Source organism: Vipera ursinii (genome assembly GCF_947247035.1).
Source record: "Vipera ursinii genome assembly, chromosome: 2".
Classification (NCBI taxonomy): Eukaryota; Metazoa; Chordata; class Lepidosauria; order Squamata; family Viperidae; genus Vipera; species Vipera ursinii.
The window spans coordinates 78,799,655-78,943,833 of record NC_139513.1 but is presented as its reverse complement, the minus strand read 5'-3'; positions in this window follow the sequence as shown (position 1 = coordinate 78,943,833).

The window sequence follows — 144,179 nt, the reverse complement described above, 5'->3', positions numbered from 1 at the left end:
TCTGCTGATGATGTTTCAAATCTTCATATATGCAGCCTTCAACTGAAGACAATAGCCCTCAGATCTGTGTGGTCAAGATACCTGATTGAGCCATGGTTTCTAAGAATGATCAGCTCAATGTATGTAGAAACCTACCTTCATTCAGAACTTCAAAAATCTTAAATTCTCTCTGCTGGGGTAGGGAAGGCATGAATTGACAAACAGGTATAACAATTCACCCTCCTTTCATTTGCTCTTTTTGTAACGGTGACCATGGCATCATCGCACACCATCTTCATTTCAAATACAGTTGAAATTATTTCTTTCTGTATGTCCAATATTTCATTAAAAGACTCCTAATTTCTTTCAATCATTTGAGGTAGCTTGCAAACTTCATATTTTACAGTATGATACCCTCAACTATATGAACAAAGGAAAATAAAACCAATCAACACTAATACTTCTAATCTGAATTTCAAGCCAAAGGACAGCTCTATATCCATGGCAAAACAATAGGACATCTTCTATAAGACCGTTTTTCTCTATTTTATTGAAAACAATTCAAATGGGTATATGTTTTTGATTTGTTGGAAAGAAGCAATGCACCAAATCTGGGTTGCCATACCATACTATGCTACATTGCATTTAACTAAGTTACAATTGGTTGTGTTTAGACTTAAGTATGAAATCATAGAGTCATAGAATCATAGAGCTGAAAGGAACCTGAGAAGTCATGAAGTCCAAGCCTTTGTACACTGCAGATTCACTACACCAACCCCAATAGTTAACCGTTCAGCCTCCATTTAACGACCTCCAGTGAAAGAGGTCCTCTTTCCATTTCATGCAATAACTTATTTCACTGATTGGCAACTCTTAATATCAAGAAGTTCTTCCTACAAAACTATAATAGCTGGACTCATTCAATACACTAAGCCCAACTCAAATAATACGCATTGTGGTTTAGAGTGATATGTGACTGATATCTCACTATTTGAATGATTCTTTTTGTGAGAAGAGCAATAGTTAAAGAATGACAGAGTTGGAAGGGACCTCGGAGGCTTTCTAACCCAACCCCTCACTCAGGCAGAATTCCCTACGCCATTTCAGAGAAATGGTTGTCCAATCTTTTCTTAAAAAGCTTGAGGAAACTAATTTTTGTATTGCTCACTTATGTAAGTTATCCATATTTATTCTATGTAATAAACGAGGGAAAACTTTTTAGTATTTTGCTTAAAGAGACAACAACCTTGTATTTTTTTTTAATTATACGAAATCAAAGAAATCAGCATTAAAAAGTAAAATCAATTCCCTTTGTTTAACTTCAGCACATTTAAATTCCTGAAAGAGAAGCTGTGTATTTTGAACTTCATAAAGTTCTGTTGTAAAAGCAATATAAACACAATATTAGCAGATACTTTATTTAAATATCAGATCCCTAGACCTCTGGTCCTTTGGTGTTCCTGAATCATTTCATTGGTTCAGTTGGGAAAGTTGCTGTCTGAAATAAGAAGAGCAGCAAGAAATAACTAATGTTTTGTGAACTTGCCTTTTCTTCTCAAAAAGAGCCATAGAGTATTTTTCTTCCTAGGACTGTTTCCCCATTTAGTGAAATGGCACTGTCAGTTGTTCTATCAATCACTGTTCTCATTTCAGGCCTATTTATATGTCCAGCAACCAGCATTCCTCTTTGTATGGAGATTAATCCAGATTCGGATTTTTGTGACCCTATTTCATGAATATTGCTTTTTTTCCCCCCTGTTGAATCTCTCTCTGGACTTTGTCCTGCAACAGTGAGTATTAGAAGCATTCTAAGGTAGGTCCCAATCCTCTTGGATTTGCCACCCATTTTGTTTCTCATCAACTAGCCTTCCAGATTACAGCAGTATCTCCATATAGATATGATCTGTCTCCTGTCTAGGTATTCTCTTCCTGCCTTCACTTGTGGAGTGAAATTTGCCCAAAGGTTCCCCATTGGGGAATGGCTCAGGAATGGCTCCTAATCGTTTCTTTTTGCTTAAGAGTGAAGTGATGATAAGAAAAGATACTGAAGACCAATTTAAAACAAAAACAAAACCACTCCCAATCCTTCTACCGCCTCTTTGTGAAAAGTGGGGCAAAAGACAGTTTGGGTTCATATTAGGAATACTTTGACTTAAGCCCAGCTCAGCCTACTCTTCTATTTGATGTTAAATTCTATCATTTATACTTCCAATCAGGCTTGCCTATTTTATAATTGATTATAAAAGTGGGTAGTAACTGTCATTCAAAATACCGTGCAGAACTGAACAAAGGAATGAAAAATGCCTCATTTCCCTGGGACATCTTTGTTCTGCCTGGGGTTGTTTCTGGTCTGTGTAAGGTTACCAGATGACTGGCAAAAGGAGTACGTATCCTCTATTTTGTCCTCTTATCCTCCGTCCATCACAAATAGCCTTAAAGTCAAATATTGTCCAGCTTTCTGGGTATTTTTTTTTAAAAAAAATTGGTTTGTTTTCCCAACAGTAGTCATTCAAATTTTTGTGTATTGTGCCCTTGTAAATTGTCTGCTTCTTTGTTTTACTCATCCATCAACAGACTTGACAGCCAAGCTTTACATTATTTAATTTATTTCCTGATTACAGCAATCAACTTCTATCTGGATTCAGATCTATGATCACTATAGCCTTTGCTCACATAACTCACCATGGTGAAATTTGGAAAACAGATTCGATATTATTGCTAGTTCAAGAAAAGAAAGATTTGTTGGAAAAAAAGTTCAAATTGCAAAACTAGCCTTTCTCATGCTGGAAAAAGTAATTTCATATACATATGCATATAGTTCTATATGCATTTCTTTTTTTGCAGTTTTTGCAGTAATCTTTGTTGCAGATGCCAAAAGGTTAAATAGCTAGGGTATCTTCCCTCACATTTGTCCTCCCTTCCAATTGTCTGTGTCCTCCTTTGTGTGTTCATTTATCTGATAAGTGGTCTGTGAGGCTTTGTGGGACTTTTGTAGATCTTTAAAAATACTCAGAAGGTTCTGCTGAAAGTATATGTGTTTATGTGCAACTGCTATTTATCTCTTGTTCCAGACTGCGTCTGTGCCCTTGTCTCATAAACCAAAATCCCCTATGGTCATTTTTTATCCTGCTCTCTCCTCCATACTTTCCCATTTTGTCTCTATAGAAGACAGTGTTTTCTGTTCTTGGGTTCCCAAAATTTGGTTTGCAATAACTGCACCATCCTGGATCATCAGGCATAGTGTATGGATATGATGGAAACTCATCCAGGGACATCAGAGAACCAGATCAGAGCTCAGATGGAGATTGGCTCAAGACTCTTAGTAAGCACGTCAGCTGACTTGGAATTAATATCTGGGGGTCCTTAGTATAGTCAGGCTCTAACTGCTACACCGTACGGTTTCTTTCTTATTGGCCATCATCCTTTTCTTTCTCATGTGGAAACTCAGAAAGGCTACTGACTGACTAGACCAAGGACAAAACCTCATAAAAATAGGCTTTGTGATTCCAGAGAAATTCACTCTAAGGACAGCAATGCTGAGACTTGCTATGGATACAATTCCTATTTGCAAGCTTTTAAAACACAGTCTGGCATTTTCTAGACTCAGAAGTAAGGAGCAATAAACATAATGTCACAAGAAAATAAGTTATGTTGGTTCCAAAAGTCTGGAAATCTGAGCTGAGTACCTTGTCTCCTCCTGGCACTAATGTAATGGATTGTGTTAGTAAAGGGAGCTTATTATAGTCCACAGTTGTAACATGCCTTTCTGGTGACTGGAAAGAAAAGAAATATCTGCAGGGCAATTAAGGCAATCCAGGTACAGTGTTCTTATTCTTACCAGAGCTAAGTCACATAATCCCATAAGAGGTCATATCCAGTTGAATCAAAGGCGCATAAAGCTCTGTGGACAAATCTTACACACACTCTTCTCACTGCAACTTTTTATACCAGTGTTTTCAAACTTGGCAACTTTTAAATGTGTGGACTTTGACTCCCAGAATCCCTGAGGCAGTGTGCTGGATGGGGGATTTTGGAAGTTGAAATTCAAACACCTTAAAGTTACCAAGTTTGAAAAACATTATGCAGTTTGGTCTGCTTCTCCTCCATTGTGTCTGTAAGCAGTGTTATTGTTCAAAAGTGCAGCTGTAACAGTGACAAAACAGTGAGAAAACACCGCCATCTATTAAACATCACTCTATACATGCCATATTTTCATAAATATATCTTTTCTTGGATTATGGTTACTAAATTCCAACTAGCATCGATGATAACTAATGCACTGATGATGCTACCTAGTTTGGCTAATGAAACATCTGCAAATTCAGTTCAGAGAGCACCAAGGACCCCTCCTTTCAACCCTGAGCTCTAAATATTCAAACTTCCTGCCAAAGGAAAGTAAATCCATCAGAGAAGTTACTCAGGGGTCTTTCACCACCAAAAGGCTAATTCTTGAAATGCAAAGAGTAGTTGATTGAAGCCGCGAAACCTTTAAACATTGCCTCACTGCAATTTCCCCCCAGTATACATCTGAGCTACATATATATATATAGCTCAACAGGTACAGGGAAATCCAGCACTAAAGTTGCATCAGCAACTACTGTATGTGGGGCAGCCCTAGGATGGCAGTTCAGTATTCTGTTAGTGGATGGCACTGTTTCAACTGGAAATCATCTCTCACTTTAAGATGTCCTAAATAGACTTATTAAAGGTAATGGGCCTACCTGATGCTTTCAAAGAAGATGCTTTGTTTTCCACCAGTTGGTAGGGATTGAAATATCCCAGATGAAATATAAATGTCAATGTACACGTTGTACATTTAGTGGTAGTGAGTGCCATGTCCCTATTAAATCCTAATGTGCGATTATGTCAGCTAATGCCATGGGTCCAGGACTGGAGACTGTCACAGCTCATGAAAGGAATCATTTACTCCTATGAGTCAGAGCATTTCAGGACAACCTCCTGGGTTCAATCACATCAAACAATTTCTTGATGGTCTTGAAAGCTGATCCATCCATAGCAATGAAGGATAGCCTTCCCCAATGCAATTCCTTCCAGTTTCTCCAAGGGGAAAACGTTTTAAAATGTTGTTTTATTTATCCAAAACTTTAAAGCAATGCCTTGCAGGATATGAAAGCAGAGGGGCTAGGATTTCTACAATGCACGGTAATTGTCAGGGGAGCAATCAGGTTTTTTTTCTGACACCTTCCAGTGTATCTGTCTTGGTCAAAGGCTACCTGAAATCTGGTTTGGAAATTCAGGCCTGTGGTAATGTCCTTTGAATGGTTAGAATCAGGGCTAGACTTCAAGACAGATGTATCACAATCAGAAAAAAATTACAAGAGAGTGAAAGAAAGAAACGACTGACTTTTCTATTTTTCCTTTTTAAAATTTAACCCATTTCTTTTTCTCATTCATCCTGAACTGGATTTGCATTTTTCATGTTGTTTCTCGAGCAATGGTCTAATTTCACCACTACTCTTGACAAACTCTGGTTTGGGTATGGCACTAGAGTACCCTCTAAAGCATCTGATAAATTGATCCCATATGAAGGTCTGAATAGATGGAATGCAGCTTCCCCCCCCCAAAGAGTCTGCCCCATGCAATCCCATTTGTACAAAGGCAGAACTGGTGAAAAATCACGCAACATTTTTCTAATTCCACCAAGAGTCATAAGGAAAGTAGGCTTAGCTCTTTGACTAATTCTGTTTTGCTGCCTATATTCAGTATTTAATAGCTGGAGTATTATACTTGATTGGGCTAAGCAACAGTTCATTTTTTTCAAATTGGGTACCTACCTCCCACTTTCTACTTAGTCCCACCCCCTTCCAAACCTTTTAACATTCAGAACATGTGCTGAAAAAGGGATAACAGAGCTTGCCTATGAACATTTAAGCAGAACTCCCTCGTGTTCTCTCTTCTTTAAAGAAAATGAAAAGCTAATTCAGCTAAACGGACTGTGCTGAATCTATTTGGAATTCTCTATGTGATTTTTGTCTTCCCTTGTCTTCTATATATTTGCCTTTCCCCCTTTACATCTAGTGATTTTGCTTCATTTGTTAAAAACATACCTGTGCACAAATCAGTGTGGTTCTATAACTATTAAGTGTATTTCCAAAGCGCCTTTCTTTTATTTTCCTAGATCTGTACTGGAGGGAAATAATTTTGAGTATAATTTCTGGGTGGAAGAGCTAAGAGCTGTCCAGCCGAACAAATTGATGTTGCTTGGAGTTTTATTTTGACTGGTGACTGCCTTATTTTTTTTTAATTGAGAATCCTTGGAAAAAATGGGCTTTGCCAGTAAGAGTTTAAATTATATCTCCTTCCATTTTGTAATATCTGTCCACACAGCTTCTGAGAATCAGGTCCTGCAATGAAAAACCTAATACAGTATGAGACTTTATAGTAGGTCCTCTTTGGTACGTAGATCAATTGAAGCAGGGGAAAAGTTGACAGATGATCCATATTTCTCCTTCTCTTTAGCAGGAAACAAGCCAGTGTGAAAAGTTAAGGGTTACCAGTTATTTTCTTTTTATTTTCTTCAACATGGGATGGCATTTTTCTTGCTGTGGGAACTGCAGTAGCCCAAATAGCAATTATTTTCTGTTTTCTGAGTGTTTTAAGTCAGAATAAATAAAAACAATCACAGACTGCTTCTGGATGTAAACTATGGAGCTATGGAAATGCTTCTAACTGCAGGATTCCCAGTTACCAAACTGCCTAGGCTAACTATGGTGGCTCAGGAGCCTAAGAAGAGATAGTCTCCCATTGGTATCAATCTACTTTCCCAGAAGGGTTCAATACCTGCCTCTCCCCACCTTCCAACCAGGTAATTCTCAGAGCTGATTTTGACACAGTACAACTCATGTAGAAAGGAAGGCATCGTAATTCAGTGGAAAAAGAAGGGAATCTGGCACCCCTGTTTCCAGAGTCTGTTCAAGACCTTCCAAGTCTTCTTTCTCATCTGACTCCCCCAGATCCTTGATACATTTTTTATTGCTTCTTGGCCTTTTGGCTAAGATCAAGTGTAGTATCAAGTGTAGATATGTTTGTTTAATAGATAGCCTTTCAGAATGCAAATGACCAGCTGTCTGCAAGGAGTATAAATCCTTCCATTTCCCAGCATCCAGTCAGAGCTGAAGCAGCTTCTTGGACGAGAAATGAAATGTCTTCAAAGGAAAAACAAGAAAGTCCAGTTGCCTCTTGAAAAAAATATCTTTGGGACAACTATGACCTGGATGACTGAGAATCTCCATAGCTTTTCATTTAGGAGGTCAAGACATCATACATAACACTCTCTCCTATTTTTCCTTAGAACGCCACTGTAGGGTAGATTGGGCTAAAAGATCAAAGGCAGCCATTGAACTTCTGTGTCTGAGAGTTTCCCCACTCCTAATTTAACATCTTAATCCCTACACCACAATGATACTCATGTGAAAGAGTAAGGAAGAGGAAAAAGAATGATAAAAAGCATGGAAGAAAGAAATGTAGATAGGAAGGCAGTTACTTCATTGGTGTCAGAGACAAAAGGAAGGCTTATGGAAGCTTACTTCAGACGGTCCATGATAATACAGGTAGTCCTTAGCTTATGACTACAATTGAGCCCCTCAATTCTGTTCAGTGAATTTTGCCCCATTTTACGACCTTTCTTGCCACAGTTGTTTTTTTTTAATTGAAAAGTTTTAACATACATTTTATCTTTAACAGTCCCCCCTCCCCTCTCCCTCCCTCCCTACCCCTCTCCCCCTCCCCCCCCGACTTCCCAGAGCTAAGTACAAGGTATAGAAAAAGAAAACAATCATAAACATCCATATACTAACAAGCATAAACTCTAAAATCTATCACTCTCTGGCTTATATAGGATAATCTTGCCACAGTTGTTAAGTGAATCTGGCTTCCCCATTCACTTTGGTTGTAAGAAGGTCGCAAAAGGTGATCACAAGTTCCGGTGACACTGCATCCATCATAAATATGAACCAGTTGCCAAATGCCCAAATTTTGATCACGGGGCCACGGGGAAGCTGCAACGGTTGTAAATTTGAAAAACAGTCATAAGTCACTTTTTTCACTGCCATTGTAACTCTGAACAGTCACTAAATGAACTGTTGTAAGTCGAGGATTACCTGTAAGTGGGGAAGCAAAATCCCTGGGTCCAATGAATCAACAAAGGAGAGAAGCGTGAGAAACATTGGAGACTCATCTTTGTAGGATTGGACGGAGAGGAGGACTAGCGTTCCAATGAGAATTTTGATCAATAGAGGCTGTTTAAAGCTGATGCAAAGCTTAGGAAACTAGCTAAAATTTAATCTCCCCCAGTGTTTCAGATACTAATAACAAGGAAATACAGGGTGAGGCTGAGGTATTTCCCACTACTTTACTGCAGCCTGAGTGAGAATGATATTTCCAGAGATTTTTTCTGAGATAATCAAGAAGAGTTGGTGGAATTGCTCTGGCCAACAACATATACTTCTCTTTCCAAGACATACTAAAATGATTAGCCCTGCCAAATCCTTGATTTGCTGGTTGTAGTCTTCATTTTCAAGAAAGTCATCACAGAACCTGCAGAAGTGCCCAGGTCCTATGGAATATAAAACAATGACAAATTTATGAAGCAATAGATTTGGTGTGTATTCTTATATTTATTTATTTATTTTATTTAGTTAGTTACATTTATATACCGCCTTATTCCCTGAGGACTCAGGGCGGTTTACAGGGAATTAAAAAATCCACCATACAAAAGTTAAAAAACCAAATTAAAAAATATTAAATTGACCCTGTACACTTAAAACCCCAATTAAAAATTTCTCCTCAGCCTGGGCCCGAGAGCTCAAAGAGCCAGGTCTTCAGGCCCCGGCGGAATGATCGGAGGTCGGGTGCAGTTCTCAGCTCCACCGGCAGCTGGTTCCAGAGGGCAGGCGCTCCCACTGAGAAGGCCCTATCCCTGGGTGTCACCCGCCGGCTATCTCTCACCGGCGGCACCCTGAGCAGACCCTCCCTGTGGGAGCGCACTGGGCGAAGGGCGTTTGATGCCGGCAGCAGGTGTTCCCTCAAATAGCCCGGACCCAGGCCATGTAGGGCTTTATAGGTAATAACCAGCACCTTGAATTTCACCCGGAGGGCAACCGGAAGCCAATGCAGCTCACGGAGTAGAGGTGTTACATGGGAGTATCGGGAGACCCCCATTACAACTCGCGCGGCCGCATTCTGCACCAGTTGAAGCCTCCGAGTGGTCTTCAAGGGCAGCCCCATGTAGAGAGCGTTACAGTAGTCCAAACGGGAGGTCACAAGCGCATGAGTAACTGTGCGTAGGGCGTCTCGGTCCAGATAGGGACGCAACTGGCGCACCAGGCAAACCTGTGCAAAAGCCCCCCTGGTCACGGCTCCTATGTGGTCTTCAAAATTGAGCCGTGAGTCCAGGAGGACGCCCAAGTTGCGAGCCCTATCAACGGGGGGTAACACCTCACCCCCCATCGTTAGAGGTGGAATAACTTGGTTAACCCGAGATGCCGATATGCACAGCCACTCAGTCTTGGCGGGATTGAGACGAAGCCTGTTTCTCCCCATCCAGACCTGAACCGCCTCCAGGCACCGGGACATCACGGAGAGGGCATCACTGGGTTGGTTCGGGGTGGAAAGAAAAAGTTGGGTATCATCAGCGTACTGGTGATACCCCACCCCAAAACCACGAATGATCTCGCCCAGCGGCTTCATATAGATGTTGAACAGGAGAGGCGAGAGGACCGACCCCTGAGGAACTCCACAAATGAGAGACCTCGGGGCGGATCTCTGCCCTCCTGTTAACACCGACTGCGAGCGGCCCTGGAGGTAGGAGGAGAACCACCGTAGAACGGTGCCTCCCACTCCCAAACCCCTGAGACGCCGCAGCAGGATACCATGGTCGATGGTATCGAAAGCCGCTGAGAGATCTAATAGGACCAGGACAGAGGAGCAACCCCTGTCCCTAGCCCTCCAGAGATCATTCACCAGCGTGACCAATGCCGTCTCCGTGCTGTGTCCAGGCCTGAAGCCCGATTGGTACGGGTCCAGATAATCAGTTTCCTCCAGGAACAGAGGGAGCTGATGCGCCACCACACTCTCAACAACCTTCGCCAGAAAGCGAAGGTTGGAGACTGGACGATAGTTGTTTAAAGCAGCCGGGTCCAAAGCAGGCTTCTTGAGAAGGGGTCTCACCACCGCCTCCTTCAAGGTGGTAGGGAAGACACCCTCCTTCAAAGAAGCAGTTATTACTGCATGGAACCAGCCTCGTGTTCCCTCCCGAGCCGTATAAGCTAGCCAGGAGGGGCACGGATCCAACAAACAGGTGGTGGTGCTCAGTCTCCCCATGATCCTGTCCACATCATCAGGGGAAACAGGGTCGAACTCAGTCCAGATAACGTGCTCAAGACCGCCTGATTCCTCCACGTCAGACTCTGCCCAGTCAGAGTCCAGACCGGTCCAGATCCGAGCGATTTTGTCCGCCAGATGATGACTAAACTCCTCAGCTCGTCCCTGCAAGGGATCCTCTCTCACCTCCTGGTTAAGGAGGGAGCGAGTCACCCTAAACAGGGCGGCCGGGCGATTATCTGCGGACGCGATAAGGGCGGCAAAGTAGTTAGACTTCGCCGTCCTTATCGCCGCAAGATAAGACCTTATAAAGGTTCTTAACTGCAATCGGTCGGATTCGGATAGGCTGGATCTCCAACCGCTCTCTAGACCTCGTCTCCGATGCTTCATCTCCCGGAGCTCCACAGAGAACCATGGGGCCCAGCAGGATCTGCGCCGGGTCAGAGGTCGCATGGGTACAACGCAGTCAAGTGCCCTGGTGGCAGCCGTTTCCCAGGCCTCCACCAGAGCATCGACTGGGCTGTGGGTAAGGGTGATAGGTATAGGCCCAAGCGCCCTCTGGAACCGATCCGGGTCCATTAGGCGCCTGGGGCGGAACCACCTGGTCGGTTCCGCCGCCCAGCGGCGGGGGGTGGCATGACGGAAAACCAGCCTCAGGAGGTGATGATCTGACCATGACAGAGGGGTGATGGACGGGGAACCCCCTCCCAGATCGTCCAACCACTGTCCAGACAGGAACACCAGGTCGAGAGTATGATCCCCCTCATGAGTCGGGCCCTCAATAACCTGAGTCAGGCCCATGGCTGTCATGGAAGCCATGAACTCCCGAGCTAACTCCGACGACCCTCCCAGTGATGGCAGGTTGAAGTCACCCAGGACTATAAGCCTGGGGAACTCCACCGCCAACCCTGAGAGGGCATTGAGCAGCTCAGGCAGGGCTGTTGCCACACAGCTGGGCGCCAGGTATGTAAGCAACAAGCCCAACTGAACCCGAGGACCACATCTCAAGAGGAGGGATTCACTCCCGGCCATCTGGACAATGGTGGCCTCCCGGGGACACAAAGTCTCCCGAATAACCACTGCCACCCCACCACCCCTGCCCTGAGCCCGTGGCTGGTGCAGCACCCGGAAACCTGGCGGGCATAACTCGGTGAGAGGCACCCCTCCCTCCGAGCCCAGCCAAGTTTCCGTGATGCACGCTAGATCCGCACATTCCTCCTCGATCAGGTCACGGATGAGGGGAGCTTTGTTAACTACAGAACTAGCGTTAAAATAGACCAACCTGAGCTCAGGGGCCTGATCACCCTCATCCCCGGGTAAGAGGGTGCTAACCAGAGGGTCGGAGCGCACCACCGCTCGGAGATAGCAGGGGCGCGATCCCAGATGTTGATATGGCCCTCCGCGCAAACACCTGCTGCCATACCCTATCGCCGTGGGGATTCGATGCCCCACCCCCACATTCCCAGCACCAGCAGCCACCTCCCCCGACCCCGTCCCGTCAGGACCTCTAACAGGTCCAGACTGAGTGCCGGTTACAGGTTCCCTCCCTACCCCCCCCTCCCTCCCCCTCCCTAACCTCTTAAAATAACCTATTTTGGACTGGTCAGCTTATCATGCATATATCTGCTGTCTGTCTGATTTTATGGTCATCTGATTTTATGTTTTTAGCTGTTTATGATTTTCTAGTTTTGTATGCCACCCAGAGACTCAGACTTTAATGGCTAATCCATAATAATAATAATAATAATAATAATAATAATAATAATAATAATAATAATAATAATAATAATAATAATACCAGTGTGTGTGTGTGTGTGTGTTATACACACAGACACACAGAGGGGAGGGGGAACAAGCGAGAGACAGAGAGACAGAGATAGTGAAAAATGTAGGCCTTTACAGCTGTTTTAATAAAGTATGACAAATTACATCTAAAAATAACTAGTTCAAAAGTTGCCAGTAATATCCAGTATATGTAAACATTACATATATACAATAATGACATAACCAGGCATATTTCAAAGGAATGTTGAAAAAGCCTTTTATAATAGCCAGAGACTGTTTCTATACTTGCAGGATAACAGTACTTATGAATGCATATATCCTTATTTAATTCTTTGTGTTAACAACAGAAGTTTTAAAAATGTGGCATGGAATACCAGAGAACCAGCAGTCTTCCTGTGGCATACAAATCACCTGTCAGGCTGGTGTATGGACTCTTCAAAAGTTCCTATCTCAGAGTCATGATGCAGTACTGATGTCATATAAATTATTTGCATTCGATTAAAGGATATGAAATATCATGTACAGGTGCCACTGAAGATAGCAATGACTGCAAATCATGAAAATATTACTTTGATTCTGTTAAATAGGATGCTTCAATTCCAAAATCCCCCCAAACATGTAGATCATCAGAAGCAAATTAGCACTGTCTCCAGTTGACAATAGGGGAATGCAAACACACACACCCCAATTCTCTCAGGTCCCCTTCTGCTGAAATAATTTTTTGTCCTGAAGATAATAAAAAACTTTTCTCACTTTATGGCAGAGGTCTTCAAACTTGGCCCTTTTATGACTTGTGGACTTCAACTCCCAGAATTCCTCAGCCAGCATGCCTGGCTGAGGAATTCTGGGAGTTGAAGTCCACAAGTCATAACAGGGCCAAGTTTGAAGACCCCTGCTTTATGGCATACTCTGACACTTAACAGAATTTTTTTTTCAGAAAAGAGAGAGCATGTGTCAAGCCCTTTTGTTATCATGACACTCTTCCTTTACTGCAGAGGTGTCAAACTGCCAGCCTGCGGGCCGGTTGCATCATATGGAGACCACGCCCACCCCAGCTGCAGCAATGCAAAAAAAAAAGTTGCGATACGTCGCAACATGTCACGTGACCCAGCGAGTTTGACACCCATGCTTTACTGTGTTTATAAAAGAGAGCCACTTTGTCTCATGGTTAAGGCACCAGTCTAGAAAGCAAGAGACTGTGAGTTCAAGTCTCACTTTTGCCATGAAAGCCAGCTGGGTGACATTTAATCAGTCCTTTTCTCTCAGAGCAACCTACTTGACAGGGTTGTTGTTATGGGGGAATAATAGGAGGAGGAAAGAGAAAAGAAATAAGGTGGAACAAGGCAAAAGTCCCACTGATGAAAATTCCACAAGCTCGGTCAAATACAATTCTGCAATATGTGTTCCTCCACAACAGCTACCCAAAAAACTTCATATTCTGACACACAGCACCCAAACCACAACACACCACACAGCCGACCACCATGCAAAAACTAACCCTGCCATATACAAAAGCTGTGTCGGAAATGGCAGCCAGAATTCTCCAACCCCTAGGAACAACAATAGCCCACAAACCCACAACCACACTCCACCAGAAATTATCCAGAATCAAAGACAAGACACAGAAGGATGAAAGAAACAATGTAATCTACAAAATCAACTGTAACGATTGCAACCAATGCTATGTGGGACAAAGATCACATCAGTTAAAAACCAGGATCCACAAACACCAACTGGCAGTCAAATGCCACAATCCCAATTCCTTAATCTCTAACCCAGTGGTGGGATTCAACTGGTTTTCTTTGTGGATGCCACTTCCAGAAGTCCATTTTGGGCCTGGGCAACAAAAAATTAGCTACTGGTTCTGCCAAAGTGGTGGGAACCAGCTGAATCACACCACTGCTCTACCCACACCGACAACAAACAGCACCAGTTTGATTGGAGCAACACTAAAATCATCGGCCACACTACCACCCGCCACACTCGTGAGTTCATCGAAGGCTGGCACTCCACAAGCAATTCCATCAACAGACACATTGACCTACAACCAGCCTATGAACCCCTCAGAATCCGAATCAACCTCACAGCCAACCAGAGACAACACCGACCTTCAACCAACCCACACAAGCCCCCCCTCTCCTCCCACCAGCAGTTCCCAAGCCCCTCACTGAGGACTCACACCTGACCCATCACAAACCCCATCACAAGACCCTCACTTGACACACCCACACTCGAAGCCCTTATAAACAGAAGAACACTGACAATGACATCTCCTAAACTCTGCTGAAGATGTTACCTAGCCTGGTAATAAATCGTTTGGAAATCAATCCACAAGCTGGGAGAATGAACTTTCACCCTCAAGTACAACTCTAATTACGGTCTTGAAGGATGTGCAGCCCATCTTTCATGCTGTTCAAGGACTTTACAAATCAAAACTGTGGTGATGTAGCTGGTAAAAGATACATAAACATATCACTCTGATGAGAAGGATATAAGAACAGAAAATGGATCAGATCAAAGGTCCATCACTTCTCATTTCCTGTCTCTGAGAGCTGCTCATCTGAGTGGTACCTGGCACCATACTTTTATAAGTGGTTGAGTATACTTAATGTAAAATCTGCATTTTAGGTGTAAATTGGGTACTTTCTCAACAACAGTACTTCTTTGTGACCTCTTTTTCAGTTTAAGATCATTAAAAAAGCCCTGACTTTTCTTGTTCTGGAGGAACATATTTGCTTGTTTTATTCATATATAATTCCAGAGGGTTTCTTTTCTGGGGGTGCTATCCAATGACCTGTGCATGGAATCAGTGGAAGAGACAGCCTGCATTACTTTGTTTATAAGAGCATATTTCCGGTGATTGATGTTGGAGCTACGGAAGTATGTTTGCAAGTGAGACTTTAAAACATGAATCAAACCATGTTTGGAATATGTACACTTCTCCGTCAAACATTTCTTTTAAGCTGGAATCTGCCATTAGCCTGTTCTCCAGAGGAATAAAGGGCTGCATGCTGGAATTGGGTGGATTCGGGCAAAATCATTTTATCCAGTGATAATTTCTTCTAGCTGATGATCTTCATGGAATCCTGGGATAGCTTATACAGAAGTATGCCCCTGTGTAAAATTTATGCAGATGTATACTTACTTCCTTCTATGCTGAAGACTGCTATTTCTTTGACACTGACTTCGACAAAAGTGACACATGGTTCCAAGATGCATCCTTAAATTTTTGGAAGTAACACTAATATTCTATGTGACTTTAGCAGAAGGTCAGTGTCCATTTTTAAACATTGCTTTTTAAGGATGAGTTTCTATGCAAAACTAACTTAACAGTAAATGCCATTCATTTCTGTAGGCTAACCAAATACTGGTAAGTATAGTATATGTAAGATTGGCTTGCAAAGCATATAACTTTGGGGGGGAAACCCCACTTCTTACTGTTTTACAATATAATAAGTATAAATGAAATGTTTAGATGAAGTAAAATAATCGGACTCAGATACCTCTTTGTATGAATATCCATTACCATGAGAGGCTATATGAAATCAGAACTAACAAGATTTTGTTCACAAAAAGTAGAACAAAATACTATGAAGCTAATGATAGCAATTAAAAATTCCATCATTATTGCCATGTGTAACTCATAGGGGGAATCTCCATCAGATCAGGTCAGATCAAGATGTTGTTGTTGTTAGCTGTGAAGTCGTGTCCGACCCATCGCGACCCTATGGACAACATTCCTCCAGGCCTTCCTGTCCTCTACCATCTTCTGGAGTCCATTTAAGCTCACGCCTACTGCTTCAGTGACTCCATCCAGCCACCTCATTCTCTGTCGTCCCCTTCTTCTATTGCCCTCGATCTTCCCCAGCATTAGGCTCTTCTCCAGGGAGTCCTTCCTTCTCATTAGGTGGCCAAAGTACTTGAGTTTTAGCTTCAGGATCTGGCCTTCTAAAGAGCAGTCAGGATTGATCTCCTCTAGGACTGACCGGTTTGATCGCCTTGCAGTCCAAGGGACTCGCAGGAGTCTTCTCCAGCACCACAGTTCAAAGGCCTCAATTCTTTGGCGCTCAGCCTTTCTTATGGTCCAACTTTCACTACCATACATTGCAACTGGAAAGACCATAGCCTTGACTATACGCACTTTTGTTGACAGGGTGATGTCTCTGCTTTTTAGTGTGCTGTCTAGATTTGCCATGGCTTTCCTCCCCAGGAGCAAGCGTCTTTTAATTTCTTGGCTACAGTCCCCATCTGCAGTGATCTTGGAGCCCAGGAAAATAAAATCTGTCACTACCTCCATTTCTTCCCCATCTATTTGCCAGGAATTGAGAGGGCCAGATGCCATGATCTTGGTTTTCTTAATGTTAAGTTTCAACCCAAGTTTTGCACTCTCCTTCTTCACCTGCAACAAGAGGCTCTTTAGTTCTTCTTCACTTTCTGCCATTAGAGTGGTATGATCTGCGTATCTTAGGTTGTTGATATTTCTTCCGGCAATCTTAATTCCAACTTTTGATTCATCTAGCCCTGCCTTTCTCATGATGTGCTCTGCATATAAGTTAAATAGGCAGGGCGACAGTATACAGCCTTGCCGGACTCCTTTCCCAATTTTGAACCAATCAGTGGTTCCGTGTCCAGTTCTCACTGTTGCTTCTTGGCCCGCATATAGGTTTCTCAAGAGACCAATAAGATGGTCTGGTACTCCCATCTCTTTAAGAACTTGCCACAGTTTGTTATGATCCACACAATCAAAGGCTTTAGCATAGTCAATGAAGCAGAAGTAGATGTTTTTCTGGAACTCCCTAGCTTTCTCCATGATCCAGCGTATGTTGGCAATTTGATCTCTAGTTCCTCTGCCTCTTCGAAATCCTGCCTGCACTTCTGGTAGTTCTCGATCCACATACTGCTGAAGTCTAGCTTGTAGGATTTTAAGCATGACTTTACTAGCATGAGAAATGAGTGCAATGGTGCGATAGTTTGAACATTCTTTGGCACTGCCTTTCTTAGGAATTGGAATGTAAACTGATCTTTTCCAATCCTGTGGCCACTGTTGAGTTTTCCAAATTTGCTGGCAAATTGAGTGTAGCACTTTTACTGCATTGTCTTTTAAGATTTTGAATAGCTCAGCTGGAATACTGTCACCTCCAATAGCTTTGTTGTTGCTCAGCTTTTCTAAGGCCCACTTCACTTCACATTCTAGGATGTCTGGCTCGAGGTCAGTGACCACCTCATTGTGATTATCAGGGACGTTAAGCTCATTCTTGTATAGTTCTTCTGTGTAATTTTGCCACCTCTTCTTAATCTCTTCTGCCTCTGTTAGGTCCCTGCCATTTTGGTCCTTTATCATGCCCATTTTTGCATTAAACGTTCCCTTCATTTCTCCAATTTTCTTGAAAAGATCTCTGGTCCTCCCTATTCTATTGTTTTCTTCTATTTCTTTGCACTGTTCATTTAAGAAGGCATTCTTATCTCTTCTAGCTATTCTCTGGAATTCTGCATTCAATTGGGTGTATCTTTCTTTTTCTCCCTTGCCTTTTGCTTCCCTCCTTTCCTCAGCTATTTGCAAAGCTTCCTCAGACAGCCATTTTGCTTTCTTGCATTTCTTTTTCTTTGGGATGGTTTTGGTTGCTACCTGTTGTACAATGTCACGAACCTCTGTCCATAGTTCTTCAGGCACTCTGTCTATCAGATCTAATTCCTTAAATCTATTTGTCACCTCTACTGTATATTCAACAGGGATATGATTTAATTCATACCTGACTGGCCTAGTGCTTTTCCCTACTTTCTTCAGTTTAAGCCTAAACTTTGCAAGGAGAAGCTCATGGTCTGAGCCACAGTCAGCTCCTGGTCTTGTTTTTACTGACTGTATAGAGCTTCTCCATCTTTGGCTGCAGAGCATATAGTCAATCTGATTTCTGTGTTGACCATCTGGTGATGTCCATGTGTAGAGCCGTCTCTTGGGTTGTTGGAAAAGAGTGTTTGCTATGACCATCGTATTCTCTTGACAGAATTCTATCAGCCTGTGCCCTGCTTCATTTTGCACTCCAAGGCCAAACTTGCCTGTTATTCCAGTTATCTTTTGGCTTCCTACTTTAGCATTCCAATCCCCCATGATGATGAGAACATCATTTTTTGGTGTTAGTTCTATAAGGTGCTGTAGTGCTTCATAGAACTGGTCAATTTCATCCTCTTCAGCACTGGTGGTTGGGGCATAGACTTGGACTACTGTGATATTGAATGGTTTGCCTTGGATTCGAACTGAGATCATTCTGTCATTTTGAGGATTGTATCCCAGTATTGCTTTTCCTACTCTTTTATTGACTATGAAGGCTACTCCATTTCTTCTGAAGGATTCTTGCCCACATTCTTGCCCACATTTCTTCTGAAGGATTCTTGCCATACCTGATGGTCATCTGAATTAAATTCACCCATTCCTGTCCATTTTAGTTCGCTGATACCTAAGATGTCAATGTTCAGTCTTGTCATCTCTTGTTTGACCACGTCCAGTTTTCCTTGATTCATGGATCTTACATTCCAGGTTCCTATGGAGAAAAAATCTTTACAGCATCGGACTTTCCTTTCACCACCAGACACATCAACAGCTGAGCGTCCTTTCGGCTTTGGCCCAGTCGCTTCATTCTTTCTGGCGCTACTAGTACTAGCCCTCTGCTCTTCCCCAGTAGCATATTGGACGCCTTCCGACCTGAGGGGCTCATCTTCCAGCGTCATATCGTTTTGCCTTTTGGTACTGTCCATAGGGTTTTCATGGCAAAGATACTGGAGTGGGTTGCCATTTCCTTCTCCAGTGGATCACGTTTTGTCAGAACTCTCTGCTATGACCTGTCCGTCTTGGGTGGCCCTGCACGGCATAGCTCATAGCTTCATTGAATTACGCAAGCCCCTTCGCCACGACAAGGCAGTAATCCATGAAGGGGCAGATCAAGATAGTTGTAGTCAATGTTGCTCTAAGAATTTTGGCTTATCAAACCATGACAAACAGTGCATGCATTTCTAGAAAATTGTTCCTTTTGCATTAACAAATAAAAATCAGATGAAATTTAATATTTTGTCAAGGCTTTGGTTAATAGAAATCCAATCTAGCTTCAGAATCCAATTTAAGATTGTACTTTGATCCCTTAGTTGGGATAAGAACAAATTTGCCATTGGCATTGAGAAAATCACCAACTGTCAATTGAAAAAAGGCAGTTTTACTTGGAACAACTAATATCATTCAATCCTATCTTTAACACCATAAAAAAACTTACTGTATGTCTATCTCAAGTCCTTAGAAAGACTCAATAGATGGATAAAAATGCCAAAGCCAGTCTAAACATTTGGCTGATTCTGTGACCAACCGTAACAATAATAACTCTTCTTTTGAGAAACACCTCTCCTATTTTATCTTACAGGAACTGTAAGAGAGTCTTGTACTTGGATTACAAATGGTAGATCAAGCTTAACATCATAGCCTTGTATGATTCTAGATGTTCTCCAGAGGAGGAAATATAAACAGAAATGAAGGCTTGTTAATCCCATTAAATCTGTTAGTCAGCTCGCCAGTGCAAGAATGTCTGTGCACTACCCAACATCTGTTTTGGTAATTGGTCACTGTCAAGAAGATAGCTATCACTGTCTGTGTCATCTGCATTTCATTTCTTTCTGACTTTACTATTTACCATTTGTTCAACCTGCCCGGACAATTATAGAAGTATTTTTATCCCTAATTTAGGATAATGGTTCAGGCCTCTGAGAAAATCATCTGTATTCCGTAAGACTTCTGTCAGTGTCCAGTAACAACATCCAGTGCAGCATATATAATCACAGTATTGAAAAATGTACATAACATAAACACAGGCATGCTTACAATCTGTATACCAAAGACAGTTCTATCTTTGTGATAATATGTATAGCCATATATGGTGATTCATAATACAATAAGATATACATGTACTGCTCACACACACATTTGCTATATATGTTATCTAAAATTATTTAAATCCAATACATTATATTTTTAAACATATCTGGAACTGAGTCACTCACTCAGAAGAGCAGCAGAATTATGCTAGAAAGCTGAAATTAGCTATGCACAAAATCCACAGCACTCAATCCCAACAAGATTATTTTAAAAAAATGATGTATTTTTTCCTTCTCCCTCTCTCAAAACAGGAATTAATTGTATCCTCAAAACATGTCTAAATCAAGACTGGGTTGGAGAACTTGGTTCTTTAGACTGAATCAATTGCTGGCTACAGGACCTCCAGGATCACTTCCAACTCTGTTATTCTGCGGTTTTGAGGAAGAAAAAATTTCCAGCAACAGCCAGGAATTATTTTTGTTATTGCAGAAAAGATATACTGATATTTATTGGAATGCAGGGCAAATATGAAGAATGTGTTTTGCTCAAATTATATAAGACATCTTAGAACATGGTTGAACTGAGTAGAATGATATTTGATATTAGTTTATCACACAGTGGACAACCTACTGGCTTTCTGATGCTTTGAACCATAACTTCTATACACTCAATCAAAATTTTGGGAACAGTGATCTGAAACATGGAGATTATCAGTTTGCCTACTATGAACCATCCGATTAGCAGTGTGAAGACCAAGGATTTATTACAACTATATTAAGTAAGAGGTTAAAATTCCGCATAAGTCATACATTTGCCAGACAATCTCTGAAAACTAGTATCACTGAATTCATTTGTTCATTCATTCATTCATTCATTCATTCATTCATTCATTCATTCACACATTGGTTATAGCTGCCCAACTCAATAGACTCTGTATTATGAGACTCTTTACCCAGTTGAAGAAATATCTATTAAAAGGTATGCTTATGTGAGGAGCACAAGAAATGTTAAGAGTCAGCTGCCTAATAATTCTTTCCTTATCTACGACTCAGTTTCCTGTTAAGGAGAAAGAGGAAAATAGGATTGCTATCTACCTTTCACCGAAGGACATCCTTATAAAAATACATTGGGTGTGGCCAGTGATTTGGAGATAACTGGGTCTAGTGGAATTAAGTACCACAGCCCGAGGCCTTTCTTCATATCTCTTTATGGTAAGAATGAGTGTGGAGAGGTGATGTACCTTCCTCATAAGGCTGCAGTTTTAAATCAATATGACATGGAAAGCTCTTTATATTAAGCAAAACTATTTGTCTAGTTAACCCAGGATTGTCTGATTCTGATTTCCTTAAATTAATATCCTCCAGTTGGGTTGGACTGCAGCCCTACCCTGCACAAGAGGAGATCTCCAAAGTCTGAAGCATCAATCATTCTCATTGTTCATTATTTGAGTTTTTAACTCTAGAGATCAGGCTATGCTGTATATCTGAAACATATGCTCTGTCCTTGCCCAAAAACTATCGGAAGCATTTTTGTGTAAAACTGGATTGTGTAAATTTAGCATACAACCAATAATTCTTACTCATACCCCATATCAAGACACTTTGCAGTTTGGGTATATTGTGGGCCACATCAATGTGATGCTGCCAGATTTTACCATCACTTGGTGCATCGTCCATTTTTTTTGGTGGATCATTCCTGAATGTATCACGAGCCATGAATTTGTTCCTGCCGACTTTGCTCTTTTTATCATTCTTTACAGATTTATATACTATATGAGCAAAGCATCCAGAGACTGTACATTTATGAGTGTTCCAAAATAGCTTGCCTGTTGTAGCACTTTCAAAGGTAGTATTAATGTCCCTTTCATAATGCACATATATTTGGAATGGTTCTATCTGAACCTTTCGTTAATTAATTCATTTCTGCATTTGTATCAAAGAGGTCAAGATAGCTTTCGTGGTGATCTGTCCTTTTTTTTATTCCTGTGATAACAATACTGCATATGATGTGGTTCAGGCTGAAAGAGGGGCATTCCCCATTGCTGAGTTGCAATTCTGCCATCCTTGACTTGGCAGAAAACAGTACCAGTATGAAATGTGCTGTCCCAGTGAAATGAAAACAGAGTCAGGAGACATGACAACATAGATTCCTTCCTAGCATTTTCCCTGCAAGTGAAGGTTTTACTTTTTTTCGGATCGGTCAAGTGTTGATCTATTGGTTGTGACAGGTATGAACCAGCTGACCGGCTTGTCAGTAGGCTAAGAGAGTGAATGGCCCAAAGTCACTCAACCACCTTTCATGCTAAGATAGAACTAGAATTCACGGCCTCCTGGTTTCTAGCCTGGTAGCCTGAATGTCTGTCCCATTTACTGTAGATGCAGGAATAGAAAGATGCAGAACTCAGCTGGCCCAGAGTATTGAGAAAGCTTCATGTTTGAGTGAGGCTTTGAACTTGATTATCCCCAATTCAAATTCAACACCTGAACTATTGCATTAAATCTGCCGTATGCATAAACAAACAGGCCCGGAGCTATCTACAAAATTTATGGATGTTGATTTTGTTGCAGTACAAATTTCACCTCTTTCATATATATGTGTGTGTGTGAGAGACATATTGACAAAAGAGAGTTGTGATCTGACAAAAGAAATGGGTTTGCATGATGGTACCACAATGCTTGATTCATCATTCACCAATCACAGTAATAGCCAGGGCTTTTTTTGTAAAAGAAAAAGGTGTCAGAACTCACACATGTCATACAACCCGCCTTGCCTACCCTACAAGGTTCCATCCAAAAAAGGTGCCAGAACTCCGTTCTGAGCGTTCTATGAGAAAAAAAAGCCCTTGTAATAGCTGTCGTAGTATTAGAAATTTAGCAGAAAGTGGGCTGGAGGGAGTTACAATTGACTTTCCCCGATATACCCTTTGGAAGACATATGGCTATATGAATCCAGATATACATTGAAAAACTTAATTAACAAAGATAATCTGCCTGAAATGATAGCATTTAAGTTATTATATGGTGAGCTCTTTGTGAATTCTTACCATTCTTAGGGTAATGAGGCATCATTGATTTCCTCATATAGAAAAAAGATTATGAATCTGAGGGGTAAAGAAAAAAATAATAATTTCCTCTTATTAAACATGTGACAAGTAGATATACTTGTGAGTTAGGATTGGCAATCACCATCAGCCACTAATATGGGAAGCACATTGATTTGTGCTTTAGATTGTAAGCTGCCCTGAGTCTTCAGAGAAGGGCGGGATATAAATGGGATTAAAAAAAAAAGAAGCAGCTTTTAGCTCAGAGTTTCCCAGCCTTGGCAACTTTAAAATGTGGGGACTTTAATTCCAAAAATTTGCAAGCCAGCATGGCTGAGGAATTCTGGGAATTGAAGTCCATGCACTTTAAAGTTGCCAAGGTTGGGAAACCATGCTTAGTTTTAACAAGGAGAGTTCTTTTAAACACAGTAGAAGCATTTTAAGCAAGGCCAAGAGGATTTGTGATTCTGTCAATGTACAGGAAAGTTATGTGGACTACCATTGACCATATAATTCTACTTCCCAACAAGAATCTTACATTTCATACCAAAAAAAAGCACTCATTTCTGGTTTGTAATTATTGCAAACATACAGTTGAACCTATCTGGGCAATGCTTGATAACTCTTCAAAATTGTTAAACAAGATTTCTAGAGGCAGAGGTTTGGACTGTATGTTGTTCAGAGGTTTCCTTGACTCTTCCTAAAAGACTGACATAATTCTAAGCAACCTGTCTGGATGTAACATCTATCATCAGAAAACCTGTTCCCAGTGGAAGAATTTAGGGAGGGCACAGTGATTGGGGGAAAACTTTCTCAGAAGTGAAAGCATCTGTTTGGGATCTCTTTCCCAAGAACCTGAGCAGAAGCCAAATCTGTTTTTTTTTCTGGCACCAAAAATATGGTTTTATTTATTTATTCACTAAGACCTTCCAGAATGGCATTTTAGCCATGCAGGCAATCTTTATACATTTATTTTTCTTTATAAATTTATTTTTATTTGAGGGGGGCTACTTTTAATTATCTCTTGGTCATTAGAGAGCTGCACAAATATTTTAACTAAACAAATAAGCATAGAAGCAGACTATATTTAGGCAAGAAAGAAATCATATACATTTGCTTCCTGTATAATTTCTGGAGATTACAAAACACGTTTTTTTTATCCTGAGTAAATGACTACACACAACTAATTTGGTTCATGATAGCACAGTATGTTTCTACTACTGATATATACACTTGTATAAAATCTACAGTGTTTCTAGGGAGGTTATCTGCCATTCATATTTATTTCTTTTGCTCTCTTAATTATTTCCCAGGAATTGGGTTTAAACAATTTCAGACCTTTTGCTTTCAGTTCACGCTGTATGACATAATAAAAAAGATACCCATGTTTCTTTAACTCTGCTCATTCAGGAATTTTGTTTCATGGTGAAGTCCACAGGTGACAAATACATCTGTCCCCTCTGTTCAACCTTATGCCCTGAACAGGTGCCTTTTCATGACTTTTCAGTATGCCCAAGATTTAGTCACTTCGCAGGTATTTTAAAAGGAATTTGCCTTATAGTCAGTAATTCCCAATGATTTAGGAGATATTACACAGGTAGTCCTCTACTTACCACAGTTTGTTTAGTGACCATTCAAAGTTACAAAGGCACTGAAAAAAAGTGACTTATGATTGTTTTTCACACATATGACCATTGCGGCAACCCCATGATCAAGTGATCAAAATTCAGGCACTTGGCAACTGATGGTTGCAGTGTCCTGGGGTCATGTGTTCACCTTTTGCGATCTTTTGGTAAGCAAAATCAATGGGGAAGCCAGATTCACTTTAACAACCGTGTTACTAAATTAAAAACTGCAGCGATTCACTTACTGTAACAACTGTGGCAAGAAAAGTCATAAAATGGGGCAAAACTCACTTAACAAATGTTCCCCTTAGCAACAGAAATTTTGACTTCACTTGTGGTCATAAGTTGAGAATTGCCTATATTCTATTTCATGGCCCCTCTAGTAGGCCTAATAAATGATGATTTAAGCAGACACTTTAATCCGGTGTATTCACAAGATCTTGTTAAAGATACTGAAGCTATTGTAATAACCAGCTACGTAGGTTCAAGTTACATATTGGAAATAGAATGTTGCTCAGGGTAATATGTTAAGTGCCTAAAACTGCTGAATGGGAGTTTCCTGTTAGCTTCAGTGAGACCTGAGAGTCATACCATGTGATGAATAAGGATTATATCTGAGCCAAGAAATGGGATCCTTCCTTTCTCTTTCCTACTTTGCAAGGTGTGTGAATCCTGCTAACAAGCAATGAGGCTGGAATAAGAAAAGCATTTTCATACCATCCAGCCCTGTTTTCCATTTGGAAGGCATTCATATATGAATCAATGCTATGACTGGTGCCCCGATTAATGTATTAACGTATTGGTGCAAGGTAACGTTAAAATAGTGTAGTGCCAGACTTAAGGTTTAAGGTTTTAAGGTTTTATTTAATTTATATACCGCCCTTCTCCCTGGGGACTCAGGGCGGTTCACAGGGCATATATAAATAACAATACAAAAGTTAAAAAAGATTAAACCAATGCCCAATTAAAACAATAATACCATTCTAAAACAACAATTTAAAACCCATAATCCCCCATCAGGCCAGACCAGCTAATTCAAATAAGTGGGTCTTCAGACCGCGACGGAAGGTTCAGAGGTCTGATGCCATCCGGAGCTCCACCGGCAGTTGGTTCCATAATGCCGGGGCGCCCACAGAGAAGGCTCTCCCCCTGGGGGCCACCAGTCGGCATTCCCTGACTGGAGGCACCCTGAGGAAGCCCTCTCTGTGGGAACGCACAGGGCGGAGGGGAGTTGACGCCGGCAGCAGGTGGTCCCCGAGGTAACCCGGACCCATGCCATGTAAGGACTTAAAGATCATAACCAAGACCTTGAACCTCACCCGGAAGACAACTGGTAACCAATGCAGCTCGCGGAGCAAAGGTGTAACATGGGAGTACTGGGAAACTCCCAAGACAACTCTCGTGGCCGCATTCTGTACCAGTTGGAGCCTCCGAGTGGTCTTCAAGGGAAGCCCCATGTAGAGAGCATTACAGTAGTCAAGGCGAGAGGTCACGAGTGCATGAGTGACCGTACACAAGGCATCCCGGTCCAGATAGGGCCGCAACTGGTGCACCAGGCGAACCTGGGCGAAAGCCCCCCTAGTCACGGCCACTATATGATCTTCCAGGGTAAGCCGTGAATCTAGGAGGACTCCCAAGTTGCGAGCCCTATCCACGGGGGGTAAGAGCTCACCCCCCATAGAAAGAGATGGAACATTTTGAATGTCCCGGGATGCCGAAATGCACAGCCACTCAGTCTTGTCAGGGTTGAGTTGAAGTCTGTTCCTCCCCATCCAGACCCGAACCGCCTCCAGGCAACGGGACATCACAGCGAGGGCATCACTGGGGTGGTTTGGGGTCGAAAAGAAAAGTTGGGTATCATCGGCATATTGATGATACCCAACTCCAAAACCACGAATGATCTCACCCAGCGGTTTCATGTAGATGTTGAACAGGAGAGGCGAGAGAACCGACCCCTGAGGAACTCCACAAATGAGAGACCTAGGGGCCGATCTCTGCCCCCCTGCCAACACCGACTGCGAGCGTCCCAGGAGATAGGAGGAGAACCACTGAAGAACTGTGCCTCCCACTCCCAATCCCCTGAGACGCCGCAGCAAGATACCATGGTCGATGGTATCGAAAGCCGCCGAGAGGTCTAATAGGACTAGGACAGAGGAATGTCCCCTGTCTCGAGCCCTCCAGAGATCATTCACCAGAGCGACCAATGCCGTCTCCGTGCTGTACCCGGGCCTGAAACCCGATTGGTAGGGGTCCAGATAATCCGCTTCATCCAGGACCATAGGAAGCTGATGCGCCACCACACTCTCGACAACCTTCGCAAGAAAGCGAAGGTTGGAGACTGGACGAAAGTTGTTCAATACAGCTGGGTCCAAGGCAGGCTTCTTGAGGAGAGGTCTCACCACCGCCTCCTTCAAGACGGCGGGGAAATAGCCCTCACTCAAGGAAGCAGATATAACCGCCTGGAGCCAGCCTCGTGTCCTCTCCCTAGCTGCATAAACCAGCCAGGAAGGGCACGGGTCCAACAAACATGTGGAGGAGCTCAGCCTTCCCATAATCCTGTCCACTTCATCAGGGGTCACAGAATCAAACTCTTCCCAGGTAACGTTGACAAGACCGCCCGTGTCCTGATCGCCTGACTCTGCCCAGTTGGAGTCCAAACCGGTCCGAATCCGAGCGATTTTATCCGACAGATGTTGACTAAATTCCTCGGCACGACCCTGCAAGGGATCCTCCCTCACCTCCTGATTAAGAAGTGAGCGAGTCACCCTAAACAGGGCGGCCGGGCGATTATCTGCGGACACGATGAGGATGGAGAAGTAATTACACCTCGCCACCCTCATCGCTGCGAGATAAGACTTGATTTAAACTTGTCCACAACTGCATGTAGGTGTTGATGCATATCTATGCTATGGAGGGGTTGATGGGTAAGCAGATGGTTGCAGATGGGCTGATGTGTACATCTCCCAAATCTCAACTATGCATTGTGTGGAAATGCACATCCTGCATGCTGATTTATTGATCATACCCCCTGTTGGGTGGTTTACTGCGCTTTGCTTTTTTAGGGCTCCCTAGCCAGAATGTTAATATTTGCAGAAGTATAAATGCAACAGTTATGCACCCATCTCCAAATGACAGATGCATAATTTCCCTGACTTGCAGTGATGCAGAAGTCTAAATCCTACCATAGGCAGGTACAGAAAAATAATGTGTGGCATTCTGATTTATTGGATTTTTTTTAGGCTATACCAGGGGTAGGCAACCTCAGCTTTTTTATGACTCATGGACTTCAACTCCCAGAATTCCTGAGTCAACATAGCTGACTCAGGAATTCTGGGAGTTGAAATCCATGAGTCATAAAAGAGCCGAGGTTGCCTACCCCTGGGCTATACCAATACTGAATACTTTAAATGTATATTGGTAGCTGATTTGTCTCTGTTGCAGGAGGTAAAGTGGGAACAATAAATGAGATAGCACTATTTGGGTGTAATTCGAACTATGAGAAGATAGAAGACAGTTCTAAGTATGAGATCCTTTGGCATTTAGTGCTCTCCTTTCTCTGTCCTTTAAGAGAAGACACCAAAACATCTCTCACATCTCTCACATGTGCAAGGTAACGTTAAAATAGTGTAGTGTAGTGAGTTGGGCGAATAAATTCATTCTTAAATTCTTTTAATGAGTAACTACTTTTTCCCCCCTTTCATTGTGAACTGCCTTCAGTGTATTATTTAAGCCAATAAATAGCTATTTTAGTAACAACTTAGAGTATAAAGCAGCCAACTACTCTGTCTCTAGCCAAAAATTGTCTCTGCAGCAAAGACAGCAGCCAAATGCATAAGAGAAAATACATGCAAGTATAGTGTTTCATGTGGGTTGCAGAGGTAAATCCGGCTTTACCACTAAGGATACTTTTATCACAGTTACTTAATCAGTTCACCAGACAACAGTATATGTGGAGCAATCCTTAACAATGAAATTAATGGGAACAGTGGCTGCAGGCATAGAAAATCACAGAGATAGGAGCTTGTGAAGCTTTGAATAATGTCTGATTATTCCAAAGTCTACAAAGGAGATCTCTACACACACAGGTGGGAGCCCTCTGATTGGACTGGAACCAATAGACCGAGGATCTGTAAAAAGTTGCTCTCAGTGGTGAGCCTAGTTAGGTAGTAACATATTTTCAGGATATGAACCAATTCTGTCCAGCCAGGTTGGCCAGTGAATTCAGTGTGTGTGTGTGTGTGTGTGTGTGTGTGCGTGCGCGTGTGCACGCTTGCCTTTGAGTCATGACTCGGCTATTCTCCAGTTTCCTTGGCACGATTTTTTTTGGCAGTACTTTGCCATTGCCTCCTAACTTGGGATGAGAAAGAATGACTGGCCCAAGGTAACCCAACTGACTTGATGTCTAAGGCAGGACTAGAACTCATAGTCTCTGGTTTCTAGCCCAGTGCTGTAAGCATCAATCATCAAACTGGTTGTCTGTAAATTCACTACATAATGAAATAGAAGAAGGTTTTCTGTCACAGTAAATACTGGAAAAATGCCACAGTGTTTGTCAGATTAGGTAAATTTTTCAGTTCTTTGGCTGTCCTTTAGTGTTGACTTGATTTGTATTTGGTTCTGTCTCTAGTTTGCCCAATTTTTGTTGGCTCTTTGATCCTGATTTCTGACTTACTCTTTGAACTTGCTCCTGTTTTGTTTCTAATCTTGAACTCCTGGCACCAAAATCATCCGCCATCTTCAGAGTTATCTCAGACTACCACCTATAGTTCAGATACTACATATTCAAATGTGGATGTATTACAATGCTTATTTGTAACTACTTTGACTAATAATAGTTATTGGAAATGTGCATTACCATTGGCCCACTCATTATTGGCAATACAGGATTAGTTCTTATCATAAACAATACATTCAGCCTGTTCCATAAATCATGGACAAGCCGGCCTGGCCTGATGGGGGATGGGTTGGGATTTTATTGTTGTTGTAAATATTTTTACCTATTGTTTTAGCCTGGGCAGTTGTTTAATTCTCTTTTAACTTTTGTATCTTTGTATTTTTATATGTTTGCCCTGTTCACCGCCCTGAGTCCTTCGGGAGAAGGGTGGTATATAAATAAAATTATTATTACTATTACTATTATTATTATTATTATTATTATTATTATTATTATTATTATTATTATTATTATTATTATTATTATTATTTCCACTGCATCAGAAGCTCAAAGTTAAGCAAATGCAATGAAGAAAAATGTGTATGGATGCTAACTTTTCAATTCCCACACAGATAGGATCATATTTATTTATAGAGTTCATTTGCTATTGAGAAACAGCTGAAAGTAGTTTTCCTTTCTATGCTGTCTTCATCCTCACTGAACATACACACTTACACAGAATAGTTGTTTGTCTAAGAAATCTTCAGGGAAAGCCATTCCCTCTGAGAGGAATGTGTTTGTAAGATTTTAGACCCGTCTGATCTGGACAATAACAGGCTCTGTCGGAGAGCTGTGGAATAATTCCCCAAAGGTACCACCCAAGTCTGCAGTATTATAGTTCAGTACTGTAATTAGGGATCTGCTGCTGATAAGGATGCTGACCTAAGCCACTTTCTGCTGTGGCCAGACATCAGGAAGAGGGCAGTGGCAATGAGCATTAACCTTCTACTGCTGCTAACAGAATCCCCCAGTTGGACTGAAATGGAAAGAGATGTAAACAACTGAAAACGTGTCATTGACTGCAAAACTTTTAGATCTTTAATCTGGTGGGAACTTGTGATGATGGAAATGGCAGATGGTCCACATAGTGATTCAGGATCATGGCTGTTGACATTCTTTCAGTCAGGACTATAAAATGGCAAGAGGCAGTTTTAACACAGCTCCTACCCTGGATAAAGATAGGGTTTGCATCCACCAACCGTAGGGTGAAAAAGGACTCTGCCATGGATTTTCTAAGGGAGCAAATGAACCAGGAAATGCCAGTGTGGAGTAGATGAAGTCTGCTAGTCTTTCTTTAGACCAAGAACTAGCCAAAGATGTTTGTGAGAGATGCATCTGAAGTTGAGATGCATTTTGTAAAGGTTGTAAATCAGAAAAAAAACCCTTCATTGGGGATATCTGTGAAATCAAGAACAAGAATGTTTTCTTATTGTTTTCTTGCAGCTTATGAGAACAGCTATGCATGTGAGCGAAAATTGTACTTCATGTGCTAGGAACAATTGCAAATGAAAGCAGATGCAGAATGTTACGTGACTTTTTTAAATTAAAAAAATGTAAAATTTTCCATGGATCAAAACATGGACATGCTAATGTGGACAATAAAATAAACTGAACATCTACTAATTTGCACATTCTTACGAATTAGCAAGTTCTACCCTGCCTCTTTCCCATTATCATGATGATTTTCCAGCCTAATCCTCTGCACATTTACTTGGAAGTATGCTTCACTGAATTTGATGGGAGTTATAAAAAATGTAAATACGACTGCAGACTTAGTTATGTTTGAGGCTCATATCACTATGGTGATTTTAAAATGAAATTTTAAAACCTAGTACAAATTGGAATCCATATCTTGCAGTGAAGTCTTTTGTTCTTGGTGGGCTTCATTTCTTTTCTTTCTTTGTAAGTCATTTTTGTTATTATGTTTGTATTATTGATTCTCATTTTATCATATCGTTTTAGTACTTTTAGTACTTTAATTCTTTTATTGCAAAAGAGGAATATAAACTGTTTAGATTCTTATTGGAGTGGCCTGATCTATAAGCCTCAACAAACAAAAAAAGATAAAAGACAGTTAAAAATTATTGATTTTCTTGAGTTAAGGCTTCCTCTCTTCAGTTTACAGGAACTAATTCATATCCTATGTTAGTGCCTTTTTGGACATGGCAAATTGGCACACAACAAACACTTTCAACAATGAAGGTATTCCTCCTTTTACAGCAGGATGATCCCCCTTCATTTAAAAAATGAACGCTAAAACAGCATATGGACATAGTTTTAAGGGTGATTTACATGTCATACTGTCACTTAAAAGACAGATAAGGAGAAAGTATCATCTGACTTTTGCAAATACTTGTGGCTATTGCATAAGGCCTTTGAAAGGGAAAAAAGAGGATTCTTGCTCTTTGCCTCTAACCATTGTTTGCTGTATTTATCTATATATAAAGCATTTATCTGTTATCTGCTTCCACCTTTACGCTGTAGCAAAATAATCAATCATTTTGCATCTCCCTCAATGATCGCAGAGTCTGAGGTTAACTATAGGTAGAGAGTTCAGTTTCAACCTGTACTATACTTGACCTATAGTAATAGTTACATAGGTTATGAGGCCCAGAGGACAAATGGAACAGTCTATACAACCAAGATTCATACAGTGAATGCAGGAATGTCTGCCTTTGCTTAGGACCTGTTTTCACTGTGCATTCCAGCAGGAACTTGCTCTAAGGCAGATTTCCCCAACGTGATGCCCTCTAGATATGTTGGAATACAATTCCCATCATTGATAGAAATTGAAATTCAATAGCTCCATTGGGGAAGATTGCTCCAGCACAGCTGTGTGTGCATTTTGACATTCAGATAATGTGTGATGATTTAATGTGAAATTCAGTGATTGGCTACATGCTGCCTATGCAAATGGGGATCACAATATCAAGAATGTTGTTCAATTTCCTGTGCTCTTTTCCACTCTCTCATGAAACACCATTCTATGAGACTTAATTTATTACTTGCTTTACAACTTTTATAACTTATAGAACTTTCTTCTTATTATTTATTTTATTATTTATTATTTTATTAAATTTATATACCGCCCTTTCCCGAAGGACTCAGGGCGGTTTACAGGGCATTTAAAACAACCAATACAAAAGCATTCTTGATACTTTTGATTTGTAACAAGATGAAAATACAGACTGAGCAACACACATTGATAATAGTCCCTACATTATTAAGATTGGTATTGTAACTGTTGGGCAAAAACCCATGAAATCTGAGTTCAAATCTTTTTGCAGCCATAATGCTCTCTTGATGACTTTGAGCAATTCACAACTGGCTTCACACAGAGAACTACACCCAGAAATGACTAGAAGGTCAATGAACTGTGGGAAGAATCCAGAAAAATGTTTTGGGGAATATTAAAAAGGCCGAATATATTTCTCCAAACAAATAATGGAGAAGATCTTTAAAAAGGCAGAAAGTTCTCCCTCTCCCCAGCCAGAAAACTCAGCAGAAACCAGCTTTTAAAATGCAGATGTAATAATCTATTCAGGAAGATTGGAGCCAGGAAGCTAGAAGCTGATGAAATTAGGAAGACAAAGACCCCCAAAATCTATATACCCCACCCAAACTCTAAAAGACATGGCCTTTGGGGACATAATAGGGTTAACCCACCAATACCAAAAGGGCACACTCAGACTTAGGCCAAGGTACATGATACAGGAAATACAAAGCCTCAAACAGGAACAGGAAAGAACCTCAAAAGCCCAAGAAGGTATAAAAACCACTCCCAGCAACAGGTGGTCAGCTTTTCCAGAGCCATCTTTCTGTCTGGCTCTCCTCTTCAATAAACTACAACCTTCTTTCTAAAGCAGTCTCCATTTTGTTTATTCCCAGCTTGGACTGGATCCTGATGAAGATTTTCCATCAGACCATTGTTCTTAAGGAGCTGATAGACCTGTCCCTAACATACCACTAATTAGCCATGTTACGTGTTCTCCTTTGCCTATAGCTGCTATTACTGTTCTCCTCCTGTGACAACTAGATTTGTAACAGTAAACTTGTGAGTCATCCCATATTTATATTCCCATTATTTTCAGTGGGTCTTTTTCACAGTAAATATGTGTATATGTGTGCACATGTATATATGTGGAAGCAGTCATTGTAAAACCTTTCACTTCCAGGGGAAATATAATTGAAACATGTATATTTAACTTCTGGATTTCAATAACCTACCAACTGCTTTTGGATACTGCTGTAATTCCATGCCACAAAATGTTTTAAAAGATAAAATGGGGAAAAGATACTTGATTAGAAAAGCGTTAGAGAAAAGATGATATTTAAATACATTTGATGATTAAGTTATAGGTTTTTGACAGGAGCCTAGTGGCATAAGCCAAGAAGGTCAAAGGCATATCATTTAATTGTTGGCTAAATGCAAGATGCCATAGATTTCTAACATCTATGGCCATGTATTTGCATTTTGAATGCAAACATTCAGTTTCCACAACGGAAACCCCCCCCCCACACTTTTCCCCCCAGAAAATCTGATTTTCATATACATCAATAAAACACCATTAGTATGGAAAATGTTTGGGGAACTTATTTAAATGTTATCCCCTCCTCACTGACAATCAGCCCACAAGGCTTGTAATTGCAAGATATCCTATCTAGCCATAAGGTGAGCTTAGAATCCAGGGGATACCCTGCCAAGACCTTATCTGGCTTGTACTCTTAATCGTTCTCTTAAGAGGCATCTGTTTAATTACCTAACTTTCCAGCTCTATTGTTTATAGTAGGGTTTTCAGGGAGCAATTCTTAGTGTGATCATTATCAAATTCTCCTCCCTCATCTACCCGCCCACCCACCCGCCTTTTGTAATCACCAGCCTGGTGCCAGGGCCCACTTCTCTTGCCTGCCAAGGGATCTGGCAGGAGCCAACCCACCGGACGGTTTGGGTCGCTGTTCTCATTCCGCAGCCTTCCCCTGTCTCTTCCACTTCTGAGCTCCACCACTGAGAAAAAGCAGATCTCCACCCCCCCTCCTCTGCCCCCAGCCCTTCACTGCAAAATGAGCTGCTGTCAAAGTGATACACATTGACCTCCATGCTGTAGTCCTGCCTGGGAGAAAACGAAGCAGGCAGAGAAAAGGGGAGCCCGTTGAAAAGCAGGCTGTCATGGCACCTTTGTGGCATCACTGGGACCCACATTCCCAGGCAGGGGGTAGTAAAGAATCATCAAGACTTTAATTTATTCCATCAGGCCAACCTTGGAGCTTTCGATCTAAAAAGGACCGTAGCTTCAAACACAGGCCCATGGATGCAATAGAGGTGCTGTCATGAGGAAGTAGAGACATGAAAGCCCTGTGGAAAACAGCTGGATGAAAGGATTGAACAGAGGAGATAATAATTCACTCTTTTAAACTTTTGATAACAAGTTTCAAGCTGCTAGGGAGGGTACCTCCCTTTGCTTAGCTCTTCAAGACCAAGCCAGTATTTCACACTACTCTGCCTTTCCTGCCTCATGCTGCCCAGATCTTTGGACTACAGTTCCCAGAATTTCTAATCTTTTGCTAAAACCATTGGGTATTATAGTATTATAAGCTCAATAGCTCTGAAAAGTACCAGATCTTCATTGGTTTTAATATAACAATCCCTGTTTTTTATAACCAGAGTTGCCATTAAAATCTAACCCAACCTGTTGGAAATAAATTTTAGTGTCATTCTATACACTAAAACAGCCAATCACAACTTAAGCAGAATATAATATCAGGCAAAGAGAATGCACACAGATTAAATGAAATGTTCCATGGAGTTTCACTTGTTTCAAAAAACATAGGTCCGCCACATTTCATTTTGATTAGCAGGACAAATGTTTTATAAAATAAAGGCTAAAAGAGATTTAGTTTAAAAGTCATTCTTGCAGAAATAAGGGGAAATGAGTATACTTTCCCAGCATTGAAAAGAGCCATGGTGGAACATTGGTTAGAATGCAGTATTGCAGGCTGACTCTGCTGACTGCCAGGAGTTCGATCTTGATCGGCTCAAGGTTGACTCAGCCTTCCATCCTTCCAAGGTTGGTAAAATGAGGACCCAGATTGTTTGGGGGAAATATGCTGACTCTGTAAATTGCTTAGAGAGGGCTGTAAAGCACTGTGAAGCAGTATATAAGTCTAAATCCTATTGCTATTGCATAGTTACCTTTGGACATTGTTGCCATCAAGTGTAGTGATGGTGATCACTTTAGAAAGTCTCTCTTGACAGTAGCTATCAGTGGCTATATGTTCTCTCCTGTTTCCTAGTTACAGGCTGCTTATCTTAAATATCAGCTGCTAGGGAGCAACTGTGGTCCAGATACTTTGTCTCAAAGCCTTTCCCCACTTACACTAGTCACAGCAGACATATGTTCTGGTAATATCTTTTTTCTACCAGCTCCTCATGACAATGTCTTCATCTTATCCCCAGCACATGAATTAAGTAGGCTTGAGTAATCTTTAGATATGGTGTCCTTAAGTTATATTTTCCCCATATTAAAAGCCATCCAGGGCCACCTTAAGGTATATATAATCTATTGGCCTTCCCAGCTGTTACCTCAGGTGACTGCAGTCTGGAACAGAGGCAATCAAGGCATGATAGAGATCATCAATGGGACAAGCCAATTTTGTGCTGGCATAATTTTCTGAAAATTCAAGGATGTGCAGAAACTAACTGGGATAAGGAAAGGCTCTTTCTACAATTTAAAATAAACTTTCTATGGAACAACAAAAGAACTACTAGGATTAAAATATTATATAATACTATATAATGTCATATAGACACACTCCCCCATGAAAAATAGTGTTCCAAAGAATATGGGACTACATGATCACTCATGTTAATCCCCTTCTCCCCTTCGCTATCCTATATAGTAATACAGAGTTTTAAAACTAGGTGCAATGTAATATATAACGTATAAAGCTATTGGAATGTCCAACTCAAGTTAGGCTATGAGCCTCTGAATTCTTATCCTAGGAATAAGTGGGTCTTTCTTCTGAGTAAACTTATACACGGGATTATATTGTTAAGCAATATTTAGGCCAACATCTAGGTTCCTATAAGCTCCAATGAATTGAGCAATACATAATTTTAAGTGGAAATACAGGTAATCCTCAACTTACAACAGTCTACTTAGTGACCGTACAAAGCTACAACAGCACTGGAAAGGTGCTTATGATCGTTGTCACACTTAGAACCGTTGCAGCATCCCCATGATCATGTGATCAAAATTCAGATATTTATGATGGCTGCAGTATCCTGGGGTCATGTAAACCACATTTTCCAATCTTCTGACAAGCAAAGTCAATCGGGAAGTCAGATTCACTTAACAATCATGTTACTAACTTAACTGCAGTGATTTACTTAACAACTGTGGCAAGATAAGTTGTAAAATGGGGCAAAACTCAACAAATGTCTCACTTGGTAAAATTTTGGGCTTAATTGTCAGTCGAGGACTAGTTGTACAATTGAGATAGTTCTCGATTTATGACTGGTGTTGAGTGACCATTGGAAATACTGATGGGACTTCTCCAGAGCTATTTATGAGCCAGTTTCAAAGTTCTGATGGCTGCCCTCCCCAAAATCATATTATCATATTTTTGATATTTGGCAACTGATCCATATTTATGGCCATTTGCAGCATCCCATAGTCATGTGACCATGATTTATGACTTTTTTTGGCTAGAAATTAGTTTTACTTTTGGCTTTTGGCAAAAAATGCCTATTTGGTAAAATCAATTCTCTTGATAACCACTATATTTACTTCACTAACCCCACAAAAAAAGATCATAAAATTGGGTGAGGTAAATGCTGACCTGCTGCTTTATGACTGCCACAACCCATGACAATAATTCTGGGCTCAATTACGGTCATAAGATGTATATATAATTTTTTATTTGTCCTACAAATTTTTTACTGGAAATAAGCCAAGCAACCATAATGTCATGTGTGTATCTTTAATTATTTCATACCAGGATGATATTTAAAAGTAAAATTATTGGGAGATGTGTTAGAAATTTCCCATAATGTTTTGTTCCCAAGTAAGTGGGGGAAATTATATATTTTTTCACCGTAGACACAACACACGTGTTGTTTCCCTACAATACTTTAAAAGTGGCAAGCGGTACCTCCCTTTCTGTTGCTTTCTGAGAATAATATTTTTCTGATCCCCTAACAAAACAGTGTCAGTTTGTGTATGTGTAATGCGAGCTACAGAGTACCCACCTCACTGTCCTCTCTCAAAAGTGCACCGAGAGAGAGAATAGGAGTGACTGATTCCCAAAGAGTGTTGCCTCTCCTGCACTGGAAGCCACCGCTATTGGCTAATGTGTATGCTTTCGCTGCTGCGGATGATATAAATAACATAAATAACTAGTGCTCAGACTTCAAACATGCCATGTCAGATGTATGGCAGGAGATTACCAAGTTTGTTAGAACCCAGGTCTTCCATCAACTAGGCATTTTAGGCATTGTTAACGAAAATAGAGATCAATGCTTCAGTTTTAGGCAGGGGAGGGGGCAGGGGTTGTCTGTCCCATGTGACCAGACCCAAATCTTTTAGTTTACGACTTGCTTATACATTACTAGTGAAAAAAACAGTTTACATTCTGGGACTCAGAAGCTCTCCTAAATCAGCTGCCAGGTTTTTGCAGCCGGCAGTAAAGGGAAGGGCTAGTCAGCAAGCAGGCTGTTCAGAGGTGAAGGCATGAGCTGAGAGGTGAGGTAGAGACACTTGAAGGAAGCACTGAACTGTTCTTCCTGACACACAAAGCTGCTTTTGAGCCCAGCTGAGAGGACAGTGGTGACCTCACTAACTTCTCAGGTAATGCTAAGTTTTCCCATTCCAAAGCCGTTATTCATGCTTGTGTGATAGAGAGAAGAGCACTGCCACAGACACAGGTCTTATTGAAGATGGCAACCTTGAGCAACAGAGGCAGATATAGAAAAATCTGTTCTACTTTCTCAACGGGGGCTGTCCATGGCAGGATTTTGACTACCCAGGGAGCAACATATTTCAGTTATGATCATTAAAACAAAACAAAAACAAACAAACAAACAAAGCTAATGTTAAACCTACAGCCTCCAATGCAGAAAAAGCACACCTTCTTCCAGCTCTTTTCTGTATAAGTGGTTTATTTTGGTAGTTAAAAAAATGTAAAAGTGTTGACTTAGGACACTGAGCTTGTCGATCAGAAGGTCGGCAGTTTGGCAGGTCGAATCCCCAGTGCCACGTAACAGAGTGAGCGCCTGTTACTCGTCCCAGCTTCTGCCAACCTAGCAGTTCGAAAGCACATAAAAATGCAAGTAGAAAAATAGGAACCACTACGGTGGGAAGGTAACCTATAAAGCCCTAAATGGCACGGGTCCGGATTATCTTTGGGAGCACCTGCTTCCAGCATCAACTTCCCATCGTCCTGTGCGCTCCCACAGGGAGGGCCTCCTCAGGGTGCCGCCGGTCAGGGAGTGCCGGCTGGCAGCCCCCAGGGGGAGAGCGTTCTCTGTGGGCATGCCTGCCCTTTGGAATCAGCTGCCTGTGGAACTCCGGATGGCCCCCGACCTTCGCTCGTTTCGCCGGGACCTAAAAACTTGGCTATTCGAGCTTGCCGGTCTGGACTGAGGGTTTTTGGGTTAAGGTTTTAATTATTAATTATTTTGGGGCTATTTAATTTAATTTTATTTTAACCTGTATATATTGTATTGTTTTAATTTGCCCTGTAAACCACCCTGAGTCCCTTGGGAAAAAGGCGGTATATAAATCGAAATAAATAAATAATAACAGCGTTCTGTGCGCCTTTGGCATCTAGTCATGCCGGCCACATGACCACGGAGACGTCCTCAGACAAGCGCTGGCTCTTCGGCTTTGAAACGACTCCCCTAGAGTCGGAAATGACTAGTACACATGTGCGAGGGAACCTTTACCTTTTACTTTTTATTCTTTGTTTGGTTATTATTACATCCCCTTAACTGGTTTCCATCTGTTTTCTTCAGTTTTTGGACTTCCAAGGGGGCAAGAAAATTCCATACACAATTTAAAAATAATAATGCTAAAGGTAGAATGACTGTGACAAAAGAAAGCAAAGATAGTATCAATAGCTTTGGTGTAGTTCCAAAATATCTGGAGCATTATCTGAACATCATTGGCATTGACAAAATCCACATCAGTCAATTGCAAAAGACAGCTTTACTTTGAATAGCTTATATCCTGTGATGATACCTCTAACACCATCAAACAACTTTTGCCCAGCCCAGGTCCTTGGAAGGCCTAGATAGGTGGATAAAAATGCCAAATCCAGACTAAACACCTGGCTGACTGTGAAACAAACTATAATAACCAAACTGACTTGAAAATTGTTGTGCTTTTAACTCAACAGAATTTATTTTAAATTAAATCCAAAATCCCCCCAAATGTGAATTGCCTCACTGCATGCCAGGTCGAAAGGCCAAAAATAATAATTTTTTCATTGGGAGCTTCCAGGGAAAAGAAGATGACAACATCTTATCTTTAAAACTTGGAGATAACACTTTAATGATAAAAAAGACTGAGGGGTTCAGATGAGAACACAAACTTTCCTTCAAAAACTGAAGTCAAAAGTAAAGGATCCCATGGCATCTGGCAATCACGCAGCTACTCTTTACTTAATTGCCCTAAATCATCCACATGCATGACACTCACCTACACATTGATGTTACATGCATAGGTCATTCCTTTTGTGTCTCCTTTCTTTTAAATGGATAAGGTCTGCTAGTTCTGGGTTACCAACTTCCAGATGACCAGTAGATGCCAGCAAACAGATACATAAATCTGTAGCTTTTTATTACCATATTTGTTGTTAGTTGCAAAATCGTGTCTGACCCATCATGACCCCATGGACAACATTCCTCCAGGCCTTCCTGTCCTCTACCATCTTCTGGAGTCCATTTAAGCTCAAGCCTACTGCTTCAGTGACTCCATCCAGCCACCTCATTCTCTGTTGTCCCTTTCTTCTCTTGCTCTCAATCTTTCCCAGTGAGTCCTTCCATCTCATTAGGTGGCCAAAGTATTTGAGTTTCAACTTCAGGATCTGGCCTTCTAAATAGCAGTCAGGATTGATCTCCTCTAGGACTGACCTGTTTGAACACCTTGCAGTCCAAGGGACTCACAGGAGTCTTCTCCAGCACCATAGTTCAAAGGCCTCAATTCTTTGGCACTCAGCCTTTCTTATGGTCCAACTTTCACAGCCATACACTGCAACTGGGAAAACCATGGCCTTCACTATATGCACTTTTGTTGGCAGGGTGATGTCTCTGCTTTCTAGTATGCTGTCTAGATTTGCCATAGCTTTTCTCCCCAGGAGCAAGCATCTTTTAATTTCTTGGCTGCAGTCCCCATCTGCAGTGATCTTGGAGCCCAGGAAAATAAAATCTGTCACTACCTCCATTTCTTCCCCATCTATTTGCTATGAATTGAGAGGGCCAGATGCCACGATCTTGGTTTTCTTAATGTTTAGTTTCAAGCCCACTTTTGCACTCTCCTTCTTCACCTGCATCAAGAGGCTCTTTAGTTCCTCTTCACTTTATGCCATTATTGTTACCATATAGTGGTGATCTATCCTTTTGCAGCCCAGTTATAGTAAACAAAGCATAGAAGTTCATAGAACCGCACTATAGAAACAAAGGTGAGAGGGAAGACTGGGGCAAGACACTGGCTTACCTTTCCATTATTGCTGGAAAGGGACACTATATGAGGAATATGAGTAACTACTACTACCACGTACACTTAATTTACCCTAAAAAGGTCATTCATATCTCACTTTTGCTTTATATGCATGTCTCTGATAAACAGATACATGCTGCTTTGCCCTGAACATGAAGCCTTGAATTTAGAAAAGCAGTTGAGACAGAAAGTAGTTAAAATTAGTTAAAATGATTAGGGTGACAGGAAATATAATTGTATCAGCATTAAGAAGGAATTCTTAAAGAAAACGGGCAGTCTAGAAACATGAAATATAAACTACATTCATTTGCTGCATAATACAATTCATTTACCCACAGTTTAAACTGGTGAAGAAATAGATCACCTTAGTTTTTAATTTTCAGAATGAAAAAAATGTTGAAGAAAATTAGAAAGACACTTAAGAATTTGATTTCTGGGTTCAAGATACACCTCTCAAAAGAAAAGTATCTACATTGGATTAAGTGTGCCTACAGTATATTACTATTATTTCCCCCAATAAACTTAACCCTTGTATATACTGAGTAGCCATGCCAGAACATGCTGCCCAGAGTTGCTTTCCATGAGATGGGCAGCTATGCAAATTTGATAAATAAACTGGGTTGCGAAAAATTAGGGCAATCATTAGATGGCAGCAAAGCAATTCATAATGAAGGTAACCTTTTTCTCTATTCCAGCCGATATTTCAATATTTATATCCTATGTATGGTATTCCCAATCCTGGAGCATGGAATAGTGGTTCACTTAAATATTACCTTGTGGCACAAGAAAAGGAAAAGCCAGTATTATAGAGCTGTGAGGGAAGAGATTCTATAGCTCAGTTTTAGGCCTGATCAAGGCAAAGCCACACTTCTGTCCCAGGGTACAATCTACCTAACTATTGATTGATGGCTCTTGGCCATCAGTCTTATCCTCATCTCTGGATAGTTCTCAACAGGAGATCCTTAGATTGCTATACTCTTATCATGTCCACCTCACTTCAGCTTACCTTTTATTCAGTGGTGGGATTCAGCTGGTTCCCTCACTTTGGCAGAACCGTTAGCTAATTTTTTGTTGCCCAGGCCCACACACACACATACATACACCCATACACATATACTTATATACATGCATGTTTATTTCCCCAGTTACTGATAGTTGTGTGTGTGCATGTGTATACATACATATACACACATACACATATACACAAATTAAATATTTATTAAATAATTAAGATATTTCTGGTTTTCAGAGCCTCCTGCTTGAATTTGTTTCATGTTAAATCATTAATTTATTTTGATTTACACGATTTGTATCCTGTTTTTTAATTTATATAGGCAAGATGACAGACGATAATTGAAATATGAAATATATGGAACTAATTTCAAAACTGCAAACTTGTAGCATATGTTAATACATTTTTTTTAAAAAAAAGGCGGTGCAGAGAGGTGCATAAAACATCTGTATAAATACTCAAGGGATGCATGTTTAGGAGAGTGAACAGGAGAAAGGAAGAGCGAGGGAGGGCTGATGAGCATTCCTGTGGCAAAATCTATGGAGGCAAAGCACAAGGAAACATCCACACCTGTTTCTGACTAAACAGTCACAAGGTATTTCCATTCAGGATCTATGCATCACTTTACTCCGCACTTTTGTGATCTCATTCTGTCTCTATTTGGCAGCTCATCCAATTTACTTTTGGCTCAGCTGAAGAATACTTCAAACAGTAATAAAAAAAAATAGATTCTCTCTCCTTCCCTCTCTCTTTCTCTCTGCAGTGGCTTTGTGTTGTTTCTCAGTAGTCTGTTTCCTCATTTGCAGGGTCCCCACCAGGCCTCATTTCCTTCCTTTTAGCTGCCCTAGTGTGAGTTGAAGAAGGGAAAGTGGCTTTGTCATCTTTGCAGCTCCCCTTCATAGGAACTGCTGAGATTTTTTTCCCTCATACAACTTGAGAAATGCACATAATGGGAAGTTAAGATGTGTCTGGGAGAGTGCAATTATTTGTTTGGTTTGAGAGTGCAATTTTTTGTTTGGTTTGTGCAAAGTGGGGATGAGGGCATTTTTGTTCCTTTGAAACTTGAGCTAGGTCAAAGTAACAAAATGATGATTGTTGCTCCTTTTTCTCACCATTTTGAGATGGGCAAAATAATGTTGGTGGACCATTTTCAAACTGATTTTGAAAAACTGGTCAGTGCAATTGCAAGTGAAGTGGTACCACTTAGAGAAAAAAAAAGATCAAATATGAGTTAGGAGTAAAGGATGATATCATAATTTGGATGACCTAGCCAAGAATCATAGTGAATTGGAAGGTCCAAGAAAGGACTATCATAAATTGCTACTGGTATGTGTTAAAAGAGAGAGAGAGCTACTGAGCATGAACCATTCCATCAGTGAAACAGCAGATTTAAGGTGATCTGTGTCCCAACCAAAACACAGGCTTCAGGTGGTTATGACCCTACATGGAAAGAAAAGAGGTAGAAGGGATAAAGAAAAAGGCAAGGACATTGGGGGTTGAGGAGAGGAAAGAAGTTGGGAAAATTAAGGATAGTCAGGCAAGGACAATAGGTCATACTGGGGTGTTGCTGGTATAACTGTTAATATAATAACTCCCTCTTCTCTACGAACAATATGGATAAATGATTTTACAAATGGATGCATGCTAGTTAGAGCTTATCTCCAGAACATTCTTTGCTAATTGCCCAGCCTTTATCTGTTTTCCCCCCTGCTTGTTATAAACATATAGTTTTATGGTACACACCCAGTTTAGATACCTACCTTTCAGTTTCTTGTGTTAACAATGTCCAGATTTGCTTTATCTAAAACCTAGCTAAAATGAAATAATATTAAAAGAACATTTGCTCCTTTCAGTTAAATTCCTTTCTCCCCCCCCCAGCTAGTGTGTTTTGCCACTAATTGGAGCCAAAGGATGCATACTGGGGAGAAAATTATTTTGCAGATTTTGTTTGCAGTCTGAAGAGCTTGCTTATAAGGTATCACAAGCTTTATTATTATTATTTTTAGGAATGATCATGAACTCTAGCAATTACAGCTGGGCAAATACTGCTGCTAAAATATTTAAAATGCAGTATTTGGGTAGAAATATAGGAAACACATGTTCTTCCAGATGGCCCCCTTAGTATTTGATTTGCAAAAACTGGAGACTGAAATGTTTATTTGTTTATAGAATGGCAGAGTTCTCTTCAAGCCTTATTGTTATAAAAGTAGCCTTCAAAAAACCTGAGATCACTGTAAAAACATCTTCTGATGGCAAAAGGATCCAGCTTTGCATGTCCTGCTCTAATTACACTGTAAAACTAATGAGAGACATTGACAATGGTATTTTTCTGATCCTCTCCTTATTGTTTCACCCTTGAGAGAGGGGGATGATGGAAAGGCCTGAAGATAAAACTTTTAGCAGCTGCTGTTGGGATAAATGCTAGGCTGATTCTGGCTGGGAGAGGTGATTATACATGGAAGCCAAGCCATGTAGGCCTTTAAACATTAAAAACAGAGTGATAGAGTTGGAAGGGTCCTTGGAGGTCTTCTAGTCTGACCCCCTGCTCAAAGCAGGAGACTCTATACCACGTTAGACAAATGGCTGTCCAGTCTCTTCTTAAAAGCCTCCAATGTTAGAGCACTCACAACTGAACCTTGTACCACAACCGCCAGAACCTTGAAATGGACCAAAGTTTATTGGTACTGAACCTACTCCCTCCCAATAGAATCCAAGCCTTGTGCTTTGAACCAATTGTAGTTTCGAAGTCATCTTGTCCAAGTTATGGACAACCATATGTGGAGTGTGTTGCAGTAATCCAATGGTACTGTAACTAGGAGGGCATGAATCATTGTTGCAAGGTAATAGAGAATACAGTATGACATGAAAATACTAACCTGGGCATGTTCACGGCATGGTTAGGCAACTTGAAGATAAGCCCTTAAATCCCATATTGATATGTGATGACTGCCCTAGAAGCTTCCCCAATTATCCCTCCAGATGTCATCTCGAAGAAAGGTAAACCAGTTCCAGGCACATCTGGAGGGATCTGGCTCAAATACAGCTGCAGCAGGATGGCCCAGAGGCTTCAGGTGGAGAAAGCATGCAGCTGGAGCCAGCCAGTGATGAAGAAGACGAACTGCCTGCTGCACCTGATCCAAGAACACATAAGATAGAGAAAAGGCAGGAGCAGATAAAGTCAGCCAGATTACTCATGAAGAGAAAGCCTTGCCCTTCTTGATGGGCTGCACCAGAAGTTGGCCATTTAGAATAGCAGAAAAAGGGAGGTGATGCTGGGAACAATGTGTGCATTTCCTAGCGGTATGGTCATTGCGATTCTTGCCTTGCTTTGGATCGGGCCTTGTGAACTCAACTTTTCTTGCTTCCTGAACTCTCTTGTATTTTGTCTGGTGGGCTTATTTTGATTAGGAAACTTTCAAGTACCTTGTGGACTCACTGGCCATTACTCTCTGGACTAGAATTGGTCTCCTTGTGGCTGGACTTAATTGGGACAGTTCTGAGGTTTTGGTGAAGAGAGTTGCTAGGAAATAATAAACCCACTAAACCACAGTTATGTGTGTGTGTGTGAGAGAGAGCGGGACAGCACATGAAGTTGTATTATCAGAGATACAATTGAATAACTTTTTTATATATTACATGTATGTGTGTGAAGATACTGAGAGCTGCGAGAAAGGCTAGATGGAAAGATTGATGGAAGGTGATATTTCTGTCCCCTCTTTTTTTTTCTCCAGTGCTATCCCCAAAAGTATCTTCTGACAGTCTCAGGAATATCTTGGATGAGCTACTGCAGTGACGCTGCTTCTCTAGACCATAGGTCATCTCATTCAAAAGGATCCTTCGAAAGAGGCTATTTATGTGTGGCTGGAGAAAAAAAAACAATGAAAAAAATCTACATTTGATCAACTTTTATTGCTGGTACAAAGTCTAAGTCAAAAACAAACAATGCATTTTTTCTTAATTCATTATTTGTTCTTTTCTGGAAATTCTACAACATGTGCCGATGTCCTTTGCTTGTACACAGATAGTGCAGCCAGAGTAGTAAGCAGGATTCTGGCTTTGTTAGAGGACACTGTAAAATGCAATAATCTAAATGGTTCCAATTTTCCATGTTAACCTTTTAGGGAGCTATTATTTTAGCTCTCAAATACACTATCATATGTAAAAGATTAGGATTATGTTGTGCACTTTTCTGGATTCAAAGGCTGTGAGGTGCTTTGACTGCCTATGGGCACACACATCGGCAACTCTAAAGCCCAGATAGATTTTTTTTCCTAGGATCATGCTGTAGCTATGGAAGGCAGCTACAAGATCTGGGGAAAAGATGCCATTCCTTTAAGGAATTTTAGGAAGGTGCTACTTGGGCAGTCCAAAACTAGCATTTTTGCCATTGAATATGAGACTCTGCATAGCCCTTCTCCAAGCCCTTCTAAGAATATTTGCTATTTATGCAGTATATTTGCTAAGTACTTAATAAATGTTATATCATTATTCTGATTATTTCTACAAAAAAAACCTGGAAGATACACTGGAATGGTCATCATCGTACAACTGGGCAACTTAAATTGTTTAAGACCATCCAATGACTTAGTGACCAAGCTAGACTTTAAACAAGACTTCCGTAGTGTACAATGTAAAAAGCACAAGAAAAAAAATATCTGTTGAATCAGATCAAGAATCCATCTGGTATTCCGTGTCAGGGATGGCTAACCAGGAACATTCAGAAAACAAGAATGATGGTTCTCTTCAGTTGTCACTTTCGAGCAGCAGATAAGCAAAAGACTGACTGTACCTCAAGATCCATACCTACTATAAGTGTAGTCCTCCATGAATTTATATACTTCACCTTTAAAATTATCAGTTCAGGGTCATCCCTTTATATGGCAGCAGATATGATATTTGAACTTATTTAATATGCTTAGCCATAATTTACTTCACCAACTTTCTAGACCACATACATGTGATTTGTGTTCACTGTTTCATGAATACGTTTGTTACTTCAACTTCACCTTATTTGGTTCACCACCTTTTGTTATGACAAAAGTAAAATGAGAAGAAGGGAGGGAGAGATGGAACTGTGGAAGAAACAGGCTGCTGTTGGACAGTACAGTAACTCAATCATCTTACTAGAAAGATAAATAATTGGGCAGTTTCTCTAATCCAGCCACTCTGAAAAAAAATGTTTGTTCTTATCCTATCTGAAACAACTTCAAAGTGGTTACAGTCTAGACTGCGCCAAAACAAATTACAAACCTAAAGTTCTGATATAAACCACAAAGGGCAGCAGATTATTTGCATGAATGTAATTATAATAGCAGAAAATATGCATCGTTACAGAGATGTATACAGTCTAAATCCTCGCTACAAAGAAAAAGAAATAGAGGCAGCTTAAGAGAAATGTGTGCATCAGAATCAAAGACTTTAGATACCTTCAAACACTCATGGAACACTCATCTGTACTATTTCTTTAAAAAGATGGAGAACGGTGCCTCCCTCAAGCAGAATTTTTGCCGTATCAGATCATATCAAATAAACCAAACTAAATACACCTAGAGCAGATTGTCAAGGAATTAAAGGAAGTGTAATAAATAGCAGTAAACCCAAACATTCAAGGGTTCAAGAAAAAGCTTAGATTATTTTGTTTCTCCAAAGTAAATCACTTCTATCTGCTATTTGGAAGAGAAGGAAGCGCTATTGACCAGTTTAGTTTTTAAAATACAATTGTTATATATATTGTCAGAAATATGTGGAGTTTTTTTTTAAAAAAAAATAATAGCGGCACAATTGTGAAAAAGTTAATTTTGATTAAGATTCACAGAAATCAATAGTTTAAATTAGTCACCTTAACCAACTTGACTTCTGAATCTGACAATATCTGTAGAATGATCATTGTTGGTGAAATGAGGTAATCTTTCCCCCTGGAATCTTGGCATTGCTGCTCAAATTTGCTTTGGAAGATTGGGTGATCCTCAGAATAAACCTGGAATATGTATGGGAAGTGTAGAAGTGGGAAGGAACATCCAGCTTAACAAACAAAATCTACTCAGGCCATGCTGGATCTTACCTATTGTTGTCAGGAAATACTCATATAACTAATTATCACATGTTGCAATAATATATAGTCCATAAGATACAGTGATAACCCTATCTCGGTCTATTATAATATGTGTGTCTCCAAGATCTTCAAACTAAGTCCAGGAACATTTGAAATTAAATTGTTTATTTTCTAGGTGACAAGATTACAGCTTCCCTTGAGATACATAAGATAGGTGTGCTACAAAGCCAAATACCTTTACCTTCTTTCAGAATTTCACCCAGTTCTACCTGCAGTTCTTTCTTTTTCAGTATTCCCTGTCCAAACGTTTGTGTTTCTGGGCCACATAAATCCAATGGTGGTAGGCTTTGAAGTTTCCAATGAGGACAGTTGTTTTTGTTTGTGGTGTTGCTTATCAGTCCAGTGCATCCTCCTCGTCTCCTTTTCAACCTAGCCTAGTTCTTCAGCCCTAGCAGGCCTTGCAGCCATGGACCACAGCTCTGCCAGAAAGCTCTGATAAGAATGATGGATGAGGAGGAGGCTGGCTCCACTATGGCCCTATAGTTTTCTGGAAGCTTGAGACAGTCTCTCTTCTACAAAGCCCACTGGAATGCCTTCTTAGAAGCTGGTAAGCAGTGAAAGGAAGGGAGGGGAGGAGTAGGAGCCAAAAGAGTCATCCATCTCCCTCTGCAGATGAAACCCAGATGGATCCTCAGCCTCAGCTAAGCTTGATTGTCAGTTTCAGCACCCTTCTATGGCAATAACTTGATCAAATGCTGACAAGGTGTCTTTTCAGCATGGTCAGTCTTTTGCAAGATCCTGCTGCTCCTCCTCCTGCTAACAGTTCCTTGGTTGTTCTTTTTCATACACATCCTTTATAATAGGGGTCCCCAACCAGCACCGGTCAGACTTGCCAGAACGGTCCATGCAAACAAGCGAAGCCCCATCCGCGGGATGCATGCAGTACACAAAATCACGCCCCCTCCAGTCCACAAAAAAAACCTCTCTCCACAGAACCGGTCTCTGGTGCCCAAAAGGTTGGAGACCTCTGCTTTATAAAACAACTACCCCTTTTTTTATGTTAGGGCTGCCAAAATCCTGATAGCCACTAGAAGGCAGTAAAGAGACACTCCAATTCCACCTACCGGTTCTGGTTGTCTGTATTTTTGTAGCTCAGATCTGCTAGCCCTATTTACGTCACCGCTCTCAGGCATTCATATTTGATTGGATTACATAGAAAAGTGAAATGACCATTTTTCTATCCCTTTCTAATTTTTACAAAAAACTATTATGAAAACTACAAGTTATGATTAATCAGTGACACACTGCAGTGAGCCAGATCTAGAACGTAAGCAATGTTTCTACTTACAGAATGGAATAGGACTTATTGAACTCATTGATTGACTGATTGCAGTTTTATATTGTTTGGTAAGAAGAACTCTGTGAAGCAAATGGAAATGGAAATTATTGGTCAAGGGTGCTGTGTATGCCATTAAAGCATCTGTGACATTTGAAAGATTAATAAGAAAAGTACTATTGCATAAGCTTTTGCACTAATACATCCTGTGGTCTTCATGGGGGCATAGAATTGTTGATTTGTTGTAAAATTCAGTGAAAACTAATCACAAACCACCCAAAGTTTATGAAAAAGTAAGAAAATAGTAACCAGTGGAAAAAAAGATATTTGTGTGCTGTTTTTAATGAAATATATATCAGAAAGCTGAATATGGGCATTCATTCTATAATAGTATAGCTCACAAATACTATAATCAGTGCCAGCCAAACTGATATGTAGCCTATTGTCAATAATTTTATTTATTGCTATATATAAAGTTGGGGAGCTCTTTTCTTTCTCTCCCTCTCTCCCTCTAAAACATTTTGGATCATTTTTAGGATTGTATAGATTTTGCTTTATAATTCTGGGCAAACCATTGCATCTTTCTGATTTTATCATATGGTGCTTCTTTAATCATTAGACTAATTATTAATATAAGAATACAAGTAAATAATTACACAAATATCCAGGTGAATGAATGCATCTTACCCGATTTTCTAAAGCTGAATAGGATGCAAGTCATATTAATATAAATAATCCCAGCAACCCTAATAATGTTATTTGTAAACTGTCATATCCACTGCCTCTTCCTTGTCGCTTTTGCATGGGAGAAGCCATGCAGAAAAGACCTGAAATCCTAACTATGAAAGCTCAACTCCTGTGTGTGGAATCTCTAGAAATCTTGAAATGCCAATAAATCTGGCCCTGCCCTGTCTATCACATGGTGGAATGAAGAAGGGCCATGACTTTCATCAACTTGGGCTGTGACATGCCGCAAAAATGCTGAGCTCCTGACAGGTGAGAGGTGTGTTGCCTGAGGTGCTGACGTGTTGGCTCTGCTGCAGCTATCATTCTGCCTGATAGCTGAAGAGTGTGCAAGGCTATGTGTGGAGAAGCTCGCAGAAGCAGGAAGACCCTTAACCTGTCATGTACTGGCTTGAGGGGGAGGGAGGTTAATTGGCTGCCAAGTAGCTTCAACTCCCTATGGTATTATTTTGGCCTAACCAAGGAGAGTTATCCAACTAGGGCCCACTTGCATCAAATTGCCTCCAAATGGGTTCTGCTAACTGTGAGTGACAAAAGAAAGGAACTGTGATAACTTGCATAAGTTTGGTATGTATGTAGCTGTCTTTTAAGGTGGGCTTGTTCATTTTTTTCAGCATTTCTGCCAATTGTGCTAAATGAGGATTTCTTAGATCTTTGGGATATTTTTATTTGATTTTTGATTGTTGTTAGTCGTGTCTGACCCATCGCGACCCCATGGACAACGTTCCTCCAGACCTTCCTATCCTCTACCATCTTCTGGAGTCCATTTAGGCTCACGCCTACTGCTTCAGTGACTCCATCCAGCCACCTCGTGTCATCCCTTTCTTCTCTTGCCCTCAACCTTTTCCAGCATTAGGCTCTTCTCCAATGAGTCCTTCCTTCTCATTAGGTGGCCAAAGTATTTGAGTTTCAACTTCAGATCTGGCCTTCTAAAGAGCAGTCAGGGTTGATCTCCTCTAGGACTGACCGGTTTGATCGCCTTGCAGTCCAAGGAACTCGCAGGAGTCTTCTCCAGCACCATAGTTCAAAGGCCTCAATTCTTTGGCGCTCAGCCTTTCTTGTGGTCCAACTTTCACAGCCATACAATGCAACTGGGAAGACCATAGCCTTGACTATACGCACTTTCGTTGGCAGGGTGATGTCTCTGATTTTAGTGTGCTGTCTAGATTTGCCATGGCTTTCCTCCCCAGGAGCAAGCGTCTTTTAATTTCTTGGCTGCAGTCCCCATCTGCGGTGATCTTGGAGCCCAGGAAAATAATAATTTTGATTAATACTTGCCATCAAGTCAGTGTCAAATCTTAGTGACTTCTTAGGTACATTTTAGCCAAAATGGTCTGTACTTAACTTGGCCATTCATGTCTCTTAAAGGTCCACCACTGTCACCATAACTATGTCTATCCATTTTGCTACTGGTGTTGCTCTTTTCTTTGCTTCAAATGCTTTTAATTTATCGCCATAACCCTTTTATGCTCAGGCTCATCCTTATTCAGAGATCTTCCAGTTTTCATCATTAAGGTATCAAAGTAACAGCCATCTCGGCTAGCAGCCATTGATTATCTTATCTTTTACTAATTTTCTCTGCCATTTTTAAAGTTGTCTATCAATACATTGTGGCAGCAAATGCCATATTTCAGTGGGGTGCTGAGTGAAGGATTTCATTTGGTTTGTTATGACACACTATTCAGTTTCAATGAATATCTCAGTCTGTACTGCTAGAAGACATGGAGTGAAATGGAAGAGTGAATCTTTATTCACATTCTTTACACACTATACATAATTTTATGTATTTTTATTGTATTAGTCCTCTCCCAGCTTTTGTTCAGCCCTGCCTTGCAGAGGATTGCTCCAGCCCTTCCTTTCACCCCATGATTATGCCTTCTCTTTTCCAGCATTACAATATCCTTTTTGAGAGGATATTTGATAATTGTGCAAACTAGTTTAAAAGTTAGTGCATCAGAAATTTGTATGAAAACATTAAAGCACTTTTGTACTTATTTTCTATCTTTTCCCCCTATGAGTCTTACATGGAATCAATCTTTCAAATATCTGCAACATAAGGCCTAATTTTTTAAAGTTACCCACCCAAACCTTGAATTCTCTTTCCTGGTTTAGCTTCTACTGGTTCAGGCCAGATCAGTAAATACCCAGTTAGGATTCGTTTTCCATGAATGGGATATTTCAGTGTGCACCTTGATGCTCACAATGAACCTCATGTGCCATTTTAATGCCATACCTTCTTTTCTCTTTCCACCCCCTTCCTTAAATTGGTAATTACTGTTTTGAACTATTATTGGAGCAAATCACAATTCCTTTTTGTTCTTCTACTTGAATAACTTCATTTTATCAGCAAATACTAGCCACTTCAGTGTTCTTCTCTAATTCCAATTCATTTATGAAAACATATCGGGTGGTATACATTATTTGCTCTAATGCAGAGAAGCCATGGAGCACATGAAAATAGTGTTTGGATACAAAGGCAGCATTGCCACATTTGTCACTATTCCCATCACTGGTCACCTGCTATTTTTGATTCAAGTGGTACATTTGCACCTTGTATGGCGCTCAAGCATGTGCCCAACTATTAAATGCAGATATGCTCACCCAGCTAATTTGGCCAATTTTACGGTGGGTCTTTACCTGACCATTAACTGTGAAAACTTGTTTCTTCAAATACCCACTTTTGTTCAGCTGCAGAAAGATATCCAGATGCTTTTGCAAGTGGGAATTTCAGCTAAACTAATTACAGTAGCAAAACTTGAAAGCAGAAATTCTGAGTCAGAGAGAAGAAGAAGCTGGGCAGAACCTAAGGTCAACGCTGAATGAATTGCTTTGCAAAGACTCAGATATACCAATATATGGCGGGCTATTTTTCTATTTAGCCTCAAATGGTTTACTCTCACTGGCCAACTGTAACCCACCCAGAATATAGAGTAAATATGTTTCATATAACCTATTAACTGGAAATATGAAAGATAAATGTGATGGGTTTTTTCCCCATATGTCATTCTGTTCAGCATTTCCCCTCATTTTATCCACCTGTAGAAACCTCTGATAAAATAGTAGCAATACAGATGCAAGGATATCTTTCTTGGACTATTGCCTGATAATGAGCTAGTCCACCAGATGCAGCTTTAGATCAGCAGTATAGAAACCAATGCTACACAATGCAGAACAGAATTTTCCCAATGGAGATAATATTCATTAGATTCAGATTCTTTGTTTTTGGTTGAAGAATTCAACCAAAGTTTGAAGAAGCCAAACTTGAGAATTGCTCTTTGCTGACCATTCCAGTGTGACAGAATCCCAGCTAAACTAGAAGACTGGTTTAACTGAGGGGAAGTTGCTTTCATTGTATTATGAGGCTAAATACATCCAGCTATCTAAATAGATGCATTTAAAAGTGTCCTTGGTACAAAATACCTGCACTCCAAAAAAGAAGGTTGTGCAATGTAATTTTATGCCTGCCAGCATTGAATTTAGCAGCTTGGGTGCTATGCCAATCATATTGGCCTAATTGGCTTCTGGCATCTCTACTATTGTGAAACTTTCATGTACAATTCTTTTGCTTCCAATATGCATAACAAATAGTTGATCAGAGTTGCCTTGAACCATGAGATGGGCGACAAATAAGTTTAATAATAAATGATTTTTTTAAATGGGTTTATGGGTGGCTCAGTGGGTTAGAACACTGAGCTTGTCGATCAGAAGGTCGGCAGTTTGGCGGGTCGAATCCCGAGTGCTGTGTAGCAGAGTGAACGCCTGTTACTCATCCCAGCTTCTGCCAACCTAGCAGTTCAAAAGCAGGTAAAAATGCAAGTAGAAAAATAGGGACATCTACAGTGGGAAGGTTACAGCGTTCTGTGCGCCTTTGGTGTCTAGTCATGCTGGCCACATGACCACGGAGACGTCCTTGGACAAACGCTGGCTCTTTGGCTTTGAAACAGAGATGAGCACCGGCCCCTAGAGTCGGAAACGGCTAGCACGCATGTGCGGGGTAACCTTTACCATTTTTTTATGGGTTCCATTCTTTGTTTCCAAATAATAGAATAGCAGTGTTCCAAGGGGCTGTCACAGAGAGGAGGTGGACAATCTATTTTCCAAAGCACCTGAAGGCCAGACAAGGAACAATGGATGCAAACTGATCAAGCAGAGATTCAACTTAGAAATAAAGAGAGATGTTCTGAGAGTGAGAACAATCAACCAACGGAACAGTCTGCCTTCAGACGTTGGGGATGCTTCAACACTGGAGGCTTTCAAGAGGAGACTAGAGAGCCACTTGTCAGAAATGGTATAGGATCTCCTGCTTGAGCAGGGGGTTGGACTACATGACCTACAACTCTGTTATTCTGTATTCTGTAGTCTTCTAGTCCTCCAAGCAGGAAACCCTATACCATTTCAGACAAATGTTTGTCCAATCTGTTCTTTAAAATCTCCAGTGTTGGACCACCAACAACAAAAGCAAACTGTTCCACTGATTAACTGTTCTTAATTAATTTCGTCTTAATTCTGGGTTGTCCTTTCCTTAATTGGAACTGCCTGAACCTCTTAATATAGCATACAGGGCTATAGTGAATTTACTGTGCCAAACATTTATGAATTGCTTGTTTTTTGCAATATTTTCTCAGTTCCTTTAAAAACAAAACAAAAAGCCCTCTTTTTAGGGTAAATCTAAACATATAGCTAATATTAATTGGAGAGCTCATTCAGTTTATGTGGAACATGTATAGTTTTCATCCAGATTTCCAATACACTATATGGAAATGATACTCATGGTAAAATAACTATCTTGGCTCTTAGAAAAAGGATGAAAAGAACAGTTTAAGACACTTAAAGCAATGGCATGGACAATTCTGATCTTAGAACAATTTGTGAATTAAACAGTGCTATTTAAAATGCAACTCTGCTTTAACACAATCAAATAAAGATGTACTGAAAATGGATTGTTCCAGTTTTCCTTGATGAGAAAAAGTTACCCAACATGGGGAAAATATTAGCATTGTTAAATTTTAGGAAATCATTCTTAAAGTCTACAGAATGCAAACAAAGCTGTACATTCTAATGTTAGCATTTTTTCCAATGGAGCTGTAGCTTTGGATTTGATTTTATAGTTACAACAATATAATTTCAGATGTTTTCATATTGAAATTCAGCTTTGGCAAAACTTGTGTGCGAAGCGGTTACCATGACCACTTCAGTTAAAGAAACCTTTAAGCAAAAGACAGCTCTGGTTGTACTTAGCAAACTGAATGCAATGTATAATATAATCCTGCAATAGATTTAGAATCACTATTCAATATATTCCCCTGAGTTTTACTTGTAATAGAATTCTGCCAGAAGAGAGACTTTAATGTATCACCCAGCTATATTGTCTTTTCTTGCTTAAAATCCTTTTGTGAATGAAATACACACCACACTACGTCCAAGAAAAAAACTACAATATAGTGATAGGAAAACGTGTTGAATAAAATTCAACAACAATGAGCACAAGATGCACACATAAACACACACACAGAGACATGATTTACAGAAAATCTGATATCTAAAATTTAAGATGTCTTTGAACAGAAATAGCTGTAAGAATTTAAATGCTAGGTAAATGCTACTGAGAAGGAGAATCAATAATTAGTTACCTACCTAACTTCTTTTAACATTTGCACTTGAGAAAGAATGATATATGGATTGGGCAAATACACACACACACACATACACACATACATAAGGGATGAGATATTTCTCCAAATTCTCTAGTCTTAAGCTATTTAGAATTTCAAACATAAACATCTCCAGTTAACTATCCCAAGACGTTGTTAAACTGCTATAAAATACAAGAAATTATTTAGGAATCCCAAAGTATAGTTGTATTGGAATACAGCAGCCATTCCCTAGCATTTGTTTTAAGCAACAATTCTCCAAGTAAGAGCACAATTGAACTGAATGAACCTTTATTGTCAAAGTACAACCATGTATACATTGAGATTGGCTGAGCCTCCCTTTGTGCCCCCACCCCCCACAACTCACAGTGACAACAAACCCACCATCTTGTTACACCATGTAGCTAATTGCACAACACACCAGCCTCGCAAGCCAATCATACATAAAGTTATTTCCCGTTCAAGAGCCGGACAGCCCATAGATAGAAGCTGTTCTTCAGCCTGTTGGTACGACTGGCTATACTCCTGTATCTCCTACCCGATGGTAGGAGAGTAAAGAGGTACCGACCAGGGTGTGAGTCGTCCCTGAGAATTTTGTAATCATTGTAAAATAGTGCTTTTATCTCAAAATTTTGCAGTGAAGCTTTGCAGTTTTTCAGTAAAGGGCGTATCAAGGTGAACAAGGCATTTTCTGTCCCAAAATCTAATCTAACATTGGATTGAACTGGATCTAAATGTGCCTGAAATGTTGACAATTATCACTCAACATCTTACCTAAAAAAAAGGAGATACAGTTATTTGCAATTAGAATTTTTGGATGCTCCAAATACAAGTTCAGGTTTGTCTTTCCATTACATCATTACAGTGATCCCTACATTGTCCCTAGTTATTGATTATGCTGGATGGGCCTCTGGGAGCTGTAGGTTGGGAAAAGCTAATCTAAAAGAAAAATGTGTCTTTGTCTTGAAAATGTATGTTAGCAATTTAGAGAGTCATTGCAGCCTTATAGAGCAACTAGCGTCCTATTGGGCACTGTGAGTGTCTTGATCTGTAGCTAGAGATGTAGGTAGAGAGAAATTCTGTCACCACTCAGGCTCCATATCCAGTATTCCAAAGGGAACGACTGAAAATGGCATGTGTTTATGGAGTCCTCTTGTGTCCACACACACATTCCTCAATGCCACTGAGCAGAATGTGAGGAGAACAAAGAAGAAATGTAGTGAGGGGCAGATAATGAAAAAGATCACTCTGTCCATTTTCTGTTCTGGCTGCAGGAAATGTGGAAAACTTTGGATTTTGAGGTAGATCTTCCACATTACCCCCCCTTTTTTTTTTACCATAATAGGATTGCTTTGGAAGTTTCCGAAAAGCCAGTCAGACCATAAAATTCATTTGATATCGAAAAACAAAAGAATGAAGGGTTACTGGGGTCATGTGAACTAACTGGGAAAGCATCTAATGTTTTGCTGTTCATAAAGCTTTTTGACTATATCAAGTGAGACCAAATTTATCCCATATCAGCCACAACTAATACGATTTTTAGAACAGAATTTTGAATATACTAATAATATTCCATATCACAGAAGATCAGAAAGGTCAGTTGATCATTTCTTGAATAATAACAGTTCAGTGCTGAATCTCTTGTTCAGAAAATAGAGTTATTGGGACTGTAATTAGAATTGGTGCAGTTCCTCTTTAATTTGAAAATATTTAAGCAACATTTTCCAAACCTGGGCAAAACACAAGTGTGGGACTTGCTAAGTACTTTTCTTCGTCTTTGGTGGTTAAGAATCCTCTCTTTCACCCATAAATCCAGCCTGAGTGAGTTCTGTTTATTCTGTTTACTGCAATTACCTAACCTGTGTGAGTCTGTATATAAATCATAGGAACCAATGATTTATGGGCCGACACATCATTCTGAGGGAGTGCACAATGTCCCTACACAGAAAGCTTTTATAGAAACCTTTTTCCTCAGAGGGAGGAGATAAGAGCAGTGGGTGTTATGTATCTCTAGTCTAGGCCATATTTCTGCCTTTTTTAGAGCTCCGCAGAACCAAGAGGCAAAAGAAATTCAGCCTGTTTATTTATCAACTGTGATAACCCACAAACTGAGTATGCCAATGAATACTATTATATACATTATCAAATGCCAAGCCTCCACTCCTCCCAGATGTATAGGCACCAATTGTATTGATCTTTTGGTAGAAAATGAATTTTTTTTTCCTCGTCTGCCTTCAAGTCAGTCTTTTCTCCTGGTGATTGCCTGAACAAGTCCCTGAATTTTTTTTTCAGAAATAGTTTGCCATTGCTTCCTCTCTAGGGCTGAGAGAGTGTGAGGTCATCCAGCAGGCTTTGTACCCAAGGCAGGACTAGAACTCATGGTCCCTTGGATTCTAAATTGATGATTGCTATAGGCAATTTCTTCACATCAGTATTATAGACAGAATTCACTGAAGAAAAGAATACATAAGAAAAAGCTAAAAGACAACTGAGCAATGAGCAGAAGATACACAAATGGATAAGAACTTCTTTTAAATACACAAGCTACATCGGAGGTAGTTTTCTTGGGTCAGTTAGTCATAATTTATCAGCCTATAAACCTATCATTTTCATATAAACAAAGTCGCACTTTAAATAGATGGCCTGGAGATTGGTATTTCAACTTAGATCTTTTTAACATTTGCATTTTATTGTGTATATATGTATGTGTATATATATATATATATATATATATATATATATATATATATATATATATATATATATATATATATATGTGTCTGTGTGTGTGAAATATATATATATATATATATATATATGTGTGTGTGTGTGTGTGTGTGTGTGAAATATATATATATATATGTGATATATATATATATATATATATGTGATATATATATATATATATATATATATATATATATATATATATATATATATATATATATATTTGTTGTTAGCTGCGAAGTCGTGTCCGACCCATCGCGACCCTATGGACAACATTCCTCCAGGCCTTCCTGTCCTCTACCATCTTCTGGAGTCCATTTAAGCTCACGCCTACTGCTTCAGTGACTCCATCCAGCCACCTCATTCTCTGTCGTCCCCTTCTTCTATTGCCCTCGATCTTCCCCAGCATTAGGCTCTTCTCCAGGGAGTCCTTCCTTCTCATTAGGTGGCCAAAGTACTTGAGTTTTAGCTTCAGGATCTGGCCTTCTGAAGAGCAGTCAGGATTGATCTCCTCTAGGACTGACCGGTTTGATCGCCTTGCAGTCCAAGGGACTCGCAGGAGTCTTCTCCAGCACCACAGTTCAAAGGCCTCAATTCTTTGGCGCTCAGCCTTTCTTATGGTCCAACTTTCACTACCATACATTGCAACTGGGAAGACCATAGCCTTGACTATAAGCACTTTTGTTGACAGGGTGATGTCTCTGCTTTTTAGTGTGCTGTCTAGATTTGCCATGGCTTTCCTCCCGAGGAGCAAGCGTCTTTTAATTTCTTGGCTACAGTCCCCATCTGCAGTGATCTTGGAGCCCAGGAAAATAAAATCTGTCACTACCTCCATTTCTTCCCCATCTATTTGCCAGGAATTGAGAGGGCCAGATGCCATGATCTTGGTTTTCTTAATGTTAAGCTTCAACCCAAGTTTTGCACTCTCCTTCTTCACCTGCAACAAGAGGCTCTTTAGTTCTTCTTCACTTTCTGCCATTAGAGTGGTATCATCTGCGTATCTTAGGTTGTTGATATTTCTTCCGGCAATCTTAATTCCAACTTTTGATTCATCTAGCCCTGCCTTTCTCATGATGTGCTCTGCATATAAGTTAAATAGGCAGGGCGACAGTATACAGCCTTGCCGGACTCCTTTCCCAATTTTGAACCAATCAGTGGTTCCGTGTCCAGTTCTCACTGTTGCTTCTTGACCCGCATATAGGTTTCTCAAGAGACCAATAAGATGGTCTGGTACTCCCATCTCTTTAAGAACTTGCCACAGTTTGTTATGATCCACACAATCAAAGGCTTTAGCATAGTCAATGAAGCAGAAGTAGATGTTTTTCTGGAACTCCCTAGCTTTCTCCATGATCCAGCGTATGTTGGCAATTTGATCTCTAGTTCCTCTGCCTCTTCGAAATCCTGCCTGCACTTCTGGTAGTTCTCGATCCACATACTGCTGAAGTCTAGCTTGTAGGATTTTAAGCATGACTTTACTAGCATGAGAAATGAGTGCAATGGTGCGATAGTTTGAACATTCTTTGGCACTGCCTTTCTTAGGAATTGGAATGTAAACTGATCTTTTCCAATCCTGTGGCCACTGTTGAGTTTTCCAAATTTGCTGGCAAATTGAGTGTAGCACTTTTACTGCATTGTCTTTTAAGATTTTGAATAGCTCAGCTGGAATACTGTCACCTCCACTAGCTTTGTTGTTGCTCAGCTTTTCTAAGGCCCACTTCACTTCACATTCTAGGATGTCTGGCTCGAGGTCAGTGACCACCTCATTGTGATTATCAGGGACGTTAAGCTCATTCTTGTATAGTTCTTCTGTGTAATTTTGCCACCTCTTCTTAATCTCTTCTGCCTCTGTTAGGTCCCTGCCATTTTGGTCCTTTATCATGCCCATTTTTGCATTAAACGTTCCCTTCATTTCTCCAATTTTCTTGAAAAGATCTCTGGTCCTCCCTATTCTATTGTTTTCTTCTATTTCTTTGCACTGTTCATTTAAGAAGGCATTCTTATCTCTTCTAGCTATTCTCTGGAATTCTGCATTCACTTGGGTGTATCTTTCTTTTTCTCCCTTGCCTTTCGCTTCCCTCCTTTCCTCAGCTATTTGCAAAGCTTCCTCAGACAGCCATTTTGCTTTCTTGCATTTCTTTTTCTTTGGGATGGTTTTGGTTGCTACCTGTTGTACAATGTCACGAACCTCTGTCCATAGTTCTTCAGGCACTCTGTCTATCAGATCTAATTCCTTAAATCTATTTGTCACCTCTACTGTATATTCAACAGGGATATGATTTAATTCATACCTGACTGGCCTAGTGCTTTTCCCTACTTTCTTCAGTTTAAGCCTAAACTTTGCAAGGAGAAGCTCATGGTCTGAGCCACAGTCAGCTCCTGGTCTTGTTTTTACTGACTGTATAGAGCTTCTCCATCTTTGGCTGCAGAGCATATAGTCAATCTGATTTCTGTGTTGACCATCTGGTGATGTCCATGTGTAGAGCCGTCTCTTGGGTTGTTGGAAAAGAGTGTTTGCTATGACCATCGTATTCTCTTGACAGAATTCTATCAGCCTGTGCCCTGCTTCATTTTGCACTCCAAGGCCAAACTTGCCTGTTATTCCAGTTATCTTTTGGCTTCCTACTTTAGCATTCCAATCCCCCATGATGATAAGAACATCATTTTTTGGTGTTAGTTCTATAAGGTGCTGTAGTGCTTCATAGAACTGGTCAATTTCATCCTCTTCAGCACTGGTGGTTGGGGCATAGACTTGGACTACTGTGATATTGAATGGTTTGCCTTGGATTCGAACTGAGATCATTCTGTCATTTTGAGGATTGTATCCCAGTATTGCTTTTCCTACTCTTTTATTGACTATTTATTGACATATATATATAGTCCGTGTATGACATGTCATACACTAAATAAATAAATAATCTCATATTCTCCTTTTTTGTGTTTCTATTTTTCTCCTCTTGTTCATCTGGCTACTCTAAAGCATTGTTTCCTATTACTTTATTATCAACATGGAGGGGTATTTATTCTCAGGAAATCAGTGTCTTCATCTCTGATGTGTTCCCTGTAGACAAGAAGGTGCCCAAACAGATAACGCCCCTGATGATTTTTCTTTGAACACTCAGAGGGTAAACAAACTTTCTTCACCTTTTTCCCCAAGAACTAAAACTGATAAGCCAACCTCTTCCAGACAACAACAGCCAGATGTTTCTTACTGCTTCATTCGCTTAGCAGGGAACCATTTGGCTAGCAAGTTTGAAAGATGTTTAGAAACTGACTTGATGAGAAAGCTTAGTTAAGTGACATATACTGACCACAGCAAGCTGAAAGAAGTGAATAGGAAAGAAAGAAATTTTGAAATGACAGAGATTTTAAAAAGACTAGGAAAATAAGTTATAGGTTACTCAGTTCCACATCAGCCATCTGCCTCTAATATGCTAAATTAACATAGTAATATGTGGTCAAGATTACTAAATTACCTAAAGTTTTGAGAGAAAATATTGTACAAGTGTGGAATTGCTGCATGGTTGATTGCTGGTTTAATTAACTATATAATCCATGGACGTAATGCTGACTGAATTACAAAAGATTTAAAAGGGGCAAGGCATGTTACTGAGCAAAGATGACCATCTGGGCCTGGGGAGTGTATAAATGGGAATAAATGAATAAAAAAAGCTAGCTTGGAAAACCATTTAATAAAGATTGGGATAGAAATCCACCTAAGCAATAAACAGAAATATATGGGATATATCCCACTTTTTCTTTCTTTCAATATTTTCAAGTAATATTTTAGGGCTAACATTATAATTTTCCTATATTACATTTGACAATGAAACAATAGAATAGCTTTCTCTGGCATGGTGTCTCCCCAATGCCTTAGAACAAATCCATCACCAGACATGGAAGCCCACTGGTGACTATGGGATAGTCACTCACTCTCAGCCCAATCTACCTCACTGGGTTATTACTGTGAGGAAAGGAGAAGAGAGTTAACACAACCTTGATGTCCTGAACAAAATATGGACTGCAAATCTAACAAATACATAAATAACTGTCCAGGATTCCCAGCCAGAATTTCTATTGAATGAGCATTCTGGAGTACAGCTGCAAGGAATTGGGACATTAAAATCTTGAACACAGCGTTATTGTTAAACCAAGATTTGAAAAAGCAACACTTGAAAGCAATGCAAATATTAAATATATCTTTTGAAATAAAATCACCTTGGCTTGTCTAAAACATGGCCAATCAAGAGGTAAGCATACTTCCCTAGAGAGGGAATTTCATAAATAAGAAGACACTGCTCAGAAAGCATGTCTGCCTAATACGTGTACTGCATAGTATATATTATGTTTAGACTTTCATTGACCATGTTTTAGAATGCCCATAGTTTTAGAAACAAATCCTAAAGCTGGTGGTTCATATAGGTGGGGGTAGTCCTTTAAAGAGGGACATAGTGGCTCAGTGGGTTAGGACGCTGAGCCTGTCGATCAGAAGGTCGGCAGTTTGGTGGGTCGAATCCTGAGTGCCGCGTAGCAGAGTGAGCATCTGTTACTCATCCCAGCTTCTGCCAACCTAGCAGTTCGAAAGCACGTAAAACTGCAGGTAGAAAAATAGGGACCACTACGTTGGGAAGGTAACAGCGTTCTGTGAGCCTTTGGCGTCTAGTCATGCTGGCCACATGACCACGGAGACGTCCTCGGACAAGCGCTGGCTCTTCAGCTTTGAAACAGAGATGAGCACCAGCTCCTAGAGTCGAAAACAACTAACACGTATGTGCGGGGGAACCTTTACCTTTACCTTTTTAGTCCTTTAAAAATCACAAGGAATGTTTTCAATATACTCTGGAAATACAGGCATACAATATGCCAAACAATGAGTGTGGTATCCCTAATAATAGTATCACACAGTGCTTTTTTTGTAAAAAAAAAAAAAAAGATGCCGGAACTCACCCATGTCATACAACCCGCCTTGCCTACCCTACAAGGTTCCATCCAAAAAAGGTGCCAGAACTCCATTCTGGGCGTTCTATGACAAAAAAAAACCTCTGGTATCACCCAATGGCTTGTTCATATGAATGAACTTAAGGGGATACAAATACATTCTCTGTAAATGACAGAATCTATAGAAGCTAAAATCTAGGTGGAGGGAGTGGGGGTCGGGGTGGAGGTGGCATGGAAAGAATGGCCCAATCTTAATTTAAGCCAGTGTTTTTCAAATTTAGCAACCTTAAAAGATGATTGGACTTCAACCCCCATAATTCTCCAGCCAACATGAATCCTCCAATACTCTTTGCTTTTTACCACATCCCACTTCAGTGTAACTCTTTCAATCAGTGCAATTCAATGGTGAGAAAAGTAAGGTTCTACATTTAGGCAAGAAAAACCAAATGCATAGGTATAGTATAGGGGGTACCTGGCTCAATAGTTACTGTGAGAAGGATCTTGGAGTCCTAGTGGAAAATCACATAAATATGAGCCAGCAGTGTGCTGCAGCTCCCAAAAAAGCCAACACAGTGCTAGGCTGCATTAAGAGAGGGATAGAATCAAGATCACGTGAAGTGTTAACACCACTTTACTATGCCTTGGTAAGATCACACTTGGAATATTGCATCCAGTTTTGATCACCACAATATAAAAAAAAAGATGTTGAGAAGAGAAGAGCAACAAGGGTGATTTAGGGACTGGAGGCTAAAACATATAAAGAATAGTTGCTGGAATTAGGTATGTCTAGGTTAATGAAAAAAAGGACTAGCAGTGTTCCAATATCTACCACGAAAAAGAGATGGCTAACCTATTCTACAAAGCACTTGAAGGTAGAACAAGAAGCAACAGATGGAAACTAATCAAGAAGAAAACCAACCTAGAACTAAGGAGAAATTTCCTGACAATTAAAACACTTAATCAGTGGAACGACTTGTCTCCAGAAGTTGTGGGTGTTCAATCACAAGAGGTTTTAAGAAGAGATTGAAGAACCATTTATCTGAAATGGTATAGGGCCTCCTGCATGAACAGGGGGTTGGACTAGAAGACCTCCAAGGTCCCTTCCAACTCTGTCAGTCTGTTATTCTCTCTCCCTTGTTTTTCTTCCACTGAAATCAATTTCCTGTAAAGAGAAAGAAGCTGAAAGAATTCTTGGGTTTATATTTCAAGTGTATATTTCAGCTGCTGAACTATAGTTTGATTGAGGCCTGGCTATTAGCAGCACTTGGGCAATTTGCTCCCATTGCCTGCTCCATCCAGCACTGCTGCAAAAGACAGTGTTGACCATGAGGCAGTGGAGCAAAGTATTCTCAAAGACTTCCCACTTAGCCTGGTGACCTGTCTGCTTGGGACTCTCAGCCACCCGGCCACTAAGCAGGCAGTTTTGTTAATGCTGCTCTTCCCACCCCCCACCGCAAAGGCTTCCCAGTTGTGAATTGCTGCCAGTTTTGATGCAAACCATTGCATGCTGACTCCCCCTCCTTCTTGTTAGCAGGAATGCTTCTTGCGGTAATTTCTCCTTCATAGCCTAGGTTGTCTCCTTCTATAGCACTCGACTCACACTGGAGAGAGAATGAGGGAAAGATCAGGCTGGGTCCTGGCTGTTTAGTCTACCAATCAGATTGGTGACAAAGAGTCTAGCAGCTGGCATGGAGCACTTTGGTCCATGGACCCCTGGCTGCCACCCCGTCTTCTTTTGTGGGAAGGACAAAGAGTGAAGATTTCTTTACTCTTTACTCTGCTGGAGACCATGTTAGAATAGAGGTACAAGAACAAGGAGTCAAAGGACTGAATTACAACAGGCAGGCTATGCTAAAAACATCCTTTATTAATTGGCACTGTGAAGAACATACCTTGGACTACCAGAGTCACTGATCTTAACTATGGCCTGGAGATAACGAAATGTGAAGCTCAACACTCAGTCTTGATGGCATAGCCCATTGGGGATCTAAACTAGACACTTTGTACACCAGAGTGATTTTTGAGTCTATGCGAAGAGTTTCCCATCAACAGGAACTGGCTCTAGGCATTCAAATCATTTCAACCCTTCCTTTATGTGAAACATTTCCTGCTCAGATCTTCATTTTTAAAAGGTTTATAAAACTCTAGCGCCTTTATTTTAGTTGCCTTTCCCACCAATAAAATATAGTTGCGTGGAAGGGATATGCTTTTAGAGAAGAAGAGGACAAGAGATGGAGAAACTTTCCCAGTTTATGTTTGCACTCCTTTCCCCCCCCCAGATTGTACCGCTCGGCTCTACCTGATGCACTGAAACAGAATTAGAATGGAGAGCACTTCACTGAATTTTTCCTATTCCAGAAGAGATACTCCTATGTCTACTGGCCTAAGGAGAGCGGAAAATCCCTCCCCATCCCATTTTTTCCAGGCCAGAGAGGAAAGGACTGATCTCCCTTTTCCTTTTAGAGGGCAGGAAAAGTCACTTTCGCCCTCTGAATAGAAAGAACTTTCTTTCTGCCAAGAAAGAGATCCAGTTTCAAGGGGACTGGTTGGATTTCTAGGAAGAAAAATGACCTACTGTAGGTCTAAACTAGGTTGAAAAGATCCAGATGACCAAAAGAAGGCAGGAAAGAGAGACAGAAAATTCTTTGCTGCCACTTAGTGGCTATTTAGACTTTTTGCAGCTTAATTATGATTTGTCTCTAGTGCAGTGGAAGGGCCTATTTGGTATGGAAGGGCTGTCATAGCAGTGGTGGGATAAGACTTTTGAATGGGAGTTAGAAAAACTAACTATATAAATTTAATCAGTGCTTTTTTTGTAAAAGAAAAAGGTGCCGGAACTCACACATGTCATACAACCCACCTTGCCTACCCTACAAGGCTCCATCTAAAAAAGGTGCCGGAACTCCATTCTGAGCGTTCTATGAGAAAAAAAGCCCTGAATTTAATAACAAATAAATATCTCACTGCCTAATACATAATCAGACACTGGGGGAGCAAAACCAACCCACAGCATTAGGTTGGTTATTTGTTTGGTTACATTTTTGCAATGCAGTTATGGTAAACCCAAACAACGCACCTAAGGAACTGATCTGTGGCACTAACATTATGCTGAGGTTTAGGAGCAAAGATTCACTCCATGCTTTCATCAAGCCCAGAAAGTTTGAATTTAAGACAAACTCTCTGCTTTTGTTTAACAACTACTCCACTGGGGAAAAAGGAGTGCAAACTTGAAGACTTCACTAGAGGTTTCTGTTGGTCACATGGATAAAATCCAGGTCAAATCGGACCCTGACTAATCCTGATCACAGTCGTCCCAAAGGTGCTTCTTCAAGAGCCAACTGGACTTTCTTGTTTTTCTTTGAAGACATTTCACTTCCCATCCAAGAAGCTTTTTCAGCTCAAGTGAAACGTCTTCAAGAAAAGCAAGAAAGTCCAACTGCTTCTTGAAAAGCCGTCTTTGAGACAACCATGACCTGGATGACTGAAAATCTCCACAGATCCTGATCACAGTTCTTTATCAGTTCAAACGCCTGCTTTCTAATTCCAGTCACATAAAATTTAGTGCTTTTCTATTTTATAGAAAGTTTCTAATTTGTTCTGAGGCCTGAGGATATTTTAAAGTGAAGAAGAAGGTAGGATATGGGGAGAGAAAGACTAGAGATTATTAAATGTTTAAGTTAAATTTCTAACCTGGCGGATATGGCAAAGATATCGGCATATTTAAAGGACCATTCGCAACAACGTTATATTACGGAATGGAGAAAATGGATTGATTACATCCAGAATAAATATGGGACTAAAAAGTTTCATTTAGCATTTGAATAAGTATTGATATGATATTTGTATTGCTTGTAGTCATTTTATATGAGCTAGAGTGCTATAGACTTAATAGTTTATTGTTGTTAGCATAGGGTTGTTTATGATTGTTTTTATTTTTATACCTTGTATTTAGCTCTGGGAAGTCGGGGACAGGGAGGGGGGGAAGGGGAGGGTGGGAGGGTTGGGAAGGGTTGGGTAGGGGGTGGGGGGGAGGGGTTGTTAAAGATAAAATGTATTGAAAAACTTTTCAATTAAAAAAAATGTTTAAGTTAAATTGATGCTGCAAAAAGTCTTTTTCCAGCAGGTGTGAATGTGTTGACTAAGGGCTAGTCTAGTGCATGAAAGCGGAAAGGATAAAAGTATGGATGTCATTTTATCCAGACCTTATTAATAATTTTGCCAGGAGATTTTAAAGTCTACAAATCAAATTTTAAAATGAAGAGATATGCTAATTTCTCTAAAGTGCCTTGTAAAGTTTTGAAGAGCAAAATGAATTACGGATAATGAATAATGGATAAAGATGATTAAGAAGACAGATTAGCATGAACATGAAATGTTGAATAGCGGAAGACGAAACATGGAATCTGGAGCTGTGACTGAATAATCTTAGAGGTCAGTTAATTTGACAACTAGTTGGAACACAGCGTATCTGCATCCAAATCTAGCCTAAGTGTTTGTGACTTTTCAGCCTGTTGCAATCTCTTGCCCATGTTCAAGAAAAACAACAAGAGTGGGACACAGGACGCAATCCAAGATAATCAAGTCAATTAATGATGCTGTAATAATCCACTTTAACTCCTTTACAGAAAAATATCTCCAAACATCCTGTTCATTATGAGGGAAACTGCCAAAGGATATAACTAGTTGTTTTATGTAACACAAAATGTGTCATATTTCAAATGTGCAGGATTGCATAGGACTTCCCTCCCCCTACTGTTTTTCTGTTGAGGTTTCCTTTGTTCTTTTCTCTTTCTTTTGGGGATAGTGTAGAGCAGACATGTCAAACACAAGGCCTGGGGGCCAGATCCAGCCCGCAAAGTGGTTTCATGTGGCCCGCGAAGCCATCCTGGAAACAGTGAGGGAACGGCCCCCACTGCCTTGGCCCTGGCCCAGAGACCCTCCTCCTGTCAGAGACCCTCAGATCTGTCCCACTCCTGCCCAGGCCCCCATAGGCACCCTTGATGCCAATGATGTAGAGCTGGCCACACCCACCCAGTAGGCCATACACACTCTAGCCATGCCCACCCAGTAGGCCACGCCCACCCTGGCCATACCCACCCAGCCCCCTTGAGGGCAACCGCAATGCTGATGCGGCCCTCAATGAAATTGAGTTTGACACCCCTGGTGTAGAGTTAGGAGCCATTTTAAATCCGGAATTGTGTGTTTTGGATATAAATATGCTTTATTCCTCACAAACATTAATATTTTTGTAAAATAAACTATAGTCATGTTTTATTATTATCCCAATATGCAGAAGCAGAAGTGGATATGAAACTGAGAAATTTGTATTTGCCTTGTGCCCCATATATGCAAAGCTTAAAACCAAGTTTAACTTTACAAAAAAGAAATTATTTATTGCCCTGTTCCACTTAAACTTTTACTTGATTGCAGTCAGTGGCATAATCTGGATTAGGATTATCAACATAGAAAGGGAAAAGATTAAACCTTCTCCCAGAACTCTTTGCTCTTAAAAAAAAATCTTCCCTATGTGGATCCAAAATTTGAAAACAACATTTTAGATTAAAACTAGTTTATAGGTTGTCTACTGTTTATAGATTGATTATAAATCATTTACTGGGGGGATAGACATGTTAGTGCTTTGAAACAAAAATAAGAAGAACCTTGAGGCAATTTAGATACCAATAATTTATCATCACACAGTCTCTCATGGATCATAGCCCACTTCATCAATACATAGAATAAGTAAGTAAGCAGTAAATAAATTGCATTCATGGAGAGGGAGAACAATCTCTCATATGAATGTTTGCATTCCATCATTTTGTAAATGGGAAGCATGTGGTGTTGCTTCCCTAATAATTCCTGCAATGTCACAATTGAACCCAGAATGGAAAACTTCATCTTCCAAAAACTAGATTTATTTAAAACAGATTTATTATGCATGTTTTCCTGAGAGTACGTATTTATGAATGTATTTATTTTCAAATACTTGGAGGCTATCCCTCCACTCAATGGCAATTCAAGATGGGATCCAAATAAAAAGGCTGAAAATGGGTGAAGCACAAAACATACAAGGTTGACTTTTTGAATGATAAAAACAGAGAATGTGAAATCAGAGAAAATAGTATTAACTATTAAGGACTACAAAGGGAAAAAATCCATGGTGTCTTCACCAGTTAATTTTTGAACAATAACCACGTTTAGCATTCCACTATCAGTTTTTTTATTTATTTATTTATTTTATTTTAATCCCATTTATATCCCGCCCTTCTCCAAAGACTCAGGGCGGCTTACAATTTAAGCACAAACCAATGTGCTTAGCAGTTAATATATTAGAAATCAATGTTGTGGCAAATAGGTCTGTTTAGCAGGAAAGCACAATTTAAAAACAATTTCCCCTGTGAATGTTTAACTTCTTATTCCAGGAATTAGAACACTAGTTTGGTCTAGTGGTTAAGGCACTAAACTAGAAAGCCAGAGACCATGAATTCAAGCCCGACCTTAGCCACGAAAGCCAACTGCATGACTTTGGGCCAGTCACTCACTCTCAGCCCAACCCTACTCATAGGGTTGTTGTTGTTTGGGGAGAAAAGAGAAGGAAAGTGTGTTGAATATGTTAGCTGCTTTGAGTTATTTGTAAAAATAATAAGGGTGGGATATAAACAAACAAACAACATTATGTTGATATGGATGAAGTGGACTGTTTACTTCAAAGACCCACTCAGCACCTATACTATTTTTTTAAAAATCAGATATATCCAGGAAATACATATTCACAATTAATTCTATTTATACACAGTGATGCTTAAGCTTCTTCTTAATTTTTTACATGAAGCTGAAACTGTTTCCCTTTCCTCTGCTGAGATTCCCAGATCAGCAGGAGGAGGTGAAAATTTAATTTAATTTAATTTATTAATATTTCTATACCGCCCTTCTCCCGAAGGACTCAGGGCGGTGTACAGGGCAAGAATAAAACACAAAGTTACAAAAATTAAAAAGTAATTAAATACATGCCCATAAAAACAGTTGGTACATTAATAAAAACCCCAATAAAAAGATAATAAAAAACCCCACCAATCCCCCCTCAGGCCAGGCCGGCTTGTTCGAACAGGTATGTTTTCAGATCGCGGCGAAAGGAGCGAAGATAATGGACATCCTGAAGAAGATAAAAATGTAAGAAAAGACTCTTGGGGGACTCTGAATCTTCAAAAGAAACTCCTTCCTCACTAGCTTGGTTTTTAAAAAAGACTTAACTAATGGAATGGCACTGGCTTTCAGCCTTTCCTACAAATGAATTCTTCTCCCAGTCCCTTGGATCAATTTAAAATGCAAGAAGTAGACAGTGGGGGTCTGCTGAGATAGCCATTTTGCATGAATATGTGAATCACCCAACTCTCTCTCATGACCCATCTATTTGATCTGCCCTGGAAATTTCTCACTCATCTTCCCCGCCTAGTCCTATCCAAGACTGCCTCCTGGTTCAACCATCTTCCATGTCTGCCTGCCTGTCAGGGCCTCATGAATAAAGTGTTTTATCTACCCGAGTGGCAGGCCTCTATAATCAAAGAAGGGTGATAGGGGAGGCAGGATTAACCCCAGAGAAGGAAGAAAATCCTTCTGCAGCCTCCTGCCAGATACATCAAAAGTAACATACCAGCTGCTAATCTACTGTATAATGCAATGGTTGAGCACAGGGGAATCATGACTGACCACTTTGGTTAGAGAGGCCCTGTGACAGTATTGCTGGGTGATCCAAGATAGTTCACTGCGTGATTTTGGTGAAGTCACTTGAGAAAGGAAAACATCACAAATATCCTTCTCCATTAAAAATGCAATAATAATAATAATAAACTGATAACCAAACATTTGATGCTTTACAGTGATATCCCAAATCAACTATGTCAGTGGTTCCCCACCTTTCCTATACCCCCATACCCCTAGAATGCTTCGGATATATTCTCTCACCCCTTACAAAAGTTCAAAATGAATTATGCATATACACTATAATTCTGAAACTTCTAAACCCAAGTTTTTGCACCCCCTGGAATATTGTCTTGCACCCCCAGTTGGGAACCCCCGAACTATGTGATCGCCCAATCATGGCACAATCACAATCATGGCCCAATCATGGCACAATCACATTCAGGAACACTTTTCTTAACACTGAATATTGCCTGCTATTCATATATATCTACTTTTCATGTAAAGCCGCCCTGAGTCTTCGGAGAAGGGCGGGATATAAATGGAATTAAATAAAAATAAAAATCATATATGATCAATAGCAAAACAAGATTTCAGCGATGTACATATGTCTCATATCAGTTCAATTGTACTGGTATTACAAAACTCTAGTCTAAGCCACATAGCAAAACATTACTGCTTATCAAATACTGCCAGATGTTGAATATTGCCTCATATGTTGAATACAAGTACAAAATATATTTGGGGAATATGATAGGAAAGTTGACAGAGGAAGACAGTGACTTGAACTGAAGGAGAACTATTGATTAAATCAATTAAACATTGATTGTTATTTAATTAAATAAATTAAAAAGAGGATTTTTACAAATTCAGATTGACAGCCTATCTTATCCAGCATCTCATTTTCCATGTTGATCAATGAGATGCTTAGAAAGAACAAAGGAAGACATGAGAGTTTCCTTTTGTATGCCTTTCTCTGTAAGTGATACCGGATGATAAATTACAGAGACATCAAGATTAGTAATCACTGATAGTTTTTAAAGCAAAAGTTAAAACTTGGACATGCTCCTATGATCAAATAAGGTCAGTCAGATTGACAGCCATCCATCTTTGTATTCTGCATTCATGCATGAGCTAAAATTAGACAGTGATGTCACTGATACTGTAGGTATATTTTATATTCAAACATCACAGTTTTTCAGGCTAGCATAAAGAGCCTTCTTAGATAAAACACAGATGTTAAGTGTTATTTTCATGGATCCATTCCCTTGAATAGGTTTCCTCTCTAAAGGAATAGGATAGCATCCTTGTTTACCTAAGAAGACATTTCTTTCTTTTCATTTGGGCAGTCAATATATCAAACTCAGTAGGTGGCTCTCAGGGCTATGGATGTTTTCTGTTATTTTTCTTTCTTTCTTTTTCTTTCTTTCTTTCTTTCTTTCTTTCTTTCTTTCTTTCTCTTTCTTTCTTTCTTTCTTTCCTTCCTTCCTTTTTTCCTTCCTTCCTTCCTTCCTTCCCACTCTTCTCAGACAGAGTATCCCCTAATCATCAATTAATAGTTTGGAGAGAATCATTCTGAGCACAGGATGAACCAGAATCTTTCATCTTTATTTGCCTTGTGGTTCTAACCTCAGAGAGGAGAAAGCTATCTGATTCAGATCAATTGTTATAATAGCTTCTGCTTTAAATATGGTTGGGATCACTCTGGAAGCACTGAGTCAATACTGTTTGTGATTAGTAATCATGGTGATGAGTAACATCTTTCTTATGCCATCCCATCATATCTCTACCCTTTTATGAATGTTCATTTTAAATGTGCATTTTCCACCTTTGGTCATTGTGCACTAGGGCCATGCAAAGTGGTAGTCAGATGATTCAATTCTAAAGTAATACAATAGAATCAAATTGACTATGGGTCCAGGTGGATATATACGATTTTGAAATTAATTATAAAAATCCTTCTTGTAGGAAAATGCTGTTGTTCTGAACTCTTAAAAAAACATGATAGGATGGGATTTTGAAGGAACCAGAAAAACTAAAGATTACAATTAAAGGGGAAGAACAGTTAAATTTGACTTACTAATACAGAATGGAGCAAAATACTTTAACATCAGACATATTAAAGGAGACTTGTGATCAATGGAACCAGAAATTATTTTTAAAAATGTCTGACATTATAGAGAGACTGTGTTAAAAGATGTTATGAAAGAGGAACAAGTTTTACCAGACAAGATTGAGAATGATTTGAAAATGGATTTAAAAATGACAGAATACAAGAATGATATGGAAAATATGCTACAGTAGATATAAAGATGAAACAGCTGGTATCAAGGGATATACAACTCACAAACTAAGATGACCTGGATAACTTTCCTATGTTGGATTTACAAAAGAGTCTTAAGGTTTTGAAGGATTTTGTGAGAAGGGACAAAGAAAAAATTGAGAAACTGAGTTCTAGAACAGCATTTGAAAGCACTAAAAACCAAGATTATTAAAAGTAAAAGGAAGGAATATAAAGTGGATTTATATATTCACGATTAAAATATGTTATTTCTGGCAACTCTTGCTCAGCACTGGACAACAAGGCTTTAGAGACTTGCTGTATTTTAAGAGAAAGTGATGAGTTACTAAAATTGTTTACACTTACTGTGATGAAAGTGGAACTCATTTCTTTGTACATTTTTTATTTACTGTATTTTTATTTTTATTTATTTTCTATTTCAATCTAGTAGGGCTGTATTACTATTATCCTTCTTATCTTTCCTATTATCTATTTCCTTAGCTACTTACGACTATAACTTTGTTGTTTGTATCTTATGATTTATGTTGATTGCTTATTTAGTATCTTATGACTATCACTGAGTGCTGTATCTTATGATTTATGATGATTGTATTTTATGATTATGATCATGGTTTATCACTTGTTGCATGTCTGTATACTGAGAGCTGATGCACTGGGGACAAATTCCTTGTGTGTCCAATCACACTCGGCCAATAAAGAATTCTATTGTATTCTATTCTATATTTTCTTTATATTATTTTTAAATTTGTATCAATTTTTATCTTTTAATTATAACATCTAATGAAATTACCATAGAAAAGAACTCTGGACTGGTATTCAGGATGTTTAATAATTTTAGTAATATGAAAATTATGCAGCCTTTCTATGTATGAAAAAGTAAGAGTAATGGCATTATATTGCAGCATTATATGCTTGTTTTATTGCAAAGAAATATTCTCGATTATATTTGTCTTCAAAAAAAAAACCTTCTGAGAATCTGAGAAGAAAAATGAATTGCAGTCAGGAACAGAGGAGGTTTTTTTACATTTCCTTTGAAGCGTTTAAGATAAAGCCACAGAACTGCTGTAAAGCTTTAATTATCTCATTTTTATTAAAAAAAATATCCAACTGTTACTGTAAAAAAAAAACTTATCCAAAGCTGGCCAATTGTGCCATCTGTTGGTACGCTGTTGAAGCAGCAGTCTCATACCAGACCTAGAAATGAGATTCCAGGCTGTTTCAGATGCCATTACATTTCTCCATTTTGGAGGGCTTTGTGGGAAGAATCTAGTACAAAATGCATTCCTGTCAATTCTGAAGAATACTTGCAGATGTGATAAGCTACTTATCACTTTGAAAGACACAAGGGAGCATAGATTGCTGTCACTTATGGACCAAACCAATTGGTAGGGTGTTTTACCATTAGAAGGAAATACTGTATGTAACATGAACACAACTAACATTGGTAACTTGGTCTATCCCTTTCTCTATCATGCTAAAAAGCATTATGCGATAGGACAGCATCAATTGGCCCAAGTGATGATGGGCAGCAGATAGCATACAGAAACTAGGTTTAGTTAAATTTCCTTTTCTCCTCTTCACGTTTCTTCAGGTTATTACTGTACTTCTCACACTCCTTGTGCTTTTTACATAGCATTGTTTATTCCAGGGATACGTATAGTACATGTATGCAACTGGTTGAAAGCAGTGCAGGTAAACCAGGATTTAAACATTGCCTTTCATCTTTACCACATTGCCTACTAAAGTTAGACCGCAAGCTGGTATGAGAAAAGAATGCAAAGAACACCATTCTTCAGATCTATCCTACTTTTTCTTCTCAGCATATTTGCTGGGACCAATATGGATTTATCAGCAAAATTATCTTCTAGCATGTGAATAATATTTAAAATGGTTTATTTAATATTTAAATGGTTATATATTTTGTTTCCATTTTAAAGTTTCACACAAAGATTCTGGTTGGGTTAAAAATACCACTGTAAAAGAAGATCTAGAGTCCCTTTTTAATTTTATATATTTTGCCCTGTATATATAATTAGGGCTGGGGCTCACATTCTGTAATGCATTCAGAGGCGTGAAATTCATGATAGCGATGAGCCTTTAAAAAGATTCGATCCTTGGGAAGAATTTAGAAAGAGAAAAAAACAACAAGGTTCACTCAGATAAAATATCTTACACTTCCAGGTAAGCATATCAAGGTAGAATTCCAGATCAAGATGGGTCTCTGTAAAAAAGAGAAGCTGCCAGTATTAAGATTTAAGTGTTCAGGCTGGTAAAATATACCACATAAAGAGCACACGTATGAATGAGAAATACCTACAGTGCCAATAAATAAAACCCAAGTCTCACATCCAGATTACAAAAACATACAATAAAATCAATTTTACAGATTAATAACAATAGGATTAGGATTAGGTAAAGGTTCCCCCACACATGCATGTTAGTCATTTCCGACTCTAGGGGCTGGTGCACATCTCTGTTTCAAAGCCGAAGAGCCAGCGTTTGTCTGAGGACGTCTCCGTGGTCATGTGGCCAGCATGACTAGACGCCAAAGGCGCACAGAACGCTGTTACCTTCCCACCGTAGTGGTCCCTATTTTTCTACTTGCATTTTTACGTGCTTTCGAACTGCTAGGTTGGCAGAAGCTGGGACGAGTAACAGGCGCTCACTCTGTTACGCAGCACTCGGGATTTGACCCGCCAAACTGCCGACCTTCTGATCGACAAGCTCAGCGTCCTAACCCACTGAGCCACTGCGTCCCTTATACAATAGGATTACAGTTGGATAAAAAAGAAAACCTGTTGTTTAAATTCTAAAAAATCTAGCCAGATAAGAATAAACAGCAGTCTGATCTTTTAAAATATTTCCACAGCTCTCCCATCAAAACTGCACCCTCAGCTGGATTATATATGACTGCATAAACATTTCTTTTATTCCATATGTAGGCATTGGTTCTTTTGGAAAGAGTCTCTTTAATTTGTTCTTCAGGGTCTCAGATAGCTCCTTTCTGTTCTTTGCATGCATTTTTTTAAAAAATGAGAGGAGTGTATGGTATCTCTATTTCCTCACATGAGTACATAGGACCCTCTCTCTGGAACTCAGATAGTCTACTAACACTCCTCTTCTGAAGTAAACCTCTAGCTTGGTGGTGTCATTCTGTTGCATCCTAAAGTATCAGCTGCAAAGGAGGTAGTTACTCCATACTTTCAAGCATTTTGATGGGGTTATTTGTAGGCATCTGTAGGTTCAGCCCAGCTGTTGAGTGCTTCTCCTCTGGCACTGGACCCTGAAGGGGTGCCTGCAATACAAGACACCTCTCTGACTGGCAAATGTTACAGAACGCATCTCAGAACTTCAAAGGAAAAGATCTGGCATGGATAATATATACATTCACCCTAGCATGGATAATATATATGTATTCAACCTACCATTCATTTCTTCCTCCTTGATTAAAGGTGCATTTGTGACACAGGATAGATATCAAAAGCCATTCTAGATTTCCCAATAACGTTCTCTTTTACTACAGCCCATTATATGATTATCTATCCTTTTAAGCAACTTGTTAGGCTTGAAGGTGTAAGCTTCAGCCTCATTTCAAGCAACTTCGCTCTTAGCACTGAGCAGGGCAAAACAAGTGCAAGGCACAGGTAATTCTAAAAAAGCAGAATGGGCAAAACAATATACCTGTACTTGGAAATGTTTAAGCTTTACACAATATTTGTAAGCGGTGGGGGTGGGAAGTGGCTGTTTGGTTTCTGGATCTAAGCCCTTTTTTCCGCCCTGCTGGAATTGTTTTACAGCCCTGCCCAGAACTACAAGCATTCACATCTGGTTTCCATCCCCTAGTGGGCCTTAATTGTCTACGATTCTTTAGAAGCCCTTCTCAATTATAAAAATGAAACCAAGGCTTATAAAAAAGGAAAGCAGCCTGCATTGACAGATCCAGCAGTCAAATGATTTTGCGAACTTGCTGGCTGTAAATTTTTTACCAAACAAATAGCAAGTTTTGAGTTTCTCCTTTTCTGAAACCCTTCCTTTGTTCTTGGAGGCTGGGACTGTTTTTCACGTGCTAATCAGTGCAACACTGACCATACCGCTATCTGATAGAAAGCCTTCCGCTTCTCAGCAGAGAGATTGTCCATGTACAGGTAGTCCTTGACTTGTGACCATAATTGAGCCCAAAATTTCTGTGGCTAATGAGACCTTTGTTAAGTGAATTTTGACCCATTTCACCCCCTTTCTTGCCATAGTGAATCGCTGCAGTTGTTAAGTTAGTAACTTAAGGGAATCTGGTTTTCCGGTTAACTTTGCTTGTCAGGAAGTTACAAAAGGTGATCATACGATCCCAGGACACTGCAACACTCTGAATTTTGATCACATGGTCGTAAGTGTGAAAAACGCCATAAGTCACTTTTTTTCAGTGCTGTTGTGACTTTGAATGGTCACAAAATGAGCTATTATAAGTCGAGGACTACCTGTCCTCCATTTGTTAGCAGCACACATAACCCTAGGCATCTTTTAATCCTGGGGTCCTACGAAGGAGCGTTTGCTGCCTTTGATCAATGAGAAATTCACAACCCACATGAAAACCAGCCATATGTCAGGGGAAAAAAATTGAACTGATTGCTTCATCTTGAACACCTATTAATTGAGAAGAAGCAATCATGTTGGTAAAACAATGAAGGTCTTAAAGTATAAGGTTAGCTCTGCTCTCAGCTGTTCTAGCCCCCCCCCCGACACCATTGACATATTAGCTGTGAATGTGCAGGATGCAAGAAAACCATTTTATTTCACAGTTAATGGTGGAACAAAATTCAATAGGAATCCCTTGCTACAAGTTGATACATTCCTCTCTTTTTTTAATCTCATTTTTAATTTTTTTCCCTTTCCCAACATTTTGCTTCGTTCTATCTTTTTTGTAAATTATTTCACTTATTTATTTACAACGAAGCTCAGACTCCCTTGTTATCTTTTTCTTTTGGCCTAAACAAACCCTTCTTTCAGCTTTTATTAGCTCCATATAACATCATCTAAATGGCAACCTGGCAACCTCAGTTTTGCTGCTTGGCCTTGCTGTATTCCAATGTATGATTTATGCAGCCTTTTCTCACTGTTTTCCTTTCTGGGAAAAAATGACATAATGCAAAGGCATCAGGCTAGAAACCAGGAGACTATGAGTTCTAGTCCAGACTTAGGGACAAAGCCAGCTGGGTGACCGTAGGCCAGTCACTCTCTCTCAGCCCTAGGAAGGAGACAGTGGCAAACCACTTCTGAAATCTTTGCAAGGAAACTGTAAGGACTAATCCAGGCAGTCACAAGGTATCAAAACTGACTCAAACACACTCACACCCCAAAGCACCCATCAGCTGCAAAATACAGAGGAGAGTGAAGAGAATCAGGACAATATACAGTTACGAGGGCAGCTCTTTTATCAGCAAAGCAAGGGCCAGGACATGTAAGAATCACTAGGGAGAGAAGACGCTTTGCATTTTATTTTCCCCTGCCTTCTGCAATTTTATATCTGTGGCACTTCCACATTTCCATTTCCTTCAACCCCAAAATTCAGCTCTGGTGAACGCTGCAAAGCTAGGAGTTCTTGGAAGAGGCTTTTCCCCCCCAATGTTTGATGTTATAGCTGTTTCCCCATTGGAGCAAACTCTCCTATTGGCTCCAGCATTTCGAATCTTGTAAAAGAAATGCCAACTTGGCAGCTTTGCATCTCCTCTTGAGTAGCCCAGAGGAGAAAGGTAACAGATAAATATTTTGACAGGTTCCCAATTTTGTTCACTCCTGTTTTCTTTTCATTCTTTCTTTCTCTTTTGTGTGGCACGAGGGTCATAAGATTTCTGTTCCCTGCTCTAAGTTCTTCAGAGTGACAGAAGACACAGGTTGTCCTCAATTTACGACTACAATCGAGCCCAACATTTCTGTTGCTAGTTGAATTTTGCCTCATTTCACTTTTCTTGTCACAGTTGTTAAGTGAATCACTGCAGTTATTAAATTAGGAATACAGTTGTTAAGTGAATCTGGCTTCCCCACTGACTTTGTAAGAAGGTCATAAAAGGGGATCCCATGACCCCAGGACACTGCAGAAGTCATAAATATGAGTCAGTTGCCAAATGTCTGAATTTGGATCACGTGACCACAGGGATGCTGTTACGGTCGTGTGAAAAATGGTCATAATTCACTTGTTCAGTGCCGCTGAAACTTCAAACGGTCACTAAATGAATTTTTGTAAGTCGAGGACTACCTGTATCACATATCACTTTGAAACTGCTCCCTTTACGCAACTCCTATAATCATCTAAGAGCACTTCCATACAGCCCGCACGCCAATCTGTTTTGAAGCTGTCATAGTTCATTCCAACTTGGATTAAAGAATATGGACCAAGAATAGCATGCAGGAATCAATGATCTTCCTCCAAAGGAGCATATGAAAGAAACGCTTTTAACAAGTGTCCCATCCAAACTACTACAGGGCCTGGAGTGTCAAAATATTTCACCTCTATTCAACACAATAAAGAAATGATATAAATAGTGGTGTGGACGCATGCGCACTTCACTTCTGTTCCAGCAGCTCAATATAGCATGTTCCTGTTTTCACCTACTCATCTCGCCTCATCCTTCGAACCAACGCAATTCATAACACTGGCGACGAAGGTGGGATCCTGCTTCCCGCGAAGAGCTGCAACAAGTCACTAGGGTGAGGCCAGCAACACGCCTGGCTGGGAACGCGGTTCCACACCCTCTGGTCGACTAGTCCCCACGCTAGCGACCACAACAAAGAAATGACATAAATTGTTAGTACATTCCCATTCATGTTTCTAGGTCATAGTATGTATGTGTCCTTTCCCAAGGTGCCCCAAAGGTGCTTTTTTTTCAGGAGGCAACTGGACTTTCTTGTGTTTCTTTTGAAGACGTTTCACTTCTCATCCAAGAAGCTTCTTCAGCTCTGACTAGATAGTGGCTGTGCATATCGGCATATCGGGCTAACCAGGCTATTCCACCTCTAATGATGGGGGGTGAGGTGTTACCCCCCGTTGATAGGGCTTGCAACTTCGGCGTCCTCCTGGATTCACGACTCAATTTTGAAGATCACATAGGAGCCGTGACCAGGGGGGCTTTTGCACAGGTTCGCCTGGTGCGCCAGTTGCGTCCCTATCTGGACCGAGACGCCCTACGCACAGTTACTCATGCGCTTGTGACCTCCCGTTTGGACTACTGTAACACTCTCTACATGGGGCTGCCCTTGAAGACCACTCGGAGGCTTCAACTGGTGCAGAATGCGGCCGCGCGAGTTGTAATGAGGGTCTCCCGATACTCCCATGTAACACCTCTACTCCGCGAGCTGCATTGGCTTCCGGTTGCCCTCCGGGTGAAATTCAAGGTGCTGGTTATTACCTATAAAGCCCTACATGGCCTGGGTCCGGGGTATTTGAGGGAACACCTGCTGCCGGCATCAAATGCCCTTCGCCCAGTGCGCTCCCACAGGGAGGGTCTGCTCAGGGTCCCACCGGTAAGAGATTGCCGGCGGGTGACACCCAGGGATAGGGCCTTCTCAGTGGGGGCGCCTGCCCTCTGGAACCAGCTGCCAGTGGAGCTGAGGACTGCCCCCGACCTCCGATCATTCCGCCGGGGCCTGAAGACCTGGCTCTTTGAGCTCTCGGGCCCAGGCGGAGGAGAAATTTATTTTAATTGGGGTTTTTTAATTGTACAGGGTTGGTTTAATCTTTTTAAATTGGTTTTTTAACTTTTGTATGGTTGATTTTTAGCTCCCTGTAAACCGCCCTGAGTCCTCAGGGAAAGGGCGGTATATAAATGCAATAAAATAAATAAAATAAATAAATAGTGAGGACTGGAAGGATTTATATTGCTTGCAGACAGATGGTTATTTGCATTATTTTAGAGAGTCATTGAAGCCATTTGGAGGTTTACCTGTGTCCTCAGGGTCACCTGAGTAGTGCAAATTTGTATGGAGCCTTTTTGGCTGCACGATGTTTTCTGCCTTGTGTCCCTTCACTGTCACCATCTAGCCAGAGCTGAAGAAGCTTCTTGGATGAGAAGGGAAACGTCTTCAAAAGAAACACAAGAAAGTCCGGTTGCCTCCTTGAAAAAGGCACCTTTGGGACAACCAATGATTTGGATGACTGAGAATCAAGATGGTGGTAGTGGAGGAGGAAACAGCATTACCATAGTTGTATACTGTTATATAGTAGCATGAATAGTATCCTGAGGTGGCTAGGAGTGGAGGGAGATTTTGCAGTCATATACCGTAAATCTCTTCAGATTTTCCTTCATACCAGGGTAAAAAAGACATTAGTAGCTCTTCACCCCAATATAAAAATCAGAAGACTCTGATAGTACTTTGAAGATTAACCTACCGTTTATTGTAGGTCATAAGCTTTCATGGCTGTAGCTGTAGAATTTCACTAGCAGGCTAACTGTAGAATTCTGAGAATCGAAGTCCACGCAGCTTAAAGTTCCTAAGTTGGAAAACACTTGAGTTACACAGATCTGTAATTCAGAACAGCACAGATTTGTGGTGAATGGGTAAGTACTCTTTGCACACTGCAGTCATCTCAAGACAGCTGATTCCCAGTCACAGACGCTACTTCATCTAAGCATGTGTGCAATGGAAGTTGAAAGGAAAAGCCCTCCAGCACCTCCCATTCCCAGGAAAAAAAGGATGCAGTGTTAAAACCAAATGTTTGAGGAGGGAAAGGGAAAAATAGGCAAAACCAGGAAGAAGTAGGGTTTTGGCATTGAGCCCTAAAACAGAAAGCAAATTAAAGTACCTAATAATGAATCAGGAAGGGATTCTGGATTGAAGGAATTGTTGTTGTAGTAGTAACCAAGTTCAGTAGTTTATCTTTTACTTTAATGTAGCTAAATGCATTACCACGTCTGAGACTCTACCTTTTGTGCTTATTGACTGTAGTTTCATATACTCTGCTGTCCATCATACACTGATTAACATTGTTCTCTTTATGCCTCTTAGAGACTCTGAGTGCTCCCAAATTATAACAAGCCAGCAATGCATCCCATGGGCTCCTCCACAATACATAACACACATTTCAATATACTATGTACAACATGGTGTTCAAATAAAAAGAAAATACTGCCTTAACACTGGTACAATTAAGAACAATTTAAGCTTGTCTCACTTGCAGACTGAGGAGTCAGAAAAACGGTTGTTACAACATGTTGGTGCCTTGGTTAGGTTCAAGGGAGGAAAAGCCCATAGAAGCACAACTAAGGACAATTTGGTTCCCCCCCACCCCACCAATTGCAATATGACTGCACAAACATGCTCTGGCATCTCATTGTTCTCTTCTTTATTATGTTGTCTTACCTCCAGCCCTTACCTTAATCAGCTGTTCTTAGCCATTCGAGTGTTAAGATAGTGTTTTCTCCAATGTCAGGTTTGCTATACCTGCAGGCTGATGTTGAGCCCTGGTGCTGCAGTGGTTAAATTATGGTACTACAAGCATACTTTGCCCACAGCCTGGAGCTTGATCCTGATGGAGCTCAAGGTTGACTCAGCCTTCCATCCTTCTGAGGTCAGTAAAATGAGAATCAGATTGCTGGGGACAATATGCAAATAATGCTTACATTGTAAATCACACAGAGACGACTGTAAACCATTAAGAGGCAGTATATAAGCCTCAACCCTATTGCTATTGATGTTCTTTTGTTAATAGTTAGAGACAGGGCTTTTTTTGTCATAGAATGCTCAGAACGGAGTTCCGGCACCTTTTTTTGGATGGAACCTTGTAGGGTAGGCAAGGCAGGTTGTATGACACCTTTTTCTTTTACAAAAAAAGCACTGAGTAGAGATATTATCAAGCCAGGACCAAATGATTATATTAGGCTGCTATGGCATGCCTCCCCTTCTGCTTTGGGTAGTGGGGCAGCTTGATTCTTTGAAACCTAACTCTCTTCCTGTGCCTACAAAATCTGGAAGTGAATCTCCAGCTTGGAGAACTTGTTCAACCTGAACAGAAATTGATAAATGGTAGTGGTAGTGATGGGTAGCGTGCATGGTGAAGCAGATCTATTTTGATACTTCAAGGTACACTGTTCTCATGCCACTCAGCTGTTGTTTGGGCTACAAAAAAAAAAGCTCAGTTGACTTCTAGAATAGCATGAAACCCATCTCCAAAAAAGAGTCAGACTATTAGTCAACAAGAGATGGGAAAAATGCAGCAGCAAAGAGAGAACTCTTTCGCTCTTCCCTGTTTCCTTGTGCCTCTACCACCACCATGTATCGGTGACCTACTTCAGACTGATCTGGGCTGAGCCAGAGATCATCTTGGAGATATAGCAGATACAGAAAATAACACCAAGGTTTAGTGCCATCCTAAAACCCCCACTATTATAAAATAGCACTGTTCTGAAATAGGACTAAAGCCAGGTGCTTCTGAATCCTTTGAACACACCCCATGCAAGATACTTGCAGGAAACCAGACCAAACCTGCCATGTGTCAAAACTCTGTTTTTCCCTATTGCCATCCCATATTAAGGAGAGTGGTTCAGGGATGTGTTCCTACCAGCTAGTGATGTTTGAGGGGAGGAGAGGAAAACAAATCTAGAGGAACCCATTAATCCTTGTCCTTAAAGTGACCTGTACACAGTAAACGAGGGCAACAGCATTTGCTGGCATGGTGCCTGTGGAAGGTAGGAATTACCATTGTGACAGCAATGGTAGTATAATTTTCTGCAGACTGAAGAACTGGTAGAGAGCAGCTCTAGTCATTAGCCAGGCTCCATTATCAGGAAAGATGAGCCATATAGCAACTTGCAACAAAAGGATCACATAAAAATTACTCTGTTGTGATCCTTAGTCTCCTTCCTTGCACAAAAAGGTACCAAAATCATCCCAACAGGCAGCTCCTGGGGAAAAAACCCAAATTGAAAACAAACCTCAGCTACACCTAATATCAAGTAGATACAATTGGTTGCCCTGTTCCAAACTGCTTTGTGTTGACTACAGCTTTAGCCAATTAACATTCCTGAAGAGTTTGGGGACCCCCTTCAATCTCACCTAGTAAATGTCAAAACCAGCAAGAGGAACAAGCTATTGCTGTGGGGTAATCCCTTCTGAAGCCAGTTGCTCCTTGCCTGAGGCACACACTGTCCCCCCCCCCCCCGCTGCCCAGAGGCTAGTGATCAAATCAGGCTTCAGGAAAGGAGGAGGTGGGGAGGAGGAGAGTTCAAGGCAAACTCACATGTTGAACCTGCAGATTACTTGAGCTGATCACTGTCAAATGCATGGGAAGGAAATGTACTGCCTCTGGCCTGAAACTTAAAGCTGTGGGCTTCTTAGAACTACAACCTACGCTCAGAAGATTTCCCATAAATTCTTCAGGTTAGTTTATGTTGTGTAGTGAGTTCATTGCGCAGGAATGAAGACGAGGCGAGTGAGTTCAGCAATGGTCATGTTTATTTGCTTGCAGGAACTGAACTGAGGAACTGAGCTGCAGCCTGCAGCAATTTATAGCCTGGCCCCTAGGTGGCAGCCAATAGGTTTAAAGCAACCCTAGGGGCAGCCAATAGCAGCACTGGAGAGGGGGTGTCTGAGTTGCTGGGAGCTGTTAGCTAGCTCCAGCTTACCATGTGGTGTTACAATTAAGCCCAATACATAACACCCCTCCCCTCTTAGAATGAACAAACATCATAGCAACAATAAGCGTGAAAATAACAAATTACAAGATTTAACAATAGTATGAATAGGTTTCCATTAACGATACAATAAGACAGTTAATGACATTATAGCTCCATCATTGTTTTAGTACAGTCTCATAGTCAACAATTATCACAAGTACATACAACATTATAGTTCCTTTATTTTACTATATAATCTGCTAAATAAGCAGGAGGATTGCATGCCCTTGTGGAACGCCTCAGGGGTTCAGTCACTTTCTGGTCTACCAGCTTACCCACCAGGCCGGGCAGACCAGTGTCCTTTGATGCACTTGAGCCAGAAGGATTTGGTGCTCTCTGGCTGGCTTCTTCAGGTTGGCCCACGCTAGAGTCAAACTGTTCAGCAGAGTTGGCACAGCAGTTGTGAAACTCATGTTGGCTTGCTCCATCAGGGGATCCATGTTGCACTTCCGGACTCCCCTCCTCTACGGCCAACTCCTCATTGCTTGTGCTGTGAGAGTCTTCAGAGTCTTTGCATGGGCTGGCTTGGTTGCCAGTTTGGGGACCTTGGGAGGGACTTATGATGCAGTCCTCGCTTAGTGGCCATTCTGAAAACTGCTTTCTGAGTTGGTCACTGTGGCATCTGACAGCTCGCCCTCCCTCCAGCCCCACTTCATAAGAGAGAGAACCAGATAATTTAGTGATTTTTCCAGGAACCCACAGATTCCCATGCCCATAGTTTCTAGCCCACACCCCATCACCCACTTGCAGCCCCCTCGGGGGTTTTGGTCGAGAGGCTTCTGCTGCCACTCTATCTGGATGCAACCTGTCCAGTTTCGTGATCAGGTGTCTCTCCCAACCTAGTTCTGCTGGGCTTTTCGCAGTAGCAGTGAAGGGCGTGGAATGCTGGCAAAGTAAAAAATCTGTCAATCTATGATGCCAGTCCCCAGTTACTATGCGTTTTAGTGACTCCTTTGTGGTCCTTACCATACATTCAGCTTGACCGTTACTGGACGGGTGAAATGGGGCAGACATTGCGTGTCTGATGAGATTTGCTCTCAGGAAAGCCTGAAATTCAGCAGCAGTGAATTGGGCCCCATTGTCTGATACTAAGACATCTGGCAACCCATGTGTGGCAAAGAGTTTTCTCAGCACCTGGATGGTCCTAGCAGTAGTCATGTTTGCAACCAGGATTACTTCAAGCCATTTAGAATGGCTGTCTACCACTATGAGGAAGAGCTGTCCCTGAAAGGACCCAGAGAAGTCTATGTGAATTCTAGACCAGGGAGTGTGCGTTTTCTCCCACCTGTGAACTGAAGCTTGTGGCATTTCAGGCCTTGATTGCTGGCATGTATAACATCCATGCACCTGTGCCCCGATGGCCTTGTCTAGGCCTGACCACCATAGGTAGCTTCTTGCTAAAGCTTTCATACAGACAATGCCTGGATGGCCTTCATGTAGTGACTGTAAAACTCTATCTCTCAGTGAAGTGGGAACTATGACCCTGTTTCCCCATAGGATACAACCCTTGTGAGCTGATAACTCATGTCTTCTAACAAAATAACTCCAGAATTCAGAGCCTGGGCTTTTATCTAACCACCCTGTGTGCACGCACAAAAACACTCTAAGTGTTTTATCAGTAGCTGTTTGCCTGAAATGGTATAAGGTTTCCTGCCTGAGAAGGGGGTTGGACTAGATGACCTCCAAGGTCCCTTCCAACTTTATTATTATTATTAATAATAATAATTAATAATAATAATAATAATAATAATAATAATAATAATAATAATAATAATAATAATAATTAGTGGAAGCCTGGGAAAGGGCAGCCACGGAGGCTCTTGACCGAGTTGTACCCTTGTGGCCCCTGACCCGATGGAGATCCCATCGAGCTCCATGGTTTTCCGCGGAGCTCCGGGAGATGAAGCGTCGGAGACAGGGCCTAGAGAGCGGTTGGAGATCCAGCCGATCCGAATCCGACCAATTGCGACTAAGAGCCTATATTAGGTCTTATCTCGCTGCGATAAGGGTGGCGAGGTCTAATCACTTTGCTACCCTTATCGCGTCCGCAGATAATCGCCTGGCTGCCCTGTTTAGGGTGACTCGCTCCCTCCTTAATCAAGAGGTGAGGGAGGAACCCTTGCAGGGTCGTGCCGAAGAGTTTAACCAACATCTGTCGGACAAAATTGCTCGGATTCGGACCGGTCTGGACTCTGACTGGGCAGAGTCTGACGATCAGGACACGGGCGGTCTTGTCGATATTACCTGGGAGGAGTTTGATTCTGTGACTCCGGAGGAAGTGGACAGGATTATGGGGAGGCTGAGCTCCACCACATGTTTATTGGACCCGTGCCCTTCCTGGCTGGTTTATGCAGCCCGGGAGAGGACACGAAGCTGGTTCCAGGCAGTTATATCGGCTTCTTTGAGTGAGGGTAGTTTCCCCACCGTCTTGAAAGAGGCGGTGGTGAGGCCTCTCCTCAAGAAGCCTGCCTTGGACCCAGCTGTGTTGAACAACTTTCGTCTGGTCTCCAACCTTCGCTTTCTTGCGAAGGTTGTTGAGAGTGTGGTGGCGCATCAGCTCCCTCTGGTCCTGGATGAAGCGGATTATCTAGACCCGTACCAATCGGGTTTCAGGCCCGGGTACAGCACGGAGGCGGCATTGGTCGCGCTGGTGAATGATCTCTGGAGGGCTCGGGACAGGGGATATTCCTCTGTCCTAGTCCTATTAGACCTCTCAGCGGCTTTCGATATCATCGACCATGGTATCTTGCTGCGGCGTCTCAGGGGATTGGGAGTGGGAGGCACGGTTTTGCAGTGGTTCTCTTCCTATCTCCTGGGACGTTCGCAGTTGGTGTTGACAGGGGGGCAGAGGTTGATATCGAGGTATCTCGTTTGTGGAGTTCCTCAGGGGTCGGTCCTCTCGCCTCTCCTGTTCAACATCTATATGAAACCGCTGGGTGAGATCATTCATGGCTTTGGAGTTGGGTATCATCAGTACACTGATGATACCCAGCTTTTCATTTCGACCCCAAACCACCCCAGTGATGCCCTCAACGTGATGTCCCATTGCCTGGAGGCGGTTCGGGTCTGGATGGGGAGGAACAGACTTCAACTCAACCCCGACAAGACTGAGTGGCTTTGCATACCTGCATCCCGGGTTATTTTGGATATTCCATCTCTCTCTATGGGGGGGTGAACTATTACCCCCCGTAGATAGGGCTCGCAACTTGGGAGTCCTCCTAGACTCACGGCTCACTTTGGAAGATCACATAGTGGCTGTGACTAGGGGGGCTTTCGCCCAGGTTCGCCTGGTGCGCCAGTTGCGGCCCTATCTAAGCCGGGATGACTTATGCACGGTCACTCACGCGCTCGTGACCTCTTGTCTAGACTACTGCAACGCTCTCTACATGGGGCTGCCCTTGAGGACCACCCGGAGGCTCCAACTGGTACAGAATGCAGCCGCGAGAGTTGTGTTGGGAGTCTCCCGATACTCCCATGTCACACCTCTGCTCCGTGAGCTGCATTGGTTGCCAGTTGTCTTCCGGGTGAGATTTAAGGTACTAGTAATGGTGTTTAAGGCCCTACATGGCAGGGGTCTGGAGTACCTTAGGGAACACCTGCTGCCGGCATCAACTTCCCTTCGCCCTGTACATTCCCACAGAGAGGGCCTCCTCAGGGTGCCACCGATCAGAGAATGTCGATTGGTGGCCCCCAGGGGAGATCCTTCTCTGTGGGCACCCCGGAGCTATGGAATCAGTTACCGGTTGAGCTCCAGATGGCGCCCGATCTTCGCTCCTTCCGTCGCGATCTAAAGACATTCTTATTTGAACAAGCCGGCCTGGCCTGATGGGGGATTGGTGGGGTTTTTTATTGTTATTTTAATATTTGTATTTACTGTTTTTAGTGGGCATATATTTAATTCTTTTTTAACTTTTGTAACTTTGTATTTTTTATTCTTGCCCTGTTCACCGCCCTGAGTCCTTCGGGAGAAGGGCGGTATATAAATAAAATTATTATTATTATTATTATTATTATTATTATTATTATTATTATTATTATTATTATTATTATTATTATTATTATTATTATTATTCTGCAGCTCTGTCCCCTGTGTGGAGGGGAAATTCTTGCAAATCCTGAATGGACAGGATTCTGGCCGCTGGGGCCAGATCTGGTTCAATTAGTGGCAGTGGGGGTCTGTTCAGGCCATCAGCATGGCTCATTTCTTTGCTGGGTTTGTGAACCAGTTTAAACATGTAGGCTGATAGAAAAATAGACCTTCTCAACATTCTTGGGGAAAGTATGTGGGGTGTTTGTTTGTCTGTTGTAAAGAGTCCCAGTAGTGGTTTGTGGTCTGTGAAGACCGTGAAGTCCCTGCCATACAGTATAAATAGTCAGGGAATTTTTTAATTCCTTCTACAATGGCTAAGGCCTCTTTGTCAATTTGAACATAGTTATGCTCAGCAGAGGACAGTGTCCTTGAATAAAATGCAATAGGAACTTGTGTTCCATTCTTCTCTAAATTACTCAAGACTGCCCCCACCACATAAGGGGATGCATCACATGCTAAACAGACTGGTTTAGACTCCCTAAAATTAGTGACAGTAGATTTAACCAACAAAAGTGCCTTTAGGTCTTGGACACTTTTCTCGTGAATGCTGCTCCATTTCCATGAAGCTTTTTTATCTAAGAGCCTGTGAAGTGGCTTTGCCAATGTGGCCTTGTTAGGCAGAAATGCATGGTAGAAGTTGAGGAGGCCCAAGAATGCTTGTAGCTCTCCTTTTGATCTAGGGCTAGGTGCCATTAGAATGGCCTTCACTTTGGACTCAGCTGGGTGAATGCTGTTAGCATTAATGTGAAATCCAAAAAATTCGGTTGAAGAAACCCCAATACTGCATTTACTCTTTTTTAATTTGAGGCCTGCTTCACTCAGCCTCTGTAGGACAGCTCTGAGCCTGCTGGCTAACACCTCTGTGGATTCCCCTGCAATAAACACATCATCAAAATAAGGGCAAACACCCTGAATGCCTTTAAGCGTGCGTTCCATGATTTCCTGAAAAATGCTTGGTGCAACACTAACCCCAAATTTTAAATGCTTCACTTTAAAAGTCCCCCTGTGAGTCACGATCGTCTGAGCAGCAGCTGTAGCCTCATCAACCGGCAGTTGCTGATAGGTCTGTGCCAAATCTAACTTTTCAAAAATGGTGCCCCCTTGCAAAGATGCCAAGACGTGGTTCACCACTGGGACAGGGTATGCGTGTTGTTTAAGGGCTTTGTTAATTGTGCATTTGTAGTCTGCACATATTCTAATTTCTTCATTGGCCTTAAGTGGTGTTACTATAGGAGTTTCCCACTCTCCACCATCAACTGGTTGCAAAACACCCTGTTCTACAAATTTGTCTATTTCTGTGTCAATTTTATGTTTGAGGGCAAAGGGAACCCTTCGAGGCTTAATCCTAATGGGGACCACATTGTGGTCTAGCTTGAATGATATAGGCAGGTCTGTGTATGTTCCTAGGGCTGAATCAAATACGTCTGCAAAGTCCTCACAAACTGATGTTAGATTCGCGGCTTGTGTCCAGTTGATACTGGTTACTTGGATGCCTAATGCATCAAACCAATCGAGTCTAATTAGACTCGTTCTCTGGCCCCCTACTACTACGACATCCAGGTGCCCAAAAAATCCCTTAAATTTAACGGCCAAGGTAGCTTCACCCTTGACTGTGACTTTAGCTTTTTGAAAATCTGTTAAAATTATGTTGGAGGGCCTTAGCTTGGCCCATTTTCTACTGTGATTGCACATGAAATTAAATGTGTCCAGAGAAATGATGGAAACGGCTGAGCCTGTGTCCAACTCCATTTTACAGGGGATGCCTTGTAGCTCCACCTGAAGTTTAAATTTGGGTCTGAGGGGGCGTCGGGCCCCGGTGTGGCATACACTTCTGCGGTTTGCACAAAACCTCACACTAAATGCCCCTGGGCCCCCGTACCTCTCCTGGTTGGAACTTCCGACTGGCACTTCGATGGCCGGTCCCTCTGGCGAGCTCTGCATACTGCTGCGATGTGGCCGGTTTTGCCGCAGGCCCAGCACGTGGCTGACCAGAATCTGCAGTCTGCGCGTTGGTGGCAGCAACCACAACCTGGACATCTAGGTAAGAGATCTGCCTTGTAAGGAGTCTCTGGTTGCTTGCTGCTGCGGTGCTGAGTGTCAGGTTGTTTGTGCAGCTTGTCGACTTCAGCATCTTCTTCATCTGATTCTTTGGTGCATTCGGCATCCTCATGGTGGACGGTTTCTTCGTGCTGCATTGTTTTGGCAGGCCGGATTGTTCAGATGGCTCCCCTGGTGGCTTCATCTGCCTTGACTTCATCCTGGGCTTCAGTGAACAACAGGTTAGCTCTAGCAAAAAGTTTTTGCTGCAGCTCTCAATTTCATAGGCCGCAGACAAGCCAGTCTCGAAGTCGCTGTTCGACGTCAGAAAATTTACACAGGCATGCGGCCTGCCTCAAGGCCACAATGTACTCCGATGCGGTCTCACCGGGCTGCTGTATTTGTTGTTTGAAGGCGTAGCGCCAGGCAATCACCGACATCTTCAGTTGGAAATGTTCTCCAAGCTTCTTCTTTAGATCAGCGTAGGAGACTGATTCCAGCGGCATTGGCACAAACAGGTTTTCAAGCAGATCAAATGTTACTGGGCCGCACACACAGAGCAGCGTGGCTGCCTTCAGTCCATCTAGTGCAACCTGGTTCACTCGGAGGTAATTTTCAACCTGGGACAGGTATGATGGCCATCCTTCTGGTCGCTTGATGTCAAACTCTCGCAGCCTTCTGACCTTGGGCATTCTTCTGGTCTTCTCGGCTGGTTCCTGCATTTTCTGATCCTGCTTCTCCAATGCTCAGGGACTGATCCACTGAGCGCGTGGTCGCTAGCGTATCTGGCTAGCCGACCGTAGGGGGGGGAAATGCCTTTTCCCTCCAGGTGTGTGCTGCGTCTCCCCTAGCGATTTTCAGCTCCTTCGGAGAAGCAGGAACCCACCTTCATTGCCAGTGTTGTGTAGTTATTTATTTATTTAGCGTATGGCTGGTCACACACAGAATTAAAAGCATTTCATATTTACAAGTTAGAACAGTTAAAACATTTTTTTTAAAAAAAATAGAAGCAATTATAAAACCTAAGAGGAAAACAGAAATAACATTTCAGAGTTTAATGTCGAGTTTGGAGATCCATTCAGTAGCTGCCATTGTTACGCAGAGGAAGTCCTTAAAATCTCCTGGTTATCTTCTATTAGTGCATTCCCTCACTATATGTTGGATAGTCTGTCGGGGAGCCCCGCAATCACATTGTGCTGAAGGTGTCTTTCCCCATTTATACAGAGAATCAGCACACACCCCATGAGTCGTTCTAATTCTGTTGTATGTCACCCATATGTGTCGGGGTAGATTAAATCCTGGAGGTATACTATTAGGATTAATATGCTCAGAAATATCTTGGGAGGTATAGCTACTCCATGCTTCCATCCACTTTTGTATAGTGCTCTGATTTTCGGCCAGCAGCTTAAGTGCTGTGAGGAGTGGTGGATTTCTTGACTTTAATCGACATCTTAAGAGATCAGAGGTATAGGCATGAGTGGGTAGAGAGGAGTTTAGCAGGATCTTACTATACTCCCAAATGAGAGCTTCTTGTCGTTGTAAGTACGAGGGAAGTACTGTATGTGGCTAAGAACTGGTAGCCAGTGAATAGGTGTAGATTTTATGCACCCAGTAATTAATCTCATCATATGGTTGAGTTGAACATCAACAAGTCTTGTATGTGAGCCGTTTATCCATACAGGTGCGCAGTATTCCGCTACAGAGTATCAAAGCCCAAGGGCTGCACATCGAAGAGTTGGAGCTGAAGCTCCCCAAGTTGTTCCGCATAGTTTTTGCAGAATGTTGTTTCTGCTGTTAAACTTGGCAGCCATATTCTGAATATGTTTTTTAAAAGACAGGGTCCTGTCTAAGGTGACCCCCAGATATTTTGGAGTTGCCTCATATGGGAGCAATTTGTTATTTAGGTATACATTGAGTTCTCTTTTTGCCAGTTTATTATTAAGGTGGAAACATGATGTGACTGTCTTACTTACACTTGGGATTAACCTCCACTGGTGGAAGTATGTGCTCAGAGTTGTAAGGTCAGCTGTAAGTACACCTTCTGTAACTTCGATGTCCTTGTGGCTATATGCTAATGCCAAGTCATCAGCGTAAGAGAACTTTGTTGATAGCGTGGGTGGTATATCGGAAATATATAAGTTGAATAAGGATGGGGCCAATACAGAGCCCTGAGGGAGTCCATTATTCAGATATCTTTGCTTACTAATTTTATCACCCATGATGACTTGAAAGGTCCTTGCTGAGAGCATGTTATTTATTGGGCAGCCCATGGTCCTACAAGGGACAGCGTGGAGGAATTTGCTTAATAGACCATCCCTCCACACTGTATCGTATGTTGCCGTGAGATCCACAAATACAACAGATGTTTTCAATTTATTCTGATAGCTGCTTTCAATGTGGCTAGTAAGACTAAGGACTTGATCGGCACAGCTCCGATAAGATCTAAACCCAGCCTGTTCAATTGGTATTTGTTCGTTAATTTGCTGTACAATTCTGTTAAGTATCAACCTTTCAAGTAGTTTATAACAAACACTTAACAGAGCAATGGGGCGATAGTTTTCTGGCTTGTTGCTTTCTTTTCCAGGTTTTAATATGCCGATTACCTTGGTTCTCTTAAATTCTGGAGGGAGCTTACTGGAAGTTAGGATACCTGTGTAGAATTTTGCCAGCCATTCTCTTGTGCGAGGCCCAGAATGTTGTGTAGTGAGTTCGTTGCACAGGAATGAAGACGAGGCGAGTGAGTTCAGCAATGGTCATGTTTATTTGCTTGCAGGAACTGAACTGAGGAACTGAGCTGCAGCCTGCAACAATTTATAGGCTGGCCCCTAGGTGGCAGCCAATAGGTTTAAAGTAACCCATTGCCGCCTAGGGGCAGCCAATAGCAGCACTGGAGATGGGGTGTCTGAGATGCTGGGAGCCGTTAGCTAGCTCCAGCTTACCATGTAGTGTTACACTTAAGCCCAATACATAACAGTTTACTTCCTGTTGTGGATTATTTTAGCAGCAACAAGAGGAGAGAGAGATTGAATCAAATCAGGCAAATGGCTGATTTTCAACGAGTTATCTTCAATGAGCTATCAGGAAGCAGCAGACATATTTCTTCCTTTATTGTTCTTACAAAATTGAATACATGGACAGAGTTTGAGTTTCTTGCATTCATAGCAAGCCCACTAGCTGCCTGATGCATCCCCCCAACCATTATATGATTTGGCTTTGAATTAGAATAATGCATGAACCCAGCCATAATTTCCAACTTAATATATAAAACAGGCCACTATGGTATGTTCAGTCGTGATTTCACACAATATGTGAAGCCAGCTGAAGCTCAATGAGATATACATCCATGGAAATAAGCCTAAGATTCCAATCAATCAAGAATGAATTTATAAAGATTTGAGGAGGAAAAGTGATTTTTTTCCCTGATGGGAAAAAATCCTGAATAATGTAGAAGATATACAAGAGCCTTCTGAAGATAAAAGTTAGGTAGTAATCCTCCAAAGGGATGAAATTCAGGAACAGTGAGAGAAAGAAGGGGCACACGTGTGTGTGTGTGTGTGTGTGTGTGTGTGTGTGTGTGTGTGAGAGAGAGAGAGAGAGAGAGAGAGAGAGAGAGAGAGAGAGAGAAACTGATGCTTTAATTAACACAGAATGATGTACCTTTGCTCTGGACATAAGGCAGGTGGAAAATAATGGACCTACATAATGCTTGTCTTTCACTGTTTTGTTGTTGTTGTGGAAGCATATTTATACCAGTTTCTCATTCAGATTTTCCCAGTGTGCCAGGTATGAAATTGAAAAACTAGGCACCACCTGTAGGAGTCTGACATTAGCACGCAAAGGTAGAAGGATTTCCCTCGATCAAAGTAGTGGAGATGGTATTTTTGATGGTACTGCTTTCTATGCAGTCCTTCAGTCCAAGCACTCTTTCTTCACAATGATGCTTTAAGAATCTCTGTAGCAGCAGAGTAGACAGTATTCAAGTTACAATATTCAATTACTTGCTAACAAGGCCCCTGAGAACCTCAAGGTTGCTTCTTCTCCCTTGCAGTCCCTCCGGGCTGCAAAGAAATGCGTTTCAGTCTTTTTTAGCTGCTGAGGATCAGGCACACAAAGAGAATAAATTTGTGTCGAGACTCATATTAATAGAGATGTCAAAGATTATCTTCCTTTACCTGCTTTATTTATTCAGCCTCACTGAATCTCATTATAGTAGAACTTTCTGGCTAGTGCCATGATAATTTTAAACCCCGAAGGCTTAGAATTTTATTTAAAGAACTACCCACAAGAAGGTGCAAAATGTGAGCATCCTTCCTTTCTCCCTCCCTCTCTCCCTTACAAATGAAATGTGGATGCAAATGCACTTTCTGATACATCTTAGTATATTCAGTGAAGAAACTTGAGCTGTCCTCAACTTGATGAGCAGGCAGTATTTCTGATCGGATGGATGGAAGGAAAGATCATAGCTCCCTTGCAGAGAATCTGCTTTATGTGCAAGTTTTGTGCTCAGCCAATAGCACCACACATTAAAAAAATCTTTTAGAGGTAATGAAAGAATTACTACTTGAGAAAGGATGTCAAGCAGAATAGATAACAGTTGAATGTCTAAATATTCTCATGTGCTATCAGGCAGCTGTTGCATGGCTTCTGCATAGCAAGAAAGCCCTACTTTAAATAAGCTTTTAAAATATTATGGACTGTATTTCTTCTAGGGGTTGTTTAAGTATAATAGGGCCTTTGGTGCTTTAGCTAATTAAATGCTATTTTTTTAAATAAACATTTCAATTACACTGAGTAAAAAAAGAACCTTTTCAATCAACCCTACGAAAGTTTATACCAAAACTCTAATTGTGGATATTTACTCTTAGTAACTCCATTTGTTGCATGATTGCAGCCTGTCTGTCCATCCATCCAAAATAACATGTAACGCAAGTATCTCTTCTCCCCAGGAATATATTTCTTGGATTTTGTTTATCTCAGGGCTACCCACAATTCCAGTATATAAATGAGCCCTCCATTCATAACTCATAAATAGATATTCTTGCTATCTATACTGTATTATCACCCTTCCCCTTTTTTCTGACTCCCTTATCATGTATCCTGTCCCATTGCATCCCCACAAAGCTTAATTTGCTCTCCAAAATTATTTGACTCACCCATGCTGCAATCTCATTTATTCTTTCTCTCTTTTAGCCTGGGGGGCCTGGGCTTCCCATGGATAAAGAAGGATGATAGCTAGATGGAAACGGATGGTGGGCAGCTACCCAAGTTTAGGCTCTAAGGGTAGGTGGTGAGTGCACTCAAAGTGGAGATTGAAGGCGTTATGGCACACACGCACTCCCCTCACTTTGCTTTAGAGAACAATTTTTAGTTTTTTCCTCTTTCCTTGAAGTTCTCCGAATAGTATCTGTCTCGTCTGATTGAAATGCATTTTAATTCTTCTAGTTTGGCCTAACTGTGCATATCTTTATCTACCAGAAAGAGTCAGAAGTAGTGGAAGAAGGAAGGTCCATTCATTTAGGCCTCAAAAGGGAATCTGAGAGTTATCATACCTGGAGTGCAAAAATCTCTGGCAGCCCTATGCTTGGATGACTAATTTTTAACCCAAATTCGGTAGTCCTGTTCTTAGTAGTGCAATTTAGAAATGGCCAAAACAAATGCCCCCACCCCTCCCAATATGTCTTTTTTTTTTTTGAGTGAAAAACATTAGATAGCTTTCAGGCCAATTAAAATTATGCTCTGCTTTTCTGTTGAGTCATTCTCACTGCTTTAAGAGTCAAACGGCCCAAACACCAGGCATTCTATGTTATTTATAATAAAGCATTTTCAATGTGTAACAGTACTTTAGAGACAGTGCAGGGATGGGTTCTAATCAGCCTGGAGGAATTCTAACTCTTCACATTGTGAAATATGACAGAAGTGCATATATAAGTAATGTTAATCTTCCAGGATTACTATGGGAAGATATTTGAATTTTGTTTTTATTTTTCCACTGATGATCTAAGCAGCCAACATTTTTGCTTTGTGCATGCAATCAGTTCTGGTGAATTGACTGATCTCTGTAATAGAAGAATACTGCTGATTAAACAGCATGGAACTTGCTTTTTTAATCTAATGGCAGATGTTCTTGTGGGAAACTCTAGCATCAAGGAGAACTACAGTTCTTTGTCCTTCTGTATTTCAAAAGATCAACCTAAATGGTGGTCAAGAGAATGCAGGGCTTAAAGACAGAGAACCTCAGCATATTTGAAAGTGTGTTAGGTTTCTGAACAATGTATCACTGAGCATAGAGTACTCACATAATTAAGCACTTTGAGCATACGATAGGATAGGATAGGATAGGATAGGATAGGATAGGATAGGATAGGATAGGATAGGATAGGATAGGATAGGATAACAGACTTGGAAGAGACTTGTAGGTCATCTAGTCCAACCCGCTCCCAAGCAGGAATCCCTACACCATTTCTGACAGGTGGCAGTCCAGTATCTTCTTGAAAGCCTCCAGTGATGAAGCGCCAGCAACTTCTGAGGACAATCTGTTCCATTGGTTGTTCTCACTGTCAGGAAATTTCTCCTTATTTCCAGGTTGAATCTCTCCTTGATCAGTTTCCATCCATTATTCCTTGTCCGGCCTTCAGGTGCTTTGGAGAATAGTTGACCCCCTCCTCTCTGTGACAGCCCCTCACATATTGGAACAGTGCTTTCATGTCTCCCCTGGTCCTTCTCTTCACTAGACTAGCCATGCCCAGTTCCTGTAACCATTCTTCATATGTTTTAGCCTCTAGTTCTCTAATCATCTTTGTTGCTCTTTGCGCTTTTTCTAGAATCCCAACATCTTTTTTATAGTGTGGAGGCCAAAACTGGCTGCAGTATTCTAGGTGTAGTCTTACTAGGGCTTTATAGAGTGGTATTAGTACCTCACGTAATCTTGATTGAATTCCTCTCTTAATGCAATTTAGGATTGCATTGGCTGTTTTGGCTGCCACCACACACTGTTGGGTCATATTTAATTGATTGTTTACTAAGACTCCAAGATCCCTCTCAGAGTTGCTGCTATTAAGCCTGGTTTCACCCAATCTATATGTGTAGTTTTGGTTTTTCTTGCCTAAGTGTACGACTTTACTTTTCTCTACATTGAATTTCATTTTGTTAGAAAGGGTCCAGTGTTCAAGTCTGTCAAGATCCCTCTGGATCTTGAGCCTCTATCATCTGGAGTGTTGGCTATTCCTGCCAGCTTAGTTTCATCTGCAAATTTGATAAGTTCCCCAGTTGTGGCCCTATCTGGACCGAGATGCCTTGCACACAGTCACTCATGCGCTCGTTACCTCCCGGTTAGACTACTGTAACGCTCTCTACATGGGGCTGCCCTTGAAGACCACTCAGAGGCTTCAACTGGTGCAGAATGCGGCCGCGCGAGTTGTGATGGGGGCTCCCCGATACTCCCACATAACACCTCTGCTCCGCGAGCTGCATTGGCTTCCGGTTGCCCTCTGGGTGAGATTCAAGGTGCTGGTGATGACCTATAAAGCCCTAAATGGCTTGGGTCCGGGATATTTGAGGCAACACCTGCTGCCGGCATCAAGTTCCCTTCGTCCTGTGCGCTCCCACAGGGAGGGCCTTCTCAGGGTGCCGTCGGCAAAGGATTGCCGGAGGGCGACACCCAGGGGGAGGGCCTTCTCTGTGGGTGCGCCTGCCCTCTGGAACCAGTTACCCGTAGAGCTCAGGACTGCCCCTGATTTTCGTTCGTTCCGCCGGGACCTGAAGACCTGGCTCTTTGAGCTTTCCAGCCAGGACTGAGAACTTTTAATTTTTAACCTATTGTAATTGGGGTTTTAATTAGAGTTAAGGGTTTTAGATTTAATCAAGGATAATTTAATTTATTTTAATTTGTTATTAACTTTTGTATTGTTATATTGTCTTAATTGCCTTGTGAACTGCCCTGGGTCCTACGGGAGAAGGGCGGTATATAAGTTTAAATAAAATAAAATAAAAAATAAATATTCCCTCGTCTAGGTCATTTATGAAGATACTGAAGAGTACTGGGCCTAGGACAAAACCTTGTGGTACTCCACTGCTTACTTCCCTCCATGTAGACGTACAGTAGTACCATTAAGGACTACTCATTGAGTGCGGTTTATCAGTCAGTTAACAATCCATCTGATGGTGATGCTGACTATCCCACTTTTTTAAAGCTTTCCAAGAAGCAGGTTGTGGTCTACTTTGTCAAATGTCTTGCTGAGGTTTAAGTATACTGTTAGGCACATGATGATAGCCTACATATTGGGTTGGAAATATATAAGCCATGATGATGTTGTAACTTTAAGAAGGTAATTGATCCATGGGCGTCTGAGGTTGCTCATGGCCATAAGAGGGAGCTAGAAATGTAGATTCTCTCTCTCACTGGATCTCTCTGAATATCTGAATTTGCTGATCACTCTATTATTGCTTTTTTGCTCTGTATCTGCATAACTGTGCTTTTGACCTCTGGACTGGTAAGAAGACTTTGTATTAGGATTTGTACTTGGACTGTTATTTTTGTGTATGACCTGGACTGATTATTTTTGACTGTGCATTTTTGATTTTACACCACCTTAAAGTAAACTACTTTCTATTTTCACAACTCAGTGTATCTTGTGGTTACTGTGATCTTTTACTGCTCTCAATACCCTTCCTTGTCTGTGCAACTCTTTGGTGGCACAAGAAGACCTCTGCACAACAATACCTAACATATACTACGTCCACAGCATTCTGCTGGTTCACCAATTTAGTCACCTGATCAAAGAATGAAATAAGATTGGTTTGGCATGGTCTGTTTTTAAGAAACCTGTGTTGGCTTATAACTTTGTTTGTTTCTAGATGTTGTTGTTGTCATTGTTGTTAGCTTTTCCAGTATCTTCCCAGGTATTGATGTTAGGTTGATTGGTCTGCAGTTTCATGGGTCTGGGTTTTTTTTCTTTTTTTGAAGATGGGAACTATATCAGCTCTTTTCCAATCCTCTGGTAGTTCCCCAGTGCTCTAGGATTTTTGAAAGATATGGTACAGTGGTTCTGATTTCACATCTGCCAGCTCTTTCACGATCTGGGGTGTAGTTCATCAGGTCCCGGTGATTTATGTTCATCAAGATCGGACAGGTGTTTTCTTACCATTTTTTTGTTTATTTTAACTTTTATTTTTAGTCTGTCTTTTTCAGTTATGTTTTTGGTGGGTTCGACTATAACTTCTTTTTGCGTGAAGACTGATGTAAAAATGCGTTAAGTAGTCCTGCTTTCTCTCTGCTGCCTGTTGCTTCTTGGCCGTCTTCTCTCTTTAGTGGACCGACTGTTTCCTTGATTTTTTTTCTTGTTATTTATATGTTGAAAGAAACTTTATTATCTTTGATTTTTGTTGCAAAACTTTGTTCTGAGCCTTTGCTTTCCTGACTTCTTCTTTGCAGTTCCTGGCTGTCTGCTGATATTCTGCCTTATTTAACTGTCCCTCTTTCCATTTTTTATACTTGTCTTTTTTTGGATATTTGAAGTGGAAATCCTGAGTGCTAATATAGAACTAGTTGCGTTGATATTTTGACTCATTATGCAATAATTTGTGTTCCATTTTAATCTGCATAATTTTGAGATGTGGGCTGGTTTTTTTAATAGGTTCAGAGTATATAGGCTTTGCAGAATTACAGCTGGTCAGAAGTCCTGATCTGCCACCTAGTGGGCAGTAAAAAATATATTCTGGCATAGTTTAATTCAGGGAGGTGGAAATCATACAGTACCATAGTTTAAAAGGTAAAGGTTCCCCCGCACATGCGTGCTAATCGTTTCCAACTCTAGGGGCCGGTGCTCATCTCTGTTTCAAAGCCGAAGAGCCAGCGCTTGTCTGAACATGTCTCCGTGGTCATGTGGCCGGCATGACTAGACGCCAAAGGTGCACGGAACGCTGTTACCTTCCCACTGTAGTGGTCCCTATTTTTCTACTTGCATTTTTACGTGCTTTCGAACTGCTAGGCTGGCAGAAGCTGGGACGAGTAACAGGCACTCACTCTGTTACCCGGACACATGAAAGTGGAAGACCAGTTCTTCTGTTAGCAACCATATTTCTTCAGAGAAAAGGCAGAGGCATTGAACTAAATTGGGGGAGGTCTCCTTTTTCTTTCTTCCATCCTACTTGAACTGATAAATGTGAAAATATCCTTCCCCCCCCCCCCCGCTCCATTGCTGTATTTATTTGGCTTTGCCTCTTTTTCTCCTCCTGTCTCCATCCATCTCTATGAAATTAAGCCAAGGGCAGAAGTGTGGTAACCCCCGCTTTTCCTGCAAGGATCACTGAAAAAGAGGTAGGGAACAAACCAAGAGGACTTCATGCAAAGGAGTGTGCTTAATGTTTTTGTCAGTGATGCTGAGTTGCTTTGCTCCCAGCTGGCCTTTAATAACTGATGCAAGCCACATTAGGAGAAAGTAATTTCATAGCTGCTCTGTGTTCTCAAAGTGTGGTCCTAGGATTTTTGGGGGTCCCCACCAAGACTCTCTCAAGGGTCAGCCTATGCTGCAAAATTTTGCCAGCCTATGTTGCAAAATACAATATTCAAATCTCATCAAACAATTTTGAGAAACAGCAGCAAATGCATCATTTTTAATGTAGTTAATATTAATAACTGTAACCCATACAAGCAACCTCCATAATCTTTGAAAGTGGGAAGGAGTCTGAAAAAAAAAGTTTTAAAAACACTGTTGTAGAGCAAGTTAAACAATTTCCTGTTCCCTCAGGATTGTCTTAACCATGGTTTGACAAATAAGCCCCAATAGTCTTTTTTTTTTTTTTTTTTTATTGAAAAGTTTTACAATACAATTTTCCATTAAAGACCCCCATCCCCCCTCCACCCTCCCCTCCCTACCTCCCCCCTACCTCTTCCCTCCCCCCTTCCCTCCCCCCTTCCCCCCTCCCTCTTCCCTCCCCTCCCTCCCCCCCACCCCCCTCCCCCCCCCCCGGACTTCCCAGAGCTAAATACAAGGTATATATATATAAAAGCAATCATAAGCAACCATATACTAACAACCATAAATTCTAAAAACCATCACTCTCTAACTTATATAAGAACAAACAAAACTTAACATTATTAAATATATATAAAAAAAAAAATAGGAAAAGAAAAAAAAAAAAAAAAAAAAAGGAAAAAGAATAGGAAAAGAACGTTATATTATGGAATGGAGAAAGTGGATTGAGTTTATCCAGAATAAGTATAGGGTTAAGAAGTTTTATCTAGCATTCGAATAAGTCTTCTTTCGTGTTTTCTTTTCTTTTCCTATTTTTTTTTCTTTTCTTTTCAAGCCCCAATAGTCTTATTTACCTCTCAGGCATAAACCATATTTGGTTGAGCATAATGTGTGAACTCAACCAATTTGTCTAAATGGTTCTTCAGAGACTGGAAATCTTTCTAATCACCTTGACTTTTTTTTCCTTTACATTTTTTTTGTTTGGAAATGGAAATGTGCATGTATTTTAATTGGGGTTTTTATTTCAAGGTTAATGTAATCATTTTAATTGTTTTTAATTTTTGTAATTTGCGGTATTGTTTTTAAAAAACCTTGTGAACCACCCTGAGTCCTACGGGAGAAGGGCGGTATATAAGTCCAATAAAATAAATAAATAAATGAATAAACTGAGCCTGTTCTCTCCTCCTTCCGTTCTCTCTGTCTTGTCTCTGGCATCAACCTTCTCTTGGTCATTGCCACTGTTAGTGGGAGACATTTACAACTCGTGGGGGGGGCTGTAACAAGGGCTCTGCGTCTGATCTGAAGCCGCTTCACTTTTCCCTGGTTCTGCTTTCTATAAATCTTTCCCCCCCACACACCCCCATCTTCTTCCCTCTTTGTCCTGTTATTGTAATAATTTGGGGGATTTCAAAGCAGGGGATAAAACTGCTGAATGTTTGGACACCATATAAACCTAGGTTACATAAATGAAAGCTGTTGAAACCATCCAGCAGCTTTTGGGGCATTTGAAAAAAAAATTCTTCCTTTTGGAGTTCTTGAACACCTAATCTCATCTAGGTGTAAAACCACACCTTTTCTGGAGTTTGTTTCTGTAGGTTGTTTTGTTTGTGTTTGGAGATGGGGGCAATGGGGGGGAGGGAGAGAGAGAGAGGGAGAGAGGGAGGTGGGTTGGGCTTAAGTGATACTGTTGTTTAGTTGATGAATAATTATGTATACATGCATACATGAATATGTGACTCTGTGTGTTTGTATATGTATGAGTAACTATCCAGATCAGCAAGTGATCTGGGACACACCTAAAAGTGTGGCTTGTGCAAGTATTATGATTTAGGTCTATTTATTCCCCCCTCCCCCCAAGACAGAAATGGAATGGAAGGGATACTTAACAAAACGTAGGGTCTCAGTGTGGAAACTGAATGAAAAATTCATGTTTTTCAAGGATATGAGTTCCTGAATACAATGAAGTCATGCTAGTAGTAAAGAAATGCAGAAAACTTGGATTTCACATTCGGATTGCAATGGGCAGGGAGACACAGGAAGTCTTCCCTGGATTTTGGAGCTGTTTTGTGGCTTCAGTATTCATTTAACAAAATAATAGAGATAGGATCTAGCAAACATCTAGTGGGATTTATGGATTAATGGATTTATGGATTTTATTAATGTTGCCCTCCGCATGCATGGAGCACTACATGGATTTGAAATGTATTGGGCCTCGAATTGTCTATCCAGATTTACAACATCATAATGCTGACATGTGGCTCAATTTAAAGTGGTGCATGTGTGTGTGTGATGTGTGCATATGTGTATATATCCCATTTGGTATACAGTATGTTAAGTTACATGTGTATTTTGAGCTAGAACATAGTATTTTTTTCTGGGGGGAAATATTGCTGTTGGATGTTTTGCAAACCCAAAACTCCAAAGTTTCAGAAGAGCAGCCTTGTTGTCAGTTTAATATTTCAGAGTTAATGAATTCAGTGGAAACAGTTCACTGTATATTTTGCATTGCTTTTGTTCTGCTATAATTGCAAGTTCAGATGTGCTTTGTATTCAGGATCAGCAGAACTGGACAAAATTACGGCATTTCAACCTGTACTACATGCTTAATTTTTTTAACAAAAATTAAAATATCTGAAAAATAAATAAAAGACATAACAATAATAAGCAAACTACTGATTTTGACTCTCCCTTTATCTACATTTGCTAATTTGTGATATTTGCGAACATTCAGGGCCCTTAAAAACTATTCTGTAAGTAGTTATATTTATCATGCTGTGTGATGTATATATATTTTTTTTAAATTTGGTTAAACTTCTATTGTGTAAGTAGTATACTGTTAATTTTCCCTTTGCTGCTTATTCTCCAAGTTTAAATTCTCAATCAGGTATTGTCGGAATTGTATCTTTCTTCCAATATGGGGCAAAATGTATTCTTACTGCTGCAAGCATATATTTGATTAAATTATATTTCTCCTTAATTTTTTTCTGAGATTATCCCTAATAAAAACTGTTGCAGTTTCATTTCAGATTTAAATTCCAAGTTTATCTGCATCACTTTATGTATGTCTTTCAAGTAATTCTAAGTTCTTTAAAGTCCACCACATATGATTAAATCTTCCCTCTGTTTCATGACATCCCAACATTTATTATTACTATATGATTTGTCCATATTGAATATTAATGATGTAGTTGCAAAATATCATCTGTAAATATTTTGTATTTTCCTTTAAATTATAATTTGTGAATTTCATTGACTTGGTCCATAATTCTTTCCATTGTTGTATTCTATTTCTTTGAAATTTTGCATCTAATTTATTATGCAGTTAGTTTGTTCTATCTGTGTATCATATCTAAGTAAGAGTTTATATATATGCCCTAATAGGTGCTGCTGGTTTTGTATGAGAATTTCAAATTTGGGGGAGGGGGGTTTATTAATATCCCTCCTTCCTTTTTGAGATTTGATTTTATCCTTCCCACTATTTGTAAATACACCAACTATGGTGTGTTCCAGCCTTCACTGACTAATTCTTGCTGTATTTTTAATATGTTTGTGGAATCTGAATCAACTATATCTGCATAAATATTACATTTTTCATGTTGTAATTATCCCAACATGAAAAGCACGTCAGGGAAAAATTAGGGATGAAATTCTTGAGTTTACTATTTCTTTTGTGGCATTCCATATTTTATCAGCCTGTCTGATGACATGCCCTTTCAAGATTTTTATCCTCCCCTGTGCTTCTATGAGGTATCCAGGGCTTTTTTTGTCATAGAACACTCAGAACGGAGTTCTGGCACCTTTTTTGGATGGAACCTTGTAGGGTAGGCAAGGCGGCTTGTATGACATGTCTGAGTTCCAGCACCTTTTTCTTTTTTTAAAAAAAAATAGCACTGGCGGTATCAATGATGTCCATTAGTTAAACCAGCCTCTTCCAAAATTGCCATTCTACTATTTGAACCATTTTATCCACTTTTTTGTCCATGGCAAACAACATGATACAGTTTTGGTTTGTAAAGATGAAACTCCCCCTCTTTTTGGAATTTTTGTAAAAGAAAATGGTTTATTTTCAGGTCTTTTTCCACTCTGTAGGAATTTACTGACAGTTTCTTGCCGTTTTTGTAAGATTCTCTCTGAAATTTTAAGCAGACCTCTAGATTTCTAATGTGCAGAAAAATCTACTTTCATCTGCTCCTCTTGCATTCTCTTTCTATTTTAACCTACATAGTCTCTTGGCAAATATTTGGGACTTATCCTCATGCTGTCCCTACCGCACCATGAACGTGCTCCAAGACATTGCCTTCTTCTCGCTTCTAGCCCTATGCTGTACCAAAGGCCTATTTAAACTGAGAAAAAAATGGTTTCTGCCCATTATCACTTGTAAATACATTAATGGTTTTCCACTGCTGACAAAGATGTTCACATGACCACAGTTAAATAAAATACATCTGTATTTTTCCTGTTTGTGTTACTTTTGTGCAGTGGCTCAATTTTGTCTGCTCCTATGTCATGGTGCCTTTTCTGGTAGCCACAGCCCTTTGTTGCCATTTTCATGTAGAAATAGATAGAGATGGAACTTGTTTGTTACTTATCACTTCCTCTCATTTCACCCCTTACCTACTGTATACCTGGTAGCCCAACTGGCAGGTCAGAAGTGCAGAGACTGACCTGTGTGTGCATGATGTGTGACTGCATGCTCTTCCAATTCTCCTGGCAGAAGAGCTTCCTCCTCTTCATCCCATATCTTTCCTCCAGGCTTGCCATCTGCCAGCTCAATTATTTTTTGAACGTGCATTATTTCAAAATACCCACTTATACTTGCCCAGTCCTGTCCCTCCACCTCTTAAAAATAATGATTGGTGAAAGACGGAACAAACTCAGTGGATTCCACCAATCACTTTCCATAACGTATTCCACATTAAACCTGTAACACAAGTCCCCCTTGCCAGCTTTGTTACTGAGGCAGAATAGGACTCAGGGATGAGGCAACTATTTTTATGCTGGCATGCCGTATCCTTCTGGTTACTCAAGGGTTCATAGATTGCTCTTTACTGTGATTGCTTGGACCTGACCTTATTGCTTGCTGTATTCTACTATAGCCATCAGGTGGCAGCCAAGTCAATCTTCATTTGTCTTGTTTACAATATATCTACTTACCCTTGGCTACCATGTGATTTTTTAAATTTGGGGCAAAGCAATGATAAATCATCCAGATCTGTAAAGTCTTTTTGGATGGCAAGTCCCATTTTCCACAACTACCAGGCTCATGATGTATAAAAATATGGGAATAGTAGTTTGATCTATGCCAGGGGTAGGCAACCTTGGCTCTTTCATGACTCGTGGACTTCAACTCCCAGAAATCCTGAGCCAGCATGAGCTGCCTCAGGAATTCTGGGAGTTGAAGTCCACGGGTCATGAAAGAGCCAAGGTTGCCTACCCCTGATCTATGCAAAGCACAACAGACTGCAGAATTCTTTTTTAAACCATGCTGAATCTATTCAGATGTTCGTTTCATGCTCAGTATTGATCACACAGTACAATTGGACATCTTCTGGTGGAAGGCTGTCATTATGGGAACAGCCAAGAGCTTTTACCCTCTTCCTTATTCAAACCAATGAGTCCCTTCAGCATTCTCTGGCAGACCTCAATGGAGTGATGGTAACTGAGTAGCCAATTTCAATCCCCGCGTTCTCTGATTAAAAAAGAGCCTATACGAGACCCTTGGCAAAATGTTATCAGTCTGAAAAAGCATGTCGAAGTCAACAGAGTTGGAAAGGTCTTTTAGTCCAACCTCCTGCCCATGGCAGAAGTTCCTATATCATTCCAGACAAATGACTGTCCAAACGCTTCTTTAAAAAACCTCCAGTGATAGAGCACTCACAACTTCTGGAGGCAATCTGATCCACTGATTGATTGTTCTCATTGACCAGAAATTTCTCTTTAATTCTAGGTTGGCTCTCTCTTACGCTTCCATCTGTTCCTTTTTGTCTTGCTCTCAGGTGCTTTGGAGAATAGGTTGACCCTCTCATTTTGGTGACCAGTAACAACCAACTTGAATTGGTGAGTCTAGATCAGAGGTCCCCAACCTTTTGGGCGTCAGGGACCGGTTACATGACGAAAGGTTTTTCCATGGACCGGAGGGTGCATGGTTTTGTGTTCTGCCTGTGTTGTGTACTGGGTTCGTTGCGCAGGAATGAAGACGAGGCGAGTGAGTTCAGCAAAGATCATGGTTTATTGCTTGCAGGATTTGAACTAGAGAACTGGGCTGCAGATGCAGCAATTTATACCTGGCCCCTAGGTGGTGGCCAATAGGTTTGAAGCAACCCATTGCCACCCTAGGGGCAACCAATAGCAGCGCTGGAGACAGGTTGTCTGAGGCGCTGGGAGCTGTTAGCTAGCTCCCTGCTCAAACAGCCTTCCAGCCATTACCATGTGGTGTTACAAAACAAGCCCAATACATTACAGCCTGCATCCCACGGATGGGGCTTTGCTTGTTTGTACAGCCCAGTTGCTGACATGTCGCAGCCTGGTACCAGTCCATGGACCGGGGGTTGGGGGGCCCTGGTCTAGATGGATGAATTCTGAATATGCCTTCAGCTGCAGAGTAACTGTGGATAGCTGAGCATTCCAACTCGGATAAAACAATCTTTCTCTGCAACTCAGTAGAAATGAAACAGCCTCTCTCCTGTCATGATGTTTTCCTGGAAAATTGATGATGGATGAGGCCATAAAGCAGTACCCTTCAGCTATCCAGTTATCTAGATTAAAATGGCTCTCTCTGTATATTATGGCAGGAATTTGATAACTCCTTAAATCAGGAGTCCCCAACCCCCAGTCTTTGGACCGGCTCCAGGCCCCATCGTGCCAAAAACCAGGCCGTTCAAAGAAGCAAAGTCCCATCCATGGGATGCAGGCAGCACATGAAACCACGCCCCTTCTGGTCTGTGGAAAAACCTCTCCACATAACTGGTCCCTGGTGCCCAAAAGGTTGGGGGCTGCTGCCTTAAATGCAGTCCACTTTTTATCAGACCACCTAGGACCCATCTTCAGCCCTATTGGGTATCTTTTCTCAGTACTTTAGCTATTTTATTTCTCTTGTAATACTGTGACTATTCTAGATCAAATTGAATGCAGTAATGAATACTGGTTCACAAATTGGAAGACCAATTTAGAAGATGCCATGAATGTACCAAAATATATTGTACCTGTGAGGAATATTTGATTTTGGGTGGTATTGGAGGTTTATACCCATTGCAGATAACAGCACAAAAGATGTTGGATGTGAAGTTATGGATCAAAAGAAGGGAGCCCTCCTTGGCAATCACTCTTAAGTGCACCCTCTCATATTATGGACTCTCTCCACAATACTGGGAAGCAAAGAATGCTCAGCCCTCACAAAAAGTTTCACTGAAGTTATATAATTTATGTTCTGGAGAAAAACAGACCAAACAAAAGATAGTGTTATCTTAATAAATAGCTGCTAATTTTGGTTGGTAACAGCATATGCTGAGCAATGCCCAGTCCCAGGAGACTAATTTTCTCAGGAGTTTGTGTGTGTGTGTGTGTGTGTGTGTGTGTGTGTGTGTGTGTGTGTGTGTGTGTGTGTCCATATATATTTACTCAAATGTGCATAATACAGTTACATATATGAGAGAGAAAGGACTAATTGCATAAGAGTAAATGACAATGAAAAGCAAGTTATTTTGAACAATCACATAAACCTGGTGTGAGATTCTTTTTTTTTATTAAAGAGTTTTTCAAAAACAAAATTTTACAATATATCCCCAAATCCCTCCCACCCCAAACCCACCCACTTCCCCCCCCCACTTCCCAGAGCTAAATACAGGATTATAGTTACAATAATCATATTCTAAATAAAAATTATGCATAATATACAATTAACCAAATTCATAATGTGCTTTAACTCCCCTTTAACATAACTACAAACAAAGTACCAATAACAATATCCCACTAAAATCTACTCATAAGCTAAATGGAACTTTTTAGTCCCATATTTGTTCTGAATATAATTTATCCATCTCCTCCAAACTGAAATATATCTTTCCTGTGAATGATCTTTCAAATAAGCAGAAATCTTAGACATTTCTGCAAGATTCGAAACTTTAAACACCCATTCTTCTATAGTGGGCAAACTATCCTTCTTCCAATATTGTCCCACCAGTAACCGTGCTGCTGTTATCATATTCAACATCAAATTAGTTTCTTTAACATCACAATCTACAACAATACCCAATAAAAATAATTGCGGAGAAAACTTTATCTTTCTCTTAAAAATCTTTTGAATGTTCCACCAAATTTTGATCCAAAAAGCTTTTATGTTTCTACAAGTCCACCACATGTGAAAATAGGTAGCTTCTGAACTACCACATCTCCAACATTTAGACTGTAAATTAGGATACATGTTGGACAACTTCTTGGGATCCAGATGCCATCTATAAAACATTTTATAAAAATTTTCTCTTAACTTTTGAGCCTGAGTAAATTTAACATTTCTGACCCAAATTATCTCCCAGGTGTCCAACGAGATTGGTTCCTGAATATTTTGTGCCCACTTTATCATACAGTCTTTAACCAATTCCGTTTCCGAATCCAATTCAATTAAAGCATTATATATCCTCTTTATATGTGCACAATTTAAATCTCTAATTTGTTTTACTAAATTTTGATCTGTAATTGTGATGCCAACCTTTTGATCTAACTTCCACCTAGCTTTCAATTGGGCATATTGAAACCAAGAGTAACTTATATTTTCTTGTCTTAACTCCTCTAATGATTTAAGTTGCGAGTGTGAGATTCTTGTATAACCTTTTTCTGTAAAAAAAAATCTGGTAAGAAGAAACAAGTTACTTTCAAATTATGAAAATAAAATGCAAGTGTGTAAAACACTGAAGTTAATTGGTCCGTGCAGCATTTTCCCAACATCCTGTCCAGATTCTGAACTTCATGCTCCATGATCCCAAAATTCTTATTCTCTGAGGTTCCTGGGAATGGAAACAATTAGACAATTCCAAAGGTGTTTATTAAGTGTTTTTTTCAGACACCCCCTCTTCTGAACTTTTGAAAACTGCCTGCCACATCTGGCTGTTGGCAAAGGCATAGCTTGTCTTCCTTTAGATTTTTCCAGCCTAGTGCACACCCTATGAGCTGGACTACTGTTTGAAGCATTCTAGGCCTTCATGGCTATAGATGGTGAAGACCAACTTATCAACAGAACACTGAGTTGGAAAGTGTCTGTTATGTGTTCCTCAATACTTGGAGCACAGTAAAGGAAGAATTGCTAACTTTTTTTTTACTTCAAACACCCCCTTTTTCTACATGTTTAGATCTGGACTGCTTTTGTCATATTACTGATGATGGTTGAACCCTTTGAAGAAAAAAAAGCATAAATACGCAGTTGGTTGCTACTCTTGCAGTTTGGCCATGAATGGTTCTTTGAGGTTTTCCTGCTGAAAGGGGGGCAGGCAGTGTGACATTCTTCCATCTGTATGCACTGTCATTGCTCTCCTCCCAGCTCTGCCCTGTCCTGAGCTATCTCACAGTTATTGGATGTTCACTTTCTGTAACCCAACCCAGCCTGATCAGCCTGAGATGAAGTTAACAATGTCTGTCTCTCACTGATTATAAGCTGAAGTATGGACTTTTGTGAAGCTGGTTCTTTATCATGGACGGAGTCCTGCTGGTTCTTCCATTCATCATCATTTGTGAAGCTCCTTTTAAACAACAATATTCAAAGTGTACAAGGTGGTCTTTATCTCCAAGAAGCCTGTCTTGGAGACTGGCAGTAGGTTTGTTTGCTTTTTTTTCTTCCTCTGTTGATTTGCTTTCCCCAAACTATGACAACCTTTCTTTTGTTTCCCTAGCATAGCCAACTGGGAATGTTAAGAATTATACTCGAAACATAGTTGGAGAGGGACAAGATGACTATAGGTTGAAGATTAATCCAATTTTAAGTTCGTATTACCTCAGTGAAATGGTGTGCTGTGATGTCTTTGTAAAACTGGAGGAAAGCCTCAGGGCAGATTTCACAAATCTAATCCTCATTTAAAGGGATTACATTCCATGCAATTTAGAAGAGATCTCTTCCACACTAAATGTTCACACCAATCCTGAATTGACTCCCTCCTTCCATTATTCCATGATGCTATCTGTTTGCAGCATCAGAGCCAGTTTTCTTCAGGGTTAACTGCAGTAAAAGCGGATGTGCTTTAAGACTGCTTTTCAATGGGAAATGCTGAAGTTTTGAAAACTTTGTGGATGTGCTAGTCCTGCATTGGAGGGAGCTCTTCTTCTGGCTCCTGAGCTGCAACTACTAACCTGATAGGTCCTTTAAATGGAATGTTGGCTTGGCAGCTATGCATCTCCCTTAATCCCAGTAGACCAAATTAATCAATGATAAATTTGTAATCAGTCCTGAGAGGAGAGTAGTGAAATATGTTCAGCTGCTTGGTGGTTGTTGTTGTTGTAGTGGTTCTTTGGAGAAGATATGATATGTTATGGTTGTTGCTGTGGCATATTGAAGCAGTGTGGTGATTTTTGTCCTTGTTCTTAGTGTTTCTGGGTCACCAAATTTAAGACAGTTGCTGTACATTTTTGAATTGCATTTGACAGACATGAGGGTAGAATAGGTAACAGTGTGGAAGTGCTGTCATCCAAAGTGAAGAAATTTATACTAAATGTTGTAGTGTTGCAGTTCCATTGCTAAAGATGAGCCAATGGAAAACAGCAGGGATTTGGCATTGATGATCATAGTGGTTAACCATACCAGTTCAGCAGGATGTGATATGAGCAATCTAGAATGACATGCTTGCCACACTCACCGCTTTCTCCTCACTCTCCTCATATATAGATTGCCTTAGTTTTCTTAAGGCAAAAATAGCACCATGTCACTGTAAAGACTGAGCGTTCTTAATGCACCTTGGAAAGTGGAATCTGGTTTTTGAGTTATGAAGCTCTTTGTGGGTTTGAACTTTACCTGCCAGCAGCTGCAAGAAATAGAGAGGCTAATTGTGAGACAGAATAGCTAATTGTTTCACCTAAACTGGAATTAAACCCAATATTTGTAAAGCAAAAGGAAGCTTGGGTTAGGGAAGGCAGGATAGCAATGGCTGTTTCTAGAGAAAAATAATCAGAAAGGTAACCATCTTGAGTACCCACAGGGCACACTGAACAACCTAAAATCTCAAAAGATTGATAAAGACAATGGATATTTTTCACAAAGATTTCACAAAGCCCTTTGAAATATGTCATTAAAATATGAAAATATGTTGGGAAAAATAAGCTGGAGGGAAATAATGTAGTGTGAGAAAGTAGACTGAAACTCCTTCCTTCCTTCCCACCCACCCTGCACTGTGGGAAAGACAAAGTGAAGAGATTCCAAAATTCCCTTCCATCCACCATGGTGTCTAGGTAGCTCACACAAAACTGAATTGAGTGAGTCCCCAGCAAGATTTCTGAGAAATTTTGATACAATTTGGGGCATGCTGCCCCTAATATAGCTAAATTTGCATGCTTGCAGGTTCTCCCAACATCAAAGTTTGCAACTTGGGACAGACGTGGATTAAGCAGTACCACATTCTTCTTGTTTCTCCTCCTCTCTTTCCTCCCAAAATTTCAACTGCTTTACCAGAAGGATTCTTGGAAAACATGAAAGTTTGAAGTTACTTTGGAAACATTCTCTGACCTAATAAAGATGTTGCCCCAATGTGGCATTAAACTTTCCCCCTCTCATAGTTAAGCCGGCTGATGCATTCACTTATGTGTAACAGGTAGTGAGCCCTGACAATGCAAAAGTTGCAGAGGTTTCCTGAATGCCAAACCTATTGTAGTTGTGTTGCTCTGTCTGTTTCTGAGATGCCAAGCCAATTGCTGAAGTCCTGTTTGTTGTCCTCATAAAAGTTCAGAGTAGAAGCCACTATTTCTTTCCTCTCCACATACACATATGCTGCCAAGCTTCCTGTTCGTTTGCTTTTGCCAGCTGTCATTGATCTTTGGCCACATTCAGCTGTGAATAAACACTACTTGCATAGAATTAATTTATAAAAGTGGATGTTCTTTAAGGTCATCGTGTGTAACTCCCCTTTTTCATAGAAAAGTTTTTCCCAACTTCATGTTTTACAGGTGTGACAGACTACCATCCCCATCATCCACTAGCTGTACTAGATAGAATCTTGAACCTCTATGTGTTACACATATAAATTATGTCTCCCTGTTTTCTCATTGAAACAAAAAGCAATCAGGAGAGTCTTAACTGAGGACACCCAAGGATGTTGTTTAACCATTTCTGTGCCTGATATGTCCATTTTTCCTTCTCCTGGTTGATTCCATGCCACCAAGCCACATAAGAAAAACAATGTTCTTGTTCTATTTTTCAGTGAGGGAGATGGGCAGTTCCTAAGTTTGATTAAATAAAAATAAAATGAATAGAAAACTGTGGGAGGCGGTTATATACTACATGCCATTTTTTTCTACCATGTTGGTTCTTGATGACTGCTTTTGATTTATGAATAATTGATGATGAAAACTTACGTAAATGTTGATAGACATAAACTGGATGAATCTGGAAACATTAGGGAAATTCATAGGGATTTATCAATAATTGCTTGCCTTTAAGTCTTTACATATCACTTCTGTTAGTGTGCCTCTAACATCAGATGCTGAAAAATAAATTAGTGCTGATTTGCTATTGTATATAAGTTAGGCTCTGAGACTTCTTCCAGAGATCTGGCTAGCCATGTGAAAAAAATGGGATTCTGAATGAGACAGACCTTTGGTATGATCAAGCACGGTTCTTTGCATGTTCACAAAATTCTGTACATCATGTGACAGTCTTTGAACCAAGCTTTTCCTAAATGATTTGCCAGGAAAAAAAGGAATCTTTGGATAAGTGATGCACTGAAATTTGCAACTGTCCATATCATAGATCTAGTTTGACTCTTCCAGATAGGTACTCCAGATGTTTTGTCCTGAGTCCTTTCTGTCATATTCATAAGGTTTGATGCAACTGGAGAACTTTTAGGCAATAGAGGAAGTGGTGACATTGCATGGCTTGTCCAAGATAATCTTGGCAGCTCAGTGATACCTGGCTTGTCTACAAACACACACACACACACACACATACACTGAGAAGGAATTTGTGCTTTCTCATGGAAATTAGAGGACAATTGAAGCATTCCATTCTGCTGGCTGCCCACAAAGGGCAAGTTCTGATTGGTTCTCAGTTTTTTATTAGCAATGTAGACCTAAAAAAAAATTAGGATTCCTGTTCTGGTGACTATAAATCAACTGAACTGTCCATTCAGGGCTTGCTTTGTTTTTGTTCTGAAATCAGGCGGCTTCAATGACTGGAGGTTCGATTGTCTGGAAGTACCTTGCCTAACTCTGGTCCGCTATAACAGTAGTATTTTTCTTACTAAAGCTAATATTATGTCCTCTTCCTCCTCCTCCTCCTTCTCCCATGGTTTGTGGAGCTTATATTAACCTATTCAACTCAACCAGCACCCACTACTTTTATGCATCTCAGGTTCTACTTCAAGTCATAAATCAAGTCTCCTCAATAAAGAGGCAAACATACAACATATGCTCCAAACAAAAGTGAACTTAGCATTTAGGTTACTATCACAAAAAAACAGATTAGACAGAAAATTTGTTATACCTCTCCAAAACAGATTTGTAGCTAATGCAATATAATCCTTCCATTTTAAATGCAACTCTTTGAGGAGAAATAGTCTTCCTTGTGAGCAATCTGAAGCTGTGCCTCATCACATTTAATGTTGTTCCAGAGAAGAGCAGTAAAGAAGCATTGTATTAGGCACGTCCTCTACCTTTGCATCATAGATACATTATAAGATTAAATATGAATGCTAAATTCAAAATGTAGAAGAGTTTTCTTCTAGGATTTTCATTTGGGTAAGTTTGTAAATTACAGTGAACTTTGACTCTCAAAAGGATCAATGCACCCATCACTAGTCTTAGTATCAAATTTGGGATATATCAAGCCCAACATAGGATAGCAGAGATTCCTGCTGCCAATCAAAAATGAGCAGGGAGATCATCAATTTATTTAGCTTCTGCCAGATCACAATCTGTTGCTACTTGATGTAGTTGATGACAAATTGTCTAAGCTTATCAAACTATATCACTATTAAAGAAATCAAGATAGTCTTCCTACTGCTAAAAACATTACATGCCAGTGTATAACAATATCTATCTGTAATGATAATTCCAGTATGAATATTAGCATGCCAGTATCGCCACTCTTTTACATCTCAACAAGTTGTGTGACTTGATTTTTGGTAATTAAATGAGAAGATCTATACAGTATTTTCCACTACTTTTTTCTGATTTTATTTGTTAATCCTTTTTAATAGATAATAGAAAAAGAAAAAGCAAGCAAAAGGAGAAAAACAAAAAATGAAACAAAATATCTAAAATAATAATAATAAATAAAGTGAACAAAGAATTATTTAAATCAGTTAGGATTCGATATATTGTTGATGAGAAATTAACCACAAAAAACAGAGTACATTAAATTACTTTAACAGTGTGAATAAGGATTTAAATCTCTGAGTCATATTCTCCAATATTTATTTAACAATATAAAAACTACTGAAAATGCTATAGATAAGTATTAGTTTTTGACTTCCTTTTTGTTGTACGCTAATGTACAGTATTTATAGACATATAAATTTTTGTGTGTTTTGATTCAGTTCTTTAGTCAGTTCTCTTTCCTGTTAAAAAATTGTACTGTAAATATTTATATTTGCTTTCCTGTGAAATAGAAGCCATTCTTGTTTAAATATGGTTAGCTTTCTATTGTTTATATAGGCAGTCCCTGGGTTAAGAATGAGCTCTGTTCCAAAGTCTATAACTTAAATTTGTATGTAAATCAGAATTCATACTTACAAACTTTGTATGTAAGCCTGATTCATACATACTGACTATTGCTAAAAATGAGAGATATCAGACAGCTGAAGCCATGCCATGTTTTTATGAACTGCTGGAAACAGACTGTTTATTAAAACCACGCCACTTCAGCAATTCATGAAAACATTATGTGGCTTTGTCGGTTCATTGGTTCAAGGAAAGAAAATGCCGTCTGCCATTTTCAGTAATAGACCATTTGCAATATGAATTGCCTGTAAATTGGATATTCTTAACCCACGGACTGCCTGTATATGCTGTTAATTTCACCACTAGTGCATATTGTCCATGTTTAAGTATCTTCAATATCTTCGATAACATATCTCTTTTCCAATGCCCTAGTTTCTCTTCAGATCATTTAAAACATCTGCCTTTTTATAACTTCCCAGTCTAGCTCAGTCTTAGAATTCCCTGGTGATCCCTAATACAGACAGAAACTTTATTTCAATCATTGAGCAATACAAGTACATTCAATACAATGAACACAAAACTATCTCCTAACAAGTAGTATTGGCAACCATTTGTGGGCAAAGCTTACACCATAATGTAATAAAATTTTGCTACTTTTAGAGAAATAAATTTATCTTGATGGTTTAATAAATAGTGCAAATAAAAAATAAAAATAAAATAAAAAAATTCTGTCTATTTGATCCCTAGTATATCAGAACCATTCTTCCAAAGCCTTTTCAGAATCAGCCATGGTCATATTGAAGAGGAAAAAAAAACCTCTTTTGTAGTACAGTACACAACATGCAGCTACAAGACAGTTTATGTTTTCATGGGGAAGAAAAACATTATACTCTTTTTTGCATAGAGTTGATTGAAAAAAGTGAAGATGGCTGTGAAGCTCCACCACTTTTCTTTATTGACTTTGACTCCACTGCTGTGAACATCCCTATTCTTACTTAAACAGTTTAGAGTCAAAGGTTATTTATGTACATATCCTGGATTGACAGATACTCTTTCATAATTGTCATCATTGCTATCCTTACTTCTGTATATAAATTGCATTTGGGGAATAATGACAGTTTGTATAAGAAAAATATTAAACTGTATTTCACTTCAGAAAGCAGTGGAGAGGCGTTTCATAAACCTGATTGGTACATCCTCCGGAAGAAAGCTAGCCATTTATAATTTGCAGTTAGCCATTTATAATTTGCAATAGAATAATTGCAATAATTAGAACCTTGGTGACTTTAAGATGTCACGGCTTCAACTCCCAGAATTCCCAGTCACTGAGGTTGAGAAACACTGTCATAGAAGGAACATCTGGGGCCTATACAGGCTTATTAGGAATGGATAAGTAGTAGAGGGGAGAATGAAAACACAGATAATGCTCTGCACATAGTTTCTCCTCTTCCTGTATACACCATCCATTTGGTCAGCTTACTTCCAACTCAGTAAAAACAGCCAAGTCAAAGGTTGAAGTCCAATCTGTGGATAGAAATACAATTATAACAATATCTCTTTTAATTATTTATCCACACATCACAGAAGCACAAAGCACATATGCATCTATACATCAATATAGATGTAACAATCCCCTGCTGCATAGAGATGGAGGCCATCCATACAATACAGATGCAGCCGTTAGTCACTGAGAAAGCCTTCTTTTGAGGAAATACTTTTCTGGCAGGGTGGATAACGTGTTTACCATGATTCACTTGAGGCTCTTTTGGCACCATAAAAAACATTCTGTTAACTTTTGATTGTAAATCAAGAAATAAGGTGAGATTATGCATTATTTTTAAAAGTGTCTTTCTTATACACACACACACACAAACACACAAGTTCATTTAAACCACTCCTGGATATCCAATCTGTTTCACTTCAGTTATTTTACCATGGAACATTCTATCCCTTCTGATTCATACATCTCACCCTGCAAGGAGGTTGCCCTGATTAGAAAAACTGTGTACAATCATACCTGCAAGGATTACAGATCTGAGTTAATTAGGGGCTGCCACAAAGAAGAGGGAGTCAAGCTATTCTCCAAAGCACCTGAAAGCAGGACAAGAAGCAATGGATGGAAACTAGTCAAGGAGAGAAGCAACCTAGAACTAAAGAGAATTTTCCTGACAGTTAGAACAATTAACCAGTGGAACAACCTGCCTCCAGAAGCTGTTAATGCTCCAACCCTGGAAGTTTTTAAGAAGAGACTGGACAGCCGTTTGTCTGAAATGGTATAAGGTTTCCTGCTTGAGCAGGGGGTTGGACTAGATGACCTCCAAGGTCCCTTCCAACATCATCATCATCATCATCATCATTATTATTATTATTATTATTATTATTATTATCATCATCATTATCATCATTATCATTATCATTATTATTATTATTATTATTATTATTATTATTATTATCAGTAGCAGCAGCAGCAGCAACATCTCAAAGCCATGTAATTCAGATAAACTACTTTGACATATTACAAGGACTGTGAAATTCTGACAGTTGTTAATGCATCTTCATGCTTGTCAAATGGAAAAGTAATGCTCATCTATCCCACCTTTCCATGCTAAAAGTATGAAGGTTATATTTTTATGGTATAGTCAGGTTGCATTCATACATCCTGCTCAGTTATAAACCATGGCTTATGCAGCTAAATGGCTATCTTCCCACAACAGGCTAAACCAAGAACAATAATCCACATTGCAAATTAATGTCATGTGTGACCCTCAGTTCCCAGAATGGGGCCTGTATCAAATGGGCAACATCATTTGTAACCTTCCCACTTCTTTTGACATTTTCATTAAGGATACAAGCAGAAGAACTACAAGTGCCTTTTGATTACTAGCCTTAGGAGCAATTATATAGTAGAATTAGGGACTTGGCAGGGACCATGAGAAAAATTTCATCCTAACGTCTCCAACATGTAGGAAACCAGTTAAACTATCCTTGAGAGATGCTGTCCTGAAATGGAGAACCCACAGCTTCCATGGGTTGACTACACCATTGTTGTACAAGATCATGAGGTTTTAAAATTTTTTTAAAGAAAAACCTGCTTATCTGGGTGTTGTCCACTGCAGAGGATGTGTTCTGGTATTTTTGTTTCCTTAGCTTTATTTTAATTACCCAGATGAGCAGGCATTTATATATTCAGATAAGCAGCGATTGATACCAGACAAACAAACAGACTTCCAATTTGCCAAGTCAGCTGACATAGACGTCTGGAGGACAGCTCTCATCTTCCACGTCCAGTTTCGCATCACTGGGGGGTCCTAAAAGGGCCGAAGAGTTACCTTGGAGGGGCGACCAGCTAGAAGGGGCTTTTGCAGAAACGCGGGGAGCCGCAACCCCATTAGTGCCTGCATTCCCTTTGTACCGGCAGACGAAAGACTGGCCATAGTAATATGGCCAGTTACTAGGCTACAGACAGCCAAAGTCTGTAAAGCACTGTGGAAGAGACGGGGGTAAGATTCCTCTCTTATACCTTAATCTTCTTCTTTTCACCTAAATAAGCTGCTAAGTACCTTCCCCCCTGGGGAGAGGGGGGACACCCAGTGGCTAAACCTGAAATTGCGATCTGACTTTCTCTTTAAAAAAATCAAGAAAATATTTAAGAAAAACAAGATAAGATTATCCTTGAACACCAGATGTGAAACTTCACTATGGAAGAGTTTCAAAAACTAATCTATGCTATGTGGGAAATATCTTACCAAACTTATCAGTTCCTTTCTTCAGCTGGCAATGAAATAAGAGCTTTTGGAAAAGAACTAGAAAGCATCTCGAAGAAACAAACTCAAACTGTGACTACAACTAATATTTTATTGGGACAGAACTTAGAAGAAATTGAACAATCAAATACATTGGCAGAAGAATTAAATATTCAACAAATACAGACTTTTGAAGATTATAATGGGAAAAAGGTGGAAAAAAATCTATTCAGACCAGGACAATTATATCAAGAGGCAAAAATAATGAGAAGATTTGGTGCTGTTAACAGACTCCTCAATCCTTCAAAAGTGGAGACTGGAGGGCCACTTCAATATGATATAACAACACAAGAATGCTTTGATGATTCAGAGGCAAAGAAGCGAAAAATGACGTGGCAAAGGAAGAAAGCAAGAATAAGATTGAAGAAATATGGACATTCTTAACAGGCCTGAAATAGATAATACCAAAATAGATAGGATTGTACTTGGATTACAAGAGATTGTTTTGATGAGGAGATAAAAATACTGACTAATTAAAAAAAATAAAAAAAATATAGCTGTATGAATACTAACATTGAAATATTGTGTTCCTTAAATGATATGGATTAAGATGTATACATGTTAAAAATGATAGAATGTAACTAATATACTTGAATGTAGTGACATGAGAGGATGTATTAAATGTTGAAATGGAAGAAATTTTGGTTAATTTTTAATATGTGGAAACTATAAATGAGAAAAAAGGATATTATATTGTCCTCCTCCTCTTTCTCCTCCTTGCAACTGGTATTCTAATGACTACTATTCTAATATTGTACTACTAATATTGATATGTAAATGAGATAAATAAGAAGTGTATTACATTACTAGGTATTGGAGAAAATTGTGTAAAGGGAAAGGAGGTTATTTAGCAATATGAAAATGAGAAATTTTAAACGTTTAATTTTAATATCAATGTAAAATTAAAGCTAGAAAAATATATAAGGTGTTTGATGTTTTAAAGATGGAATGTTAAAATATAAAATATACTAAAGTATTGATAAATATAAGAAAACTATTAAATGAGTGATGGACAGCAATGAGAAGTATGTTAATTTAGATAAGAGATAGTATGTATTAAAGGAAAAGAGAGAGAGAGGAAGTATTGGTTACAACAATTTGGAGATTTGTAATAATTTGTATTTGTTTGAAATGGAACTATTGTAACCCAGACACCACGTTGCTTTTTAAAGATACTATTGTAATATTGGAAAACTAATAATAATTAACAGTGCTTTTTTTGTAAAAGAAAAAGGTGCCAGAACTCACACATGTCATACAACCCACCTTGCCTACCCTACAAGGTTCCATCCAAAAAAGGTGCCGGAACTCCGTTCTGAGCGTTTTATGAGAAAAAAAGCCCTGATAATAAAAAAACAAGCAGAAAACTGTACCCTAATCAAGGAACTACTAAGGAGAAAACCACATCCCCACCAAACTTGGAAGGGAAGGCTACTGTATATAAACAGAGAGCATAGCTATCTATCTATCTATCTATCTGTCTGTCTGTCTGTCTATCTATCTATCTATCTATCTATCATCTCCTAACTTTATTATTTTTGCTAACAATTCAAGGTGATCATATACAACACATCTTCCTCATCCTATTTTCCCCACAAGAACCCTGTGAGGTGGGTTGGGCTGAGAGGGAGAGAGAGACTGGCCCAAGGTCACCAGCTGGCTTTGATGGCTAAGGTGGGACATAGTCTTCCCACACTCACTCTCACTAATGATGTTACCTCCTGCAGTTGGAAATGAAATGTCTGCAAACAAATAACCAAGCTCAGAGAGCACTACAGTTCAACTCTGAGCCACATACTGTATATTTTCTTCTATTTAAACAAAATTAAACTGCCATAATTTATTTTGGGTCTATCTGGAAATATTACTGAGTTTTGGTTTTAGGTGTTGAGGTTAATCCAATCAGATATCAACTACTACAAAATTATACAGAAATCTGAATATTGTCCTTTGTGTAGCCATTGATGCAATATTTGCAATATATAAAGCGGGAGACTGTGAGTTCAAGTTCTACCTCAGCCATGAAAGCCAACTGGGTGACTTTGGGCCAGCCATTCTCTTTCAGTTCAACCTACCTCACAGGATTGTTGTTTTGGGGAAAATAGGAGGAGGAAGGTGTGTTCAATATGTTCACTGCCTTGAGTTATTTACAAAAATAATAAAGGCAGGTCATAAACAAACAAACAACATTGATCCAAAGCTTGAGAACTATACAAATTCTTCTCTCTTACACACTACAGATCAATAGGAAACTAAACATGCAGAGTTCTTCAGGACTGAAATTAATGGGATATATTTACAGATAATATCACAATAAGACTGTTTTCTAATAGCCTCTTTTGCCCAATTCAAAGCACCTCTAATATTGATAGCTATAATATGGTTGTCACCTGAAGCCCAAAGGCATCTGGACATGTTATAAACTTAATATCCTAACACTGCAATTTAAATATGTGTGCTCAGTAAAAAGCTCCCGTGAGTTCAGTTCAATTCATTTACTGTCATCAAATAATGACAAATAAGATATCCAAACCAGAAAACAATTCCTCCTACAAATGAAACTTGCTTAAATGTTTCATGAGGACCCTAACACAAATAATTCATACCTATGGAAGAACTGCAGATGCTAGCTAATGTTGACGGGTTTGCAAAATATATATATTTCCTCTTTATTCTGCATGTCTATGAATGAGAGAAAACAATTCTACTTAAAGTAATGGTATAGCAACCACCATAGATGTAACATCTGACAGACTAAGAGCAGTACACATTTTGCTTTCTAAATTAGCTTTTATTCTAAGAAGCACCCAAAGCAGAATTTTTCATTATTTTCTTAGAATGTTTTGGCATTTGAGAACTTTGTTCTTTCTCTTATATACTAACCCTTGTATGTTATTTTTTTTTAAAAAAAGAAAAATAGAATTGTCACATACATCTGCTTTGCAGTCGTTTACATAGAATGCAAATAATATTAACTTACCTTATTGATTGATATGAGACCAGAGCACCTGACCAAACAAGCTTTTGTAAAACATGTTTTCCATTTAGGTCAATCCTTTTGATTTATCCATGTAAAACAAGTTGGTTGTCCTTAAAGCAGGTGTAAACAAACTGTTGACATAGGCCTGAAATGGTGTTGTGATGGCTGGAACCCCTATAACCCATGTAGACAGACATATGGACAGACAAATAGAAAGAAAAACGTATGTTGCATATATTGAAGTCAGTTCTTTATGACTATATCTACATCTATGTAGTTTTCTTAGCAGCATAATGGAAGCTGTTAACTACTGCTTTTTCTTGTTTAATGAAGAGAAGGATGAGGAGTGACATGATATCAGTGTTCCAATATCTCAGGGGCTGCCACAAAGAAGAGGGAATCAAGCTATTCTCCAAAGCACCCGAAGGCAGGACAAGATGCAGTTGATGGAAACTAGTCAAGGAGAGAAGCAACCTAGAACTAAGGAGAAACTTCCTGACAGTTAGAACAATTAACCAGTGGAACAACCTGCCTCCAGAGGTGGTGAATGCTCCAACACTGGAGGTTTTTAAGAAGAGACTGGACAGCCATTTGTCTGAAATGGTTTAGGGTTTCCTGCCTGAGCAGGGGGTTGGACTAGATGACCTCCAAGGTCCCTTCCAATTTTATTGTTGTTGTTGTTGGACTTTTTTTGACACATGGACATCCTTATGAGAGTGATCTACCATATCCTGTCTATTAAGATTTGTTTAGGTCACAGATGAAGGCAGCAATATATCTCCTTCTTTTTTCCAGCCCTCAGCATGCTGCAGAAAGTTCAGTTGAACTCTTGGCCTAGAAAACAACAGTGATGTTGGTGCCATGTGTGGCACATTATCAGTAATAGTTTGTAATGGACTAGGAAGCAATTGGTGCTGCATTGAATATACACCTTAGCATGTCATTTATTAAACTCCCACAAGTCATAAAAGGGCCATGTTTGAAGACCCCTGATTTATGGGCTTTTGTCACATAACAGGTGCCTTGGAGAAGCTTCCACATTCAGAAATAGGTGCTTCTTTGGGTCGGACCAACTTCCTAGGATTTCAGGATGCTTTCTCCAGTTTACGTTTTTTAAAAAAAATAGATGGACTCATTTTCAAACAAATCCCCAGGCTACAGCCACCCACATCTCACCAATTACTTTTCTAGAAAATGTTTAGAATATATGTGCAGAGTCTTATAAATAAAAATAATATATGGAAGCTGACATTTTCATTTGTGATATAAATATTATTATGCATTCATTTACATTTTAACTAAAATGATCTAAACCACAGTGAGCATTGTAAGAGGACATGGAGACAAGTGAAGATCAAATATTGTCCAGTCGTGAGATAGCATAGAGCTGCACAGATTGTCCATTTTATCCAAAACCCTGCAATTTTAATTGTGGCTTTTATTCTCCTTGGATCAGATAACCCTGTCTGGTTGCATTTCCAAACTGTATATTCAAGTGCAAGTCTGTAAAAACCAGACTGTGAAAAATGATAAATCAGACTGCTGCAGTTACCGTTGTTTCTACTAAGACGAATGGCTGAGATTTCAGGCTGTAATCTGCTGTTGTGTTTTAACAATAAATAGTTAACTCAGAAGAATTAGCCAAGAAACATCTTTGGATCTGTTGCAGTGAAAGATCAAGAACTATTTTACAGTTGGAAAGAGTGGTAACCATTTGGACAATGAGAGAGGAGGTATCCTGGCACCACAAAACAACAACAAAAAACATGCTGAGGAGTATATGCAATGCAGCACCAATTGCTTCCTAGTCTATTACAAACTGTATTACTGATTATGTGCCACACATGGCACCAACACCACTGTTGTTTTCTAGGCCAAGAGCTAAACTGAACCTTCTGCAGCATGCTGAGGGCTGGAAAAAAAGGAGATATATAGCATGCTGTCTTCCTCTGTGACCTAAAGAAATCTTAATAGACAGGATATGGTAGATTCCTCTCATATGGGTGTCCATATGTAAAAAAAAAAAAAAGTCCAGCAACAACAACAACAATAAAATTGGAAGGGACCTTGGAGGTCATCTAGTCCAACCCCCTGCTCAGGCAGGAAACCTATACCATTTCAGACAAATGGCTATCCAATCTCTTCCAGTGTTGGAGCATTCACAGCTTCTGGAGGCAGGTTGTTCGACTGATTAATTGTTCTAACTGTTCTGTCAGGAAATTTCTCCTTAGTTCTAGGTTGCTTCTCTACTTGATTAGTGTTAAGGATTTCGTTGTGCAGAGGTCTCCTTGTGCTACCAAAGAGTTACACAGACAAGGAAGGGTACTGAGAGCAGTAAAAGTCACACAAGAATACACTGAGTTATAAAAGTAAAAAGTAGTTTACTTTTGAGGTGGTGTAAAAACAAAAATGCACAGTCAAAAATAAACAGTCCAGGTCATAAACAATAGCAACAGTCCAAGGAGTAATCCAAACTACAAAGTCTTCTTATCAGTCCAGAGGTCAATACACAGTTCAGGTTTACAACAGTAGTAAACCAACAGCAGAGCAAAAACAGTAACAGTAGAGAGCAGTGAATTCAGAGAGAGAGAGAAGCTACGTTCCTAGCTTCCTCTTATGGCCATGAGAAAACTTACACACCTATTGGCCAATTAACAACTTAAAGACATAGCATTATGGTTAATATATTTTCAACCCAACATTGTAGGCTAACACCATATGCCTAACATTCTCCCCTTTGGGTAGAATAATATATAACTCTTACAATCTTATGCACATTCTTTCACAATTAGCATTGTGTTTCACAGCACTTTGTACCTTCGTAAAATGGTCTGCAATATTTACATCAGATGAACAATACTCTAGCTGTATTAATTTATCTTTGATACATTGTCTGACATTTAAATAACAAAGATCAGTATATTTAGACCTTGTTCTTATTGCAGCTTTCCATGATGCCTGTTCCTTTTCAGGATACATCCTGATCTCATCAGTTAGATGGCTCTATATTAACTTGACATATTATACTTGCTTCATAGCAATCAGGTGGATGTCTGATGCGCGTTGAACGCCAAGGAACTACAGGGCTTTGAATTTCTGACTCCTCTCCTTCCTCTGATTCATCCTTTATCTCCCCTATCTCCTCTTCATCTTTTATATTTACAGGAGATGTATTATCATTACTAGTTACGTTATCAGAGGAGTCCTCAAACACTAGAGGATCAGTATTAACAGTTTCTTGCTCTAACCTATCCCAACCAACGTGCTCAAGGAATTTTGCACTAGAACTGTTATATACATTAGTTGTGCCTCGTTCCCAGAAACGATAGGATCTATGGTTAGCTTCGTAACCTACGAAGTATAATTGCCTAGCCCTATGTTGGCCTTTACTCCTGAGTTGTGCAGGAATGTGGACCCAAGCTGGGGTGCCAAACGTGTGCAGGTAATCAAGGTTTGGTCTTCTACCATGCCATATTGTATATGGTATTTTACCAGTAGAAGTATTAACAACTATATTCAGAACATGGTTTGCACATTTTGCTGCCTCCCCCCACAGTCTATCTGTTAAGCCAGAATCTCTTAACATGGTTCTCATCATGGCTTGTAATGTTTGCCCACGTCTCTCAACAAATGCATTATGTTGTGGCCTATAAGGGGCTGAACGTTTATGCTCAATGCCAGCTGATTCTAGCATATCAACAAAGCGTTTGTTTGTAAATTCAGTGCCATTATCAGTAATTATGCACTGAACCTTTCTCTTTGTTTTCCTTTCCACAAACTTCAGCCAGTTTGAAAATTGTTGGAAAGTATCTGCCTTTGACTTAAGCAGATAACAAAAACCATAACGAGAGTAGTGGTCCAATATACTTAAAACATAACATGACCCTCCTAAACTTGGTTTCATGGGTCCAATTAAATCAGTAAACACAACTTCCAAAGGTACAGTTGTTTTGAAGCCGTTTAACCTGTTTGCAGGAGTTACCTTACTCTTTTCCTGATTACAGGCATTGCAATTCAAATACTTACTACATGGCTTCAGTTTAATTCCTACTAACTCAACTGTTTTACATAGTGATTTAAAGTTTACATGCCCTAACCGCCTATGCAATAAATGTATACATTCGTCATGTGGCTTCTTATTCTCACATATTGAGTTAGCTTTAACTGTACTAACCTGGTTACTTGTGAGAACGAATAAACCATTTTTCAAATTAGCAGTTACACAGGTTCCATTCCTCTCAATAGTGCATTGCTCCCCTCTGAATGTTACCACAAACCCAACTTTAACCAATTCCCTTACAGATAACAGGTTGAATCTTAGTTTAGGCATATATAACATAGGTAACTGTTCATCAATGCATGGACAATAGGAATTACCTTCACCAGAGGCCTTCATCCTCTAACCGTTTGCCAGTGAAACATATTGGGTGCTGTTTTCCATATTAATAAACCTCTTTTTCTCTTTAGTAATGCATTGTGAAGCCCCACTATCAACAACCCACAATTCATTATTTCTGGATGTTGGTTCACCAGAAATAGCCAAACCAATGCCCTTCTTAGCCTTCCCACTGCTATTCACATTCTGTTTTCTACCCTTCCTACAGAATTTGGCTATATGCCCTCTAGCCCCACAAGAATAACATTTCTTGACATTGTAAGCAGTGGAGAATGGCTGCTCCTCTTGTGGCTGTGTCTCTCTCAGCTGGTCTCTGTCACGCCTCCTTCTGGACTCTTCCAGCAGTCTCCCAGTAATGTTAGTCAATGTCAGTTCCTCTCTGGTCAGGACTTCCAAAGAAGAAACATACCCATCATAACTCTCATCCAAAGATGGCAGAATAATGTAGACCTGATGCAACTCTGAAAAAATCAGCTCCTTTTCATGAAGCTCTTGAAAAATTGCCTTCATGTAATTTAAATGGGTCAGCATATCTCCATTCTTCTGCAGACGAGCCCTAAACAGCTTATGTGTAAGGTGTATATGTGCACCCACACTGTCACGAACATAAAGCCTTCGCAAAACGCCCCAACACCTAGCAGCAGACTCCTCACCACGAATATGGACAAGCTGCTGGTCATTCAGTGTTAGCCCAATAATGCAAAGAGCTTTCTCATTGCTACGTTTAAAGTCGTCTATCTTCTTTACATCCTCTTCGTCATCTGGATCCCAAGCAGTAGTATCTGGTGGGTTATTTACAACAGTCCATAGTCCTTCCTTGCGCAAAAGCAAGCAGCATTTTGTGGACCAGGAAACATAGTTTGTCCCATCCAACCGGGTTATCCAGGAGATGCCTGACAACAGGTCTTGTGCCATTTTACACCAAATAACTAACACAAACTCAGCTAGAAATACTGTGTGTACTAACTTTCAGTACAGGCCTGGGCCCATAACCAGTGTTTAAGATTTCGTTGTGCAGAGGTCTCCTTGTGCTACCAAAGAGTTACACAGACAAGGAAGGGTACTGAGAGCAGTAAAAGTCACACAAGAATACACTGAGTTATAAAAGTAAAAAGTAGTTTACTTTTGAGGTGGTGTAAAAACAAAAATGCACAGTCAAAAATAAACAGTCCAGGTCATAAACAATAGCAACAGTCCAAGGAGTAATCCAAACTACAAAGTCTTCTTACCAGTCCAGAGGTCAATACACAGTTCAGGTTTACAACAGTAGTAAACCAACAGCAGAGCAAAAACAGTAACAGTAGAGAGCAGTGAATTCAGAGAGAGAGAGAAGCTACGTTCCTAGCTTCCTCTTATGGCCATGAGAACATTTACACACCCATTGGCCAATTAACAACTTAAAGACATAGCATTATGGTTAATATATTTTCAACCCAACATTGTAGGCTAACACCATATGCCTAACAATTAGTTACGTGACTGTTATGTGACGAAAGCCCATAGATCAGGGGGTCTTCAAACTTGGCCCTTTATGACTTGTGGACTTCAACTCACAGAATTCCTCAGCCAGCATGGCTGGCTGAGGAATTCTGGGAATTGACGTCCACAAGTCATAAAAGGGTCAAGTTTGAAGACCCCTGCCATAGATGCTTCTATCTTCGTTGCCTACAGCTAGGTTTGCCATCTTCAGATGCTTCTTTATGTTGTATGAACTTCTGGTCACTATCAGTTTCAAAATTGAATTGCAAATCTTTGCAATAATCCATTGTACCCGACTGAACTTGGTTAGCTGCACAATCATGTCAGAGCTCTTCCTCTCTCGAGCTATTTTTAGTCTGGATTCTTCCCATGTGTCTCTTCTTTTCACATTATTTAATTTTGAAGACATCCATAAATGGTGCGGGATGACAAACCAATCTGGAAAACCCCCAGAATTCCAAAATCATCTGTCCCCATTCCTTCTTTAATATCCTGTTTGAGTGATTTTTTTTCTAAATGGTGGTTTGCTTTGGGTTAGGACAGGATAATATTGCAAAAAAATCCAAGAACACCAATTACTTTGCCTGTAATAATTGGCACACTCACAGATCAAGACAACATTATTACCTAGTGACTTGAAACAAGGATGTAATAGAATCAAAATATGGATTGGCAATGCGGACAGCCAACGTTATGGTGGCAATATTTTGTGCTGATTCAAGAATGGATGCGTAGTACTTTAAGGTAGGGAGAGGATCTGTAAAGGGTGAAATTGGCAAAAATCACTGTATAAACATTAAGCAAATGTCAAGGCTGGGAGAAATAGCCCAAAGTCCAGTCTTAAAAAAAAAGGCTGTGGTCAGCATGTACTTGATTTCTATGTGCTGCAGCAAGAAGATATTCTACATAAGGATGACTTTTTATTTTCCACAACAAAGCGTCTTATCTGGTTACACCGAGCCTGGGAAGCTCCTGCTGTTAGCTAGTTTCTGAATGAGCAGCTGAGTTTCTGGAGGGAGAGAGATTTATTGCAGTGCCTGCCTGAAGGCTAACAGGCCCTCAGAGCAATGACAGAGCAATAGCCAAAGTCAGGTAAAACAATGCTATATTCCCACTGGAACAGAGCTGGATTTTTATTGGAGATGATTTTATCAGTGATCATCACTATGCGAACCTGCTGCCTTTCCCCATGTACTGTTTATATATGCAAGTGCACAATAGATCCAGACCGCTTAATCCTTTTTCCGGGTCCCATGAATTGTGCTCAGACAAAAGCTGCCCTTTGTCTGTTGCCGGCCTTACAGTTTACTTCGCCACTGAAACCCTTTTATATCAGATCTGCTAATGTTTGCTGACAGGGTGTTATTGGGAGGGGAAGTGAGTTGTTTTTGTTGAGCATGGGAACTATGCAAAATTAATTAAGGCCACCCCCTTGTCTAGATGTGTTGGGTATCAATACTTAAGAGACCAGTGGTGTAGTGGTTACATGTCAGACCAAGTATGGGAAGACCTTGATTCTAGTCCATCCTTAGTCAAGGAAGCTGATTGGGTAACTTTGGATCAATCATTTTGTTTTAACCTGGCCTATCTCATAGGGCTAGGCTGTGGGGACAAAATAGCAAGAAGGACTGGTGTGTCTGCTATTTTGACTTCCAGTACAAAAGGCGGGATTAAAATAAATTATGGAAATTGGTCTAACAAAGAGGTCCCCAATCTTTTGGGCACCAGGGACTGGTTCCGTGGAGAGAGGTTTTTCCACAGACCAGAGGGTGTGTGGTTTTGTATGCTGCCTGCATCCTGTGGATGGGGCTTTGTTTGTTTATGCGGACTGGTTGCTGGCATGCTTGTGGCCCGGTGCTGGTCCACAGACTGGGGGTTGGGGACCCCTGGTCTAATACATCTCTTAAAAGAGATCCAGATGATAAAAATATTTTAAAACCTACAAATGTGAGCACTGAAAAGTAGTGAACACATCATCTTTTTCTTCTTGTGCCATATCCGTTATCGGACATTGGCAATCACGTTGGCGATCCTGTTTTTATCAGCAGCCTCACGAAAAAGTGCTGTAGAGTTTTCTCCAAACCAGGCCTTTAGATTTTGAAGCCATGATGTTCTTCTTCTGCCTGGCCCTGCATGTACAATTTCCTTAGATATACAAACATTAATATATTCAATATTTTTGCCCAGAAAGACATTTTTATGAACAAACAGGACCAATTATGAACTTTCTTGATATAACTAGTCTTGAAAAACAGACACCGAATCACAATCAAGTAATCCTTAACTGAAAACTTCTCAAGAACCTTTTTCGTTCTAACTTTTCAATGATTTTTTTCCCTTCATATGGAGTAAGAATATTGTCCATTTGTTCCAGAAAGGGGATAGACTTTGAAGTTCTATGGCCTCCACAGTACCACTAGGGATTACATAAATAGAATTATAATTCTGGTTTACACAACAGTAACAAAAATTTTAAAAAAAGAGCGATACACTAAAGATTTTAGGGTGGCTGCTTATTCTTGTATTTCCAGATGAGTCTGAAATCCCAGTTTGTTCTTGTTCTCTATGAGAAATTAAAGCTAAAGCCACTTGTTCTTATACAACTGGAATCTGCTGCCCTTTCCCCTGAATTCCAGCATGAAATATGACTATTAGCAAGGGCATGCTGCATAAAGGTGCTGTGTGCCAGTCACCAAAACCAGGAGGAGGGATGAATTTGAAAAACAAGACAGAGCTGAGGGAGAGGACAGCATGGCCAGGAAAATGCCAGCTGAAGTCAGAGGAGTTGGAGCAATGGAAATAGGACTGTTTCTCCAAGGATTTCATGCTTGAGCAGGAGGTTGGACTAGAAAGCCTCAAGGTCCCTTCCAACTCTGTTATTCTGTTATTCCACGGTGGATTGCAACATGCTTCCATAAGGCATATCAGCCACTTTCTCCAGCTGTGCAAAACAGTGAACAGCTGGAATTATGTGCCTCATGAAGCTAATCAAGCCAAGAGCTATAACTGAAATTACGCTTTTGGCAAAGAAAAGGACAGTATAAAAATTGTGCTCATTTAATAAGTTAACCATGTTACTGTTATTGTGCATATTCAAAAGTGAAAAGCTTGCCATGAGCAAGATGGCAGTGCAACAGAAATAACAATAACAATGAATCCTCAAATATACAATATTTGCTTTAATTTCTAATTCTGTCTAAAGGCCCTGACAGTTTGAGAACAGTCAAAACTGTCAACGTGGGAGAAATCCTGAAACTGCTTAACATACTGACAATAGTATTCCCAAATTAAAATAATCTTCAATTCACCCTTTTCTAAAGCTTTTTTTCAATTTGATATCCTTTTACTTTTCTTATGCTAACTTATTAAATGTAATATACTTAACTACAAAAAAGAAACATTACTCCTAATTTTAAACAGTTATTTTTGTCCATTTCAGAAAATCTAATACAAATTATAGATTACCAAATAATTTTAATGTTAATTATTTGATTGTTTTATCACTTGCATCATTATGGGTGAGTCCTCAGCTAATGGCTGATAAAATTCACTTAACAACAGCAACAGGGATTGCTGGAATTGTGGTCAGTAAGGAATGCTGTCACAAATTCTGATCTCAATCGTGGTCATAAGATGAAGACTACCTGTTCTTATTTTATAAATACTTAAGGACTTTATATTCCAGGAATGTTTATTTTCTCCTGGACTACGGTATGTTAAATGTTGATTACACAATCATGCAACATTTCCTCCACCCATCCCCAATTAGACGTAGGTTAAGACATTCCAAACTTAGCTGCATTGTTTGAATAACAGTCAAGAACACTCTTGCATAAAATATAATAGAAGGGAGGATGCTATGTACATCAGTAATTCACATGTTTTGTTAGCTATCTGAGGTTGGAACAATGTGGTTCAGATTCATGGGGTAGATGAGCCATATGTCCTATACCCAGGGCTTTTTTTCTCATAGAACGCTCAGAACGGAGTTCCGGCACCTTTTTTGGATGGAACCTTGTAGGATAGGCAAGGTGGGTTGTATGACATGTGTGAGTTCTGGCACCTTTTTCTTTTACAAAAAAAGCACTGCCTAGACCCAATATAATTACATTAAGATGGTATCTTTGATTAGACCAAACTATTGGTGGAGGCAAAGTAAGCTTGCCAATTTCACACTTTCCTACGAGACAAAATAATCAGAACAATATAGTGTACAAAGAATATGGTCTGTGCCAGGTTGTATGGTTTAATTATTAGGCAGATCAAAAGTTCTGAAACAAAAGACAACCTTTGCAGTAAGAGAGAGCTGATTTATCAAAACAATTAGATCACATGTCTAGGAGCATCATTGTTAAAAAAAGATCAAAATCAGGATACTAGATAACTCTATTAAAGTTTATAGCAATAATGCATCAAGAATCAATGCTTTACATTTTTATTGGATCACTCACTTAACGCAAGACCAATTTTATGCCTTGTGTTGTAATGACATGTAAAGAAAAAGATCCATCATACAATGCCTTTAGTTTTAATATTCTGTTTCTAGTGTTGTATACTGTAACTGTATTTTGCTCAGATAACTTGAGATAAAAATAATGATCAATATGCCCCGAACAACTCAACTGCTATCCAGTTATATATTTATATCTACTAGGTCTAAACTTTTTCTTTAAGAAAAATGGTAGGAGTGTTTATATACCTTGTTATATGCCTTTAAGAAAACCAGCCTGCAAGTTATATATCTCTTCCAATGACATGACCAGAGATTGAGGCTCTACTTAATGCAATTAAGAGTGCTAAACAGGAAAATGAAATCTTTTTAGTTAATTTATAGACAATATTCATACTTCATGCTAAATTACAGTTTAATTCTGTTTTGGCTGCAACCATAAAATCATTGGGCTCCTTCATAGGGCTGGAAGGAACACTGGAGATCTTCTAGTCCACACCTCTGCTCAAAGCCGGAGTCCTTATACTTACCAGACAAAAGGTTCTCCAATCAACCAGTCAACCATTAGTAGCATATTGTATAAACTATATTTAAACAAACCATGGCTTAGTATATGTGAACCTGGCCATATCATTCAACAGTTTTCCTCTGGATTCAATTGGCTAATTCTCTGGCTGGATTCATATTTTAGAATCTAAGTCATGATTTTGCTGAACATCATTTGTTGAATAAATCAGATTCATACATCCTATTAAGCCAGGGGTGTCAAACTCAATTTCATTGAGGGCCACATCAGCATTACAGTTGCCCTCGGGGGGCCGGGGGGGCATGGCCAGGTGGGTGTGACCAAGTGGGCGTGGCCGGGGGGCGTGGCCAGCTCAATGCTGCTCACTCAGCGCAGCTTACTCAAAATGAAAGAAAGTTGGCAGCAGTGCCCCTGAGGGGCAGGCAGGGTGGCAAAAACAGTTTTTAGCGCTCAGCTCTACTATACCAGCAAATCAAGCAATCACACCAGGGTTACCCTTGTAGGTAGGTGCACTTGAAGCAGGCAGAGTGCCACTCAACCTGGTTCCCAGAGGGCCAACTTCCCCCTTCCGCCTCGAGGCCCCCGAAAAAGCCTAGTGGGGTGGGGCCGGATATTGGCTCATTTGCAGGCACCCCGATGAGCATTGCATAGCCGTAAGATAGGTAGTCCTCGTTTAGCAACAGTACAGTTACAACAGTGGTGACAAAGTAACTTTGCAGCCAATCCTTGCATTTAGAACTTTTTCAGGATTGTGTGGCAAATGGCAGCTGAAGTAAGAACCTAAGTCAGTTGCAGTTTCACTGAGTGACTGCATTGCTTAACAACCAAGTGGCTGGTCCCAATTGTGGTCGGTAAATGAGAACTACCTGTATTTCTATGTCCTTTTTGGTGTGGTAGAGGGCTTAAATTCAGGAAACCTTCCTAAAAAAGGACCAGAGACTTACTTTCCCCAGGCTAGGAGTGCCCCTGAAGTACACACACTTGAACAGCAATTCAACACATAATCACACTTCTGTACCCATGCCAGCTTTTCAAAACCACACCGGCAGCAGGGGATCCCACTTCAGTTTCCATTTTACAGCTTTACCCTGTGCAGCAGAAACCCAGCAGCTGCAAAATTACCCATAACACAGCCTGGAATTAAAGGATTCTGCCCTCGGCAGTGATAGGTAGGCAGTTGAAGCAATCAGTGAAGTTCTTCCATAATTTTATGTTATACCGCTGTTTACCACAAATCTTGAGTGGGGCTTCTAGTTCCAACAAAATGGGCTGGCTCAGGAAGATCTCTTGTGACTTCAGGCATATGCCCAGAATCTCATTTTCTGTGAGCTGAACATTCTTGCCTGGATGTGATCCTTGCACTTCAAGCACCCGGCACAGGAGCCCATGCGTGAAAGAAGCCCGGCAGAGGAGCTGGAGCAGCTCCACTGCTGGGGGCGCGTCTCGGCCGGGCCTTGCAGGATCTGGGCCGGGCGCCTCTGCTCGCCCTCAGCAGCGCCCGGCAAAGTAGCTCGCATGCGAAACAAGCCCGGCAGAGGAGCCGGAGTGGCGAGCAGAGGCGCCCAGCTCGGATCCTGGAAGGCCCCAGCCAAGACGTGCCCCCAGCAGTGGAGCCGCTCCGGCTCCTCTGCCAGGCTTCTTTCACACATGGGCTCCTCTGCCGTGCTTGTTTTGCGTGCGAGCTACCATATTTTTCGGACCATAAGATGCACCTGACCATAAGACGCACCCAGTTTTTAGAGCAGAAAAACAAGAAAAAAAATATTCTGAACCAAATAGTACCAGTATACTAAAACAGGGCTTTTCAACCTTTTCATCCATTGTACCACTTTTAGGACAAGGCAATGTCACCCAGCAACGTGTCAAAAACTTGACACCCCCCCCTAAAAAAGGAAAAAAATGATAAAGTACAGGTAGTCCTCGACTTACAATGATTCACTTAGTGACCGTTCAAAGTTACGACACTGAAAAAGTGACTTATGACCATTTTTCACACTTATGACCGTTGCAGCATCCCCAGGGTCATGTGATTTACATTCGGATGCTTGGCAATCGATTCATATTTATGATGGTCACATTGTTCCAGGGTCATGTGATCGCCTTTTGCAACCTTCTGAGAAGCAAAGTTAGTGGGGAAACCAGATTCACCTAACAATCATGTTACTAATTTAATTTCTCTCTCTCCTTCTCTTTCTCTCCCTCTCTCCCCCTCCCTCGTTCTTTCTCCTCTCCTTCTTTCTCTCTCTCCCTTTCCTTCTTTCCCTATTTTTCTCTTTCCCTCTATTTCTCCCTCTTTCTCTCTCTCCCTGTTTCCCTCCCTTTTTCTCCTTCTCTATTTTTCTCTTTCCCTCTATTTCTCCCTCTTCTTCTATTTCCCTCCCTCTTTCTTTCTCCTTGTCTCTCTCTCCCTTTCTTTCTCTCCCTCTTTCTCTCTCCCTCTATTTCCCTCCCTTTCTCCTTCTCTCTCCCCCTCTATTTCCCTCCCTTTCTTTCTGCTTCTCTCTCTCCCTCTTTCTCTCCCTCTCTATTTTTCTCTTTCCCTCTATTTCTCCCTCTTCTTCTATTTCCCTCCCTCTTTCTTTCTCCTTCTCTCTCTCCCTTTCTTTCTCTCCCTCTTTCCCTCTCTCCCTCTATTTCCCTCCCTTTCTGCTTCTCTCTCTCCCTCTTTCTCTCCCTCTCTATTTTTTTCTTTCCCTTTATTTCTCCCTCTTCCTCTGTTTCCCTCCCTCTTTCTTTCTCCTTCTCTCTCTCTCCCTTTCTTTCTCTCCCTCTATTTCCCTCCCTTTCTCCTTCTCTCTCTCCCTCTTTCTCTCCCTCTCTATTTTTCTCTTTCCCTTTATTTCTCCCTCTTCCTCTGTTTCCCTCCCTCTTTCTTTCTCCTTCTCTCTCTCTCCCTCTTTCTCTATTTTTCTCTCCCTCCCTCCCTCTCCCATTGTCCCTTCCTTCTTTCCTTCTTTCTTCCTTCCTTCCCTCTTTATCTTTCCCTCTCCGCGTTAGAGCAGTACCTACGGAGGCAGCCCTGCGGCCCGGCTTTCTCTTGCAGAAGGCAGACTGGAACGGAGCAAGGAATGCAAATCGCCCGATCTCGCGCTTCAGCAATCTCCTCTTCTCGGTTTCAGTTTCTCTTGCTCCAAGACAAAGCAGGCTGAAACGGAGCGAGGGAATCTCCCTTTCAGCCTGCTTTCTCTTGTAGCAAGTGAAGCTGAACCTGAGCAGAGGAGATCCTAGGAGCGCGAGATCGGGCGATTCGCATTCCTTGCTCCGTTTCAGCCTGCCTTCTGCAAGAGAAAGCCGGGCCGCAGGGAGATTGCAGGAGCCAATTGCAATCTCCCTTGCTTTCACTTGCGGAGGTTGGGGCTGGCCTGGGCATCTCTCCCCCTCACCGGCTGGGTGTTGCTCGTCCTCCCCCCCCCCGCGTCCCACCTCACTCCCTCCTACCTCCTCCTCCTCCACTTTTTTTTGGAGCCGCAGGAGACTAATAAGATGCAAATAGTGCTGGGTTCCACCAGCCCACGTGCACTTGCCTCCTACTGAGCAAGTGCTCAGCCGGGCCGGCACCAAGGTGGTGGGGGCCTGACCTTTGTAATTTCTGGGAGAGTTGTGCGGGCCGGATTCAATCATGTGGCGGGCCATTTGTGGCCCGCGGGCCTTGTGTTTGACATGTCTGTATTAAGCCATAGTTCATAGCTCATAGTTTACATAGCATAATGACTACGTTCATTTAACAGGCAGAGATAAATTTAAATAACTTTATTATGGCTTAGTTGATATCTGAACACAATCTCTACTTTGTCCAAATGGGCTGAAAATTTTACTTATTAATCTGGAAGTAAGCCACATGGAATCTTCATTTTACAATTATTATTTCCATTTTAGTAAATGTAGTCTTTTCTAGCTGCTATATAAGGATCCTGTGGATTAGATATTTTCTGAAAATACTGCCTGCATTTCTTTTTATGTAATGTGGAAGATTGTGAGGAAGGCCCACAAAAAGCACTTTGAAGGATGAGTCAGCTTTCAAGATCTACTTTGGTCTAGTGGTTAAGGCACCACCACTAGAAGTCAGGCTCAGGAATTCTGGGAGTTGAAGTCCACAAGTCATAAAAGAGCCAAGGTTGCCTACCCCTGGACTAGTCAATCCTTGCATTATATCAATATTTTAAAATATAAAAAGTAATACAGTAGTTTAGAAAAGAGACCTTGTTTTGAATTCACAACAATCCTATGCATACCTATCTGAAAACAGAACTAGTTAGATTCTGAAAGAATGAAAGTATCTTTTAGGATAGTGAATATATGCTAGCACATTTTTAGACACAAGCAGATCTGAAACTGAATTTGGCAACAAACGTCATATGTATCCTTAGAGGGTGAGTTGAAACATGAGTACATGCTGAATGCATTCTCTCATATGCCACTCAACCTCTAAATCAGGGGTGTCAAACTCAATTTCATTGAGGGCCACATCAGCATTACAGTTGCCCTCGGGGGGCCGGGGGGGCATGGCCAGGTGGGTGTGACCAAGTGGGCGTGGCCGGGGGGCGTGGCCAGCTCAATGCTGCTCACTCAGCGCAGCTTACTCAAAATGAAAGAAAGTTGGCAGCAGTGCCCCTGAGGGGCAGGCAGGGTGGCAAAAACAGTTTTTAGCGCTCAGCTCTACTATACCAGCAAATCAAGCAATCACACCAGGGTTACCCTTGTAGGTAGGTGCACTTGAAGCAGGCAGAGTGCCACTCAACCTGGTTCCCAGAGGGCCAACTTCCCCCTTCCGCCTCGAGGCCCCCGAAAAAGCCTAGTGGGGTGGGGCCGGATATTGGCTCATTTGCAGGCACCCCGATGAGCATTGCATAGCCGTAAGATAGGTAGTCCTCGTTTAGCAACAGTACAGTTACAACAGTGGTGACAAAGTAACTTTGCAGCCAATCCTTGCATTTAGAACTTTTTCAGGATTGTGTGGCAAATGGCAGCTGAAGTAAGAACCTAAGTCAGTTGCAGTTTCACTGAGTGACTGCATTGCTTAACAACCAAGTGGCTGGTCCCAATTGTGGTCGGTAAATGAGAACTACCTGTATTTCTATGTCCTTTTTGGTGTGGTAGAGGGCTTAAATTCAGGAAACCTTCCTAAAAAAGGACCAGAGACTTACTTTCCCCAGGCTAGGAGTGCCCCTGAAGTACACACACTTGAACAGCAATTCAACACATAATCACACTTCTGTACCCATGCCAGCTTTTCAAAACCACACCGGCAGCAGGGGATCCCACTTCAGTTTCCATTTTACAGCTTTACCCTGTGCAGCAGAAACCCAGCAGCTGCAAAATTACCCATAACACAGCCTGGAATTAAAGGATTCTGCCCTCGGCAGTGATAGGTAGGCAGTTGAAGCAATCAGTGAAGTTCTTCCATAATTTTATGTTATACCGCTGTTTACCACAAATCTTGAGTGGGGCTTCTAGTTCCAACAAAATGGGCTGGCTCAGGAAGATCTCTTGTGACTTCAGGCATATGCCCAGAATCTCATTTTCTGTGAGCTGAACATTCTTGCCTGGATGTGATCCTTGCACTTCAAGCACCCGGCACAGGAGCCCATGCGTGAAAGAAGCCCGGCAGAGGAGCTGGAGCAGCTCCACTGCTGGGGGCGCGTCTCGGCCGGGCCTTGCAGGATCTGGGCCGGGCGCCTCTGCTCGCCCTCAGCAGCGCCCGGCAAAGTAGCTCGCATGCGAAACAAGCCCGGCAGAGGAGCCGGAGTGGCGAGCAGAGGCGCCCAGCTCGGATCCTGGAAGGCCCCAGCCAAGACGTGCCCCCAGCAGTGGAGCCGCTCCGGCTCCTCTGCCAGGCTTCTTTCACACATGGGCTCCTCTGCCGTGCTTGTTTTGCGTGCGAGCTACCATATTTTTCGGACCATAAGATGCACCTGACCATAAGACGCACCCAGTTTTTAGAGCAGAAAAACAAGAAAAAAAATATTCTGAACCAAATAGTACCAGTATACTAAAACAGGGCTTTTCAACCTTTTCATCCATTGTACCACTTTTAGGACAAGGCAATGTCACCCAGCAACGTGTCAAAAACTTGACACCCCCCCCTAAAAAAGGAAAAAAATGATAAAGTACAGGTAGTCCTCGACTTACAATGATTCACTTAGTGACCGTTCAAAGTTACGACACTGAAAAAGTGACTTATGACCATTTTTCACACTTATGACCGTTGCAGCATCCCCAGGGTCATGTGATTTACATTCGGATGCTTGGCAATCGATTCATATTTATGATGGTCACATTGTTCCAGGGTCATGTGATCGCCTTTTGCAACCTTCTGAGAAGCAAAGTTAGTGGGGAAACCAGATTCACCTAACAATCATGTTACTAATTTAATTTCTCTCTCTCCTTCTCTTTCTCTCCCTCTCTCCCCCTCCCTCGTTCTTTCTCCTCTCCTTCTTTCTCTCTCTCCCTTTCCTTCTTTCCCTATTTTTCTCTTTCCCTCTATTTCTCCCTCTTTCTCTCTCTCCCTGTTTCCCTCCCTTTTTCTCCTTCTCTATTTTTCTCTTTCCCTCTATTTCTCCCTCTTCTTCTATTTCCCTCCCTCTTTCTTTCTCCTTGTCTCTCTCTCCCTTTCTTTCTCTCCCTCTTTCTCTCTCCCTCTATTTCCCTCCCTTTCTCCTTCTCTCTCCCCCTCTATTTCCCTCCCTTTCTTTCTGCTTCTCTCTCTCCCTCTTTCTCTCCCTCTCTATTTTTCTCTTTCCCTCTATTTCTCCCTCTTCTTCTATTTCCCTCCCTCTTTCTTTCTCCTTCTCTCTCTCCCTTTCTTTCTCTCCCTCTTTCCCTCTCTCCCTCTATTTCCCTCCCTTTCTGCTTCTCTCTCTCCCTCTTTCTCTCCCTCTCTATTTTTTTCTTTCCCTTTATTTCTCCCTCTTCCTCTGTTTCCCTCCCTCTTTCTTTCTCCTTCTCTCTCTCTCCCTTTCTTTCTCTCCCTCTATTTCCCTCCCTTTCTCCTTCTCTCTCTCCCTCTTTCTCTCCCTCTCTATTTTTCTCTTTCCCTTTATTTCTCCCTCTTCCTCTGTTTCCCTCCCTCTTTCTTTCTCCTTCTCTCTCTCTCCCTCTTTCTCTATTTTTCTCTCCCTCCCTCCCTCTCCCATTGTCCCTTCCTTCTTTCCTTCTTTCTTCCTTCCTTCCCTCTTTATCTTTCCCTCTCCGCGTTAGAGCAGTACCTACGGAGGCAGCCCTGCGGCCCGGCTTTCTCTTGCAGAAGGCAGACTGGAACGGAGCAAGGAATGCAAATCGCCCGATCTCGCGCTTCAGCAATCTCCTCTTCTCGGTTTCAGTTTCTCTTGCTCCAAGACAAAGCAGGCTGAAACGGAGCGAGGGAATCTCCCTTTCAGCCTGCTTTCTCTTGTAGCAAGTGAAGCTGAACCTGAGCAGAGGAGATCCTAGGAGCGCGAGATCGGGCGATTCGCATTCCTTGCTCCGTTTCAGCCTGCCTTCTGCAAGAGAAAGCCGGGCCGCAGGGAGATTGCAGGAGCCAATTGCAATCTCCCTTGCTTTCACTTGCGGAGGTTGGGGCTGGCCTGGGCATCTCTCCCCCTCACCGGCTGGGTGTTGCTCGTCCTCCCCCCCCCCGCGTCCCACCTCACTCCCTCCTACCTCCTCCTCCTCCACTTTTTTTTGGAGCCGCAGGAGACTAATAAGATGCAAATAGTGCTGGGTTCCACCAGCCCACGTGCACTTGCCTCCTACTGAGCAAGTGCTCAGCCGGGCCGGCACCAAGGTGGTGGGGGCCTGACCTTTGTAATTTCTGGGAGAGTTGTGCGGGCCGGATTCAATCATGTGGCGGGCCATTTGTGGCCCGCGGGCCTTGTGTTTGACATGTCTGCTCTAAATCATGTTATCAATGAATACAAGCTACAAAAGCCTGTGGTCCAATTATTTCAATGTTGAGTTCATGCAGCATCTGTGTGCCAGAGGTTTTTTTTTAATCATGGTTTATGGAATTAACTACACAAAGAGTTAGAGTCCATATAATATCCTAAATCAGAAATACATACTATGGTTTAGCACACTAGGTATGAATACCATTCCTATATTAAAACAGTGTATTTTAACCATGATTTAATTTGAACAAACAAGCATGGCCTAGGTCTTATATAAACTACAGGAACTCCCTCTTTGTGCTGATTCTAGAGTCCTATGCATAAAGAAATTATTAAAAAATATTTATTTTATATCCCACCTTTATTATTTTTATAAATAACTCAAAGTGATGAACCTATACAGTATTCCTTCTTCCTCCTATTTTCCCCACAACAACAACGCTGTGAGGAAAGTTGGGCTGAGACAGAGAGTGGCTGGTCCAAAGTCACCCAGTTGGCTTTGATGTCTAAGGCAGGAGTAGAACTCATGGCCTCCTGACTTCTAGTGGTGGTGCCTTAACCACTAGACTGAAGTAGATCTTAAAAGTTGACTCATCCTTCAAAGTGCTTTTTGTGGGCCTTCCTCACAATCTTCCACGTTACATAAAAAGAAATGCAGGCAGTTCTCAGCTTACAACCATTTGTTTAGGGACTGTTTGAAGTTACAATGGCACCGAAAGAAGTTATTTATGACTGCTTTTCATCCTTATAGTCATCGCAGCATCCTTGCGGTCACATGATCAAAATTCGGACACCTGGCAACTGACTCATATTTATGACAGTTGCAGTGCCCTGGGATCATGTGATCACCTTTTGTAATCTTCTGACAAATAAAGTCAATGGGGAAGCCAGATTCACTTAGCAATCGTGTTATTAACTTAATAACTGCAGTGATTCACTTAACAACTTTGGCCAGAAAGGATGTAAAATGAAGCAAAGCTCACTCAACTGTCGTGCCTAGCAATGGAAATTTTGGGCTCAACTGTAGTCGTATATCAAAGATTACTTGTAACAGAGTTCATTATTTTCACAGGGAAGACCTCTTTCCCACTGGATCTTGCTTTCAAAAGAAGCACATACAACTTTGGTTAGAGGGCTCTTTGGACATTAATGGGCAATTTATGAAAGTCATTTATTAAACCTTGTTCTCTCAGGCGTATCTTAACCAATGGAGTAGAATATCAAATGCTTATTTTACTCAAAGAAACTTAAAAAAAACCACCAAAACTATGCAGAAATTTGCAAGGGGTTGCCAACTGAATTAAATTGCACTCTCCATCTATCTAGTACAGAGGTCTCCGACCTTGGAAACTTTAAGACTTATGGACTTCAACTTCCAGAATTCCTCAGCCACCTTTGGCTGGCTGAGGAATTTTGGGAATTGAAGTCCACAAGTCTTAAAGTTGCCAGGGTTGGGGACCCCTGATCTAGTTACTCTTAGGTTTTCATCAGCAAGCTGCCTGCCTGCCTGCCTATCAAATGTGCTGGTCCCAATTGGAGTCATTGTTCTTCTAATAATAAACTGCATAAGCCTCATCTTATGCTGTTGTTATCACTTTTTTGCCCAAGTGAACCCCAAGTGGTGTGTGGATGTGATATAAATAGTTTAAAATGTCAATAAAAAGAAAGATTAAAACATGCAAAACCATCACAACCATGACACCAACTAGGAACTGTTTCTGCACTAACAGCCGGCAACATAAAATCAGCTCCATAAATTTACCTACATTCCAAAATGTTTGTGGAAAGGTAAAGTCGGTGATAATTGCATCAGAACATGGAAGGAAGTGGTTTTAAGTTTTAAAGAGTAAATGGATGTTTCCAAAGTTCAGTTAACTTACTGAACATGTACAGAGGAACAGCCTGTGTTTGATTCATTGTATCGCCAAATTGTTATGCAGAGAAAAGTAACTATTGTGCAAACACACAGTTCTTTTATACAGCTACTGAGAGATATCAAAAAAGATATATAAGACTTTGCAATGAGAAACATTCCCACTAAAGCAAATACACAATGAACCTTGT